Source organism: Sorex araneus, chromosome X, assembly GCF_027595985.1.
Source record: "Sorex araneus isolate mSorAra2 chromosome X, mSorAra2.pri, whole genome shotgun sequence".
NCBI lineage: Eukaryota > Metazoa > Chordata > Mammalia > Eulipotyphla > Soricidae > Sorex > Sorex araneus.
In genome coordinates this window covers 367,195,711-367,332,511 of record NC_073313.1, presented here as the reverse complement: position 1 = coordinate 367,332,511, position 136,801 = coordinate 367,195,711, and the positions used below count along the sequence as shown (strand labels likewise).

Sequence of the window (136,801 nt, the reverse complement as noted above, 5' to 3'; positions counted from 1 at the left end):
AGGGGAAGAATATGTATCCAAGAGTCTCGGGCACATGCGTAGGTGATTGGAAGTTTTATCATAAAACGAGGAAGTAGAGGAAGATCTGTTTGGTGAGCAGACAAAGAGTGCTTTTTTGCTGCTTGTTTTTTCTTTTGGGGTCACACCTGGCGATTCTCAGAAGTTACTCCTGGCTCTGCACTCAGGAATTACTCCTGGTGGTGCTCTGGGGATACCAGGGATCGAACCCAGATGGTCTGTGTGCAAGGCAAACGCCCTCCCCACTGTCCTATGGCTCCAGCCCCCGAGCAGATAGTTTTGACTGTCCTGACTTTCAGAGCATGCTGGTTGGCTGGTTGCACTGTGGACTTTCACTTTTTGGCAATGAAGATGCAGTGCACAGAGCAGAATTCTGAACTGGAGGGTCAGCGCCGTAGCCACACCCGGCACTGCTCGGGGGTTACTCCTCGCATGCATTCTGTTATTACTCCTGGTGGTACTCAGGGAACCATATGCGATGCTGCGGGTTGAACCTGGGCCCGACATGTGCCCTACTCACAGTGCTATCTCTCTGGCTCCTTCTCACCATTAATTTTTGATGTTTGTTCAACTGATTGGTCTAAAGTTAGTATTTATCCCCATGCCAGTGCTGCAGTCCATCTCGCAGCTAGTAGAGGAAATCTAATTCACTCTGACCATGGCAATCACCCCAACAATTCCCGTTGCTCATCCATTTGCTCAAGCGGGCACCAGTAACATCTCCATTGTGAGACTTGTTCTTACTGTTTTTGGCATATCGAATACGCCACAGGTAGCTTGCCAGGCTCTGCCATGTGGGCGGGGTACTCTTGGTAGCTTGCCAGGCCCTCTGAGAGGGACGGAGGAACCGAACCCAGGTCAGCCGCATGGAAGACAAATGCCCTACCCGCTGCCAAGTAACAGTACATTTAATTTTGGGCAGTACTGTGACTGAGGATTGAGAAAAACTCCAGCTCTGTAGCTGATACTCAAGTTACTCTACTTCCTGCAGAAAAAAACAATTTGGTTCTAATCTTGTGCTCTGGCATCATGATTGCTTTACCCCCTTGTCCAACGGTGGTGGGTGGGATATTTTGCCACAGTAGGTGGTGCCCAGGTACTATTGGAATGACCCCTGCATGTGGGGGATTCCAGCTGGAGAGTTGGGAAACAGGTCAAGAGCTGTTTGTATGTAACTTGTGTCTACCATTTTAAGTTTTTAATTCTAAGGGTGGGGGGAAATGTATAATAATAATAATAAATAATAATAATAATAAAGTTTGCCCAAACAACTAAAAAGATAATTTACTTCTGGTCTGTATTTCCTTTTTACTTGACAAAAAAAGGCAAAAAGGCCATTGACATGCTGTTGTTTCCCTCTATCTCTCTCTTTTTTTTTTTGCTTTCTGGATCACACTTGGCAATGCACAGAGGTTACTCCTGGCTCTGCACTCAGGAATTACTCCTGGCAGGGCTCGGGGGACCATATGGGATGCTGGGAATCAAACCCGGTTGGCCACGTGCAAGGCAAACGACCTACCCACCGTGCTATCGCTCCAGCCTCTGTTTCCCTCTCTTGTCCTCTGACTGGGCTGCTTGTTGCGGTGAGCAGGGTAACACCCGCACATTTGCTTATGGTCTCACACACTTGGTTGTGGTGCTTACTGGGGTCACACTTAGTTGCAGGACTTTGCACATGTCCCTGGGGTGGTACCCGGTACTTTGCAGACAGCGTGCATTCTGGTTGCAGATCTCACGGGGTTCACTGTGTTGCTCACACTCATTCTAGCGAGGAGACACACGTGCTGCCGTGGCGATTGCCCATCCTTGCAGCGCAGCTCACCGTGGTCCCACACCGTAGCGTGGTCAGTGGCACCTGGCGCAGTGGCGCCAGAAGTCACAGACAGCAGCACTGCGGGCTCTGGAATAATGGGTTTCTCCCTTCTCTCTCCTCTGTTGGAATATTTCCCCTTTTCCAGCTGCCTTCTGGAGTTTTGTCACAGAAACCTTTTGTCACAGAAGCCTGGCTGATCTTTGACCCGCAGATCTAAGGTGCTAGCCAGGCTTGACTTGACATTGTAGATTCCAGGCTCTGGCCCAGCCTAGTCTTTGGGATATAAATTTCAGGTGCTGCCTAGTTTGTAATTGACATGTAGATTTCTTGCTGCAGCCCAGCCTGGTCTTTGGGATGTAAATCCGAGTGCTTTCAGCCCAAAGAAGGCTTCAGTTTTGGTTTTGTATCTTCTTTGGGGGGGGGGGCCTAGATTAACGCCTGCAGATACAAGAGAATTATGTTGCCTCAATGTGCTTCCTGTAAGATCTTTTGGTGCCTTTGGTGACATCAATGTATTGCACCCTTTGGAAGAGCCATGATCAATAAAAGGGGTTCCGAGAGAAGGTGAGGGGGCGGAAAGTGTATGGCGGAGGAGAGTGTATAGAGGGAAGATTGGAATAAACTGCAAGTGAGACCAACCATCATGGCTCCGTTCCTTCCTTGCCTGCCACATCTTCGCCATCAACCTCCCTGGGGTGGGGGAAGCGGCCGGAGGCTACCGAACTCGGGTGGCGGGAGAGACAGCTGCTGCCCTAGGCCCTGTGCCTGGCTCGGTGCGGTGAGGCGTCCCTTCCCGCGCCCGCGCCTTTTCTTTTTATTTTTATACACTCCTCCTCCCTTTTCTTCCTTCTCCTTTTTCTTTATTCCTCTCTATTCCTTCTTCCTCCTCTTTCCCCCTCTTTTCTCCGCCTCCTCTTCCTCTTCTTCCTCCCCCTCCTCTCCCTTTTCCTCCTCCTTCTGTTCCTTTTCCTCTTCCTCTTTTGTTTTGCTGGGCCATGCCTCCTCCGCTCTGTGCTCAGAAGCGCCCCCTGGCGATGCTCAGGGGACCACATGTGGTGCTGAGGATTCTACTCTGGGTTGCCAGGATGCAAGGGACCTGCCTTCATCCCTTAACCTCTGGCCCTGTACACTCAGCCCTTAGAGCCATCTCTCAGTCCCTACTTGACTAATATACTCTTAGGTAAATATTTTTGTGAATTCTTCCTATCACTCAGCATAAGGTCTTTTCTTTTATCTGTTGGTAGACATTTGGATTGCTTCCACTTATAAAGTGAACATTTCTGAGTAAATCTTTGTGTGGACATAGTTTTCACTGGGTCAATGCTTAGGGCTGTGTGGTTTGGCCCCATGGAAGATTACAAGAAGCAAATAAGTGTCAGTGCACATTGAGTCCCAGTTGGTTCCGGCTCTCCAGTGCTCTCAGAGCACCAGGCTCAAGTGTCCGTGACCCATCCTTGCAGCAACAGCAACAGACAGGGATTTGGGGGAGATCATTATTAAAATGATCTTAGATATTTGGAGCCTCTGTGTATTTATTTGTTGGGCTTTGGGGCTACACCTGGCAGGCTCCAGACCCCTCTGCAGTGCCAGCGACAGAGCTGGGGTCAGGTGTGTGCCAGGCAGGGTCCTGAATTCCTGCACAATCTCTCTGGCCCCTGTGATTTCTGTTTTTACATGTACCCTGGGCTCGGCGTCCTTTCCCCACGTCACAACACACAATGTTGCTGATACTTCTTATCAATCTCTCTCTTACTCTCCTTGTATTTATCTAAATAAAACTCTTTTACTTCAAAAAACTCAAGATCAAAATGTATCCTGGGGGGCTGGAGTGATATAGCATAGCAGGTAGGGCATTTGCCTGGCCAACCTGGCCAACCCGGGTTCGATTCCCAGCATTCCATATGGTTCCCCAAGCATTGCCAGGGGTAATTCCATGAGCCAGGAGTAACCCCTATGCATTGCTGAATGTGACTCAAAAAAAGAAAAGTATCCTGGGCCACAGAAATAACTGAATGGGCGAGTGCATGCTGTGTATGCTTTGCCACCAGAGATGACCCCCAAATTTGAAAAAATAAAATAAGCAAATGAAACTTTGGAAAGAAATCCAGATCCAAAGAGAGGAAGTGGCTTTAAGAAGCTGTAATAAGTTCAAAACAAAACAAAACAAAAGGAAGCATTAAAATGCTGAAAAAATAAACCGTAACATTGAAAAATGTAAATGTTATTTAAAAATTGAATGTGTTTGGAACAAAATATTGTTTTTCTGCTTGTTCTGGGGCCACATCTGGCCATGCTCAGGGCTCACTCCTGGTTCTGCACTCGGGGATTGCTCCCGAGGTGCAAGGCAAGCCCCCCGCCCACTGTACTATCCCTGCACCTCTGGAACAATATATTGTCTCCATAAAGTTCTTAGAGAGGGAGTGTAAAGATTTATGCTAACGGGGCTGAAGCGATAGCACAGCGGGTAGAGCATTTGCCTTGCACGCGGCCGACCTGGGTTCAATCCCCAGCATCCCATATGGTCACCTGAACACTGCCTGGAGTAATTCCTGAGTGCAAAGCCAGGAGTAACCCCTGTGCATCGCCAGGTGTGACCCCCCAAAAAAATTTATGCTAAGGTTTAATAGGGATCATCTCTAGAAATTACATGATAGTGTGGTTTTTCTTTTTGATTTCTCCAATAAATTTGTATTAATTCTATGGGAAAAAGTTATAAACTTAAAAGCAAAACAGGCTTCCCAATTTATATATTTCAGCACAGCACAATTCCATGTTCTTCACCGAAGAAACTAGTCCTTATAGACAATATTTAAAACAGAGGAGCTTGGGGCTGGAGCAATAGCACAGCAGGGAGAGTGTTTGCCTTGTACACGGCCGACCCGGGTTCGATTCCCAACATCCCACCTAGTCCCCTGAGCACTGGTCCCCAGGGGTGATTCCTGTTGCAGAGCCAGGAGTAACCCCTGTGCATTGCCGGGTGTGACCCAAAAAGAAAAAAAAAAAAACCAGAGGAGCTGGATTAACAAATTAAATATAGCAGTTGACCACTCCTGGAAGGTCAACAAACCCTTTATTTAAAGAACCAAAAACAGGACACAGATTCCTGAAACAAGATTCCAGAAATAAGAGGCACAGAGAGAAAATACCAAGACGGGCTTCCGGAAGTCTGCGCTGGGGTGAGGGCTCTCTGCGGTTTATTAGGATGATATATTAGGATTATATCGTCCTTGACAAACTGGTTTCTGCAAGTAACTACATGGAGCAGATTTTTAAAAGCACAGACAACTCTCCCATTGCGGCAACTTTGACAAGCTGATTGCTGCTGTCTGACGCGACCAGGAAAATGACCCAGTAACTTGAACACTCTCAAAACCAAAACAAAATAATAGAACAAACACCTCAAGGAGGGATGGCAGATAGTACAGTGGGGAGGGCGCTGGCTTCGCACGCGGCAGACCTGGGTTAGATTCCTGGCATCCCATATGGTCCCCCGAGCACTGCCAGAAGTGATCCCTGAGTGCAGAGCCAGGAGTAAGCCCTGAGCATCGCCAGATGCGGCCCCTAACCCCCCCCCCAAACAAAACAAAACAAAACACCTTAAGAATCACACAAAAGAACCATGAACTTTGAAATGCAGCTAAAGGCAAAGTTCTCTCCCAGGAGCCTGGGAAACTCTGGTGTCAGGTTCCCCTGGATCCAGCCTGCAAAGCTCCAAGGGCTCTGCCAAGTGATCAACCCGACTTCTGGCTCAGATCACTTGTGTCAGGTGGGGGAAAGCTCAGGGCCTACCTTGGGACGACTGGAGCGAGAGCATAGCGGGTAGGACGTTTGCCTTGCACGCGGCCGACCCGGGTTCGATTCCTCCTGGCCTCTCGGAGAGCCCGGCAAGCTACTGAGAGTATCTCGCCCCCGCACAGCAGAGCTGGCAAGCTCCCCGTGGAGTATTTGATATGCCAAAAACAGGAACAACAAGACTCACAATGGAGATGTTACTGGTGCCGGCTCAAGTAAATCGATAAACAACGGGATGACAGTGCTACAGTGCTACCTTGGAACATTGGCATAAGGATTCCGTGACACTCTGAGGAGCCTGTCCCAGAGTGCCTGGCACTGAACAGGAGCTGATGCAGTGGCTATGTCATCGGGTCACAGTTCACATCTGAGTTTCAGCTAGGCCAACCGTCGGAAGAAGGGGGCCCTTGGGTAGCAATGAGATGCCACTTTATGTTGATCAGGTGAGCAGGGATTGAAAAAAATGCTGCTGCTGAGCCCTCTTTGAGCCTGCTGAGTGGACATCACGAGCAAAATAAGTTTGCAGAAAAGTTTTTAAAAATGTTTGGCCCAGAAGTTATTGAAATTAAATGGTTGCAGACATGTCCAAGGAGTCCTGCAGAGATCAAGTCCCTCTCTGGACCTTGGGACAGACGAATGTGTGGTGATAGTGCCAAGCGGGCAGCGGGATAATATCAGAAAGGTATCCAAATGGATAGAGAGTAGGCGACGGTTCTGTTAGAGAAGCCAGCTGCTATCACGTGTCGCCTCCATGGCGTCTTTTTACTAGGATAGAAATATTGGGTTCTGAAAATTTTCCTGAACCTTTTTCTAACTAAACTTTTGTAAGAGGAGAGAGAGAGAAAGAGAGAGAGACTTGTAAGAGGAAAGAGAGAGAGAGACAGAGAGAGGGGAAGAGAGAGAGAGATGAGAGAGAGAGAGGAGAGAGAGAAAGAGAGAGAGACAGAGAGAGGGGAAGAGAGAGAGATGAGAGAGAGGGATGGGGAAAGAGGGAGAAAGGGAGGGAGGGATGGGGAGAGAGAGAGAAAGAGATGATATGCAGTATTATATCCAGACATGTCTGGTCTAGCTGCTGTTAGTACTTTACATAGAGATGGCTTCTATACACCAATTTTATGAATTATATTTATAACGTCTTTTGAACAGACATTTTATCTGATATCTTATCCTCTGAAAAATTTATTCTTAGGAAGTATTCCGTCATATGCCTGCCATATGTGTGCTAGAGGGTCCTTATCAGATGGTTAAACAGGAAATAAAATAGGAGTCAGATGCTAGTCAGTGACTGGGCCTTGGTCTTGCACACTGCTGACCGGGGCTTTGGTACTCAGCAGCCTGTGTGGCCCCCGAGTCCTGCCAGGAGGATTCGTGAGTGTAGAGCCAGGAGTAAACCCTGAGACCCGCCAAGAGTGGCCTCCCCACACCCACGGAAAACAAACAAACAAAGCAATCCCACAAAACCAAAAGCCTACCTTGGAGCCAGAATGGTAGCTCAGCAGGTAGGCATCTGCCTTGCACACAGCCGCCCTCCGTTTAATCCCTGGCACCCCACACGGCCCCCCGCCCCATCAGGAGTGATCCCTGAGCTCCAAGCCAGGGGGAAGCCCTGAGCACCACCAGCGCACTGGTGTCCCCACCATCAAAACACAAAATAAAACAAAAAAAGAAAGTATATGTTGTAAATCATGGTTCCTAAAATTTAAACATTTTAAAGGAAAATTAAAATATGTGTTATGATCCCAGTTTGTTTATATATGTACATATAATGCATTTGTGATATATGTGTATATATGTATGTGTATATATCTATATATGTATGTGTATATATATAATACAACCAAAATAATGACATTTCAAAATATAAATGCTGGTGGGCTCAGGGGACCATATGGGATGTCAGGGATCGAACCTGGGTGGGCCACATGCAAAGCAGGTGCCCTCCCCACTGGCCTCAATATCTCCATTTAAAAAAATACTGTATTTTCAGTATTGTGAGTATTTTGGGAAAATCTTGGGTAACATATTTTTTGTATTAAGCACCTAAGTGTTTCCACATTGTCTTTCCTGATGCTTTATTTCTGTTTCATTGTTGTTATTATGGGGATTCACCTGGTGGTCTCAGAGGCTGATGATCAAGCCCAGGGCATCTGCCACAGAACACTCCAGATATTACATGTCCTACTGTTGTTTCTTGGGGGGGGGGGGAGGGTTGGGCTACACCCAACAGTGCTCAGGGCCTACTTCTGGTTCTGTGCTCAGGGGACCATATGTGGTGTCAGGGATCAACCATGATGGGTACTTGCAGAGCAAGTACCTTAAGTCACACACTGTCGGGCTGGAGCAATAGCACATGGGTAGGGCATTTGCCTTGCACTCGGCTGACCCGGGTTCATTTCCCAGCATCCCATATGGTCCCCTGAGCACCGTCAGGAGTGAGTCCTGAGTGCAGAGCCAGGAGGAACCCCTGAGCATCGCCGGGTGTGACCCAAAAAGAAAAAAATAATTACCAGTAGAACTTCACAACTGGGCACCAACCCCCAAGAACAGGAAAGAATCCATTTCCAAACACAGATGCACACGTGTGCTTACTGGAACAGTTTACTCTAGCCGAGATAAGAAATAGGGCCCAAGAACAGAAGCGTGAATAAGGAAAGTGTAATCCAGGGGCCAGGGAGCAGGGGGAGGAGGAAGGGCAGGGGAGGAGTGAGAGGAGGAGGAGGAGGAGGAGGGGAGAAAGAGGAGAGAAGGAGGAGGGGAGGAGGAGGAGGAGGAGTGAGAGGAGGAGGAGTGAGGAGGAGGAGGAGTGAGAGGAAGATGAGGAGGAGTGAGAGGAAGAGGAGGAGTGAGAGAAGGAGAAGGAGGAGGAGGAGTGAGAGGAGGAGGAGGAGAGGAGGAGGTAGAGGAGAGGTGGAGGAGGAAGAGGAGTGAGAGGAGGAGGAGGAGGACTGAGAGGAGGAGGAGGAGTGAGAGGAGGAGGAGGAGGAGAGGAAGAGGAGAAGGAGGAGGAGTAGGAGAAGGAGGAGAAGTGAGAGGAGGGGGAGAGGAGAAGGAGGAGGAGGAGGAGTGAGAGGAGGGGGAGGAGGAGGAGAGGAGAAGGAGGAGGAGTGGGAGGAAAGGAGGAGGAGGAGGAGGAGGAGGAGGAGGAGGAGGAGGAGGAGGAGGGCGTGGCGGTGAGGAGGAAGGAAGAAGGTCCGGAAGAGTGCAGTCCAGAGGCCCAGTGGACTATGACTCAGACAGGAACATCTACCAAGAATACCAGACGCTTCCCAGAATCCTCGGGAGGGGACCGAGGTGAGAATAGGAAGCTCTGCAGGAAGAACAATTAATTTCCAAATGACAGTGCTGAATCCTTTGCTTGGAACCCCAGGGGGGGCAGGGTCCCAGGCTGAGCTCTTTGCTGCTGCTGCTTCCAAAAGCCGCCTCCCAGCCTGTTTTCCGTACCCTTCCCTCACTAAGAGAAAAATCAATAAAATCAAGCTAATGTCAAACAAGTGGCATTGATAATCTTTTTTTTTTGGGGGGGTCACACCCAGCAATGCACAGGGGTTACTCCTGGCTCTGTGCTCAGGAATTACTCCTGGTGGTGCTTGGGGGACCATATGGGATGCTGGGAATTGAACCCGGGTCGGCGTCATGCAAGGCAAACGCCCTACCCACTGTGCTATCACTCCAGCCCCCAGTATTGATGGTCTTAAACAACAAAAGCATTCTACCTCAGGGTCTTGTTTATGTAAGGTACTTCAAATGCTTAAGTCAGTGTGAAGAAATTTCTATGACTCTCAAGTGAAAGTTTAACTAAACGATATGGCGAAGAAACTATTTTCAGTTCAGTAACAGAAAGAGGGGTGAAATCCAAAAATTGAAGTGAGTATTAGACCTGATTCTGCCTTTTTTTCAGGTTGTAAGATGCTCAGGTGAGAACCTCACTCAACTTTAATTGTACCTTTTATAACACGCTTTCTGTTGCAATACAGATATCTGATACAAAAATCTTCGTAGGGGCTGAAGCGATAGCACAGTGGGTAGGGCATTTGCCTTGCACATGGCCGACCAGGTTCGATTCCCAGCATCCCATATGTTCCCCTGAACACTGCCAGGAGTGATTCCTGAGTGCAAAGCCAGGAGTAACCCCTGAGCATCGCTGGGTATGACCTAAAAAGCAAATAAATAAATAAATAAAATCTTTTAAATTTAATTAAAATTAAATAAAAGTCTCCTTGTGACTTCACCAGGGGCTCTCAGCCACACAACCTGGGCCCAAGCGGGCCACCTCGTGCCAGCGTCTAAGGGCCGTGGGGTCTCGCTTCCTCGGGAGCTGCGGAGAAAGGCTTCTGCCTCCCTTGGGGGATGCGCTTTCATCTCTTAGAACCACCTGGAAACCTGGGAGGGGTTTCAACAGTGCCGGGAGAGCACAGAGCGTGACCATGGGGCATGTGCAAGGGGGCTGCCCCGGCGTTTCCCACAGAGCACTGACGCCTGGAAAGGACATTTATTAGTCGTCAACTTCAGGCGGGAAGGCAGGCCCAGCCCTGCTCCCAGCTGGTTCTGCTGGCCACACTTCTCCAGGGCTTCCAGTGCTAGTTTTAGGACAGGATTTAGATCCCTGGGAAATCAACATTTTGTCCTCAAGCTTTTAGCTTATTTCTTAATTTTATTTATTTATTTATTTATTGGCTTTTTGGGTCATACCCGGTGATGCTCAGGGGTTACTCCTGGCTCTGCACTCAGGAATTACTCCTGGTGGTGCTCGGGGGACCATGTGGGATGCTGGGGATGGAAGCTGGGTCGGCCATGTGCGAGGCAAGCACCCTCCCTGCTGTGCTATCGCTGACCCCAGCTTTTGGGTTCTTTCCCGGAAGTATGGAAGTATGCCTTCTGTGGGCGATCCGGATGGCCAGGCGGTCTGACTAAGTAGAACTCACAGACATCACTTACAGGTGGGTCTTCACGCTCTCTCCAAGCCAAGGGGAGCTGCAGAGGGGTCTCGCGTAGGCAGGGCTGGGACACAAGCTGGAGGCAGCAAAGAGCCCGAGGCAGCACAACAGGTTGGCGGGGAAGGGTCCTGAGGAAGGGGCGGCAGGTCCTGGGGGAAGGGACGTGGCACACGGTGGTGGGGGTGGAGCTGGAATCTCGTGCATGGGAAACCATTGACAACACTATTGTAAGTCACAGAGCCTCGATTTTTTTTTAATAATGTAGGAGTGGGCTGGAGCGATAGCACAGCAAGTAGGGCATTTGCCTTGAACGCAGCCGGCCTGGGTTCGATTCCTCTGCCCCTCCCGGAGAGCCTGGCAAGCTACTGAGAGTATCTTGCCGCACAGCAGAGCCTGGCAAGTTACCCATGGCATATCCGATATGCCAAAAACAGTAACAAGTCTTACATGGAGACATTACTGGTGCCCACTTGAGAAAATCAATGAGCAAGGGATGACAGTGACAGTGACAATGTAGGAGTACTGCTATTTATTCAGCTGTTGATTAAGCTGATTGACTTGGGCATGAACTCCACATTACTTTTTTTTTATTTTATTCTGAATGTTAATTTTATTTTACTATTTTTTTATTATTATTTCTCCCCTTATTTTGATTTACTGTGAGATACAGTTACAAAGCTTTCGTGTTTGAGCTTTGGTCATGCAATCATCAAACACCCACCCCTTCACCAGTGCACATTTTCCACCACCAAAATCCTCAGTATTCCTCCCCCCACCCCTATTCCAACCCTTCCCCTGCCTGTGTGGCCCACAATTTCCCCCATACTCTCTCTCTACTTTGATTATATTTGATATTTCAACACCAGTCTCACCACCACTCAAACCTGCCAAAAAGCAATGCTAGACGATTTGTTTTGTATTGCTTGTTATGGATAGAATATAATGTCCAGGAAATTCTGTGACTCTCTCTTCTGGGAGCTTTAGTTTATAGTCTCTGGGTCTTGGCCATTGATGAGATTCCATGGCGCCAGGGGCAATTGTGGATGTGACTGCCAAGCTTCTGGAAAACTGGGGACCTGGGGGGAGGAGGGAGGAGGTCCAGTCCCAATACAAGTGGGCTTGGAGATCTCAGTCACGGGTTCCCACGTACCTGGGTTTTCCTGCCGGTCTGCTCTCTGGTGAGGTTCATCCTGTTTTGGGTGAGGCTTGTGCCCTCTTGGGTGAGGCTCATCCAAGCATGTGGAAAGTGGCTTTGCACATGGTGGCAGTTGGGTTCTGGAGGTTTTCGGCTGCTGGGGTTCTTCTTGGGGCAGGGAGGGAAACTCAACCCGCCCCCATTCGAGGTGCCCCAGTGAAGACAGCCTGGCGTGGGATCAGGGCATTCTGTGGCTCTCTCTTCTGGGCGTTTTAGTTTATAGTCACTGGGTCTTGGCCATTGATGAGATTACATGGTGCCAGGGGCAGTTTGTGTGACTGCCAAGGTACCGGAAAACTGGGGACTTTGGGGGAGGAGGCCAGTCCTGATCCAAGCGAGTCTGGAGATCTCAGTCATGGGTTCCCGCCTACCGCTATGCAACAGGCCCTAACTGCATCTTTTGATCTCTTTTGAGATTTATGGGTCTCTGAAATAAGGCCAATAAATGAGCTTATATAGCTGAGCCAGAGGTGGTTTGTGGGTGTGTCTCCCACACACCTAACTTTTGGCCTTTTAATTTTTTGGTAAACTTGGCCCCAAGTTGTTGGGGTCTGTCCAATGGCACAGCAGCGATTTTGGGGTATCTGGAAGTCTGAAGGCACCATCAGCTGCTGATGCACTCGCCCCACAGGTACAGGTTGACCTGCTGGTGGCACCATAACTCCCCTTGATTAATTTTTTTAAAGTTTTAAAATAAATAATACTGCAGGGCTAGAAAAATAGAGTTGGGACTAAAGTCTGCATGCAGTCCGATCCCTGCCACCACATTGTCTCCCAGACAGGAGCAACCCCTGAGCACAGAACATCACTGGGCGTCGCACCCCACGCCCACCTCCAAAATCAAACCAGAAGGCATTGCAGGGCCCATGAGGTAGCTTAGCAGATTGGACATATGTTTGTGGGTTTTGTAGGTTTTGGGTTTTCTTTTTTCTTTTTTTTTTTTTTGGCTTTTTGGGTCACACCCTGTGAAGCTCAGGGGTTATTCTGGCTCTGCACTCAGGAGTTATTTCCTGGCAGTGCTGGGGGACCCAGGTCGGCAGTGTGCAAGGTAAATGCTCTCCCCGCTGTGCTGTCGCTCCAGCCCCAGAGTATATGGTCTGTGAACCATGTTGAAAGCCCTGGGACAGTGGCCCATCCCTGGCACCCTGAGCAATGCTCACTGTGGTCCAAACCCCAGAGGGTACAAAAGGTACCGTCGGATGTTACCAAACATGGCTTTGCCAATAACTTCCTGAGCCGCTGACCTGATAGCAGCAGGCCAGCAATTCTCCAGCTGTTCATGGTACAGGCCTTCAGAGAGAGGAAAGGGAGTGTGACTTTCTCCCTCCTTCGCCATTAACCTGGGAGGGCCACGCCCGAGAGCGTGTGACACAGGGAGCTCCCGCTCCCGGGCCTCGGTTGGAGGAGGCAGACGCAGCGGGAAGGGCCTTATTTCTGCGGAGAAGTGTCCGCAGCTTGTTTTGGCTGCAAGACAGAGCCTGTCCTTGAACCAAGCACTTTTGGTGCCAGAGCCCTCTGCCCCGAGCAAGCCTTGCAGCCTGGAGGGTGGGGGCGAGTGGGACGGGGAGGGAGGGCCGGGTCCACGGCTCTGCTCTGGCGCAGGTTGCTGGGGTTTCTATTACCCACCACGAGCCCAGGGGCCTGCGAGGGTCCTGAAGGCGGGGCTGGAGGAAGGATGCCTTTAGTTCTGCTCGTTTCGTGACACGGCAGTGGCTCTTCTCTTGTGGCTGCTGCACCCACGTGCCACAGAGCAGAAGGTTGAAGACACACAGATTCACGGGGGGCGGCCCCCAAAGCAAACCAAAATAAAACGTAATTTTTAGGCTTCATTTAGCATTCTGGAGACCTCACGTCCAAACTCTGTTTCTCTGGGCAACCAGGCAGGTGGCAGCTGTAGGAAACGCCACCAGGTAGGGGAGGAGAAACTCAACACCCGCCCCCCCCCCTTATGGCTTCTCCAAACCTCCTTGGCCATGGGCACAAAGCCCAACACTTGCCTGTTATTTTGTTTAGTTTTTTTTTTTTCTTTCAGAAAAACCTTGAAATTTGTTAGGTTTCTGGTGCCGGAGTGATAGTACAGCGAGGAGGGCATTTGTCTTGCATACTGCTCACCCAGGTTTGATCCCCGGCATCCCATGTGGTCCCCCAGGCACCTTCAGGAATGATTCCTATGTGCAGAGCCAAGAGTAACCCTGGAGCATCACCAGGTTCAGCCCCCAAAACAAAACAAAACAAAACAAAGCAAAACAAAACAAAATGTTTACGTTTCATGATTCTCAATACTGTTAATGATAGGGTTTCATGCATGCGATGTTCAAACACCGTGCCCGGCACCAACGTCCCAGTCCTATAAAAAATTTCTCTCTCTATCTCTGTGTCTCTGTCTGTCTGTCTGTCTGTCTGTCTCTCTCTCTCTCTCTCTGTGTGTTTTGGGCCACATGTCGTGGCAGTGCTCAGGGCTTCCTTTTAACCCTACACTCAGGATCACTGCTGGTGGGCTCAGGGGACCATATGTGGTGCTGGAGGTCGAACCCAGGCCCTCTGCATTGCTTTTCTATTTGTTTTGCATAGCTTCCCTGTTTTATAGAAGACCACTGACTGCATTTAGGACCACCCACATCCCTAATGTGTTAGCCCCCATCTCAAGAAATGTGATTTAGCCAGCTGCAAAAATGAGCAAATCCAGCTTCTGGGAAGAGGACCGATGGAGGCAGGTGGTCCTATTCTACCCCATTTCTATATTTTGCTTTTCTATTCTATATTACATCACTTGTTACTCCAAAAAGAGAAGTATTATTAAAATTTAGACTACATAGGTTGGTGAAAGAAGAAAACTTAAACTGACCCATAGTTTCTCTTCCTTTCCCCCAGAACTGAGCACTGTTTTAGTACCCATGGTTTACTGAAAATCTCTGTGCACATAAATTTACATAAAGTTTGTTGTAGTTGTTTTTTGGGCCATACCCCTCTGGCTTTGTCCCCAGGCATCACTTCTGGCAGTGCTCAGGAGTCCACGTGTGGTTCTGAGGATCGAGTCCATGCTGGCTTCATGCAGGGCAAGTGACTTTTTCGCTGTACTATATCTCTGTGGCTGTCATGAAAATATTTTGCATCAGAGGTTGGAGATGTGTCCCATGGTAGAGCACTTGCCATGCCTGTGTGAAACCCTGGGTTACACCCAGGTCTCCTTTGAGTACCATGCTGGGAGTGGTGCCACATACCACAGACGTGTCCCTTACAAACAAATGATGAGTGGACAGTGATACAATGTATACACGATGGAATACTACGCAGCTGCAAAAAGGACAAAACCATGCAATTCCCTGCAACTTAGATGAAACCACAGGATCACGTGTTAAGCAGAGTAAGTTAAAGAAGGACAAATCCTGGCTGCTCTCACTTACCTGTGATATACAGAGTAACAGGATGTGGGGGTGCTAAGTGTCAAAGTGGGGGTACCTAGACCACCCTGCACCCTAGAGTACTGGAAAAAAGACAGACCAGGAAAGAAATTGAAGGGCGAGTGCTCGCTTCGGCAGCACATATACTAAAATTGGAACGATACAGAGAAGATTAGCATGGCCCCTGCGCAAGGATGACACGCAAATTCGTGAAGCGTTCCATATTTTTTTATTAGTTATACAGGCGGGGGGGGCTTAGGGTGGGGGGCTAGGGGCGTGGGGGGGTTAGGGGTGTGAGGGGGCGGGGTGGAGCTATACTGGGATTCTTGGTGGTGGAATATGAGCACTGGTGAAGGGATGGGTATTCGAGCATTGTATAACTGAGATTTAAACCTGAAAACTTTGTAACTTTCCACATGGTGACTCAATAAAAAATTTAAAAAAAAAAGAAATTGAAGGGCGGGTAAAAATAAGAGGGGACAGGAGGTGACAGGGCTGGGGCAGGGGCCTTGGTCCCGTCAGTGACATAGCGGCACGGTACATCTGAATGTCTGATGCCCAGAACCAGCACAACTAAAGCAGGAGGCCCAGACAACCACCAAAATTAGCAAGGTGCCTGTCATGGGGGAGGGCGGGGGCTGGGAAGGAGCTGGGGACAGGGTGGAGGGGAGCTGACACTGGTGGTGGGTTGGTGACAGAACGCACTCCTGACTTTGTAAGTCATAAAAACTAATCTTAAACCCCAATTTTATTTTAATATCCAGTTAGTTCACAGCCCTGGGTCTACCTCCAGCGACCCCCACACCCCTCGGCACCCCCAGACACACACACACACACACACACACACACACACACACACACACACGATGGGAAGCTCTGTCATGGCCAGAGAATGGCAGAGCGGAGGCGGCCGTGCAGGGGAAACTCTGACCCCGCCACGTCTGCAGAAGGCTCGTGGGAAAACGGTCCCTCTGGAGGAAGAAGTTGCCTGAGGTGCACAGTCCTGCGGGTCTGCGCAAAACCAGAGGAAAGAGAATCTGCACGTCACCCTGGGGAGGGCCAGAATGTCCTTCTCAGTTCCGCAGCTGAGCGTAAACTGGCTTCCGGGGCCCAGTGACCACAAGCACTGAGCACCGAGTAAGGGAATGAGCGACGGGCCTGGGACTCTGTGTTCCGAGGATGCCCGTGCGAGGTCCGCCGTGACCCACCGGGCCTGTGGCCCCGCACTCCGAGGCCCCGGGAACTGACAGTGCTTATTTCTAGGACGTTGGCTAGAACCCAAGCCCACGGGTAAGCCTGACCTTGGTGGCCGCAGAGACGCGCTTCTCTTTCCTCTGTGAGCAGGGTCTGGTGTGTCCGCACACTGGGAAATGGCTGTGGGGCTGAGCCCGAGGCCAGGAGGTGGATATGCCCACGGGCGGGTGGGTGAAGGAACGTGCCAGGCCGCGGGGGGAAAGAGCGGGCAGAGAACTGTACGACAAGGGTGGAGGGAAGCGGCCAAACAGGAGGCTGGGGTGCTGAAAGGCGGAAAAAGCGTGAGACCCCATAAGCCACAGTGCCAGACATTTCTATTAATCAAAGGGAAAGTGTCTGTCATAGAGTCAGGCTGGAAGGGAACCTGGGGACACTGTTGGCATGAAGTGCCAGAACAACATATGCCTGGAACCCAACTATGACTAAAGAAACGTCTTTTTTTTTAAAGAAAGAAATGTGCTTATCCGACCCAACTGTCTTTTTCCATTCTCTCCCTCTCCTTCACCTCCCTTCCCCTGTCTCCATCATAAAAATCAATGCTCTTGGGGTCAGCGGGTAGAGTGCTTACTTTGCACACAGCCAGGCCGGGTTCAGTCCCCAGCATCCCGTATGGTTCCCTGAGCCGGCCAGGAGTGAGTCCCACGTGCAGAGCCAGGAGAAGTCCTGAGCACCACTGGGAGGACCCCAAACAAGATAAACCAAAAAAAATCAATGCACTAAAAAAATCAATAACCCACATCCTGTTACTCTGTATATCACAGGTAAGTGGCTTGGCTGGTGGATTACCTGCAGGCCCCCATGGGCACCCCACCCCTAGGTAGTGCTCCCTGAGCACTGAGGCGGGGCCAGAGAGATAGTATAATTGCAGGGTGCTGGCCTTGCTCGCGACCCTCTAGGTTCGAGCCCCAGCGCTGCACACGGGTACCCGATCCCCGCCAGGAGGGCTCCTGGGCAGAACCAGGAGTGAGACCCGAGCACCACTGGGTATGGCCCCCAAACGAAACACAGTGAACGCCGTGAAATGCCTCAACATACTTTGCTTCCTTTAAGTAAGAGAATAAACCGTAAGCGTGATGATGGTGTACAACATCCCATAATGTCAGGCCTAGCTAGGATGTAAACGTCCTTTTTCTGTTACTGTTACTTTAACTGACTATACTCCCCGGTGTATAACTGACTTTGATACTGTTTCTGTTGACTAAGTTAATTTGCATATTCTGCCTATATGGCTGAATATCATTGGTTAGTTCATAGACCTAGTTAATAAAAGGGGGCCGAACAGGCTGCTCTCCAGCAGGCCACAACACAAAAACCTTCAGAGACAGTTATGTGACTCTCCCAAAAAATGTATATTTCTTTCCCAAGTATGTCTTAAATGCCTCGGAATGTCAAGTTAAATCTTACTGCAACATTGTTGCAACACCGTGAGGAAGTAGAAGTTATCTGTCATTTCTTCATCAGATCCTGCTCTCGTTCTTAAGTCTCAAGGTTGCAGACTTTGCCTCTGACCCCTTTCATCTCCTGCTGCCTTGCCTTGTTGCAATGGTGGGTTACACACACTTGAGGTGGTGCTCACTGCAGCACAGTCTTTCAGGGTTTTTTTTTTTTTTTGGAGGGCGGGGTTTCCCAAGCCGTGCTTTGTTGTTTTTTGTTTTGTTTTGTTTTATGTTTTGTTTTGGTTTTTTTTGCTTTTTGGGTCACACAGGGGTTATCCCCAGCTCTGCACTCAGGACTTACTCCTGGCGGTGCTTGGGGGACCATATGGGATGCCAACAATCGAACCCGGGTTGGCCGCATGCAAGGCAGAAGCCCTACCTGCTGTACTATCGCTCCTGCCCCACAAGCAGTGCTTAAGGGAGCCGGGGGCCACTCCTGCTCACTCTCGGCCCCCCAAGCCTGACCGTTCAATCTAGGGCCTGCGCATGGTGCTTTTCAGGCTCTGTGCTCTGGGGGCGCACGGGGGCCACACTCAGTGATGCTCAGGGGACCAGGTGGTGGCAGGATGGAGCTAGGGTTGCCCACAGACAGGGCATGCCCTGACCCTCTGTGTGACGCCCCTCCCCCCCAGCCTCCAGTGCCCAGGCTCCTCATTGCCATGCGTGTGCTCTGGCTGCAGTGCTCACTGGACTTTGCAGGGCTCACATGTGTTCACTGGCAGTCACACCACATAGTTGTGGTGCTCACACATGTTGGTGGGAACACTCCCCAGGCTCAGACTCTGGGCCCTAGTGCTCAACCAATAGGCATCGCAGCCCATGTGCAGTGACTCAGCTCTGTGGAGCTGTGTGCCCCAGGGCTCTTGCTGGGCTGCAGTTCTGGGGCACCTAGAGAGCAGAACTACCAGGAACTAGGCTTGGCGCCGCTGGGCAGCACCAGGACCAAAGTCCCGGCCTCTGTGAACCGGCCACCCCTCAGCCCAGACCATCGTCCCTATGTTGGGGTCGTCCGTGTGGGTCAGGGAGAGAATGTGCCTTTGCAGTATAATCCTGTGGCCCGGGACAGGACTCAGATCCCCCCACAGAGTGGCGGAAGTTTCACGTTCTTCCCACTTGCTGCCCCCACGCTCTGGCACCCTTGCCCTGGCTGAGGAGTGTCCAACCGGACTGTGACGCCGCGTTCCGAGGATGGCCTCTCACGTGGAGGGGAACAAGCCCTGAGCGAGGGTGTGCCCGTGTGGAGCCGAGCCTGGACCCCGAAGATGCTGGTTTTTGCGGTGGGATTTGCCTCCTGGGCACAGAGGTCAACCTGCCCTGCCCGTCTCCCTCCTGCCCCCGTGGGCGGCTGTTTCCATTGCTCTCGAAAGCAGAGGGTTCTTTTGATCGACAGAAGAAGGGAAAAGACAACATGAGAGAAAAGACTTGGAAAATGCCTTCGGCCCATTCGGGAGGATGCCTATTTGATCCCTAGGACTGTCCAGTGAGATTTGCCGAAGTCCAGAGCTGACAAGATCTGGGGCCTAGTTCTTATGGAACAATAAGCTCCCCTGAATAGTCAAAGCATCCTCGGGAGAAAGAAGATGGAGGCATCACTTTCTCCAACTTCAAATTGTCTTCAAGTGGTGGTAATTCAAACAAAGCGGTACTAAAGTAAGGACAGACCCAGAGATTGATGGAATAGAATTGAAAATCCAGAGACCGGGCCAGAAACGGAGAACACAAGGGGAGCATTTGCCTTGTACACAGCCAACTCAGATCCAATCCCCAGCATCCCATATGATCTTTTAAGCAGGAGTAATTTTTTTTTCCCTTTTGGCTTTTTGAGTCACACCTGGCAATGCTCAGGGACTGTATGGGATGCTGGAGATCAAACCTGGGTCAGCCACATGCAAAGCAAATGCCCTACCCGCTGTAGTATCCCCTGGTCCCCCAGGAGTAATTCTTGAGTGCAGACTCAGGAGTAACCCCTGAGTATCCCCGGGTGTGGCCAAAAAATTTAAAAGAAGATAAAAGAAAAGAAAATTCAGAGACAAACCTTCAGGTATATGGTCAATTAATCTCTGATAAAGGAGCAAAAAATATAAAGTAGAGCAAGCAATATCTCCTCAACAAGTGGTGTTAGAAAAACTGGTTGACTGCATGCAAAAAATTTTTTTAAATTATAAAAACTTTCATAAATCTAATGCCATGCACAATAGTCAAATTAAGTTGGATTAAAGACCTTGATATCAGACCTGAATCCATAGGGTACAAAGAGAAGAACATAGCAAAACTTTCTATAACACTGAAGCTAGAGATATCTTTAAGGATGAAGTACCACTAAACAAATAGAATTAAAGATAAACAAATGGGGGCTGGAGTAATAGCACAGCAGGTAGGGCATTTGCCTTGCATGTGGCCAACTCGGGTTTGATTCCCAGCATCCCATATGGTCCCCCAAGCACCGCCAGGAGTAATTCCTGAGTGCATGAAACAGGAATAACCCCTGTGCATTGCCGGGTGTGACCCCCCCAAAAAAAATAAAAAAAGATAAACAAATGGGGTTACATTAAAGTAAGAAGCTTCTGAACCTCAAAGAAAATAATGCCCAGAGTACAAAAAAAAAATTGACCCACAGACTGGGAGGAACTATTTGCCCACCACTCATCTGATAAAGAGTTAATATCCAAGATATGTAGGAGTCTGCAGAACTCTATAAGACAAAAAAAAATCTGCTAAAAAATGGGGAGAAGAGGTTAAACAGAAGCTTCCTCAAAGAAGAAATACAGGGGCCGGAGCGATAGCACAGCGGGTAGGGCGTTTGCCTTGCACGCGGCCGACCCGGGTTCAATCCCCGGCATCCCATATGGTCCCCCAAGCACGCCAGGAGTAATTCCTGACTGCAAAGCCAGGAGTAACCCCTGAGCATCGCTGGGTGTGACCGAAAAAAAGAAAAAAAAAAACCAAAAACCAACAAAAAAGAAGAAATACAGGGACAGGTTGTACATTTGCCTTGCTTGCATCTGGCCCCTGTTTGAGCCCTGGCATCCCGTATGGTTCCCTGAGCACTGTCATGAGTAATTCATGAGTGCAGAGCCAGGAGTAAACGCTGAGCATTGCTGGTGTTACCCCAAAACAGAATGAAAAAAGGGGAGAAGAAATACAAATGAACGAAAGGCATACGATAAAATGCATCACAGTAATCTGAGAGAGGCAAATGGACGCAGCGACGCCTGGCTTCACACCAGGGAGACTGGCACTCATTGAAAAGGACGCCAGCCACTGTTGGTGGTGGCACGGGGTGAGGGACCCTCATTCACTGCTGGTGGGTAAGTCGACTGGGTCCAGCCTTTTTGGAAGACGATGTGGACATTCCTCAAAAAACTAAGAATTGAGGGCCAGAGTGATAGTACAGTGGGTACTTGCATGTGGCTGACCCAAGTTTGACCTCCGGCACCCCGTCAGGTTCCCCAAGCCCACCAGCTCCGGTCTCTGCACCTGGTGCTGCCCACCACATGTATCAGGCATGTGCCCCAGACCCCTGATCCATCTCCCTGACGACAAATGTTAGATTCCTTTTCTTTTTTTTTTTGCTTTTGGGTCACATCCAGTGATGCTCAGGGGTTACTCCTGGCTCTGCACTCAGGAATTACTCCTGGCAGTGCTTGAGGGACCATATGGGATGCTGGGGATTGAATCCAGGTCAGCTGTGTGCAAGGCAAACACCCTACTATCGCTCCGGCCCCAAATTTTAGCATCTTTAAAGCCCTCCGTGATTCCTGTCTATGGTCCCTGTAGTTGATTCAGGGGATGAAGGGATGGGATGGCCAGGTCTGGGATGAGTTTATTCTGTTCATACAGGAAACTTCTGCGGTTCCTCCTCTGACTTCCTCTTTCCTATTTTCACTTGAGCTCTGACCCTGTCCATGGAGTCCAGCTTCTCCCAGACACACACTTTGGGCAGGCTGGGAGGAGAAAGAGTAGCAGCTTCTCCTTCCAGTGAACTTGACCTTGACACTCACACGGGCCTCGACCGGTGCCTGAGCTGCCCCCAGCCCTGGGCCGTGGTTTCTCCACTGCACCTACGAGCTTCCTCTGCACCGCCTGGGAAACTCTGGTTTCCTTCGGAAATGACCCACAGACTCTGTGTTCACTGCAGGCTTCCCCGGGCACATGGCCTTCACACTTCCTCTGCCTCAGAGCGCCGTCAGCACTACAGGTGACTCACTACCAGTAGCGGGAAGCAGGAAGTGTTACGACAGGGCTAGAGGAGAGACAATACAGCAGGTGACGCGCTTGTCTCGAAAGCTGCCAAGCTGGGTTTGGCCCCCCCGCACCACATCGGATCCCCCCAGCCCCTCCCGGAGTCACCCCAAAGTGCAGCAGAACCCTGTGCATCTCCGGGCGCAGCCCCCAAACAAAAACAACAGCACAACTGGATAAATGAAATAGTCACCGAAAAGCACAGTCAGTACATTGGGCCAGAGAGATAAGGGGTTAAGGTGCTTGCCTTGTACTTGGCTGACCTCAGTTTGATTCTCGGCACAGCATAGGGTCCCCAGAGCACTAGGAGGAGTGATCGCTGAGCACAGAGCCAGGAGTAGCCCCTGAGCACTGCCAGGCGTGGCCCTAAAAGTGAAATAAGGAGCATTTTGAAACATCAGATAAGTGTCCCTGCTCTGCTCTGGGTTCTGGTGATGGTGCATGTATTGCGGTTTACACCGGCTCAGGAACTACTCTGGCAGGCTCAAGGACCAGGTGGGATGCCAGGAATCAAACCCAGGTCGGCCGCATGCCAGGGAAACGCCCAATCCCCATGCTGTGCTGTCGCTTCGGCCCCAGACAATAAGGCCGTTCTCAGAATCGTAGTGGGACGTGAGAGGAGCCAGACTCCACGCGTGCAGCCGCATCCTCCCATTCGTATCAACATCCAGAGTGGGTGAAACTCAGAGTCTGAGAAACCACATCAGCGGAAAGGGAAAGGAGCACGGGGGAAGCTGGCCCAGTGACGGAATATTCTGGATCAGGAGTAGATGATGATTTGACGCTTGTCAAAGCGCCTTACCTTTCGTTACATGCAAATGATACTGTCCTGAGTTTTCTTTGTAAAATATACGTGCAGTTTAATATTGAACTGATAGGAAAGTATATTAAATAACATTGTGAATCTAAAAATGTCAAATCCTATGTACGGTGCATTCCTTTTTGGTATGGGGGGAAATGTTCAAAATGACAAAGGCTGTTGCTAGCTCCGCTTCTGTTCTGCAGTCTGCCCAGATTGAAGGGCTCCTTCACAGAGAGAAGACGCCCAAGCTGGAATTGACCTGTCCGGTTAAAATAGCAGCCACCAGAACATTGAAAAGCGAAGAGCTTCTATTACTTGTTAATACACAAGTAAGTGCATTAGACATAAACCTTCCCAGCATATGGGAGAAGGCGGTGCGGACTTCCCCACAAATGCTCTCCTACTCTTGGAGAATTCAGTTACAAACTTCACAAAGCACGATAAAGGTTTTGCAAAAAGGAATGCGGTGTGCCAGGGACGCTCCACCCCGGGCCCCTGGCCATCACCGGTTCAACCTCACCTGCCAAGAGCTGGACCTGGGGAGACAGCGGGGAGGAGGCGGGAGGTGGCTCTAAGCAAAACCCTCAGTGGGATGCTTTCGACTCCGAGGAGCCGGTGGAGACAGTGCCCAGTGTAGTCGCCACGCAGGCCCACTTCAATGTGGACTAGATCAGGGCTGAAGCAACGGCCCAGCAGGGAGGGCATTTGCCCTGCATGTATGTGGCCGACCCAGCACCGCGTTCGGTTCCCTGAGCACAGCTAGGAGTGATTCCTGAGTGCAGAGCCAGGGGTAAGCCCTGAGCAAAGCTGCATGTGAACCAAAGACGAAAAAAAAAAAAAAGAAGTGAACTAGATCAATAAAAATGAAATCAAAGTCATTTACAAAGTCACACCAACCGCATTTTGAATGCTCAAGAGTCACAGGTAAGCAAATATAGAACATGTTCATCACCTTGGAAACCCTGCTAGACACTGCTGGTCTAGACAAAGAGACATTCTGGGGGCAGGAGAGATGCCAGCGGGTACGGCGCTTGCCTTGCACACGGCCAGCCCCGCTTTGATCCCGGGAGCCACATATGGTTCCTGAGCTCTGCCAGGAGTGATCCCTGAGCACAGAGCCAGGAGCAAGCCTGGAGCCCTGTCAGGTGTGGCCCAAATCCCACCCCCCAAAAGAGAATCATAATACTGGCTAAAAATAGTAGTTGATGATCATGGAAATACTATTTTATATAAGATGATATCCATGAACTCTCAGAACAACTTCACAAGGTACAAGCTTTTCTCAACCTTGTTGAACAGAAGAAGAAGCATTTGTGCGCTGAAGCGAGTTCTTAGTATTGTGTAAGATCTAATCATTGAATTTTCATGATCATTTTTAAAAAAAAATTTTTGCCACACTCAGTGATAGTACAGCAGGTAGAACGTTTGCCTTGCACTTGGCCAACCCGGGTTACATTCCCAGCATCTCAGATGGTCCCCTGAGCACCGCCAGGGGTAATTCCTGAGTGCAGAGCCAGGAGTGACCCCTGTGCATCACCAGGTGTGACCCAAAAAGAAAAAAAACAGTAACAACAAGTCTCACAATGGAGATGTTACTGGTGCCTACTCGAGAGAATCGATGAACAACAGGATGACAGTGCTACAGTGCTACTCCTAATTCTGTGCTCAGGAATCACTACTGGTGGTGCTTAGGGAGCCCATATAGGGAGTTGGGGATTGAACCCAGGGTCAGCTGTGTGCCAGGCAAGCACCCTATGCACTGTACTATTGCCCAAGCCCAACGTTTGCATGATTTTTTTAGCAAGTTGACATGTTTTGTTAGCTTGCGGTGGACTGTGGTGGGGGTGCTTCGGCCCTAGAGATTGGTGAATGCTGCAGATCCAACCCTTAGCCTTTACAAACTGAGTCAGTATGCCCAGTATTAGCACCAAGGCCTGGAAATGGGCTCAGTGAGGAAGCACTGGTTCAACCCCAGGACCATAGCCTCATCAGTGTGACCTCACTGATCCTTCTAGATTGTTCACCTTATTTCATGGTCAGAGTAAAACAATCTTGCTCACCAAGATTGTTTTTTCCCCCTAGGCTTTATTAATTATACTTTATTTTGGGGGCTGGAGCGATAGAGCAGCAGGTAGTGCGTTTGCCTTGCACACGGCAGACCCAGGTTCAAGTCCTCCACCCCTCTCGGAGAGCCCGGCAAGCTACCGAGAGTATCCCGCCCGCACGGCAGAGCCTGGCAGCTCCCCGTGGCGTATTCGATATGCCAAAAACAGTAACAACAAGTCTCACCATGGAGACGTTACTGGTGCCCGCTCAAGCAAATCAATGAACAACAGGAAAACAGTGTGAAAGTGCAACAGTGCTATAGTGCTACACTTTATTAAAACACTGTCGTGTACTAAGTTGTTCATGATGATTTGTTACAGGCATTCAATTTTCCAACCCCAATCCACCACTGTCCCCTTCCCTCCACCATTGTCTCCAATTTTCCCAGCCACCCGTCAATCTTGCCCCCATAGCAGGCTCACAATAATATATTTTATGTTGCTTGTTACCAGTACACTGTTAATAGAATGACCAACAAATATTTCCTTAGAAGAAGATTACTATAAATTGTTGTATCTCATCACGGAGACAGAAAGACCTTATATGAGGGCTTCCTAAAATGTTACAAGGTAAGCTCTCTGGAGTTTGTTTCATAGTGAAGGGTTTGGGAGTTTCTCTAGAGGGTTGCATTCCTAAACTCAGAAATTTAAACATTTGGCATCTCCATATTTTAAAATGGTTCCAAAATAATTTTTTAAATGCATGACCTTTGGGTTCTGTCTACAATATTGACACATACATCTTACAGAAGTAAACAAATATGTATATTCCCCCCTTCCCCACCCTCAGTGAACTTCATAAGTGACAACAGTCATGCCCTCATTCAAAGAATGGGAATGACGGTTGTAAAGCAAGTTGCGGATGAACTGTTGGGGTGGAACGTGCTGAATTTAGAAGAAGTCCACACCGTTTGCTGCGAGAAGGTGGAGCAGGACGCGGCGAGGAGGATAGTGCACATGGTCCTGATGAAAGGCTCGGAGGCCTGCGACCTCTTCCTCAGATCCCTTGAAAAGTGGAATTATCCTCTGTTCCAGGACTTGAACGGACAAAGTAAGTGTCAGTAGGCTTGCAATTCTCCCGCAGAAAGAAACCAACAGCAGGACGCTGACCTGGGCTGTGACGGCTCTCTGCCCCCTCCCTCGGCGTGTCACTGGGCAGAAGGGAGGGCTGGGCAGGTGGGGGGGAAGCTCTGACGCTATAAGGAGAAAGAAATCCCCAAGGAGGGCCTTTGACGGTGACGCCAAGAAAGTCAGAAAGCAGGTGGTTTAGTGTAGTCTTTCTTCAAAATCGAACTGGACAACTCACCTACCATCCCCCTGAGAATAATTCGGGATCTCATGAGGGCTGCTTGTGGCAAGGGCCCAGCTGACTGACTCCATGGCCCTCAACACCTCCATAATCCTGATGCTTCTGTCACCGAACACTTCTATGATCCTAAGGTCCCATGATCCGAGCACCATCATAATTCTAAAGCCTCCATGACCCTATCACCTCTGTGACCAAATGTCTCAAACACCTCACGACCCAAATACCTCACGACTCAAACACTTCTATGGCCCAAATACCTCCATGACCCTAACACTTCCATAACCCTAGTGCTCTGTGACCCTAATGCTCCATGACCCTAACACCTCCATGACCATAGTGCCTCCGTGACCCTAATGCTCCGTGACCCTAATACCTCCATGACCCTAACACCTCCATGACCCTAGTGCCCCCGTGACCCTAATGCCTCCATGATCTTAATGCCTCCATGACCCTAACACTTCCATGACCCAAATGCCTCCATGACCCTAGTGCCTCCATGACCCTAACACCTCCATGACCCTAATACCTGCATGACCCAACACCTCCATGACCCAGTCACCTTCATAAGTCAGACGCCCCATGATCCTGACACCTCCATGACCGAGACACCTTCACAACCCAAGCACCACAGCTCTGTGACCCAAAGTTCTCTGTGAGCCAAATACCTCCATGACCCAGGCACCTCCATGACCCGAACATTTACAGGACCCTATCACTCCACGACCTGAATGCATCCAAGGACTTCCTGATTACTCCAGGACCCTAACACCGTGCTAAAGAGATCCTGACTGATCAACGGAGAGTGGTTCTGCTTTTCATGAAACACTGCTCTGGTTCCTTTAAGTCAGTCACTATTTCTTTCCTCAAGGTTCAAGTTACTAACCATCATTCTCCCCAAGTGCCCTTCGTTCTTATCCCACTTTCCTTACCCAAACACAGGCTCTCATTTGTTTTATTTTCCCCGCGGGGTAGGGTTGGCCTCACCCAGAGATGATTACTCCCAGCTCTGTGCTCAGGACTCGCTCCTGGTGGTGACGGACCCCTGCAGCGGGGTCTCAGGCAAGGCTTATGCTCGCTCTCTCTCACTCTCTTGCTTGCTCTCGCTCTCGCTCTCTCTCTCCGCCTGGCTCTGGCCCTGCTCCCCCGTTTCTAACCAAGAGCTGCAGGATGAACTGATGGACACTGACGGAACAGAAGACAACAGCCGGGAAGGCAGAGGAAAAGGTGGCAGGGGAAGTCCGGTCCTCGGGGCCAGCTTCCAACAGGGGCGGGAGATGAAAGTGGCCACGCAGGTGCGGGGCATCCCTCCCCTTCCCCCTCCCGATCTCAGGGCGGACCCCGCCTCCCCCCGCTTCAGCCTCGCTCTCCTTGCCCAGGTCTCAGCGGCGGCCAGCTGTCAGAAGCTGACCAGCTGACGCAGGACTTAAAGGACCTGTACCTGACCCCGTCTTTCCTGAACTTCTACCCGCTGGGGGACGACATCGACATCATCTTCAACCTGCAGAGCACCTTCACGGAGCCGGTGCTCTGGCGGAAGGACCTCCGCCACCGCCGCGTGGAGTCGCTGAGCCTGGGCGACCTGCTGCGCGCGCTGCAGAGCCCCTGCATCATCGAGGGCGAGTCGGCAAGGGCAAGTCCACGCTGCTGCAGCGCGTGGCCGTGCTCTGGGCGTCGGGCGCCTGCGCGGCTCTGGCCCGGTTCCGGTTCGTCTTCTTCGTGCGCCTGAGCAGGGCCCGGCGCGGGCTCTACGACACGCTGTGCGAGCAGCTGCTGGACGGCCCCGAGCGCGTGCCCCGGCGGCCCTTCCTGGCGCTGCTGCTGCGGCTCCGCCACCGGGTCCTCTTCCTCCTGGACGGCTACAACGAGTTCCGAGCCCAGGACTGCCCGGAGCTCGAGGGGCTCATCAAGCAGAACCACCGCTTCAAGAACATGGTGCTGGTCAGCACCACCACCGACTGCCTGTGCCACATCCGCCGGTTCGGCGCCCTGACGGCCGAGGTGGGGGACATGGCCGAGGACAGCGCGCGCGCCCTCATCCGCGGGGTGCTGGACCAGGAGCAGGCGGCCGGGCTGCTGCAGCAGCTGCGCGCGTCCCGGGCGCTGCGGAACCTCACGCGCACGCCGCTCTTCGTGGTCCTCGCGTGCGCGCTGCAGATGGGGCAGAGCGCGTTCCAGTGGAACACGCACACGGCGCTCTTCCGCACCTTCTACGACCTGCTGCTCCAGAAGAACCGGCACCGGCGGCCCGGGGTGGCCGCGGGGGACGTGGCGCGGAGCCTGGCGCGCTGCGGGGACCTGGCCCTGGACGGCGTCTTCTCGCGCCGCCGCGATTTCGACCTGGACGACGTGGCCAGCGCCCACGAGCCCGTGCTGCTGAGCACGGGGCTGCTCTGCAAGATCACGGCGCAGAGGCTCCGGCCCCAGTACCGGTTCTTCCACCAGGCCTTCCAGGAGTACGTGGCGGGCCGCCGGCTCAGCCAGCTGCTCACGTCCCGCGAGCCCGGGGACGTGGGCCGGGCGCGCGGCCTCCTGCGGCAGATGGGGGGCCTGGGCGACATCACCTCCAGGTACCGCAGCCTGCTCCTGTACACCTGCGGCTCGTCGGCGCGGGCCGCCCGCGAGGTCCTGGGCCACCTGGCGGCCGTGCAGGAGCGCGGCGGTGGCCCGCAGGGCCCGGCCCCCGCCCCGCCGCCGCCGTCGCCGTCAATGCCCCTCAGCGGCCGAGGCGTCCCGGAGCAGCACCCGCTCGGGGCCAGGAGCGTGGAAGCGTTGGCCGAGCTCGGCGTCCAGCTGTTCCGCGAGAGCCCCGACCAGCAGGCGCTGAGCCGCGACTTCGAAGCTTTCTTCCGCGGCAAGAGCCTGTGGATCGACTCCGAGCGCATCTCGGACGAGCTGATGGATTTCTTTGAGCACTTGCCCAACTGTGCCAGCGCGCTGGACTTGGTGAAGCTGGACCTCTCCGGGGGTCCTCTCGGGGCGCAGGCCCAGGGCACAGACAGCCCGCGGCCGGCCGGCAGCTGCATCCCCGGCCGGCCGTGTCTCTGTTCTTCAGCTGCAAACAGGAGTTCAAGCACCTGGAGGTGGCCCTGCGGGACTGGGGCAGGATGAACAGGCAGGACGTGAAGTACCTGGCGAAGATCTTCAGCTCCGCAGCCGGCCTCAGCCTGAAGGTGAAGCGCTGTGCCGGCCTGGCCGGGCACCTCGGCGCCATCCTGCGCAGCTGCAAGCACGTCGGAGCACTCGCGGTGGACGCCTGTCCTCTCACCCGGGAGGACGAGGAGAGCATCACAGCTGTGGCCAGCCTGGAAATCTTGCGAATTCACGCCATCCGGATGTCTCGGCTGCCGGGTACGGTAAAGCTCAGCCCTCTGCGGGCACCACTCGCGGCCCAAGGCCAGGGGCCTATTCGGCCCACATTCGAGCCGCAGAGCTGGCCTGGCCTGCAAGTTTCTCCAGGTTGCCAGCAGGTGCTGGGGCTTGGAAGGGAGGAGGGGGGCCGGGGTCTGGGGCGTCTTGGGGAGGGTGTCCAGAAGGTACGTAGTCTGGCCAGCTTTGCAGCTTGCATGGGAAAAAGGGAGTGTGTGCATATGAAGCCATCCATGTGGGCCCATGCAGGGGGTGTGTAGACACCTACACTGCCCAAATCGCAAAGACGTGTAGAGTCTCGGACTCTAGGGAGGAGTGTAGCCTGAACCGGAGAGAGAGGATAGGGGTTAAGGCAAAACGACAACCCTGATTTGATCCCTGGTACCACACAGGACCCAGAGAGAGAGAGAGAGAGAGAGAGAGAGAGAGAGAGAGAGAGAGAGAGAGAGAGAGAAAGGAAGAGAGAGAGTCATAGAGGCAGGCAGGGGTGGGGTGGGAGGGTAACAGGATATTGGTGGTAGGAAAAGTACACTGGTAGGGACTGGAGCGATAGCACACTGGGTAGGTTGTTTGCCTTGCACGCGGCTGACCCGGGTTCGATTCCCAGCATCCTATATGATCCCTTAGCACTGCCAGGAGTAATTCCTGAGTGCAGAGCCAGGAGTAACCCTTGTGCATCGCCAGGTGTGACTCAAAAAGAAAAAAAAAAGTACACTGGTGAAGGGACAGGTGTTGGGACATTATATGACTAAAACCCAATCACAAACAACTATGTATCTCACTGTGATTCAATTAAAAAATAAGCAAAAATTTTAGACAGCGTGATTCAGAATATGGTTTCATGCATCCAGTGATCTCAAGCTCATTCCTCGCCTAGATCTGCTTCCCTCCACCCTCGGGCCCCCAGCCACGCCCCAGCACCCCTGCGGGAAGCGCTAAGCTCTGTTCTCTGGGCTAGTTCTCAGGTTCTGTGCTAGTCCCGTGCAGCGTATGTCCTGCATCCGAGAGAATTCGGTCTGCCTGCTCCTCCGGTAGAACCCTCTCCACATCCATCCAGGTGGCAGCCGATTGCACGATTCCGTCTCTCTTGATAGCCAGCGTGTAGCCCGTTGTGTAGACGGGTCACGGTTTCTTTATCCACTCATTTGTTCTTGGACACGGGGGCTGTTCCCGGGTTTCAGCAATTGTGAGTAGCACTGCAATGAGTATTGGAGCGCAAATACGTTTTCTGAGTAGTGTTTGGGCCCTTGGGGTAGATGCCAAGTAGTAGGATTGCTGGGTCATGTGGGGTCTCAAATCTGTTTAATGAGAAGAATCTGTATTGTTTTCCAAAAAGGTCAAGCCAGTCGAGATACCCACCAGCAGTGGAGATGCTATGTGAACACTGATTGTTTATTTGTTTGGCTTTTTTTTTGGGGGGGGGTCATACCCGGTGATGCTCAGGTGTTACTCCTGGCTCTGCACTCAGGAATGACTCCTGGTGGTGCTCAGGGGACCATATGGGATGCCGGGGGTCGAACCCAAGTTGGCTGCGCGTGTGGCAAATGCCCTCCCCGCTGTGCTACTGCTCCAGCCCCAGTTGTCTGTTTTTGTGTGTGCTAGTCTCAGTGGCACGAGGTGAGATCTCATTGCTGTTGTGCGTCTTTTTGGTGTTTTGAGGGGTGAGGGTTGGAACACATCCGGTGGTGCTCAGGGAACCCTACATGGTGCCAAGGATTCAAACCTGGGTCTGGGGGATGTAGGCAAGTGTCCACCCGCTCAGGGACACTGAGAGTCCCGTGCAGAGCTCACTTTGCAGACCACAGCTCAGCTCCCCTGTCCTGACCCAGGACCACGGCCAGACATCAGCAGGCCACCTGCTCAGCGGGACGCGCTGGCCTCTCTCTTGCCCTTTGTTCTGGGCTAGCAGAGATTAGACTCAGGTCAAGTCTTTCTGGGCCACACCCCACTGTGCTCAGGGCTGACTCCTCGCTCTGTGCTCTGGGACCAGTGCTGGCAAGACTTGGGGGACCATGTGGGGTGCCAGGGATCAAACCTGGGTTGATTGCACACCAGACAAGCGCTTCAGCTGCTGTACTGTCGTTCCGGTCCCCCGTTTTTCTTTCAGTTGCTTGCTTTCCTTTGCAGGGGCAGGGGTTCACACTTGGCTATGCTCAGGGACTACTCCTGGCTCTGTGCTCAAAGATCACTCCTGGTGGAGAACAGGGGATTATGTATGGTGCCACGACTGATAAGGCAAGCGCTCTCTTTGCTGTGCTCTCTCTAGATCTGGCTTAGTCTTTCTTTCTTTTTTTTTTTCTTTTTGGGTCACACCTAACGATGCTCAGGGGTTACTCCTGGCTCTGCACTCAGGAATTGCCCCTGGCGGTGCTCAGGGGACCATATGGGATGCTGGGGATAGAACCTGGGTGGGCTGCGTGCAAGGCAAACACCCTACCCGCTGTGCTATCTCTCCAGCCCCTGGCTTAGTCTTTCTTATAGCTAAAAAAAAAATCTCCCTCTGTCACTGCAACCCAAGGTTGGCTTCTACTTTTGCCCTCCACGTTGCCACACAACCTTTGTTCAGCCCTCTTTAATGTCTGAACAATATTTCATTCCATGGGCTGGATCATCTCGTGTCCACGTAAGAAATGCAGGATGTTGGGACTGGAGCAATAGCATAGTGGGTAGGGCATTTGCCTTGCATGTGGCTGACCCAGGTTCGATTCCCAGCATCCCATATGGTCCCCTGAGCACTGCCAGGAGTAATTCCTGAGTGCATGAGCCAGGAGTAACCCCTGAGCATCACTGGACGTGACCCCAAAAGAAAAAAAAAAGAAATGCAGGATGTTTGTGGAGTGAAAAGTCAGCAGCAGAATCACTATATTCAAATTCTGCCATTGCGTTCAGCCTGTTTCCATGTGTTTGGAATGCCGCTGTAGTCAAGATGTTCGTCTCTGATCCAAAAAGACAGCTTTTGCTTTTGTACATTTTCTTTTTTGTAGTTTTTTTGTGTTTGGGCCACAACTGGAAGTGCTCAGGGGGCCGTATGGGATGCCAGAGATTGAGCCCAGGTCAGCCATGTGCAAGGCAAACACACTACTCACTGTACTATCAACTCGGCCCCTGATTTTATACATTTTCAATAATGAATTAAAGTCATTTATGCTGAATGTTCTATGTCTGATTAGGTTGCTTTTACATCAGGAGATTATTATTACAATCTTTTGTTTGTTAATGCAGATGCTTAAGCACTATCTATATTTTAAAATATAAAGCCAACATTCCCTTTCTTAGAATAAAGTACACTGTATTCTTTTACAGACCTATTCAGATTTTCCTCTTTAAATTTTCTCAATTGTCTTCACTCCTACTAAATTTTACATATTCCAAACTGCTGTACTACTGCATTGGTCCCTTACATACAATAGAAATTATTTAAATTTATATACTTTTAAGGAAATTTTCTAAAATTGACCGACTTATAATTTTGTGGGATGCCAGGAGATTAGCTCTGTTTGTCTATGAACAGGAGGCACGACTATTTTCACACACACAAAAGTGATATTTTTCCCCATATGAGGGGAGAGAAAGAAACCAAGTAACAGGACAACAAATGGTCAAAGCCATCAGAATTGAAGGTTTTGTCTATTGAGCTGAGATAACATGGGGAGGGGGAGGGGGACTGGGCTGGAGGGACCCAGGGACACTGGTGAAGGGAAGTGGTTTCTCTGGTTACGGGAATCCCCATGAAATGTGTGATCAGCAGTACTGTAGGGGCTGCAGCGACAGTCCAGCAAGGGGGGCTCTTGCTCGCACACAGATGACCTGGATTCAATCCCTGGGACCCCATATGGTCTACACTCAGCCCTACCAGGGCTGATTCCTGAGTGCAGAGCCAGGAGCAAGCCCTGAGCATCACTGGATATGGCCAAACCGCCCCGTAAAAAACACCCAGTATTGTAAATCCCAGTACCTCAATAAAATTGGTTTAAAAAAAAGTTTGTTTGTTTTTTTTGCTTTTTGGATCACACCCAGCAATGCACAGGGGTTATTCCTGGCTTTACACTCAGGCTTTATCCCCTGGCGGTGCTCGGGGGACCATATGGGATGCTGGGAATCGAACCCGGGTCAGCCGTGTGCAAGGCAAACACCCTACCCGCTGTGCTATCACTCCAGCCCCAAGTTTAATTTTTTTTTTTTTTGCTTTTTGGTTCACACCTAACGATGCTCAGGGGTTACTCCTGGCTCTGCACTCAGGAATTACTCCTGGCAGTGCTCAGGGGACCATATAGGATGCTGGGAATCAAACCCAGGATGACCGCATGCAAGGCAAACACCCTACCCGCTGTGCGATCGCTCCAGCTCCTGAAATTTTTTAAATACACCTTTTATGCTGATTTTATTTAGTGTCTATTATGTCCAGTGACAAAATCTTTTGATTAGCAATGAAAAGTGAGCGCTGGCCTCAGTCTGATCCCTGGCTTTCCCGGCAGGCGGCCTGACCGACAGCGTGGGGAACCTGGAGAACCTAACCACGCTCGTCCTGGAGCGCGTGCAGCTGAACGAGGAGGACGCCGTGAAGCTGGGTAGGACTGCCGGAACTGTGGGAGAACGAGCGGTGATACTGCCTATTAGAAGAACAATGACTTCATGTGCTTTTTATTTTGCTTTGTATTTGGGCCACACCCAGGTCTCAGGGCTGACTCCTGGCTCTGTGCTCAGGGGACTCTGTGGGACGTTGGGGATTGAACATGGGCCTGCCACGTGCAAGGCAAGTGCCCTCCCTCTGTCCTATCGCTCCAGGCCCTAGTCCATGATTCAAAGTCTGAGGTAGGGGTTGTTAACACTCTGCCACAGGCCTGGCAGGTGGCTGGGAGACGTTCTGGGGGGCGCTGGCGTGCAGGCTCAGCCTTGGGTTTGAGCTGCGGCATCATTTGGTCCTCTGAGCACTGTGGCCCCAGGATGGGAATAGCAGCCTGGAGCACTGCCACTGAGCTTTCCCTCCCAGATGAGGGAGGTTCTAGAACGTCTGCAGTGAAGTGCTGAGTCCAGGGACTCTGCCTCCCGCTGAACTTGCAGCATTAGCTGTGATGCCCCTGGGTGCCCCCCACGCGGGCTCTGAGCACGCCAGGGATCTGCAGGGTGCTCGGGGAGCACCTCCCACTCGGAACTCTCAGGGGAGCCGGGGGAAGTGCCCAGAGGGCTCACTTCTATGAGACGCCATGTCAAAGGGCACCGTGGTACCCTGGGCTGGAGCCATGGCACAGTGGGGAGGGTGCTTGCCTGGCACGTGGCCGGCCGGGGTCCATCCCTGGCACCCCGCGCGCTCTGCCAGTCCCCAGCAGGAGCGGTCTCTGAGCAGAGAGCCAGGAGCCAGCCCTGAGCGCGGGCAGCTGTGCCCCCAAACCCAAACCAAGCCACCACACCTTTGACCTCTGCGGGAGGCCACACCGGCCTGTGCTCGGGGCTCCTCCCGCCTCTGAGCTGCCCCTCGGGAGGGCGGGGCGCTGGGGTCCAAGCACCCTCAGCCCAGCGAGCGAGCTCTCCCGCCAACACCGCGTACCTGTCTGTCCGCCTCTGCTTCTCTCACACGCCGTGCGGGCCTGAGCCCAGACCGTGCCCTAGCGCCGTCACGTCCCTCTGAGTGACCTCTGCACGGTGCAGGCCTGTACAGTGACAGTGGGATGCAAACCAGCCATTCTCTACAGGGGGGTGGGGCCTCACTCACCCGGATGGACTCCCAGCTCTGTGCTCAGGGATCCCTCCTGGCCGTGCTCGGAGCGTATGTGGGGCTGGGCTGACCTGGGGTCAGCATGGCTGAGGCACTCAGCTTACCTGCTGTGCTATCACTCCTGCCCCGCCCCCCCGTGTGGCTCTTGATAACCCCAGGTTTCCAGGTGATCGTTGGGTTTATTTTTGGGGGAGGGGTCACACCCAGCGATGCTCAGGGGTTACTCCTGGCTCTGCACTCAGGAGTTACTCCTGGCAGTGCTTTGGGCACCATATGGGATGGCGGGGATTGAACCCAGGTCGGCCGCGTGCAAGGCAAACGCCCTCCCCGCTGTGCTATGGCTCCGGCCCAGCCGAGTTATCGTTCTCAACCTCCTTTTCAGCCTGTCGCTTTGCGGTTCGCTCCAAAGCACGAGATCACTAATGCGCCTCCTTCCCGGCAGCCGAAGGCCTGACGAGGCTGAAGAAGGTGCTGGTGCTGAGTTTGAGCGGCTCGCCCGGGGTTGGGGCGGGAATAGATCACATCGCCAGGGCCCTCTCGGCCCAGCCGCGGGACCTTGAGGAAATGCGCTTGGTCTCCTGCTGCCTGTCGGCCAGCGCCACCAGGACCCTCGGTAAGAAGCTGCAGAGGGACCCACCCTGCAGTGCTCAGGCTGGCGCTCTCATGAGACTTGCTATGGAGGAGAGCCGGGCAGGGAGTGTGGACGTGTGTGTGTGTGTGTGTGTGTGTGTGTGTGTGTGTGTGTGTGTGTGTGTGTGTGTGTGTATGTGAGAGAGACTCAGGCTGGCCTTACATATTCCAGGCTTGGGCTCTTCCGATGAGGCACATCTCTGGCCCCATATTATGCCTATTTTTTGCCAATTTTTCCCATGGAGTCAAATTTTATTCTCCATGGATAATAGGAATGTTTCAGAACAACCTACTAAGTTGTTGTGTTATTTATTTGGTTTGTTTTGGTTTTGGGTCACTCTGCTCAGGGCTTACTCCCAGCCCTGTCCTCAGGGATGACCCCTGGCAGGGTTTGGGGACCACAGCAGAGGGGAGGGTGAGAATGGATCCTGGGTTAGCCACGTGCAAGGCAAGCGCCCTACCTGCTGTACTACTGCTCTGGCCCCAGGTTATCATTTTAATTTTGAGAGGGGAAAAGGACAGAAAGAAGAAATGGGTGTTTGAAACTTAGCATGCGGCCTGCTTAGTACAGAGCTGCCAAGTAAGTCATCAGATGAGCAAATAGATGGTTGAGAAGCAGGATGAGAAGAGTTTCCAGGTTTGCATAAATCAGTTAATAAAATTGGGGGCTGGAGCAATAGCACAGCGGGTAGGGTGTTTGCCTTGCACATGGCTGACCCGGGTTCGATTCCCAGCATCCCATATGGTCCCACTGAGTGTAGAGCCAGGAGTAACCCCTGTGCATCGCCAGGTGTGACTCAAAAAGAAAAAAAAAAAAGAACTCGGGGCTAGAGCGATAGCACAGTGGGTAGGGCATTTGCCTTGCACACGGCCAACCCAAGTTTGATTCCCAGCATCCCATATGGTCCCATGAGCACTGCCAGGAGTGATTCCTGAGTACAGAGCCAAAAGTAACCCCTGAGCATCGCCAGGTGTGACCCCCCCAAAAAAAAAGAAAAGGAAAGAAAAGAAGAACTCAGGGGCCAGAGCGATAGTACAGCGGGTAGGACACTTGCCTTGCACATAGCCGACCCGGGTTTGATCCCTAGAATCCCATTTGCCCCCCCCCCCACAAGCGCTGCCAGGAATAACCCCCGAGCATCGCCATGTATGATCTAAAAATCCAATAAATTAATAAATAAAATAAGGACTCAGAATTCTTCTAAGGATATTTCTGAATGTTCATATTGCTTCCTGCAAATCTTTTCTTTTGGATTTTTTTCCAGCACAGAATCTTCACAATTTGGCCAGACTGGTCGTTCTTGATTTATCTGAAAATCACCTGGGAAAGGATGGAAATGAAGCGCTCCATGACCTGAGTAAGAATGACAATTGAGCCCCCCTCAGATGACTGCCTTTTGGGGAAAACAGGCTAACTCCAGAAGCTCCTTCTACACCCCCCCCACCAGAAGCCCCTTCAGGAAGCCCACTAGTCCTTCCCACACCACCTGAAACCATGCGCCCTTGACCATTGAGCCACACAGCCCCGCCGTGCTGGGCCCGAGTGTGCTTTGCCTCGCCAGGGCCAGGGCCATGAAGTACCTGACACCTGACACAGATTTACTCCAGGAGTTAGGAACAAGATGTTACAGCTGTGAGAGAGATGCTGTGACTGTGTTAAACTCAAACCAACAATGACTCTCTATTTATTTATTTATTTTGCTTTTGGGGGGTCACACTCGGCGATGCTCAGGGGTTACTCCTGGCTCATGCACTCAGAAATGACTCCTGGTGGTGCTCAGGGGACCATATGGGATGCTGGGAATCGAACCCAAGTTGGCCACATGCAAGGCAAATGCCCTACCCGCTGTGCTATCGCTCCAGTCCCACAATGACGACTTTCTAGATTTGCTTTAAACTCGACAGAAATGGGGGCTGGAGCAACAGCAGGTAGGCATTTGCCTTGTACGAGGTCAACCTCAGTTCAATCCTTGCCCTCCCGCCTGGTCCCTGAGCACTGCCAGGAGTGATTCCCGAGTGCAGAGCCAGGAGGAACCCCTGTGCATCGCCAGGTGTGCCCCTAAAACAAACAAAAAGATACATAAAATCAAATCTCTAGAAAGAGATTGGAAGGGAGACCTCCAGGGACTGAGATCTCATGTGTGTGTGTGTGTGTGTGTGTATTCCCCCAAAATTAACAAAAATTAAATCTTGGGGCCAGAGAGACCGTACTTGCCTGACACACCACTGGCCTGGGCTCAGTCCCCAGCACCACAGTGATCTCCTGAGCCCCAGCAGAGTAATCCCTGAGCACTGCTGTGTGTGGCCCCAAAAAAGCAAACGATAAAAATATAGAGGCTGAAGAGATAGTGCAGGGTCTAAGGCTCTTCCCGGCACACAGCCAGCCCCAGTCCCATTCATGGCACCACATGTGGTCCCCAAGCAAGTCCTGCCAGGAATGACCCCTGAGCACAGAGCCAAGAGCAAGCCCTGAGCACCACTGAGTGGAGCCCAAACACCAAAACCAAAAACCAAACGAAACCACCAAAATCTACACAAAGAAAGCGTTTTAATGAGGATGAAGCCAGATGCCCGTGTTTCTACACTCCAGAATGCAGTCCATAGAAAGTAGCAAGCCCCAAATACGAGCTTCATAGAGCGCTGAGTAGGTACAGAGAAAAAGGTCACCCACAAATCACCCCTGTGTTTTGTCACTGTGTTTTGTTTGGTGTTTCATTTTTCTTTTTTTCCTTTTTTGCTTTTTGGTTCACACCCAGCAATGCACAGGGGTTCCTCCTGGCTCTGCACTCAGGAATTATTCCTGACAGTGCTTAGGAGACCACATAGGGTGCTGGGAATCAAACCTGGGTCGGCCGCGTGCAAGGCAAACACCCTCCCCACTGTGCTATCGCTCCAGCCCGCACCCCCCCCCCCCGTTTGGTTTTTTGACCACAAAGCGGTACTCAAGGGTGTTTGGCGACACTGGGGAGTCTCGCTCAGGGGACCCGGCGGTGCCTGGGACAAACCGGGGCCTCCTGCATACAGACATGCACTCAGGCCTGTGCCCTCTCTCCCTGGCCCCCTCTGATGGATCCCGAGAGAAGGCACCTTCCTGACCTGCCTCTGGTTAAGTTGACAGACTGAACATTCTGGAGCGCCTGACGGAGCTGAGGCTGCCAAGCGGGAGCGGCTTCCGGGGGGCCCTGCCACGCCTGCTGGGGCAGCTGGAGCGAGCACCGCAGCTCACCACGCTGGGGCTGAGGAACTGGGGCCTGACGGACGCCGAGACGGGGCCTCTAGGTGGGTGCCCCTGCCAGCCCGGACACACCCCGAGCTGCTAGAGCCCCTTCTCCTACTCCTCTCTTCGTTTCTGCCTCCTCCCCCTTAATGCAAAGTTATTTATAGAGTGCGCGGAAGTGGAGCAGTAAAACGATCTAACAACCTGCCAGGTTGGGAGGCCGGAGAAACAGGTCAGCAGGCAGCACGCGGATCCTCGCATGTGGCCAACCCGGGTTCAAGCCTCAGAAGCCCCGTACGGTCCCCTGAGCCCCACCAGGAGTCAGCCCTGGGCACAGAGCCAGGAGTCAGCCCTGGGCACAGAGCCAGGAGTCAGCCCTGAGCACAGAGCCAGGAGTCAGCCCTGAGCACAGAGCCAGGAGTCTGCCCTGACGCTTGGGTGTGGTCCAGAAACAAAACAAAAACGCTGCCAGACTTTCAGCATTTCTCCTGGCGGACAGGAAAACCGTTTACGTTCTCGACCAGGCACCGGACCTGAGTCTTTCTCTCCCTGACCTTCCCCTCGGAACTTCCTGAGGCTTGAACTCATCTGCCAGATGTTGAAAACACGTGCAGGTGAAGGCGGCTCTCTCTAGAGGGGACCTGAGGGCGCACAGGTACAGCTGGGTCTGACGTGGACGGCCAAGCCCCGCACGGCGGGCACTTGTCTCCTGGTGGTGGCGGCGGCTGGAACTGCAGGACAGGGGCTGGAGCCGGCACTCAGAGCTGGGGCTGGGCAGGTCCATGCGGGAGCAGGCCGTGGGTTGGGCCCCCCTGAGCTGTGGCCTCTTCAGGGGTCAGCCTGGGAAGGTCACCTGTCACCTGGGTGGCCTCCTGCCGGGGGAAGTACAGGTCCCGGCGCTCTGGAAGAGGCCGGCCCAGCTGCCCTCGCTGCCCTCGGGGGTGGTCCAGTCCGGCATTTGTCAACGTCCTCTGGCCAAGTTCCCTTCTGACCTCGTTTCCTTTTTGTGACCCCTGGACTGTTTGGCTTCCCCGTGCCATGACCCCCAGTGATGCCAGTGTTACCCGTGGCTCCCTTTGGCTATCCAGGGGCCCACCGGGGACTGGATGGCCCCTGGCGGAAAGACCTGACCTTTCACCCTTTTGTCCTTCTCGGTCCCCACGAAGCACAAAGCACTTTGTGGCGTTGTGCTCGGGGTGAAACTGGGCGTGGCCACCCAAGGGCACTCAGGATCCCTCCTGGAAGTGCTCAGGGACCCGTATGGGATGTCGGGGATCAAACACTGGTCGGCCATGTGCAAGGCAGCTGCTCTACCCGCTGTACTATCTCTCTGACCCTGGGAGTTTTGGGCTTTTGTGCGTTTGGTTTTTTGAGTACAGTACCCAGTACCAGGCGTACTCCTGGCTCTGCACTCAGGGCTCACTCCTGGAGGTGCTTGGAGGACTCTATGGGATGCAGAGCCTCGAACCCTGGGTTGGCCGCGTGCAACACAAGTACTTTACTGGCTCTACTATGGCTCGGGCTCACTCCTGGCCATTTCCTAGCTGTCAGCCACCATCCGAGATCAGAGCTGGCTTTGGGTTTCCTATTCCCATTTTTATCACAATTGCTGAAACTTCCATGGCCCAGAGTATCACGAGGCAGTTCAGGCAGTGACACTGAGGGGCGGATGTGTGTGAAATGTAGGAAGCGGATGCGCCGTGGAGCCTCTCATTAAGCAAAGACTCACTGGGGTCCAGGGAGAAAAGAGATGTGGCAGGCCAGGTATGAAATTAGACGCAGTGGTTGGGTCTACTTCAACCCCCATGCTCTAAGCCTGGATTGTTCTTTTTTTTTTTTTTTTTTTTGTTTTTGGGTCACACCTGGCGATGCACAGGGGTTACTTCTGGCTCTGTACTCAGGAATTACTCCTGGCGGTGCTCAGGGGACCATATGGGATGCTGGGATTTGAACCCGGGTCGGCCGCGTGCAAGGCAAACGCCCTACCTGCTGTGCTATCGCTCCAGCCCCCCTGGATTGTTCTTAATTTTCCACCTTTCCACTTGGGCCACAGAAGAAATTACATAATTACAACTAGAAAGAAAATACTACATATCAAAAGATGTGACTTTCAGCAAAAGGAGGACTTGAAAGAAAAATCAGTCTTAAATGGTATCAGAATGGAAGAAGGGCTCTGAGTAACAGTATGGGGAAGGTGCTTATTGTGCAGGCAGCCGGCCTGGGTCCAACCCCAGTACCAAACATGGTCCCCAGAGCACGTCCAGGAGTGATGCCCAGGTCAGAGCCAGGAGTAAGCACTCAGCACCACTTGTGTGGCCCCAGAACAAAAGTTTGTTTCTTTCTTTTAAATGAATGAGGCTCTGATATCAGGAGCTAGAAAAAGAACACAAACAACTCCAAGATAATAAATATAAGACTACAGATCAATCTGAAGAAAAACTAAAACACAGTAAGATTTAAAGCTTTAGGGCTGGAGAGACTAGTACCATAGGTAGGGCGTTTTTCTTGCACGCAGCCAACCCAAGTTGGTCCCCGACCCCCAGTGGCATACCATATGGTCCCCTGAGCCCTCCAGGATTTACCCACCCCCAAGGGCTGCAGGGTGTGGCCCCCCAAAAAAATAAAACAAACAAAAAATAAATGTAAAGCTTTAGTTATTTTTTAAAAAGACTTGCAGGGCCCCAGAGAGAATAAGCTCAAAGTTAAAATAAGCTCCATGCTTTGGCCTGTCCCCTGCCATTACCTGGCCCCAGTTACCACTGTGACCTCCGAGCACAGAGCTGGGAGCACCCATGAGCCCAGTAGCCCACCCTAAATTAAAATTTGAGAGAATAAAAGAGGAACAGGTCTGTGAGAGGCAACTCAGCCAGTGGAGCACAAGCCTTACGCGTGGGAGTCCTGGGTTTGATCCCCGGCACCGCCTCACACCCAGCATGGGCATGCCCCCCCCCCCCCGCCAGCAAGTCAACGAGCAAATGAATTCAAGAGCGTAAGGGCTTCAGCGATAGGACAGAGGGCAGGAGACTTGCCATGCACATGGCTGAAGAGGTTCAATCCCCAGCATCCCACACGGTCCCCCAAGCACTGCCAGGAGTAATTCCTGAGTGCAGAGCCAGGAGTAACCCCTGTACATGGCTGGGTGTGACCCCCCCAAAAAAAAAGAGAGAATAATGGGCTGAAGTGATAGGACAGAGCAGGGCACTTGCCATGCCAATGGCTGAATAGGGTGCGATCCCCGGTAACCCACATGGTCCCCCAAGCACTGCTGAGAGTAATCACTGAGTGCAGAGTCAGGACTAGCCCCTGAGCATCGCCAGATGTGACCCAAAAACAAACCTCCCAAAACCTGCCCAAAAAAAACAAGACCATAATGAGAATAGATAAGGCAAGACTAATCATTTAAAAAAAATAGTAAAAAAGAAAAAAAAATTAGGATGGAAACAAACACGAAGCAGCCTTACTCTTCATCAACAAAAGTCGAAGGAGCCTGGGAGACTGTACCAGGCTTCAGGGGCCTGCCCCACACACGTGGTACCCTGGTTTGATTCAAGCACCACACAGTCCCCTGAGCACCAACCGAGGAGCAGCCGAGGAGTAGCTCTGGGTATGACCCCAAACCAAAAAAACCAATTCTGCCTCCTACCAACTACTTATGTCTGTTTCTTCCACCCAGGTACGTTTCTGGAGAAGACGCCACTGAAACACTTGCAGCAGCTGGATCTGGCGGGAAACTGCGTGAGCAGTGACGGATGGTTTGCCTTCCTGGGCGTACTGGAGAATCTTGAGCAGTTGGTGTCCTTTGACTTCAGCTCTGAGAGCTTTCTGCCCGATGCCCCACTGGTCAGGAAACTCGGCCGGGTGCTGTACAGTTTACCTTCTCTGCAGGAAGCCAGGCTTATTGGGTGGGAGTTTGATGATTATGACCTCAGTGTTGTTAAAGGCGATTTTAAACTGGTCACTGCTTAGAAAAAGTGATGGGGGTTGGGGCTTGGAGCCCAGGAATGATGGAGGACCCCATTACTTTCGGGCTGGTGATTTATAAACCATTGCTCAGAGACTTAGAGAAAGAAGGGGCCGGAGAGATAGTACAGGAGGTAAGATGTTTGCCTTCCATAGGGCCAACCCAAGTTCTAATTCCTGACATCATATATGCTCCTGAATATTTTAGGGGTCACTCTTGAGCACAGAGCCAGGAATAACCTCAAGTGCCACTGATAAGTCCCTAAAACCAAAAGCTTTTAGAATTAAAGCAAAAAGAGAAGAGGGCTGGATAATAAACGGATTAGGCACTTGAACTGCATGCGGCCATCCCCAGTTTGATCGCTGGCACCATATGGTCCCCAGAACACCACCAGGAGTGATCCCTGAGTGAAGGCCAAGAGGGAGCCCTTAGAGTGTCTGGGTGTGGTCCAAGACAGAAAAAGGAAGGAAGAAAGGACATGCCTGACAATGTACAGCTGAAAACAGTCCTCACCAGCGCTGTAACTCACCCTTCTACACTTCTTCCTCCTTCCCTGATACAAACTCAGCCTATGGTCCCATCTGCTTCTTTCACTCCATCATCGGGACAAAAGAGGGAGCACTTTGAGGGCCTGAGAATGAGTTCTGAGTCTCTCCTGACGACTAGAATAAACAGCTTGTGAAATGAGTCTTGTTCATCCACGTGTTCCCCTTAGCCTGAGAACGAAGGTCACAAAAATGGATATGCTGTACACTCATTTACTCAGTACAATTAGCATGGACTGGACTCTCAATAAGTATTTGTTGGAAATAAAAAATAATAATAATTATTATTATATACAAATAAATAAATAAATAAAGTAAAGCACAGGGAAAGATAGCCAGTGAATGGCAGTTTGCGTTACCCGACCATTTTGCAGTCAGATCTTTGCAGAGTCTCTTGCCCCTGAGCCTGACTGTCTTTACTGGGGCCCCTCAGAGGGGGTGGGTTGAGTTTCCCTCCCCGCCCCAAGCAGAGCCCCTGCAGCTGAAGACCTCCGGAACCCAGCCACAGCCATGCTCAAGGTCACTCTCCACATGCTTGGACAAGCCTCACTCATGAAGGAACATGAAGGAACTGGCAGAGGAACCCAGGTGTGTGGGACCCGGGGCTGAGATCTCCAAGCCTTCTCAGATGGAGACTGGGCCTCTTCTGCCCAGATCCCCCATTTTCCAGTAGCTAGGCAGTCACACCCAGAAAATGCCCCTGGTGCCATGTAATCCCATCAACGGCCAACATCCAGAGACTATAAAACCAAGTTCCTGGAGGCGCCCGGCCACAACATGTTATAGCCTAGTTCTCCCTCGAAGAACCTGGCAAGCTACCAAGAGCTTCCTGCCCGCACAGGAGAGACTGGCAAGCTCCCCGTGGCATATTCATATGCCAAAATCAGTAACAATGATGAGTCTCATTCTCCTGACCCTGAAAGAGCCTCTAATGTGGCACCACTGGGAAAGTTGAGTAAAGAGAGGCTGCTAAAATCTCAGAGCTAGCATGATTGGAGACATTACTGGGCCTGCTTGAGCAAATCGAAGATCAACGGGACAATATTGATAGTGATAGTGATGAAATAATTGAACTACCTATAAATAGTGACTGAGTTTTTCCTTTTTTTATGAAACAAGGGAGTTTTTATTGAATAAAACTTGCTATGAAACATGTGCAAGGAGAGAAAGAAGGGCAAGGAGAGAACATGGTCTTCCCCAGGTGGAAATAAGCAGCAAAGAAACAAAAACAAGGAGTGAGATACGTATTCAAGGAGAGCAAGCTGTGGCTGAGTTTTTCCTAAGGAACACCCACCAACATAATTAATTTGCTCATGAATGGATGGACCTAGAGAGGATCATGCTCAGTGAAATGAGTAACAGGGAAAGGACAGAACAGAATGACTGCACTTATCTGTGGAATATAAAGAAACATAGTATGAGACTAACGCCCAAGGACAGTAGAAATGAGGGCCAGGAGGACTGGTCCACTGTTGGAAGCTTGCTACAAGCAGGAAGCAGGTGGTAGAGGGCAGTTAGGATAGAGAAGGGACCACTATGACAATGTATCACTGTATCACTGTTGTCCCGTTGCTCACTGATTTGCTTGAGTGGGTGCCAGTAACATCGCCATTCGTCTCTGTCAAGTTCCAGGTCAGGGGAATGAGGCCCATTATTGTTACTGTTTTTGGCATATTGAATACGCCATGGGTAGCTTGCCAGGCTCTGCTGTGCGAGATTCTGCATTGCTCTTTTCTGGGAGCTTTGTTTTATAGTATCTGGATCTTGGCCATTGGTGAGAATACATGGTACTGGGGGCAGTTTGTGGGTATGACTGCCAAGCTACTGGAAAACTGGGGATCTGGGTGGAGGAGGCCCAGTTCCGATCCGAGCAGGCATAGAAATCTCAGCCCCAGGTCCTGCACACCTGGGTTCCTCTGCCAGTTCCTTCATGTGTGAGGCTCATCCAAGCATGTGGAGAATGGTCTTGAGCATAGCTGTGGTTGGGTTCTGGAGGTTTTCAGCTGCTGGGGCTCTGCTTGGGGCGGGGAGGGAGACTCAACCCACCCCACTCCAAGGGAGTCCCAGTAAAGACTGCCTCGTGCGGGGGCAGGAGATTCTGCATCACTGTCTTCTGGGAGCTTTGTTTTATAGTCTCTGGATCTTGGCCATTGATAAGATTACATGGTGTTGGGGGCAGTTTGTGGGTGTGACTGCCAAGCTACTGGAAAACTAGGGATCTGGGTGGAGGAGGCCCAGTACCGATCTGAGCAGGCTTGGAGATCTCAGCCAAGAGATCTTTGTAACCATGTATTTCACAGTGATTCAATAAAACAAGTAAATAAATAAGCACCAAATAAGTCCCACATTCCTGGATTCCTCTGCCGGTTCCTTCATGGGTGAGGCTCATCCGAGCGTGTGGAGAGTGAATGACCTTGAGCATGTCTGTGGCTGGGTTCTGGAAGTTTTCAGCTGCCGGGGCTCTGCTTGGGGTGGGGAGGGAAACTCAACCCGCCCCCTCTGAGGGGGCCCCAATGAAGACAGCCTGGCATGGAGGCAGGATACTCTGTACTCACTATGACAATGAGAGTTGTAAATGTTCACTCTGGACAAGAACTGAGTGCCAAAATGGAAGTACATGATAACTTTTCAGTACCTATAACGCAAACCAAAATGCCCAAAGAGAGAGAAAGAGAGTGAGAAAGAGAGAGAAGAAAAGAGAAAAGTGCTTGCCATAGAGGCAGGTGGTGGTGAAGGGGGTGCCAGGTTGGTGGGAGGGAACTGGGGCCACTGGTGGTGGGAAATGTACCCTAGTGGAGGGATGGGTGCTGGAACACTATATGACTGAAACCTAGTCATGGACAACTTTGTAACCATGTATCTTATAGTGGTTCAATAAAACAAGTAAATAAATAAGCACCAAATTATTTAGTCAGAAAGAAAATTCCCTGTATGTTCTTTAATGCTTATGTTCTGAAGCGGTCATTGAAGCCGTAGCTAAACAGGGCGTTCAAACTCAGTACATCAAGATTCTTCGAGAGCTGTAGCACGGATTCACCACCAGGATCTCACCATTCTACAAGGAAGTGATCATTGACGTAAAGAGAGGGGTTTAGCAGGGTGATACTATTTCACCGAAACTCTTCAGTGCCACCCTCAAGAACATCATGCGACGACTGGAATGGGAAAGAATGGGAGTGAAGACGGTCGGCAACTACACCACCTCTGCTTCACTGATGACATCGTTCTCTTAACACCAAACATTAGCCAAGCGGCACAAATGCTGGCCGACTTCAACCACGAGTGTGGAAAGGTCAGACTATAGCTGAATCTCATGAAGACAATGTTCATGAAAAATGAACTAGTCCCTGATGTTCCATTTGCTCTCAACGGAACGAACATCTCTGAATGCAGCAGTGTATACCTGGGTCGAGAACTCAACATGATGACGACTTGGTGCCAGAACTGCGCAGGAGGAAGAGAGCAGTGTGGAACACCTTCAAGAGCATCGAAGAAGTGGTTAAGGACAAAGAACCTCCGGCTCCCGGCACATCTTTTCGACTCCACCGTTCTTCCTGCACTAACATACGCCTCAGAGACCTGGGCCCTACGCAAACAGGATGAGAACGCTATTCAAGTATCCAAAGAGGAATCGAAAGAGCTATATGCTTGGAGTATCACGTTTCACTCAAGTGAGAGAAGGAATCTGGAGTTCCAACCTCCGTCGACGGTCAAGAATCAGGGACGCTGTCTCATTTGCCAAGGCGTCAAAAATCAGATGGGCCGGTCATGTAATGAGATTCAGAGATGACCGCTGGACTAGAGCTGTTACCAACTGGATTCCATGGGATGTCCAAAGACCGCGTGGCCGCCCACCAACGAGATGGTCAGACTTCTTCGTCAAAACCCTAAGCAATTTGAGGCTCTTCCTGTTCCTGGAGCAAGCACATATCATTGGGTTGCACTAGCACGCAACAGGGACAAATGGAGACATTACAGGCGCCCGCTTGAGCAAATCGAAGATCAACGGGATGACAAGTGGAGTGATACAAGTTCTTTAATGCAAACAACTCATTTTTTTCTGGCATTAGAAGCAAATCATGATCCCCCCCAAATTTGTCATTTTTCAGCCAAGCAAAAAAAAAATGGCAGCTTAAGAGCAGCTGAACACAGGGCCTGAAAATGCAGGTGGTTCTGGCTGCTAACCCGTGTATGATTCTGTGACTTCCGAGATGAGAGGAGAAAGAGAGAGACGGCTTTCTTTCGTGCCCTGTGCTTGGAGTATCATACTTGGAGTATGCTTGGAGCTCAGGGGACTCTGCCCTGATCTTTCCTCCCAACACCTACACAAATGACAACCCTCCCTCAGAAAGATAGCAGTCGGAGAAACAGCTTTTTGATCTACACAGATGTAGGAAGATACAGACGTCTGAAATAAATGGAACGCAGCTGACCGGAGCCTATTCTCCCACCACGTCAATGAACCGCTTGGACTAGGGTCACTTGGCTTTTGTGTGTTGAGGTCACTGGAAAGAAGCCCAGGCACAGTTGGCTGACTTAGCTTGCGGGCATATAACCTGCAAACTGCCATGAAGCCTGAGCACTACGGCCTGACACATCAGGACACTTCCTGCCGCAGCACTCTAGATGAAGAAATTCAGAGACTCAAGGACTTGCCAGGAAGCACAGCGGCAGCGCCAAGAGCAGCCTCCTACCCTCCGGCCCAGGGCCTTCCCGTTCCAGTGCAGCGATGTGTCCAACAAAGGCGAGGAAGCGCACAGAGCTTGCTCCCCACCACCTACAGGGCCGAGACTGAACCCAGACTCCCTTCTTCCCTTCTTCACCTACCTTCAAGGGAATCCGCAGGGAAGCTTCCTAGTGAGCACTGCTGGCTGTGCTCTGGCTTCTCGAGCTGAGACACTCACGTAGTTCAGTAAAGCACGGACTGAGGGTGACGGGGCAGCGCTGGGAATCACTGAGCTTCGAATCCTGCAGAACCCACCCGGGGCAACCGGCCTCGCTCAGGTCCCGCTATAGGCTGTACCAGCGCACAGAGAAAGGCCTTGTCGCTCAGGGGTGCGGAAACAGGCGCTGGAGACAGAGATGGGAGCGGGGGACAGCAGCCCCTCTCTTAATCCTCATCCGGACCTGGTGCACACACCGTGAGGAGGCCCAGGAGGAAAAGCCTCCCGGTGACAGCAGAGCAGGCCAGCAGAGCGGCAACGAGGGGACAGAAGCCACGGGACACCGATGGTCTCATCTGTCCTCCTCCTGGGCAGTCAAAGGTGCTCCCCGTGTTCACTGTTGGTGACACACTGTGTGATGTGCTACTTGGATGTCTGTTAGTCCCTGTGAAGAAACAGGGTTTGGAAGTGTGGCTCTTGGTTCAGAGGTTTGATCCCCAGCACCGAATAGGTTCCCCGGAGCAGTGCTGGGAGGAGCATCCCCAGCCCCAGCACCGCAGGGGATAGCTGGAACAGAAAAAAAACAAAGAACAAAAAAAAGAACCAGAAGCCTGGGCTGAAGAGACAGATATAGATTTCACACAAACAAGAATCTTCTTTAAGGATCTGGCTGAAGGAGGCAAAGTGAAAACCGTTCAGAGCTAGGAAAGCCCTGACTACTGCTGGTGTGGCCCCAAAACAAAATCTGAAACACAAAATTCATTTTAAAAAACCCTATGTATTGGGACTGGAGCGGGTACAGCGGGTAGGGCGTTCACCTTGCACGCAGCCAACCCGGGTTCAATTCCCAGCATCCCGTATGGTCCCCTGAGAACTGCCAGGAGTAATTCCTGAGTGCATGAGCCAGGAGTAACCCCTGAGCATCACCGAGTGTGACCCACACCCCCCCCCAAAAAAAAAAAAACCAAAAAACCCTATGTGCAATCTGTGACTATTGTTTGTTTACATTAGACTGGTTATGTTGGGAAATCCTTAATCTTTGCTTTTGGAAAATTAATAAAGTAAAATAATGAAGTGATTCTTGGTGGGGAGTGATAGTACAGCGGGCAGGGCCCTTGGCTTGCACACGGCCACACAGCCGGGAGTAACCTCTGAGCATCACCAACTGGCTCAAAACAAAACCAAAACATGATTCTTATACTTCAACAAATTTACTGTTGGGATATGATACTTTAAATTCAGTGTTTGGCAAAGCAAACCACTTTAGAAACTGCCCAGTGTAATGTCCAGGACTCTGGAATCTCACAATCATTATGTTTTGGTAAAATTATACACTGTAAACTAAGATTGTTTACTTCAACTTTGAAAATATGTCAAATTCCATATAACAAATGGAATGCTATACAATTTGGTAAACTTTGAAATACCTTATTTAGAAAACAAGAATTTTAAAAAGTCAACCAATGAAAAGGGGATAAAATTTGATTAAATGCAATTCAGAAAACACGGATTCTTTCAGTGCCTGCAACCAAAGAGTTTGAAATTCATATTACCAAAACAAAACATTCTGAGAACCATGAACTCATTTTTAGGTGTACTGTTTTTTAATTAGAAAAACTTTAAAAAAAAGTTGGTAATTAAAATTTTTTAAATTATGCTGGACAACAGGTTATGTTCTAAAATTTCTAATTAAAAAGAAAGTATTCTTCCTTTGCAAGACATAATTCAGGAGGACCTCAAAGCAAAACATTTATCATTATTCAAGATATATGCTTATGTTTCACTGGGGAAAATACCATATTTCTTAATAAAGAGATATTCATTCAATCAAATGGCTCTTTCCAAAAGGTAATGTCCTATCACAGTGCAGCCAGGTAGAAAATCAAAGAGCAAAATTCACATGTGGAGAAACACATTTCCTACAGGAAGTCTACTCAAACCCTTAGCACTTGAAAGAATCTCACCGACCAAACACATTTTACAAAAATATAGCTTCACTGTTTCACTAAATGTGAACAAACCGCTATTCTCCAGCGTTTAGAGTAAATGACTGAACAGTCGATGCAAAGGAGGATTACTAAATAAACTGGAAGCCAAGGGGGTCAACAGTCCTCATAAAAATAAGTTAAACTTGAGTCGATCATGGTCTTGGTTGCCCAAGTCTATTGTTCGTCCCATATCTACTTGGTATATGGGTAAAACCAGTCCTGAATTCTTGGGGGGCACCAGCTCCTGGCGTTCCAAGTCCCTGATGAAGCACGTTGTTATAGGCTAAGTGTCCATGAGGAAGGCCCACGCCGTAAGGTCTTGTCTGCGTGTTTAAAAAAAGGAACGGGCTCACATTTTTCCCAGGCGTATTGAAGGAGAATTCTGGAGGAGGGCTGCTGCTGGCTTTGGCTGGGGTGGACGTCACAGGGTTCACGTCCTCGGCCATCTTTAAAGGCGGCATTGGGATGACATGTTGATCTGAGAAGCTCAGCACATTGGCGGCCACAGGCCCAGACACCAGGGCAGGCCTGATCCAGTCATCCTTGAAGATCTGGACGGTGAGAGTGGAGACCAGTGTGTACAGCCTGTTGGTCACATGGGCAAGAACCATCTGTTCATTGGCATCTCGTCGAATCCGTACATGCACTGATCCAGCCTAAGGGACAAAATCACAAGAAAGAGAAGGCTCAGATGGGGGCCGGGGCGAAGAGACAGCAGGGAGGCATTTGCGCTGCAAGCGGCCGACCCAGGCTCCATCCCCGGCGTTCCATACAGTCCTCCGAGCCCTGCCAGGAGTAATTCCTGAGCACAGAGCTAGAAGTAACCCCTGAGTATTGCTGGATTGACCCAAAAACAAAAACAAAGAGAAAGACAAGAGCGAGAAGGCTTAAAGAGATAGGACAGGGTTAGAGAATGAGTATAGCAGGTGAGGCGCTTGCCTTTTACACGGCCAACTGGGGTTCGATCCCTGACACCACTATGGTCCCTGAGCTCTGCCAGGAGTAATTCCTGAGAGGCAGGAGTAAACCAGAAAACAATCTGTCCTCCTCCCCTACCCCCAGAAGGCTCAGAATTTTACTAGTACACATTTCATTAGAAAAGACTGACAATATAGTTGTAACAATGCTTGGTAATTTCTTTAAAAGAAAGATATTGGGGGGGGAGTCTCAGAGATGGTACAGTGATTAAGGTGTTTGCCTTACATATACAGTGTGACCCAGGTTCAATCCTTGCACCCCCTATGGTCCTTCGAGCCTGCCAAGAGTGATCCCTGAATACAGAGCTAGGAGTAAGCTCTGAGCACTTCTTGCGGGGTGGGGGAAGAGGAGGAGGAGGAGGTGGAGGAAGAGAAGGAGAAGAGAAAGAAGAAAGGGGCTGGAGTGATAGCACAGCGGGTAGGGCGTTTGCCTTGCACGCGGCCGACCCGGGTTCAAATCCCAGCATCCCATATGGTCCCCTGAGCACCGCCAGGAGTAATTCCTGAGTGCAGAGCCAGGAGTAACCCCTGTGCATCGCCAGGTGTGACCCAAAAAGCAAAAAAAAAAAGAAAGAAGAAAGAAAAAAAGAAAAAGGAGAATAAGGAAGAAGGAGAGAAAGAGAAGAAGAAAGGAGGAAGGAGTAGGAAGAAGGAGGAGGAGGAGGGAAGAGGAGAGAGGCAGAGGGAGGAGGGAGGAGGAAGAAGGAGGAAGGAGAAAGAGAAGGAGGGGGAGAAGGAGAAATAGTAGTTGTAGTAGTAGTAGCAAACACATGAAAACTATTCAGGGGAAAGAGAAATAGTAGGGCTTAAGGCTCTCCCCTTATATGAAGCTGACCCTGGTTCAAACCATAAACACTACAGTCCCCCGAGCACTGCCAGGGATAACTCCTGAGTGCAGAGTCAGGAGCGGAAGCCAAACAGTAACGGTCTGGTTTTAGTAGTGTTATCTGGGCCACGCCTGATGATACTCAGGGCTCACAACTCGATTTACATTCAGGATCACCCCTGGCAGGGATCAGGAGCGACATGTGTTGCTGAGGTTCGGTGCCAGCGTTCAAACCTGGGTCTGGCCCAGGCAAGGCAAGTGCCCTACCCACTGTACTATCACTCCAGCCATATCAGACAGCTTGAAAGAAAAAGAAGAAAATTTAATTTAATTTAATCAATTAATCTCAACTAGGTTACTGAATTCATTATATCTTTTTAATTGACTCACCATGAGATACAGTTACAAAGCCTACATGATTGGGTTTTAGTCATAAAATGATTGAATACTTATCCCTCTATCAGTGTCCATTTCCCACCACTAACGTCCCCAGTAGCCCTCCCGCCACCCCCACCCATTACATTTTATTTAATTTTAATTTTTTTTTTTTTCTTTTTGGGTCACACCCGGCAATGCACAGGGATCATTCCTGGCTCATGCACTCAGGAATTACCCCTGGTGGTGCTCAGGGGACCATATGGGATGCTGGGATTCAAACCCAGGTCGGCCGCGTGCAAGGGAAACGCCCTACCTGCTGTGCTATCGCTCCAGCCCCGACCCATTACATTTTAGATCATGGGCCAAGGAGACAGGTTAATGTACTCTTTTGACATGTGTCTGCCCATGGTTCAATTCCTAGCACTGCCCAGGTCCCGAGCACAGAGCCAGGATTAGCTTCTAAGCACTGCAGAATTCAGCCTAAGCCAAGCCCCATTTCCTCACATGAAAAGACTTGGGGGGGCCGGAGCGATAGCACAGTGGGTAGGGCGTTTGCCTTGCACACGGCCGATCCGGGTTCGATCCTCGGCATCCCATGTGGTCCCCCAAGCACCGCCAAGAGTAATTCCTGAGTGCAAAGCCAGGAGTCACCCCTGAGCATCGCTGGGTGTGACCCAAAAAGAAAAAAAATAAGACTTGGGAATCAAAATCTTATAAAGAATGAAAATACTGGGCCCAGACGGGTAATACTGTGGGCAGGGTGTTTGCCTTGCACATGTCTGACCCAGGTTCGATTCCCGGCATCCCACAGAGTCCCCCCAAGCACCGCCAGAAGTAATTCCTGAGTGCAGAGCCAGGAATAACCCCTGGGCACTACTGTGTATGGTCCCAAAACAAAAAAAGCAAACATAGAATTTATGAGAATATCTGTTTCAATTTGAAAAATTAAAACATTACTTAAGTAATATACAGAAAACATACCAATGAGCCAAAGCCCAGAGTCCAGAAGTGTTCATTTCGGACTTCCAAAACTCCATCCAAGGTAGACACCTGAGCAGAAGCACAGGAACAGGGTGATTGCACAGCGCCCCCAGCAGTCAGACACACCCAAATCACGCTCAGTAGGCAAACAGTCTGGCTGCACCCAAGGGTGCGCGCAGCAGCCAAAGGCCCAGGCCAGCCCATTTCCACAGTTTGTGCTGACCAAGGCGCTGCCCTCCCTGTTTTTGTCTAACGTTCCTTGTACCCACACTGGGCATCTCTGATTTGAAGTCCAAATGATTTCATTCATTGACTAATCTGTCTTACCTCTCTGATGAGTTTATCCAACTGGCCAATAACGTGGGGTGGTGTTGTCTGGGGGGAAAGAGAAACAGCATACAGATTGCAGGGGTCCAGAGCTTCCACAACTACAGCCCTGAAACAAAGGGTCTGCCCCCACCCTCTGCTTGGTGTGACACTCATCCTCTCGACTTAGGGCCCACAAGTGGGGCAACATCAGGCATCAGTCAGCACTCAGCTTTTATACTTATCCAACCAGCCAAAAGCTCTTTAGGAAAGACACATTTTGTTTGGGGCGTGTATCCCTATTCAACTATTAGCCTGCTGTTACTACTCCCGGAGGTTTTAGAAAAGCCAGGAGGTGAGAGAGAAGGAAGGGCGGGGCCTCCTCACCTCCACCCCTGTGGTCACCTGTGTACCCAGATGCGTGTCTACATGTTCCTAAAGGTTCAAGAACTATTTTGGTGTGGAGTGAGAGTACAGCGCAGAGTAAGGAGTAAATTTTTTTGTTTCTTTATGGGTCAAACCCAGTGATGCTCAGGGGATACTCCTGGCTCATGCACTCAGGAATTACTCCTGGCAGTGCTCGGGGGACCATATGGGATGCTGGGAATCGAACCTGTGTCGGCCTTGTGCAAGGCAAACGCCCTCCCTGCTGTGCTATTGCTCCAGCCCCAAGGAGTAAGCCTTGAGGAAATAATAACCAAAGCACATTTCTTAGGGGGAAAAAAAAAAATCTGAAAAGCATTTTCCGCAGAACATTGAGGAAAAATGTACTTCATTCATGTTTATCTATCAAATACAAAAAAAAACTGCACTATATATGGGGCCAACAGAAGTTTATCTGGTTCTTACTTTACAAATTTCAGAGGCTGCCTAGTCCACTTCTCACCCTGTCACTCCCGAGCCCATTCCCCAGCTCACACTGAGCACTGAGCAGGCCCACTGAGGAGCAGCCGTACCTGGAGTAAGACCTTCCCGCTGTACACGCTCATGGGGTACATGGTGCCGAAGGTCATCAGGGCGATGGCGATGGCGGAGGCCGTGTCCACTGCAAAATAATTACTGCAAGAAAACAACAATGCTCAAGGACAGCTGGAATTCAGGATTCATCACCGAGGCTACAGACTGGCTTCTGTTATTCTCTCTCTGCAGTGCTGGGGACGGGGCCCAGGGCCCCACACACACAAGGCCAATGCTTGGCCACTGAACCCAGCCCCAGCCCAACAGACCTGCTTTATCACAGACGCCTCAGCTGTGGGCCCCAGAAATACTACAGCAAGGCAGGCACTTGCTCTGCACACGACCAACCTGGGCTCGAGATCCAGCACCACATGTGGCCCCCAGTAGTAGATTCCTGAGCACAGAGCCAGGAGTAAGCCCTGAGCACTTCTGGATGTGACCCACCACCAAACAAAAACACCAAAATGTTCTTGCCTAGAAATGAAATGTCTCTGGGGCTGGAGTGATAGCACAGCGGGTAGGGCGTTTGCCTTGCACGCGGCCGACCCGGGTTCGATTCCCAGCATCCCATATGGTCCCCTGAGCACTGCCAGGGGTAATTCCTGAGTGCAGAGCTAGGAGTGACCCCTGTGTATCGCCGGGTGTGACCCACCCCCGCCAAAAAAAAAAAAAAAAGCAGAAATGAAATGTCTCAAAGGAAAATTTAAAAAAGCTATCCAAATTCTTTCTTGCCAAAGTTCAGTGGCAATAACTAATCAATAATTATGTGAGCTGGTATAAAGAGAAATAATGAAAAATAAAACCAAGCATTTTCCTAATTCTGTATTTTTTGTCATTCTTCTTGTTAACTAGAAATATTCACATATATTAATTTGCTGCAATAAATAAAGACCTTGAACTAGGGGTCAGAGAGACAGGACAGCGGTCAAGGCACTTGTCTTGCAGGTGACCGACCCAGGCTCAAATCCTGGCACTGCATATGACACTCAAGCACTGTCACCAAGTGTGATCCCTGAGCACAGAGCCAGGAGTAACCCTGAATATTGCTGGGTGTGGCCCCTCCTCCCACCCATCCCCCAAATCAACTAATAAACAAAAATACCTATCAGTAACTTTTGACAAAGTCCTAACAGATGTCATCAATGATAATATTAGTTCTTCTGTCAACAATTATTTTTTTAGCTACACCCAGAGGTGCTCAGGGCTTACTCCTGGCTCTGGACTTAGGGATCACTCCTTGCGGACTTGGGGACTATATGGGGTGCTGGGGAATTGAACCCACGTTGGCCGCATGCAAGGCAAACATCATACCTGCTCTGATGCCACAACAATAACTTTCTACAAATTACTATTAAAGTTTTTCAAAATTTCCCAGGAATTTCCACAAGTAAAGAGACTTCAGGAATTTGCTATTGTAACACTGTGATTTAAGTATACCACTTGGGTAGTTCAGATTGTTCTATGAGAGACCAAAATGCCAATGTTTACATACTGGGAATAGGATATGGATTAAGACTGAGCTTGTCTTTGAAGGAGGAGATATACATGTGAAATAAGTCCAGAGAAAATGTGGTCGATGTGCCCAGGGCGGTTCAAGGCAGCAAGAAGCCTGGGGGTGGAGGACACCCCAGCAAGGCTGAATACCAAAAGGTGCCAACACCTGAGCTGAGCCTTCAAAGACCAGTGAGACAATGAAAGCAGCAGGTGCCAGGGCAGGAAATCCTGACAGAACAAAGAATCACTGACAGCTAACAACAGTGTCCCTCCCAGGTGGCCCAGCGGAGAGGACCTCGAGGCTCTCAGCGCCAAAAGGTACATGATGGTTTAGAAGGGCTTTATTCTGATAAGCACTGTTTTGTTTTTTTGGGTTTTTTTTTTGGGGGGGGCTTTTTGGGTCACACCTGGCAATGCTCAGGGGTTACTCCTGGCTCTGCACTCAGGAATTACTCCTGGTGGTGCTCAGGGAACCATAAGGGATAATCACCTTTAATTCTTAAAAATAAAGTGTGAAAGGGGGAAGTTGAAAATATATGTCCAGGCCTGTAATTGTGCATGATCATTTGAATGGCTACCTAGCAGGTGACTGGTTGAAGGCGTGCTTTGCATAGAGGGAGCCTGTGTCCAATGCCGGTACCACTGGGAACAACCCCCAAACACAGAACTGGGGGTTGTCCCTGAGCACACCCAGGTGTGGCCCCCAAACAAAAGCCCCAGCAGATATCTAGACAACTAGAGAGTGAGAATGACAATCCCAGCAAGACAGGAGTCGGGGAGGCAGCCCAGAGGCCCAGCACATGCTCTGCATTTGGGGTCCCGAGTCCGATCCCTACGCGGTCCTCCTAGCACCTCCAGGAGTAAACCCTTACTTGGCACCACAAGGTGTGGCCCAAACCCCTCCCCGACACCTCCCTCCCCCAAAGTTTAAGAACATACTCTAATAAACGTCAATATTTAAGAAGTCGGTACAGAGCCATCAGTTACACATGTTAAGTTTAAAGCAACTTAGAAGGCTGGGCTGGGACTATGGCTCGAAGACTGAAGCTCATGCACGGAGGATCCCCGAGTTCTAGCCCAGCAGCAACAGGTGTGACCCCTCGACCACCTTTTCTGAAAGCCTCTATTTCCTCTCTTCCCCCTCTCAGCAACAGCAGTTGGGCTGTAGCCCTCCGCAGTTTCACCCCTCAGGTGGACTGTCGGGAATCTGAAACCTCACCCAGCGTAAATTCTAGGCTGCAGTGAACAACAATGACCTGATCCATAACCCTTAACTTCTCAGATGAAGGCCCTTGAGGCCAGACTGGGCCAGGGTTCAGAAACGCAGTAAGCTTCGGATTTCCCATCTGGCTGATGCCCTGGAGCGGGTGCCCAGCACTGGAAACATGTGCAACAGCAAACAGTACTTACTTAATTTCAATGAGCATATATGTAATGCAGAGAGCAAAGGCTCCAGCAAGATCAATCAAAACAAACGGATTCATCCGGGGAAGAAATATACTGCTGAGTCCTGGAATAATTCCACACAAGCTATGAAAAAACAAATAGCACTTTCATTAGAAGAACTCACAAAATACCGAAGAAAATAAAAGTACATAGGCAAATTCAACTATACACTTTTTAATTTATTTTTTTGCTTTTTGGGCCACACCCAACAATGCTCAGGGGGTCCTCCTGGCTCTGCACTCAGGAATTACTCCTGGTGGGGACCATATGGGATGCCAAGGATTGAACCCTGGTTGGCACAGGTCCGCCGCGTGCAAGGCAAACACCCTACAGCTGTACTATCACTCTGGCCCTGTCAACCATACACTTTAAAGAAAGACCTGAAGGGTTTGGAGAGATAGCACAGTAGGTAAGGTGCCTGCCTTGCAGACCCAGGTTCGATCTTGGGCAGAACATATGGTTTCCTGATCCACCCCAGGAGTGATCACTGAGCAAAGAAAGAGCCACGACTAAGCCGAGTTCCACTGAATGTGGTGGCCCAGAAACAAAAGCAAATCTAGAGCAGGTTTGAGTCCTTGGCACCACAAACAGTATTCCAAACACCAGCAGGGGTGACCCAAGTGTAGGCCAAGAATAGCACCTGAGCTCTGCCCCAAAGCGAAAGCATCTAAAGAGCATCTTATTTGAGACACCATGGTCCCCAGTGCTCTAATAATGATGGGGTGTCACATGTACAATGGCAACACCACGTCCTACACCAGAGTGTTGGTTTCCTCCCACTACTGAATCATAAACACTGTACAGAAGGCAAAGAGGATTCCAGAGAAAGGCTCTCCCTCTTAAAAGTCTTTTGTACGATAAATTAAAAAGGAAGACATGATGAAAGGAAACTATCAATCTGATCTAATTGGGGGATTGCCTCAAAACCTGAGAAAGAATCTGATCTGGCAAAGTCAGGTGTTATCATCGGCATGAAACGATGTAAGTTCCCTGAGGGTGAGCCTTACACAGCCCATTTCAATGATGTGAACCATAAGCCAGAGGGAACACTCTGCATACAGGAGCACCAAGATCAATCCCGGGCAACCCTCTGTTCACTGGGCTCAGACTTGAGAGGACCCCCAAGCACAGCTTGGGCTGGACCCCAAACAAAACCAAACCCATAAGTTATGAATATCATGGAATTCGATAACATTTACCTTCGACTCAGATCTGCAACATGCTCTTGAAGCCAACTTGTAGTAGCAGCTTAAAGAAGAAAATGCTTCAATTATCAATACAGAAGAATACACCACTACCAAATACATGTGCTTTCTTAACTCAGTGATATGGCAGAATACACCACTAATGTGCTTTCTTCAACTTTAAAAATAAATTTAGGGGCCGGAGTGATAGTGCAGTGTCTGCCTTGCTTGTGGCCAATCCAAACTTGATCTCCAGCATCCCATATAGTCCCGAGTGCTGACAAGAGTGATCCATGAGTGCAGAGGCAGAAGTTAGCCCTGAGTATCACCAGCTGTGGCCCAAAAACTGAAGCAGAAAATGCATGAACGGGCATTTTGGAAAATTTGCCCCTTCATGGTCCTGGTACTAACATTCGTGAGCCTGAAAAGATTGCCATCTGCACTGGGTTTAGTGTGTTCATATGCCTTGTTTTCTGTTTTTACCTCCATTCTCCACCAAGCAGTAGTGGAGCATTGGTGAGATTTCAAGCCACTCATTAAAAATGCCAGTATTGGGTCGGGAGTGATAGGATAGCAGGTAAGGCATTTGCTTGCACGCAGCCAACTGGGGTTCAATCCCTGGCACCATACATGGTCAGTCCCCCGAGCCCACCAGAAATCAGTAAGCCATGAGCACTGCCAGGCGTGTCCCCAAAACTAAGTAAATAATAAACAAAAATAATTGAAAAAAAATTTAAATCCCAGTATTTCAGACCACCGATGGGAAAATAAAAAGTAATCAGTATGAATTTGTACATGGTTGAACACAAAAATTTATTTCTAAAGGAATAAACTTTTGCTACTTAAATATATGGTTACCAACTGCCTGAAGGAGGTTTGTTTATTTTTCTTCTTTTTTTGTTTTTTGGCCCATATCTGATGCGATGCTCAGGAGTTACTCATGGCTCTATGCTCAGGGGTCAGTGCTGGTGACACTCAAGGTACAACGAAATGGGATGGCAGGAACTGAACCTCAATCTGCCACATGCAAGGCAAGCACCCGACCTCCTGTCTTACCTCTCAAGCCCCTCATTTCTGCCTTTTAACTGGAGTAAGTTAGTACATTTACAACTAATGTAACAATTGATATGGCTTGATTTCCATACGCCATTTTTCTCTTTGTGCTCTATTGTTCCTTTTTTGTGATTTTTGTTTTTTTTTGTTTTTTGTTTTTTGTTTTTTGGGTCACACCCAGCAATGCTCAGGGGTTACTCTTGGCTTTGCACTCAGGAATTGCTCCTGGCAGTGCTTGGGGGACCATATGGGATGCCGGGGATCGAACCCAGGTCGGCTGCGTGCAAGGCAAACACCCTCCCCGCTGTGCTATCACTCCGGCCCCTTTTTTTTTGTTTTATATTTGTTTTTGGGCTGTTCCTGGAGATGCTCAGGGGTAACTACTCCTGGCTCTGCACTCAGGAATTGCTCCTGGCAGTGCTTAGGGGACCATATGGGATGCCAGGAATCGAACCCAGGTTGGCTGTGTGCAAGGCAAGTGACTTACCCACTGTACTATCTCTCCAGCCCCAGAAAGGTTTTTCATTCATCACAACGTAATTACTAGCAATTAACACATCGACTGTTCTAAATACATGGATCCTTCTACAATGTGGGCAACAAACTTTTCTTTGGTTGGTGATACACCTGAGAGCTCACTCGGATTACGCGCTAGGTGCACCACGTCAGCACACATCATCCCTGTCAGTTCAGCCTGCTGTGAAGTAATATGCTATTGGAAACTAAAGTTTTAGGACCATTTGTTAAGAGAAGACCCAAGAGGCAAAGTGGATTTCTCATTAATGGCAAATGAAAAACATACCTTCAGAGACATAAGCAAAAGGTTTATTCCGGATAGAAAGCATTGTGAACAGGTTGAAAGATAGAGCCACAAAGGTGCCGACCAGTAATCTGCCCCTGAAAAACAACATCGTCATCATTCGCCAGCTTTCCTAGGTACCATCACTCCCAACTTTCAGCAAGAACAGAGACTGAGGGACGGCAAGGCACAGAACTCTGCTTCAGCACTTGGTTAGTTTCGAAGCCAGAATTGGAACTTGGCCATGAGCCCCCCAATTCACATCCTGCTTCCTGTCTCTCCATCGAAGTCAGGACCAGGAAGGACCTCAGCACTACTCACAGCTTCCTCCAGGAAACACATGGCACGAATGTGTAAAAGCACCAATGGGACCTGTTCTCAGTACTGAGCTCAGACTGTCCTGAATTCAACTGATAAGAGTAGGTAAAGTCCACACAACTGCCAACTATATCACAGAGATAACAGTTCCATCTTTCCACACTACTCAAAGAGTCTGGGGTCAAAGTTTAAATTATAGCCAAGCAGAGATGACGGGCTGCGCCTGGAAACAGGTGGCCCCGGGCAGAAAGGCCTCCCCAGGCAGCATGCAGAGAGCAAGGGCTGGGGAAGAGCTAAAGGCGAGAGAAGTGGTCTTGGTACTGGGAGATTTTGTTTTGGAAATATCTGTGAGGAACGTGTTACCCCTCAGGACTCTGATAGCTCAAGCACCTGTTACTCTTTAATTCATTACATTAAATGTTCCATTAAAGCAAAACCGGGGGGTGGGACTGGAGTGGCAGTAAAGAGGGTAAGGCACTTGCCTCGAAGATGGTCAACCTAGTTTCGATACAGAGCACCCCCCATGGTTCCCAGAGCACAGAGAGAGGTGTAAGCCCTGAGTACAGCTAGGTATGGCTCAAAATACAAAAGCAGAAAGGTCATCTGAAGCCAGGACTGTGATTCAAGTGACACAGCGCAAGCTGTGTAACCTCGGCCCTGGGTTCCACCCCGACCACAGCATAGCTCCTGGGTCTCCTGGGCAGCGGGCCCACAACTAGCCCAATGCATAAATAAGGCCAAGTCTTACGTGTGTATCTCAGGCTGCTCCAAGAAGCGTTCTGCACTGAAAGAAAAGAAGAATGCATTAAGCAAGTCATATAAACCTGAACCTATAACCTTATTTTACCTATAAAACCAATCCAGTTTAGTTTGTACATTCTTTAAATATGCTACCAAGTTGATTTTTTAGCAATAAGGAGACTCAGAAAGGATTCTCAAAATGCTATGTTCACCTTTACCAAGTCTGTTTTAATGGGTTTGTATGAAGCCTGAATATATGGCTGACTAAATCTTTTTCATTCACCTCCCTACAAGTGTTAGTAGGGAGTCTAAAAAGGGGTGGAAAGAAGGAAGCTTATGTCCAAAGCACCCAGAAGGTGCTGGCAACATGCTAGCTCCACTCAGCTTAAGAACTGAGAATCTGTCCACAGCCATGTCTTACTGGACATTTCCAAGTTCCCAACAGTGGGAGTGAAAGAACAGTATCACCACACACAAATGTACCTTTCTTTTAATATAAAGAGAGCTCCCAACTGTGCCAAGACTGTTGAGGCAAATACTGCTAGAACTTCTAGTCGTTCAAATCTGAAATAAAAAAATTAAGTAGGTCAGAAAACAGGGTTTCTAGAACACACTTACATTCATTAATGTACTCACCCAAAATACCTATGACCCAAACACTATCAGAACATATGGCAGTTTCTAGACTGATAACAGACAAGAAATTCCAAAAAGAGTACAGATCTGTTCAGGATCCCTTGCCAGGCGCTGGAGCCATTAGTACAGTGGGGAGGGAGCTTGCCTTGCACATGGCCAACCAGGGTTCAATCCCTCGCACCACATACGGTTCCCAAGGCCTGCCAGGAGGGACTCCAGAGTAAAGAGCCAGGAATAAGCCCTGAGCACTGCTGTGTCCTCAAAATAAAACAAAGAACAATAAAAAACCACCTTGTCAAACTCAGGTCTGTGGTGGTTTTTTGTTTTTTGTTTTTTTGCTCTTTGGATCACACTTGGCAATACACAGGAGTTACACCTGGCTCTGCACTCGGGAATTACCCCTGGCGGTGCTCAGGGGACCATATGGGATGCTGGGAATCGAACCCAGGTCTGCTGCATGCAAGGCAAACACCCTACCCGCTGTGCTATCACTCCAGTCCAGGTCTGTGGTTGTTTTTTTTTTTTTTTTTTGCTTTTTGGGTCACAACCCAGTGATGCTCAGGGGTTACTCCTGGCTTTACACTCAGGAATTACTCCTGGCGGTGCTTGGGGGACCATATGGGATGCCGGGGATCAAAGCCGGGTCAGCCGCGTGCAAGGCAAACGCCCTACCCACTGTGCTATCGCTCCGGCCCCCCCAGGTCTGTGGTTTTTATTTTTCTAAAACATCATCATTATTATAACGAGCCATACTAACTGAACAAGTTCTGACACTGGGCAAAAGTATTTAATGTTCTACCTGCATTGAATCTTCCTGGTTCCTATGAGAGTTACTTTATTTATTTAAAAAAAAGAAAAAGAGGGGCTGGAGCAATAGCACCTCGGGTAGGGGCTGGAGCAATAGCACCATGCACTCGGCCCACCCGGGTTCGATTCCCAGCATCCCATATGGTCCCCTGAGCACTGCCAGGAGTGATTCCTGAGTGCAGAGCCAGGTAAAAGCAGCAATGGCACGCTGGCATCAGAGTGCGCTCAAAACTCGGTGGGGGGAAGGCCCAGTGCAGAGCACAGGCACTGCAGGAGACAGGCAAGGGGAAGGGTGAGAGGGGAGTTTACACAGAAAGGCAAAAGGCGACGAGAGCTGGGTAAGAACAGAGCTCCGTGGCTTCTTTTTAAAAATTAAAAACAGAGCTAAAATGCTAAAATATTTAAATTACCAGGACCAAGATTTCTTTTAAAACTACATGAACATACAGGCTGGAGCAATAATACAGCAAGCAAGGTTTTTGCCTTGCATGCAGCCGACCTGGGTTTGATCCCCAGCATCCCAGATGGTTACCCAAATCCTGCCAGGAATAATTCCTGAGCTCAGAACTAGGAGTAACCCCTGAACACTGCCGTTTATGGCCCCAAAACAAAATAAACAAACAAAAAAGACCTTAAATGACCAGGATAATAAGAATCTTAAGAATATACTTGAAGCCAGAGTAATAGCACAGCGGGTAAGGAGCAGGCCCAGATAACAGGCACAAGGCATACATTTTATCAGTGGGCCACATTCCACTCCATAGTGACAATTTTAATAGCAGTAAGGTGGTGAAAAATAAAATAACTTGAACTTACCCAAATGAATACACAGGACTAGGTTTCTTCATCATTACCCAGTAACTTATTAAACACGTCATTAAACTAGGTTAAAAGAAAAATAAACATAGGATTAGAACTAAGCCAGTAGAAAATATACAGAAATTAAAATTTCAGGTTTTCTAAATTGTTGAATGTTACATGCTTCTGCAATAATACTGTCATTCTAATTTAAAATTAACCACAATAAGCATCCTAACCTGTTTTTTTCATTTATTTGTACTTTATTTTTCCTTTTGTCTTGTTTCTTTTAATTTAAATTTTTTGTGATAGCATTAACATATGGATGAACTGAAACTCTGATATGTCATTAAGTCATTAAACAGAACAGAAATGAAGACTTTCTTTATCCAACAAGTTACCTACCCTAAAAGGTTTTTACACTTGAGCATGCAAAAAAAAAAAAAAAAAAACCAACAAAAAAGGACCCCACCAAAACCCAAAAACCAATAAATTATTCTAGACACATACAATTTTACCTTATATAAGCTTTAATCTTCATTAACAGTTAAATACTAATAACATCCTGGGTAAGACCAAATTATGTTTTTTTCCCGAGCATAGCAGATTCCCTCTGTAAGTTTATTGCACTGTGAAATTAAAGTGATGAGGATGATCTGTTTTAGATCACTCAAGTCCACACAGGTCCAAGTCTGGTGGAAAGACATTGTTCGAGCACAAGCCTAAGCATGTGGCAGTGCTGACATGAGAATGAGGTCACGTGGTAGGAAGTCCATGGCTGTTAGCTTTGCATCACCTCCCGCCCAGGATGGCTGCCCTCGCTTCCTTCCCAGGGCACTGCTACAGAGGGACCAGGCATGCTCCGCCAGGGGCACTTCCAGCCCCCTCTGACCCATGCACAAGTGGCCAGACACCAGGATCAAAGGATTGAGAACTGTCCTACTGCTGTTGTGTGAATGGGACATTTTCTTTCATTGTGCTTTTTCACTACTGTTGCTTGTAGATAGGTTTTATATTGATAGCTTTACCTATTTATACCACAAATCTACTTTCCAATGAATGACAAAAATTTCATAAGTTCAGTGCAAAAAACTCCTTATTATCTTCAAAATATTAAGATTTTTTTTAAAAAAACTTACCTAAAAAGATCAAAAATGGTCAAGTAAGTATAGGCAGTTAAAGCTGCAAAGCAACAAGAATAATGACTAAAATGTTACTGAATCCACTGTTAGGAAATATAACACAGGAACACATTATGTAAATATAACATAGGAATATAACCAACCACCAAACACTTCTTGTGAAGTGCCTCCATTACTATACTGATTACAAATCAGATTAACCTCTGACATTGTTACTTTGATTAATACAGGTGGTCCACGTTTGGTGACTCTACCTTTTTGGATTTTTGCTTCCTCAGAACTGAATCCACAGTCTAACATGCAGAGCAATGTGCTTTATCAAGGGTATCAATATTTTTTAGGGGGTTGGGGAGTTTGGGGGCCACACCCAGCTGTGCTCAGGAGTTACTTCTGCCTCTGAACTCAGGGATTACTCCTAGCAGTGCTCAAGGGACCACAAGGGATGTTAGAGATTGAACCAAGATCTGCCATAAGCAAGGCAAGTGCCCTGCCTGCTGCACTATGGCTCCAGTCCCAAGTATATCAATTTTTTAAAGCTCTCTCGTTCTTTCTCTGTTTTGTTTTGGGACTGCAGCTGGCAATGTTTGGAGCTATTCCTGGCTGCATTCTCAGGGGTTGGTCCTGGCGGTGCTCAGAGGACCCATATATGGTGCCAAGGATCAAATCTGAGTCGGTCACATACAAGGCAAATGCCCTACCTGGTGTACTATCTTAAAAATATTTCTCTTAAAATATTTCTAAAGTTAAAAAAAAAAGCTCCTTTAAAATAACAAGTTGCACTCACTTCGAAGTACATATACTAAAATTGGACCGATGTAATCCCATATACTAAATTTTAGAATTCCTGGAGCATGCGGCCACTAATGTGGCCACATGACTTCTCATACTCTATACCACTGATGTACCAAGAGTAGCACACAACATTTGATGGAATTTAACAAACATGTTAGTAATCGCTTACACAAGGGCTTAATTGCTCCAGGATGAAATACAACCTTCACACACTTTTCTCTAAGGAAACTTTATTGGGCCATTCTTAGTGGATTACTCCAAACAAGATTAGTTGTTTTGGTTCTGCTTGGGGGGGGCACGGTTTGGGATTTGGGGTGAAAATGATTCAAAATATGATGGTGGGAAGGTGCAATGATGGTGGGATTGGTATCTGAATGTTAAATGTAAGAAATTATTGTGAACAACTTTATAAAAATAAAATTAAATTAAAAAAAATAAAATAATAGTCTTGGGGTCTTAGAGCCATGGTACAGCGGGTAGGCCATTTGTCTTGCATGCAACCAACCCAGGTTTGATCCCTGGCATCCCATAAGGTCCCCTGAGTCCTCCAGGAGTGATTTCTGAGTACAAAGCCGGAGTAACCCCTGAGCATTGCTGAGTATGGCCCACAAAACAAATAAACAAAAAATACAAATACAGGGGCTGGAGCAATAGTACAGCAGGTAGGACATTTGCCTTGTACATGGCCAACCCGGGTTCAATCCCTGGCATCCCATATGGTCTTCCAAGCACCACCAGGAATAACTCCTGAGTGCAGAGCCAGGAGTTACACCTGAGCATCGCTGGGTGTGACCCAAAAATAAAATAAAATTTAAAAAATACAATAGTATCATTGTATAAAATAAAAATGATAGTCTCAATGACAGGGGAAGAATGTCAGTGGCAGAGAGAGCACAGCAGGTGTGAGAAAAAAAAACAACTAAAAACTGAACAATAGTTTACAGAGCACTTTGCAAATAAATGCTCCTAATTATATTTTTTGAGTTGTATTTTAGAATAGCATAGTCTATGTAATGTTAAGATATGCTTTTACTTTAAATCACAGAAAGAAAGGTGAACGCGATTAATTCCATAAGAGCAAGAGCAGTGCCTTACCTATACTGTTAGTGGAACTGCACCACATGAGAAGGAAACCAGTACATGTTAAGTTTATTACACCAAAAAGCAGGATCTTCCAGGACTGTGAAAGAGAAAAGTGTTATTTGTACAGTGCTTTGACAACCTTCACTATGGATACTTAAGCTCCTATAATTCATACTCTGCTATGGTAAATAATGAGCACAATTACCTTCAAAAAAGCTACCGTACCTACAGTACCACATTTCCTAAATGTAGCAAAAACAATCAGTGGCCAAGTTATTACAAAATTTAAATCTAGATGAATAATTCAAAAATGAAGCTATTCAAGATCAAATAAATTCTGACACACATCTGAAGAGTGAGAAAACACAAATATACTTTGGTATCACTTTAACTCTCTGTATGAACACGTGTGGCCAGATGTAAAGTGATGGTAAATGTGTGTGCAAGGTAAGAGCGCCTCAGATAAATCTTGCCTGTAAGCTTGAAATTACATCAAAATAAAGTATTCACCCCACCCCAAAAAAGCGGGGAGGACAATCAAGTATTTGGCTATTTATCCCCAAGCCTGCATGAAATAGAACTGTGAAAGCTAAAAGGCCCTGTGAGTTGAGGAATTCAGGGTTGGCTTGCTGTTTTTTGATCTGGCCAAGTGGAGGCCACATGCATAATAAAACAGGTCGCTTGATTAAGTAAATTTCACACCTTACTACCAGCAACGCCATAAGCTGTGGAGCACATGTAGTGCCTGAGCATGTGTGGCCCACATCTCCCCTCTTGAGACGTGGGCTTTTACAATTTTGTATCTAATGCTGGGATGTGTGCTGGGGACTCTTCTCCACTCAGGAGAAGCCCATGTTCTCTCTTGAGTGTGTTTCTCTCTCTCACTCCCCTCTCCCCCTCTCAAAACTTCCAAATTAAATCCAAAAGGAAAAAGGAAAAAAAATTGGGTTGCAACAGAACTAGACTTGATTGCTAACACCACCAGTACAAACAAAACAACAAAAAGACATGCAGGCACCAGGCCCAGCAGGCAGTGGCGCCTGGCAAGCACAGGAATGAGGCCTGGCAGGCTGTGGGGCCCCTGGCAACAGCTTCCCCCAGTGAGCACCACAGCAGGAGTGCCTGAGAACCACAGCAGGCTCGTGGGGGGCCCTCTCAGTCACTGCAACAACAAGGGGTAGGGAGTAGAAATGAAAATAAACGCTAAAAGCAAAGGGAAAACTCCTGAGGTCTTTTCCCCTTTTGATCCAGCACATTCCCCACAAAGCGGGGAGACCTGTGCTTCTACGCCAGCAGAGCAGGAGGAACCAGAGACAAGGCAGGGAATGGGCAGCGTGAGAATGACTCGGACAGAGGCTGGACACTGCCCGCAGTCTCTGCTCCAGACTCCACCCCGATGGGCATGAATTTCCTTTACTCCGTGGTCCTTCCAGGTCCAGAGGAGCAGGGCAGAGGCTTCCAAGCCTGCCCATAGAGTCTGTGCTTCGAGTTCCCACAGCCAGTGCTGCCAGAGCATGTCACGGCTGGCCACAGCACGCCCGGGTGTCGGTGAGCATCACCAAGGGGGGGGCAATCCCCTGCGAACATCAGCAACTAATACATGGGAGCACCACGGCCATGAAGCTCGAGCCCTCAAGTGCCTCAGGAGCCTGTGAGCACTGCGGCAAGCCCCGGAGAGCCCCACAGCCCCCAGCTGGTCTCCCAACCCAAGTGCGATGTTCAGGGGTCAGAGAGAGTGCACAGTGGGTAGAACACTTGCCTTGCATATGGCTGACCTGGGTTCAATCCCTGGTACCTCTTGTGGTTCCCCAAACCTCCCTAAGAGTGATCTCTGAGTGGGCAGTTAGGAGGAAGCCCTGAGCACTTCTGGGTATGGCACCCAAAACAAAAAAAGTGTGTTCAGCAGATGCATGCACACACCCCAGGCAGAGCAAAGCTCTGAGTACCATGGCTGGGTGTGCCAGCACCTGAACCCCACGGGCAAGCCCAGGATTGCCCAGCCAAGCACTGACAGGCAGGACAGACAGCAGGGGCCGAGGTACTTGCACATGGCTGGCTCAGTTCGGTCCCGAGCTCTGCATTCGATCCTCCAAGGATCGAATTCGATCCTCCACTCTGGGCTGGGTGCACAGAGCAGCCAGGAGCCGCTCCCGAGCATCACGGGAATGGACCAAACTACACTACCCCAACAATAACAAAGGCTTAAAGAACTTACCCTGCGGTCAGAGGCTACAAGTCCAAATTCTTGTAATAACTTGCTAAAAATTGATCTTTGTGGTTTTCGAAAGAGATGAATTGTCCCCTTTAAACATACAAAAGACATCAAATTCAGTATTTAAGTATCTGCTTCCCATTTCTATGATGTGATACAGTCACTAGCATTTAGAGTGTTGTACAAGTCATGCAAGCTATAATTTACCCGAATAGTCACAGTAACCCTAAGAAGCTAAAACAATGGTTGACAATAGGTCAGTGGCACAGTTAATAACACAGCAGGAGGGGCTGGGACATTGCTCAAAGACAGAGGGCAGTTAGGATAGAGAAGGGACCACTCTGACAACTGATAGATGGAAATGATCACTCTGGATAAGACCTGAGTCCTGAAAGGAGGTAAAGTGATGGTAAAGTAATATGTATGACAACCGTTCAGTAACAGTATTGTAAACCAGAGCGAGAGAGCAAAGGTGAGCAAGAGAGAGTGAGAGAGAATGAGCGAAAGAGAGTAAAAGGGCGAGAGAGCGCGAGAGAGTGAGAGAGCGAGAGCGAGAGAGCGAGCAAGAGAGAGAGAGAGAGAGAGAGAGAGAGAGAGAGAGAGAGAGAGAGAGAGAGAGAGAGAGAGAGAGAAAGAGAGAAAGAGAAGAAAAGGGCCTGCCATAGGCTGGGGCAGAAGGAAACTGGGGACATTGGTGGCAGAAAATGTACACTGGTGAAGGGACAGGTGTTGAAATATCACATAACTGAAACTCAATCATAAACAACTTTGTAACTGTGTATCTCATCGTGATTCAATGAAAAGAAAAATTGAAAAAATATACATATATATAATTGTCATTCCAAAAGCAGAGTAATTGTTTCTAGAGAAAAAAATATTTTTCACAATTTTAGTTAGTTCACATAATAATTTGATTACAAAGTCTCATGTACTTAAATATTAAAACTGCTGCTTTAGGGACCAGAGATTAAGTAGAGTGGGTAGAACGCTTGCCTTGCTCATGCTGACCTGGGTTTTTGATCAAGGGTGATCCCTGAGAGCAGAGTGAGGAGCAAGCCTTGAGAACCACAGGGTGTGGACCAAAAACAAAAACAAGAAAACAAAAAACAAGCAAAGAAACTAACATATCACTCCTCCCCCCTCCCCAAATTCTCAGTTTTCAGATAAATTTCACACTTAGTATCAGCAATGTGACACTTTCAAGATATTTAGTATTGAGTAGGAGGTTAAGAATATTACAATGTTGGGGCTAGAGCAATAGTACAGCGGGTAGGGCATTTGCCTTGCACGCAGCCCACCCGGGTTCAATTTCCAGCATCCCATATGGTCCTCTTAGCACTGCCAGGGGTGACTCCGCAGTGCAGAGCCAGGAGTAATCCCTGTGCATTGCCAGGTGTGACCCAAAAAGAAAAAAAAAAAGAATATTACAATGTTTTGGAGAGAGGGTGCTTGCCTTGCACTTCATCAGATAGGTTCAATCTCTACCACCATATGGTTTCTTGAGCACTACCAAGGGAGATCCCCGAGTGGAGAGCCAGGAATGAGCCCTAAGCACCACCAGTATGACAAAAAAATAATAATAATAAAAATCAAACATGAGTTTTAGACTAACACTCAAATACTCAGTTGTATGTCTTTCCTCTGTCATGAAAAAGTCCTAAATTCTAATGCTTCCATTTTCCTGACTTACTGATACTCCAATCACAAAAATCTAGTACCATAGTTAATTGATTGTGTTTTATAAAGCACACACAGGTCAGAAAGATAGCTCAAAAAGGCTGGAGTGCATACATTTTTGGATGCTCTGGTTTGGGGACCAAACCTAATAATGCTCAGAGGTTACTCCTGGCTGGGGCTGGACAGTACCCTATCAGTAGTGGATAGTACCATCATTTTACAATGGGGACTTTGCCTTACTCACAGCTAACCCAGGTTCTAGGACAGCTGACCTGGGTTCTAGCACAGAGCTACAAGTAACCCCTGAATATCTCTGGGTGTGGCGCAAAAACCAAAAAGTAACTTGCTACTGTCTCTGCACTCAGGAATCACTCCTGGCAGCTCAGGGGACTATATGTGGTGCCAAGGATCTAAATCGGCCGGCCACATGCAAGGTAAGTTCTCTACTGGCTCTACTATCTCACTGGCACAGGACTGCATGCTTTTAATGCTAAAACTCTGGCTTAAATTCCTAGCACAATATGGTGCCCCAAGCACAACTGGGTGCCTCCTCCTAGCACCCTGCCAGAAAGAGACCCAAGCACTGCCAAGTATGGCCCAAGTCCCCTTTACCCCTTGAGAAACTTATGGAAAGTTTCCTCTGCGCAAGGCACTGTACAGGGCTCTGGGAATACCAGGGTGACTATGTAGGTTCTCCTTTTGAAGAACCTAACAGTTCGGGAAGAAATACGTTTAAATGCACTGTTACAGTCTGGTAAAGGTGACCAGACTATTGACAAAGAGCACCATGTTGGGGCTAGAGCGACAGCACAGCAAGTAGGGTTTTTGCCTTGCATGCGGCCAACCCGGGTTCGATTCCCAGCATCCCATATGGTCCCCTGAGCACCGCCAGAGGTAATTCCTGAGTGCAGAGCCAGGAGTGACCCCTGTGCATCACCGGGTGTGACCCAAAAAGAAAAAAAAAAAAAAGAGCACCATGTTATGGGACCAGAAGGTGGTTCAATGGGTAAATCACCTGCCTGGCAAAGCATGAGTCTCTAAATTCAATCTTTGATGCCACTTTATGAGCCGAGCATGACCCTAGCTGCACTGTGGTCCTATGTGCACCAGTATCCCCGTTAAGGGGCGTGGAGCCCCCTGAAAAGATATGCAAGCATTACAGTTAGGAATGTGGCCCTGGGTGGGTCCGAGCACCAGTTCTGCAGCAACCTGCAGGTGCACTACAACCTCAACGTGTGTGTCAGGACTGACAGCCACAGTGCAACTGAGGCGTGTGCAGAGCATCACAGCCAGGCACGCGAGGAACATCAGGGAAATGGGGAGAAGGACCATGGCACCAGGGGAGCACAAAGGAGGCTCCTAGGGGCTGGAGAGATAGCACAGCGGGTAGGGCGTTTGCCTTGCACGCGGCCGACCCGGGTTCAAATCCCAGCATCCCATATGGTCCCGAGCATGACCAGGGGTAATTCCTGAGTGCAGAGCCAGGAGTAACCCCTGTGCATTGCCAGGTGTGACCCAAAAAGCCAAAAAAAAAAAAGGAGGCTCCTAACTGTGTGGAAGAGAGCTGGTCACTGGAATCGTGGTGTGGCCGTGAGGGAGAGAAGCTGCAGACAGGGAGCCTCGGGACAGCAGTTTAGACGTGACGAACTCGAGTCTAAGTTCTTTGAAAGCGGAACCTACACAATCACAGGCCTTGCCAGTGGCCGACCAGGGTCTGATCCCCAACACCACAGATTCCAGGCATGAGCACAAGAGCCAGGAGTCCGCTCTAAGCACCGCTCCGTGTGGCCCCGAACAAAACGAGAGCAAGGAGCTTTTCCCGGGCTGGGGTCGAGGGCCGTGCTGACCAAGGCTCTGAGAGCAGCAGAACAGCAACTTTCTCTTGTTGCTGTGCTGTTGTTGTTGTTGTTGCGGTGTTGTTGTTTCCGGAGCAGCACGGTTTTGGAACTCAGCTCTGCGTCCGCAGAGGACGGCAGCTCCGGGGCTCGCCAACGGCCAACTCTTCTCCACCGTCTGTCTGTGTGGCGGGACGAGCAGGAAGCCCGCGGCGAGTCCGCGAGCCCGACGCTCCGGGGCCGGGTCCTTCACGGAAGCCCCGTCCAGGGCGGCTGAGGGGCTGAGGTGCTGAGGGGCTGAGGCACGGCGCCCTCTCCTCACGTGAGACGCGCCCCCCGGGGTCCGGGGCCGTCGGGTCCGCCCCCCCGCCACCTGCTGCGTCTCCACACGCCGCCGAGGGGCGCTCGCGCCCGGGCTGCCCGCGGGGCGACTCGGCGGGCGACTGTGGGCGCGGCGTCCCCGCCGTGGGGGCTCGCTCAGGCGCGGGGGTCCGCGGGCGGCCGTGCCCGGGCTCTCGGCGGCGCCTTCTCCTCAGGGCAAGCCGGCCGGGGCAGGCGCGCGGTGGCCGGCCCCAGAGCCCGGCCGGGCCCCGCGGGGCGCCCACCGCCTCTCCCCGGGGCTCCGGGACACTCCCCGCAGCGGAGGCGTCCGGGGGCCGCTTCCAGACGAGGGCAGAGAAAGGGAACCACCTCAGCCAGAACCCCGCCGCGCCCCCGGCCAACTCACCATGGTAAGGAGCCGCACAGCTCCTGCCGGAAGACGCTCTGGGGGCGGGGTCCCGAGAGCGGAAGAGGCGGGGCACCCGCGCAAGTCCATTGGCTGCGGGCGCTGCGGGAGCGGAAGTGCGTCACTGAGCTCCTGATCCCGCCTCCCAGTTTCCGGATACTACGGACGGTGGCTAGCGCGGCTTCCTGCAGCCTTCCAGGGGCTGTGCGGGTGAATGGGTGATGGGGGCTCCTTTGAGGGGCGTGGGAGATTATTTGTAAAGTGGGTAAATGTCTCATGAGTCCCTAGCGCTGGTAGCCACACTGCGTGGTTCAGTGTTTGCCGCAGCCTGTGAGGTAGATGACATTTCCGCCTTACCAGGAGGAAACATTGAGAGACTTCAAGGGGTGCCATACACAGCCTTGGAACTCGAACGCAGACCGGGTTGGTGCCCAGTACTGGCTTCAGCTTCCAGAAACACTTTGTAAATTTTTTTATCTTTGTAAGCTTGTTCACAATAGTTTATTAAACATTCAGTATTTCAACACCAATCCCACCTCCATTGCACCTTTCCACCACCATTATTTCTAATTTTACCACCACCACCCAAGCCTGCCTCCAATGTAGATCCTAAATGACTTATTTTTTTTGTTGTTGCCTGTTAATCTGCTAAAAATGATTCAGAAAAGTGTCCTTAGAAGAAAGTGTGTGAAGATTGTATCTAACCCTGGAGCCGTTGTATGAGAGATTACTAACAGGTAATCTGTTATAGGTAATTGGTTATAGGTTGAGCCTTGTATGCTAATATTTATATATATTCATACACACATATACACACACACACACATATATATATATATATACACACACACACACACACACACACACACTGATCAAGATTGGTTGCCTTCTACTTTACACCCTATCGAATGTGGTTTGCTACTCTTGGTACATCAGTGGCAGAGTATGATATTTGCGGTCGCATGTTCCAGGAATTCTAAAAATTTAAATAAGGTGATACAGCTGGACTTAAATTTTTAATTGAATGGTGAGCTTGGGGTCTAGAGGCATCTCTGGCTTGTTGCTCTCTTCTGAGATTTGTGAGTCTCTGAATCATGTCTGTTAATGAGCTTATATGGCGCCAGAGGCAGTTTGTGGACATGACTGCCAGGCTCCCAGAAGAACAGGGAGATGGAGAGAGGTTGCCCATTCCCAACTTTGTGAAAACCTGGAGGTTTCAGTCACAAAACCTGCATACCTTTTTCAGCAAATTCATTTTCATGAATGAAGCTCATCCTGAGCCTGTGGAGACTGGCCCTGAGCATGGTAACGATTGGGTTTTTGAGGTTTTCAGCTGCCAGGGCTCTGTTTGGGTGGGTGGTGGGTTCATCAACCCACCTTGGGGGTGCCCCCTATGAGACTCAGCCTGATGTGGGGTCTGGGGCATCTCTCCAGCTTGTTGCTTTCTGAGGTTTGTGAGTCGCTAATGTCAGGGTTTGTTTCTGTTCTTGTTTTGCTTTTTGGGTCACACCCGGTGGTGCACAGGGATTATGCCTGGTGCTGTTCAGGGGACCATATGGGATGCTGGGAATTGAACCCGAGTCAGCCGCGTACAAGGCAAATGCCCTACTCGCTATACTAGCTCCAGGCCCTGGGCCATTCTATTTTGAGGGAATTTAGAAACTGGTTTCATCTGGACTGTTCCATGCCCTTTTTATTTTTTTCTCTTTGGGTCACACCCAGCGATGCTCAGGGGTTCCTCCTGGCTCTGCACTCAGCAATCACTCGTAGCAGTGCTCAAAGGACCATATGGGATGCTGGGAATTGAACCCGGGTCGGCAGCATGTAAGGCAAACACCCTGCCCGCTGTGCTATCACTCCAGCCCCTGTTCCATGCCTTTTTGACAGCTGATTTTGCTTTATATGGGTTAGCTGATGTAAGTAGTAACTATGATAAGACTATAAATACATATACAAAACCTTTGTTTCAGATTTTGGAGGGGTCTATTTTTTTTTTCTTTTTGGGTCACCCAGCAATTCACAGGGGTCATCTGGCTCTGCACTCAGGAATTATCCCTGGTGGTGCTCGGGGGGACCACTGGGATGCTGGGAATCGAAACCGGGTTGGCGGCGTGCAAGGCAAAAGTCCTACCCACTGTGCTACTGCTCCAGCCCCAGGAGTCTAAATATTTACCTGAAGATTTTTCCCTTCCAAGATTTTCCTTCTAATTGTTAGCTCTTTAAGAAATTTTATAATTCCTTAGGCCAGCAAGACTTTGTCTTTTTAAAATTTTTTATTCATTTTTTAAAAATTGAATCTCAAATGAGATACACTGTTACAAAGTTGTTCATGGTTGGGTTTCCGTCATACAGTGTTCCAACACTGTCCCTCCACAGTGTCATTTACCAGCACCATGTCCCCAGTTTCCCTCCTGCCAACACTCTCCCCTCATCCCCCGCCTGCTTTTCTTCTCTTCCTCCCTGAACCCCTCATCTTTCTTTTTTGGGCCATACTCAAAGGTCCTCAGGTTACTCCTGGCAGTGCTTGGGAAACCATAAGAGATGCCAGGGATCGGAGCCCATCAGCCATGGGCAAGACAAACACCCTGCCTGCTGTTCTGTTGCTCAGCCCCGAGACTACCACATTCTGACTGAGTTCTATTTCCCTGCAGGCTACGTAAGTTGGAAAATAACCTCAGAGAAAGAAATACTTAATGCAGATCTCCTAGTATATGGCTTTATATAGTTTAGTTTAGTTTTTTTTTCCACACCCAAGGATGCTCAGGGGTTACTCCTGGCTTTACACTTAGGTATCACTCCTCATGGACAGACACAGGGGAACCATATAGGATGTTGGGGACTGAACCTGGGTCAGCCACATGCCAGGCAAATGCCCTGCCCACTGTACTCTCACCCCCGTCTCTTTTTTTGTCTTGAAAGTCTTCTAATCGCCACTGCTATATCTTTTTGTGTTTCTAAAAGATAAGCCAAACACAAGCTTCTCTTCCATTACCAGAAGGCAACCCCTGAAATCTCAAAAAGTTTAAAAAAATTAAAGGCAAAATAAATTTTATTATTTTCAATCCATTAGGATAAAAACCCACTTTAATGCAGCTGGATCTTTTTTTAAATTCATTTCCTCTGAAGAAAAGTACAAAAGACCAGGTTAAAACTGAGACAAAGCACTTAAACTCCTTCCATTCAGTCCAAAAACAAACTGTAAATAATTCATTCCACCGAAAGAACTTTTGTACAAAATATATAGAATTTTACACAATAAACAAACACTGCTATGTGTTAAGCTAGAATTCTAGTATCTGCTTTTTCTCCAGTTGTTCCCAAGCACAAAGCATATCTGCAAGTCAATAATCTAAGAAACTCTATGGGCAGACTACCTCTGAATCAAGTCTATCCTTATGATACCTGGGAAGATAGCACCAGTTCTTTCCCTTGGCTTAAAATCCATTACATGTCAAAGCGTCAGGGCTTTCTGGTGGGTGTTGGGGGCATGGCCAAACCTGCCCGCACTCCACTGAATGGTCACTCCTGGTGGGGCTTCTGTGTGTTCCGGGGATGGCCCCCTAGTGGCCGAACGCAAGGCAAGCGCCCCCCCTTGCAGCAGTATTGCTCTGGCCCTACATCAAGAAGTTTTAATTTACTTTACAAAACTTTGAATTAACAGAGCAAGCTAATGCTTAAGATGTTAAGACTTACATTTTAGGAGGTAATATGACAGAGGTCAATGCAAAATCTAAAAGTTGACAATCTACACCTATTATTAGTTTAGAAAACCTCAGCAACTTTCATCCTTATTGAAAAGGACAGAACCACTCCCTTATACCTCCTACTCTAAAGCTACTTTTCCTGGCCTTTCTAGGAAAGAAACAGCTTTAAATAAAACGTGGTCTCTGTAAGTCAGAAAAAATAGTTCTCTAGCAACTTCAAACATGGCGAGGAAAGAAAATAACTTCTACACACAGATGTATATTCGTATGGGAATACAACTCTGACTAAAGGCTTATGACCATTGGACTTTATAGCTTCTAATATTTGAAATCTGTTATCTAAAAGCTTATCCAATAAAAAAGGTAAGTTATTAATTATTGCATAGAATAATTGTTATTATAAATAAATTTACTGCTGGTAAAGGAGACTGTATTTTAAAAGGTGGACTCAAGGTTTCTAAAATCTTTCGAAGGAAAATGCAAAATGAAATGAGCTTTGGTGAAAAATTTTACATTTAGGGTACTTCTAGTTCTTCTTATATAAGTAACTTAATTACCAATATTTCGTAATATCTGAGACATTTAGATACTATTCAAACTGACAAAAATTTATACTACTTTCCTACTTATTTTATTGTATGGGGATTTCTAAAATCAATTAGAGGAGACATAAGTTATAGCTAAAAAAGATGATCTTAAGAAATCATACATGTTCTCCAGTTAGATAAATCTTTCAAAAGAACAAGAATAAAATTAAGGAGAAAGTAAGTCTTCATTATAAAATGCTTTTCTATTAGGGAAAACAAGGTTTCTGAAATCGTAATTTATTTCCTCAAAATCAAGGACGTTTTTACCAAGTGAAAGTACTTTGTTAATATTGGTTACTACTATAAAATTATTTCTTCTACCCATTTTATGTAACATCATTTAAGCACCAAAGAAAATTTCTGTAAACAAACTTTTAATCAGTAAACTAAGTGCAAATATCCATTTGCTTTCATTACAATATTTTAAAGGCCAGGAATCTCTACTACCTACAATGACATTTTTGTAATAAAAATCCAGGCATGTACAAACAAGAAATAGAATTACTGTACATTTGGGGGCACAAAAGGTTGAGTAATAGACTAAGACATCAGTTAACAAAGGGAGCACACAAGAACCTAGAAAATATATGCAATATATAAAAACAGTAATTTAGTTCATTGAAGAGACTAATAAGTAATATTAAAGATGGGATATCCACTGCCTTATAATTATCCTGTAAACCATAAGAAAGCAATAAGCAATAAATTATACATATTTTGGCTCTCAGCACTTTCCTTCTCTCATCCACAATATTTTTTTTTTTAATTAGCAGTTGAAGTTGTCCTGCTTCACTTGTCTGCTCAGGGCTTACTCCTGACTCCTGCTCAGGAGCCCTGCCTGGAAGCGTCTGGGGACTGAACAGGGCAATCATGAGCAGGAAAGTACCCATCCCACTGGACTGACTCCACCCCAAAATGGTCTTTGTCTAAATATTAGAATAATCCTAGCAGAAAATAAATTCCATGAGGAATAAGTTAACAGTCTACGACAGATTTCTGACAGATGTACTTGAAAACAATACTGCAGGTCACATGAGGATTGATCTACATATTGTATGACAGAGTAACTCAACCCTTCAAACAACCTCACCCTCCTCTCTTTCAGCAAATTTGCTTCGTTGCCATCATTTTACTTTCCAAAACGTATAGAAGGTAAAAAGAAAAATAAAAAATAAAAAGAATACAACTCTTTAATGTCTGTAAATTTATGAAGAAAACAATCCCAAAATACCTTCTCCTCCTACTGTCACACTGGGAAGTCTCATTTGGCACACTGGGTTTATACAAAGAAAAAAGAAGAGGGTAAAAAAAGTATTTGGTGTTCCAACCACTTCAGTAAAGAGAACAGTTGAAAAGGAAAACAGGAACAGTTACTACTGAAGACACCAAAAGACACATAACCAAGGCTCTTGTGTTTTCTACCATTCACTGTCTCCGGAATACTTTACTCTGCAACACAATATACAAATATTTACACTACGACGCTGCTGGGAAGGACCAGACACAGGTTCTGCTGTGCTCCGAGCTGCAGTGCCCAGTGGGTTAGCCATGATCAAGGCAGGAAGGCCTTAAAGAAAAGATTCCTTTATGCATGAAACTAACCATACTGTAAATCAAGATGCATGAAACCAAAAATATTATTTAAAAAATGAAAATATTCCATTTGCATTGTATATCTTATTTAAATTTTTTTCATGTTTAATCTTCTAGGATGCAGAATTAGAAATATGAAAAGTTCTGTAAACTTAGGCTGAGTTTCTGTAGCTGGTAACTATTCTTTGAAGATGGCGCTTCTCTCCTGGAAAGTGGAATATTCTGCAGCTTACAAATGTCTTAAACAGTAGTATCTCCAAAGTCCTTGTTCCAGCGTACATATGCTTCTAAGGTTTGAGGGCTCACACTGCGTTTTATCTTTTTCAAGGATTCAGTGAAGTCTGCTAGCCGAATATTTCTCATCTAGATTTAAAAAAGAACAAAGGACAAAATAAATGATAAACACATAATAGTAATTAATGATTATAATAATCATTAATGTAAATATAGACATACATTCTCATAAATTATGGCAATCTTATTTTATATACCATATATGTCTCAATTGGAGGCAAGATGGCGCCGACGCCGCCTGAGCCCCTCGAGCTCTCCCGAACCCGGCTCACCATCTCGCCTTAGACAACGCACAGCTCAGCACGCCAGGCATGGAACTCTACGCGTGATCCCTGATGGAACTCTACGCATGATCCCTACTGGAACTCTACTCGTGATCCCTGCTGGAACTCTACGTGTGATCCCTGATGGACATCGCTGGCTGTTTTGCAGGATTCAGACAGAATGGCGTGGGCGAGGCACGGAGAAGCAGCAGCGTCACCACCTGCCCTGGCCAGGCCAAGTCGCAGTGCCATGGTAGCAGTGCTCGCAGTGGCTCATCCACTGAGGGCTGCTGTCAGGCAACCACCGGGTGACCTGGGACTCGGTGCAGGTGTTCGACCTGGCACAGACCCTTCTCAATAGGGTCCTGCTGTGCCAGCTGCTTAACAACCTCTGGGCGCACTCCATCAACATCAAGAAGATCAACCTGAGGCTGCAGATGTCCCAGGTGCTGCCCAGAGACGCAGGCAGGTGCGTGTTTGCCAGTGTGCAGATCGTTACAACATGCCAGTCGACCAAAAGCTTACATTCGGTAGACTGGGAACACCTGTAAAGGCCATAAGAGGCCGCCCCAAAAGCCTCCGGCAAGCTACTCAGAGTATCCCACCCGTACAGCTGAACCTGGCAAGCTACCTGTGGTGTACTCGATATGCCAAAAACAGTAATGACAGTCCTCATTCCCCTGACCCTGAAAGAGCCTCCAATATGCCATCGGGTACACTATCATGCTACAGGGACAAATGGAGACAATACTGGTGCCCGCTCAAGCAAATAGATGATCAACAGGATGACAGTTATACAGTGATATTTCTCAGGGTTGCTACATATGAAAGCTAAAACAGTTATATTATATGCTTGTGTTTCATTTCTTGGGTAAACGCTTTATTTGTTCTGGGAAATGCACTGCCCCTCACACATGTGAGGCTTGTGCTCTGACACTGAGCCACATCTACCCTTTCCATCCATTTATTTTCTTTTGCTTTTGGGGCCACACCTGGCAGTGCTAGGGACTCACTCCTGGGGGGCCTTGGGGAACACTGTATGGGGTGTCGGGGACCAAACAGTTTGGCTGTGTGCAGAGCAGGCGCCTAACCCGCTGTGCTCTCCCTCGGACACCTCTAGCTTTCCTTTAAAATCAGACTATTCACTATAAAAACAAAACATTCCGCACAGAAAATCAGACAAAATATCGTCAAGGAGAATAAAGTCACTCACAACTTCACTACCCAAATACACACTCCCTGTTTAGCTTACGTCTTTCCATTTTCACCTCACACATAGTGTTGTGTAATTCTGCATTGTTAAGTTTCACACATTACAAAAATTTTCTTAGGCCCTAACCTCTGACTTAACCCCACAGAATGCTTTTTCACTACTATTTGCAATGCTTTGAGTTTTACATAATTTTTAAGAAAAAACAGAGACTTCGACAGCTGGGCTCCATTTAACTTGAACCCAGGGATCAGAGCACACAAGATAACTAGCTTAACTGCTCTAGGCCCAAGACAAGGAAAAGTAACTTATATAAAACTTCATTTTATTTTGGAGACCTGGGGATGGAATCAGGACATCCGCCGTAAGACATGAACTCTAAAGACACCGATTTCTTTGCTGTTTTTTGAGCCATACCCAGCAGTGCTCAGGGCTTACACCTGACTGCAGTCAGGGCAGCTATTTTTCCCCCAGTTTCTAATAAAACAGGCTAGAAAAATACAAAGGTGTCCTGCAATATAGAACACTTTAACAACAACAAAATGATAAGTGTAAAATATACCTCACTGGCAGACATATTCTTCACTTGTTCTGGTTTCAGTTCTGTAAAATATAAAAGATACCCACTTAAAGATTTCAAAGTTCAAAATACTGAACAAAATCAAGAACAGTGGTCTAAAGCACATGTTCAATACAAGGATATAAAAAGGAAATTACACAAGCGAATACTGAAGCAGGCAGGCAGATGGGGGGAGGGGAGGGCAGGGAGGAGGCTGACAATGAGTTCTTGGGACTTGATAAACCGAGCTGGGATTTGAAGAAGTTACTCAGTCACTAGCCCCAAGGCTGCTACGAGCACTATGGCCAGAAGCACTGAGGGGACTCGGGTGAGGGCTACGATGACTAATGGCAGCGCAGGTCCAGGGAAGGCTGGGTGTCTCTCTCTCCTTCTCTCCTGATGTCTCCCAACTCCCTCCCCTCCTCAGTCTGTGTACTGTGCAGGGGCTCAAAGACAGTACGTCACTCCTCAATTGCCCCAGCTACTTCCCAGGTGCCCTGGGTGGGTCGAGAGGAAGTGGTAGATCCCTCTCACAAGTCACCTGCCATAATATAAAGGGCAGATACAGTTTACAAATGTCAGAGAATGCTTCTGTTTGGAAGGTACTAAATAAAGGCATTCAAGTTCTATTTTCACAAGAACACATTTTACATAGCTGACAGTGAACTTAAGAAAATGCAAACTGGGGGCCCGAGAGAGTACAGCAGACAGGGCACTCGCCTTGCACACAGCCAACCCAGGATCAATCCCCAGCACCGCAAAACCCATCAGGAGAGCTGGGGACAGGACAGCAGAAGGGCGTTTGCCTTGCTCACGCTGACCTGAGACCTGGGTTCCATCCTTATCACCCTATATGATTCTTTGAACCCCTCCAGGAGTGACCTCTGAGTACAGTATAGAACACACGCACAAAAGGATTCACCAGGAGTGATCACTGAACGCTGAGCCAGGAATAAGCCCTAAGTACCAGGGGGATGTGGGGGGAAGGGGAGAGACTGAGAGTCAGAGTGAGCACAAATTGTTCTTTACAAAAGGCATTTTTAAAAATTTTTCTTTTTGTTTCTGGGTTCTTCTGGTAGGACTCATCATTCTTCTGGTAGGGCTATACTATCACTCCGGCCCATCAACTATTCTTTAAACGACAAATGATTTAAGAATTGGGGTTTCTGTGGTTTCGGGACGCACATGCCAAGGTCAGCGGCAGCTCTACTGTGCGGGATCCCGGTGCCACAACAGCACACGGCCGGGCAGAGGGCGCTTCTCACCAAAGGGCACCACCTCCACAAAGCAGGGCCATGAGCAAAAGCACAGCAATCGGGCCTGTGGAGACCCCAGAAATCAAACTACGGCCGCAGTGGAGGAAGCCTGCTGTCCATTAGGCCATAGGTCCACCCGCCACTATTTTAGTGTGGGCTATGAGCTAATAAACTGCTACACTCTGGCCCTTTCCTTAGAAAAACAGAAGAAAAAAATGCAGTTTAAGAGCATATGTGGTCCACAGGACTAAACTACTCAGATTAGGCACTATACACGAAGTTTAAAGAACTGAAGCCTGGAAATCCCGTTGCGCAAGTTTTCCAGCGATACGCCTCGACTGCATCCTACTAAGGAAAGGCAAGAGGGACTTCTAAACTTCCACAGCGTGTGGGCGGAGGGAAAGAGGCACTGCGGGCGTACAGGACCGGGATGGTCTGAGCACAGGATCCCATCGCTGACAGTACTCTAAGTCACAGTGACTAGGAAGAAGGGCTGTGTGGGCGCCAGACAGTTTGGGGGTGCGGTGCCTGTGTTGGACCCCCAATCTTGGTCTGATCCCCAGCACCGAACATGCGTCCCTTCCCTACCCCTTCAGCTCAGTGCCAGGCTCACCCCTGAGCAGACGTAGCCAGAGCCCCTGAGCACTGCTGGGTTTGGCCCCAAAGCAATAAACCAAGTGCGATCATAAATCCTTCTCAGTGTTTCAAGGTCTTCTAAACCTACCCCGAATAGGTCCCAGGGCTGCGTCTTTCGCCAAAGCTGTTAGATCACTTCCTGAGTATCCATCAGTCATTCTGAGAATGCAAAGGAAGAAACAGTAAACTATTTTCATTTTTGCTGATTTAAATCTCTATGTTACAAGAGGTTTGTCTTTGTCATTAAGCAAACAGCTGTGTGATTTGATTTTCAGGACACAAAAAGACCCATTTGCTAAAAACAAATTACTGGCTACCAATTGTACCTCAAATTGTCATAGCTAAAACTGTTCCTTTGGATGAAGGCAGACTCTTGTCTCCAGAAGGGGCCATGATGGCAGACCTGCTGCCTGGGAAGGTGCCCCCTCTCCAGGTGACCACTAACACACCACCACGTATGTCTCTACTGTCAACTCGTCTGTACCTTGACAGAGAGCACTGCCTTGCTGGAAATGACTGCCAACGGCTCTCCCTACATGTACGACAGACAGGGGAGGGAGGACGGTGGGGAAAGAGCCGACTTGGACAGGACGCCAGAGTGGGGAGCCCTGAGCAGCCACGACATCATCCAAGGGAACGAAGAACTTGGGAGGCAAATGGAAAGCAGAGAATGGCCAAACATTATAGCCAGATTCTTTATCAAGATTTTAAAGGACTCATTATTTTGAAGTATTGAATATATTCCTTTCTCCAAGGAAGAACTCAAAGAGTTTTTATTGAAATTACTAGTTTTTCATATACCTGAATATGAAAACCCTAGCATCTCATAGGGTCCCCCGAGCACCGGGAGTGATTTCTGAGTGTAGAGCCCAGAGTAACCCTGAGTGTCACCAGGTGTGATACCAAACAAAATAAAAACATTTTTAAAATATCTACTGATGTAGGCAGATAAGAAAAAAGTTTTTTAAGAATTTATACATTAAGATTAGTGAGCTGGCGAGACAGCTCCGGAAACTATATCACACATTTGTATGCAGGAGATTTAGATTTTATCCCCAGCACAGAAATGCCAGAAGTAGTCCCTGAGCACTATCAGGTGTGGCCCCTAAGCGTGGCCCCTAAACTGTCCCCCAAATTTATACCTGTAAATTAGAGCTTGGGGAGCATTTGGGCCATACCAGGCGCTGCCCAACAGTTACTCTTGGCCTCAGGGATCACGCTGATGCTACAGGAAGACCAGATGTGGCATGAGGACTCAAAGGGGATCAGCCACGTACCAGAGAAGCACATCTGTATTTTCTCTGTAGCCTCATATATATGTTTCTATTTAATTAAAAAAAGAAAAAGGTTTTTTTTGGCAGAGGGCCACATCTGGTGGTGCTCAGGGACCCTATGAGATGCCAGGGACTGAATCTGGGCTGGGGGCCACATGCGAGGCAAACCATCTCCCCACCGTACTGTTGTTCTGGCCCAAGTTTCGCCAAGTTTATGAAACTACAGTCGCTTCACTATCTATTTAGGGGATTTTGTTTGGTTTTGGACCACACCCAGCAGTGCTCAGGACACAAATCCCAACTCATTGCTCTGGGGACCACGTAGTGCGGGAATTAAACCTGAGCCTCCTACATGCAAAGCCTGTACCCCAGCCCTTCCCCTATTTCTCTGTACGTAGGTCATGTCTTACAGAGAATCTAGCAATCAAAATTCAGATACCATATATATGAGATAAGAAGTCTTAGTAGAGGGGCTGAAGCAATAGTACAGTGGGTATAGGGGGGGTTTGCCTTGCATGCAGCTGACCCAGGTTTAATTCCCAGCATTTTCTATGGTCCCCTGAGCACTGCCAGGAATAATTCCTGAGTGTAGAGCCAGGAGTAACTCCTGAACATCACCGGGTGTGACCCAAAAAGAAAAAAAAAAAAGTCTTAGTAGAGACTAAAAGAGCAAGAATTTATTCCAGGGGGCCGGAGTGATAGCACAGCGGGTAGGGCGTTTGCCTTGCACACGGCCGACCCGGGTTCAATCCCCGGCATCCCATATGGTCACCCAAACACTGCCAGGAGTAATTCCTGAGTGCAAAGCCAGGAGTAACCCCCTGAGCATCGCTGGGTGTGACCCAAAAAGCAAAAATAAAAAAAAAAAAAAAAAGAATTTATTCCATACTTAGCCTTACTTTGAGCAAAAAAAGAAGAAATTAAATATTTTTTTAAAAAGCTGCAATATAAACCAAACCAAAGTACTCACCTAGCAAGTTGAGCTAGTTCTTTTTGGGTCAACGGGCTTCCTTGTTTACACAGCAGATTTTTAAGTAAAAGTAGTCTCGTCTAAAAGAAATATTAAATAATTATCAATACTCGAAATTAGTTTCATATAATATTCAGAAATCCGGTTCAAATCCTCTAAATGGTAAGGAGGTCTCATATCACTCACCTCTTCAGTCCCATTTGTTCGGCTTTATTTTTTCCCGTTTCAGCTAGGTCGCTGTGAAACACCAATCCCTTCCCTGTGCCCACTCCTCTCCTGAGAATCTTCCGTTCTTGGTTTTGTGTGTATTTTTTGAGTTGGAGGTCACAGTGAACACCAAGGGCTCACTCCTGGCAGTGACTGGGGAGCATAGTGCGTGCCAGAGACTGAATCAGAGTTGGCCACATGCCAGGCAAGCACCTGACCCTTTACTACCTCTCTGTTCAAGAGTCTCATTTACGTACGCGAAATAGATTTAAAAGTACAGTATCTTTTTTTGGGAAATGCTGCGAACAACCCCAGTGCCCAAGTGTTAGACTGCGTTAGTATGTTGGGCAACATACTTGGCCCAAAACCACCTTTTTCAGTGTGCCTGAGAGATCAGGACAATACTAAAAACCACTATGTAAATAGCTATTTATACCAAATGCCCAAAGTCTAAGCCAAACAACTAAGTTTTGTTCTCATTTTACAGTTTGGGTCACACCTGGCAGTACCTGGGGCACCGTGTGTTACAGGACAGAGCCCAGGCTTCAGCAGGCAAATCATGCCACTCTGCTCTTGCAGTATTACTAACCAAATCATTATTAAGTTATGAATTTACATAACAAGGACTTCCCCTTCCAAAAGTTAACTCATGCCTTTTTGCAATTATTCCTCAATCCCACCCATAGCTACAGCAAACCACCTACCCACTTTTAGGTTTACACAAATTCATCTTTCATGGACATTTCTTATAAATCAAATCATAATGACCTGGTGTCTTTATACTTAGAACCAATATTTTAAAATCAGTATTTAGTATATTGGTTTTATGGCCACACCCAACTAATCCTGGCTCAGTGTCACTCCCAGGAACGCCTGCAGGACCACGCAGTGCCAATCACAGAGCAAGCTTCCAGGGCCCAGAGTGAATACAGTCGTACCGTGCTTGTCTCACATGTGGCCTGGCCAGGGTCAACTGCCAGCACCACTGCACATGGCAAGTAAATAAATAGAACTCCTGCATGCAAAGCATGCCCTTATGCCACTGAACTATGTCTCCAGCCTTAAGCATTTTTTTAAATTAAGTGTTTTTTTTTTTGGATTTCTCGCCACCAAAATGATCACCAAAGTGATGTTCAACAGTCCATATGTGGTGTTGGGGGATGGAAACCGGGTGGGCAAACCCCACCCGCTGTACTCTCCTCTCCAGGTCCCCTAGCTGCTGAGCTTCATCCATGTTACAGCATGTAGCTGTAGCTCATTCTGCTCATCGCTAAACAGTACTCATTACAAGGGTGTTGCGTTTGGTTTGGGGTTTATTTGGCGTCATTGTGGACTACCCCCGGAGGTGCTCAGGACTTCCTTCTGGCTCTCCGGTCACCCTGGCTGGCTCAGGGACCCATACGGGATACCAAGAATTGAACCAGGGTAGACTGTGTGCGAGCAAGTGCCCCCCTCCCCCTCCACTGAACCATCTCTCCAAAAACATTTATTTCTTGCTCGGGCAGGAGTTTGGGGGATTTTTCCTTGGAGTGGGGCACACTGGGCAGTGTTCAGGGCTTACTCCTAGCTTCCTAGCTCTGCACTCAGGGATCACTCCTGTGGTGCTCAGGAGCCATCTGGTGTGGCGAGGACGAACCCAGATTGGCTCTGTGTAAGTATTATCCACTGTACTTGATCTCTCCAGCCTCTGAATCTTTTAGTCTTAGCAGAATTTGGCCACCATTTACATGCTGCTATAGAAATTCTTGAATATATTTTTATGTGGATACACATCATCATTTCTCTTGCATAAAATACAGTGAATGTATGTTTATCTGTTTTGTTTTGGGGTCACTGCCAGCCATGTTTATGGGATCATGTGGAGCAAGGGATCAAACTGGGTCTCCTGCATGCAAACATGTGGCTCTGTGTTGGTTTTTTTTTTTCCTTTTTCATTATGTTTTTGGGCCATATTCAGGATGCTCAGGAATTACTCTTGGCAGTATTCAGGGGACATAGGGGGTGCTGGGGACTGAGCATGGGTCAGCAGCATGTAAGGCAGGAGCACCGTGACTGCTATACTCTTTCCACCCCCATGCTTGTGTTAAGAAACTTCCAAACTGTTTCCAATGTGACTGTACTAAGGATTAAGTACATATTGACATATTGTCATTATGTCAGTTCTTGCTTTGCTTGAAAAAACAAACTTAGGGGCTGGAATGATAGTACAGCAGGCAGAGCGGTTGCCTTGCATGTGGCCGACTCGGGTTCAATTCCCAGCATTCTATATGGTCCCCTGAGCACTGCCAGGAGTGATTCCTGAGTGCAAAGCCAGGAGTAACCCTGTGCATTGTTGGGTGTGACCCAAAAAGAAAATTTAAAGAAGACTTAAAAACATAGATACATACCTCCTCGTTTGGCAAAGAAACATACACTCGTTTGATGAAGCGCCTAAAAAAAAAGATTTAAACAAATATAATTTTGTTGAATTAGCAAACAAGTTAAAATTTTTTTTTCTGAATTTTAAGTATAACGTTTAAGGTATTTGAATACATTTTAGTAGGCCTACATTAACTGGCCATTTTAAGAGTTACTCCTTCAGATTATCGTGCTGAGTGAAATGAGTCACAGGGAGAGGAACAGACAAAGAGAGAAATGTCTGCCATTGAGGCAGGTGGGGGGTAAGAAGGAAACTGGGGACATTGGTGGCAAAAAATGTGCACTGGTGAAGGATGGGTGTTGGAACGTTGTATGACTGAAATTCAATCATGAACAACTGTGTATCTCATGATGATTTAGTTAAAAAAAAAAAAAACATGACAGAACAGTTGGTAGGGCATTTATTTGCCTTGCATGTGGCTGACCTGGGTCTGATCCCCGGCATCCCATATGGATCTCCATGCACCGCCAGGAGTAATTCCTGTGTGCAGAACCGGGAGTAAACCCTGAGCACTGCCAGGTGTGGCCCCAAAACAAAAACAAACACACAGAAATGAAGTTTACAGAAGCAGCAGCAAGATTATATACTGATGAGGGAACAATTCTTGTGATGAAGTATTCTGTATTTTCATGGAAGTGATGGAAACTTTCATACAAATAAATACACATCAATGAATACAAGTAAAAAAAATTAGATACTGAAGCAGGAAGAAATAAGATCCACAAATTTGGGACTGGAGCAACACACAGTGGGCACAAGCCTGCACTGAAGCTGACGGCCAGACTGCGGGGCAGGCACTGCACTTTCCCCAACCCCGCCAGACGCGATCTGAATACAAAACCAGGGTTAAGCTCGGAGCATTAATGGAGTATTCCAAAAACTAAAAAAAAAAAAAAAAAGAACCAACAAACTTCATAAAATAAAAAAGGCCTAAGAATTAGAATTAAAAATGTAAAAAAAAAGTTGCCATATAATTCATAAATTCTCAGTGGAGAGTTTCTGTTTGGGGGGGACACCCAGCAGTGCCCAGGAATCACTCCTGGTGGTGCTTGGGGGACCATCGGGGGTGCCGGAGAGTGAGCCCAGGACTGCATGCAGGCGGGCGCCCCCGCCCCCCCACGTACTATGATTCCAGCCCCCTAGTGAGTTGAGTCTTACAACGAGAGTGAAGGAAACGAGATGGGTGAGAGAAGGCGTGGGGAGAATGTTCTAGAATCAGCGTATCTCCAGAGCTCGCCCACCTGAGCACGGCCTCGTCCAGCTCCTGTGGCCTGTTGGTCGCACCCATCACAAGTACTCGGTCATCTCCAGCTGACTGTACCTACAAGCCACACAGTGTTTTTTCAATACTAGTAGACAAAATAATTTAAAAACATGTAACAAACACGTATGCTTTCTAATTTGGATCCTACAGCAAGAAAACATCAAAGGCCGCCACACCGGGAACACAGTACTTACACCATCGAATTCTATCAGAAACTCCGTTTTCAGACGCCGGCTGGCATCGTGCTCTCCTTCCCGTCTTTCACATAGAAGGCTGTCAACTTCATCTGCGGGAAACGCAAGGGCCGGCCGGAAGGTCAGTGACAATGATCAGCTGACACTGAAGTCAGGTCAGCGGGCCCCACTCACTGGCCAGCAGCGCCGGGGGGACTCAGTATGTCTCAGCGGCAGGGCAAGTGCCACTGAGCCACGTCCCTGACCTCGCCACTCCGCGACTCTGGCCCTGTGCTTTAGCAAAGCTTTTCCTTCCGAGTAGTCCTCCTGACCATGTCTTCTCCTTAGCTGGGGAGGGGAGACTTACAAGTGCCTAGTCAGCCTGTCTGGAAAACGTATTCTTCCTTACCTATGAAGATGATGGAAGGCTGAAGCTCCCGGGCCACAGCGAAAAGAGCTCGCACCAACTTCTCTCCTTCTCCCACCTAGAACAAGGTACAATGTCTTACACATAAAATACAAGCTGCAGTGTTTTAAACAGCAAGACTAAAATTCTAGAACCGGGGCCGGAGCGACAGCACAGCAAGTAGAACATTTATTTGCCTTGCACGCGGCCAATCCAGATTCGATCCCCGGCATCCCAGAGGGTCCCCGGAACACTGTCAAGAGTAATTCCTGAGTGCAGAGCCAGGAGTAACCCCTGAGTATCACTGGATGTGACCCAAAAAATCAAAAATAAGTAAATAAAAATTCTAGAACATTGGGCCAGAGAGGACGCAGTGAGCTGGAGCATACACTGGGCATGCAAGAGGCCTGGGGTCAACCTCCAGTACCACACGGGCCCTGAGCACAAAGCCAGGAGCAGGTGCTGAGCATCGCTGCTAATGTGGGCCCTTTTCTCCGCAAAATTTCTAGAGCTTAGAAATTTTATTTCCTTTCTTGGCAACACCCAAAGATTTGATTTAATTAAGAGGATACTGTATTACAGAACTACCTCTTAAAATAGTTTTAAATGAACTATTACGAGTCTATTAGCTTGGGCTGGGGTGATAGTACAGTGGGTTGGGCATTTGCTTTGAGTGCGGCTGACCCAGGTTCAAATCCCAGTATCCCATATGGTCCCCTGAACACCACCAGGAGTAATTCCTGAGTGCAGAGCCAGGAGTAACCCCTGAACATTGCTGAGTGTGACCCAAAAAGTCCCCTCCCTAAAAAAAGAATCAAAAAATCAAAACACCTCATTTGTAGGGCTGAAGGGAAAATACAGTGGCTAAAGGCACTGGCCTTATATGCAACCACTCCAGGTTTGGTCCCGCATTCAGATAGGTCCCCAGTGGGGATGGAGCGATAGCACAGCAGATAGGGCATCTGCCTTGCACACGGCCAACCCAGATAGGTCCCCAAGCCCAACCCAAGTGATCGCTGAGCACAGAGCTAGGAGTAAGGCCTGAGCATCACCAGGTGTAGCCCAAACACCAAAAAGAAAAGGAAAAAAAATCCCAAAAAAAACCCCAAGTGATGTGTGGGCTGGAGAGAGTGCAGCAGACAGCACATCCCCAGCATCCCAAATAAGGCCCGAGTCCTGCCAGGAGGCGGCCCTGAGCACAGAGTCAGAAGTGAGCGCTGGGCGAGGGCTAGAGTGCTCACCCTGGCTGAGGAGAGAGTACACACACGCAGAACACCCCTACGTGTTTTCCTCCTCTCCGGGAGAAGAGGCAGCTAAGTATTCCCAACATCAGGGGCTGGAGGCTAGTCCAGCAAGTACCACCTGCCTTACACAGGGCCGACCTGAGTTTGATCCTATACAGGCCCCCGACGGAGCCCAGCAGGAGCGATCCCTGAGTGCAGAGCCAGGAGTCATCCCTAAGCACCGCTGGTTGTGGCCCCACAACAAAAACAAAAAAATCAAACAGTAACCCTTAAGTCTCGAATCACCTGCGTGATTATAACAGCAACCCTTTCTGGATGAAGTAACCCTCAATGGCACTTCCAGCGGGCAGTTGAGCATGCTAAAGCGCAGGCTGACAGCACTAGCAGGTGTGACCCTGGAGGCCCAGGAGCAGAGCGAGGGTGGGGGGCGGCGGGGTGCAGCTCTGGAAGCCGCAGGGCAGGGCAGGGTGAGCAGCCTTGGGCCCTTCAGGTTTGCCAACCACTGCAAAAGGCTGGGACTGCTATCTCCTAATCCCAAATATAATTCTTTCACTATACTATATGCATGATGTGCATTAATCGAATTGGGTAACAATTCTACCTATAAAATTTCAAAAAGGAGGGGCTGGAGCGATAGCAGAGTGGGTAGGGTGCATGCTTTGCATGTGGCCAACCCAGGTTCGATTCCCAGCATCCCATATGGTCCCCTGAGCACCCCCAGGGGTAATTCCTGAGTGCAGAGCCAGGAATGACCCCTGTGCATTGCTGGGTGTGACCCAAAAAGCAAAAAAATAAAAATAAAATAAAATTTCAAAAAGGAAGCAAACCATGACTAGAAAGAGATACCATTTTACAGCTACTGTTATTTTACGTCTTTCCAAAACTGAAAGTTCTGGCCTTACCTCAATCTTGGACAGCTCCAATTTCTTTTTTTTTCTTTCTGGGTCACACAGGGCAATGCACAGGGGTTACTCCTTGTTCTGCACTACCTGCAGTGCTATTTTTCCAGCCCCAGCTCCAATTTTTTAAGAAAATAAAAGTCTTGGGGCTGGAGTGATAGCACTTTGGGCAGGGCATTTGCCTTGCATGCTGCCAACCCGGGTTCGATTCCCAGCATCCCATATGGTCCCCTGAGCACCGCCAGGGGTAATTCCTGAGTGCAGAGCCAGAAGTGACCCCTGAGCATCGCTGGGTGTGACCCAAAAAGCAAAGAAAAAAAAAAAAGAAAAGTCTCTAAGCTTGTCAGTGGTATCTTTATCAGAATCATATTAACACATTAATAGCTGTATGTGACAGCACAATGCTAATTTTAAAAGGTTCCCCTGAAATGCACAGAGTATCTTCTCTACTTTGAAGATCAATGATATCATTCATACATTCATATTTAACATTTAACACACACATACACGCGCACATATATACTTAACTAGTTTTTTAAAAATGGACAATAATTCTGGGGAAAAAACACTCACATATTTTGAAGTTAAACTTGCAGCACTTATATTAAAGAAGGTTGCATTAGATTCTGCAGCTACTGCTTTAGCCTTAAAAAAAAAAATCACAAAAACAAATAGTTCAAATTTTGCTTTAAACATGTAACTCTTGATCAATATAAGTACTAGAAACAATTTTCTAAAGATGCAAGTTATGACACAATTCTCAACAAACAGCAAACTTTTTCCCAACAAAGTTCTAGGAAGAGCAGTACCAGGGCTGGAGCAATGCACAGCAGGTAGAGTGTTTGCCTTGCATGTGGCCGACCCAGGTTTGATTCCCAGCATCCCACATGGTCCCCTGAGAACCGCCAGGAGTAATTCCTGAGTGAACAGCCAGGAGTAACCCCTGTGCATTGCCGGGTGTGACCCAAAAAGCAAAATAAATAAATAAATAAGTAAAATAAAATAAAATAGAGTAGTACCACCTTCCACAATTCTACCCCAAAGATTTTTCTTTTTTTTTTTGAAATGAGGTTGATGCTCTCTTCCGTAATTACAAAAAGGTAACTGGTTTGGGGAAGATCAATTGCAAAGCAAGAATTTATTTTTACTCTTTCCTTCTAGAAAGACCTATGCAGAAGAAAGAAGTGTCCAAATCACAGTAAAATTTAACAAAAGGGGAGAGAGGAGAGTTGGGGGGCGGGCGGGAGGGGCAGGCTGGCGGTGATGAGGAACAGAAGTAAAGGGCCGTAAGAACTCCGGTGATGGCGGACTGCAGTAACTTACTTATCAATACTCTGAACTTACTTAACAGTACTAAAACTAACAAAACTCAAATAAATTATAAACAACTTAAAAAACTTTATAATGCAGTACTGGGCTAGAGAGGCAGCTTAGAGGTGCAGTGCAGACGTCACATGCGTAGGGCCTCTGTTAAATGCCCAGCACCAAAGAAACACAAAGAAAAACAGCAAAAAATCTGAATTATACTTATTTTTTTTCTTTTTTTTGCTTTTTGGGTCACACCTGGCTATGCACAGGGGTTACTCCTGGCTGTACACTCAGGAATTACTCCTGGCGGTGCTCAGGGGACCATATGGGATGCTGGGAATTGAACTCAGGTCGGCCACGTGCAAGGCAAACGCCTTACCCACTGTGCTATTGCTCCAGCTCCCTTATTTTTTTTTCTTAACTATTAAATCAGTGAAAACTTAAGGACTAGAGAGACTATAACAGCTTATCTTAGGAGAAATGTGTATTATATAACTTCGGAGAATAACAAAAACTACCAATTAAATTTACCTAATATGAAATATAACACCACACATTTCAGTTCTTCACTGCGAAGTTCAGAGTTATGGGCTGGGAAGATAATACAGGGGTCAGAGCGCATTCCCCGCCCTGGTGGCTGCGGGGTCCACCCCAACAAGGGTGGTCTGGCTGACCAAGTGACACCACGAGAGCTCCCAGGACACGGAGCACTGCTTCGGAGAACTTCCCGGTACTCTGCCTACCCCCCAATTAATCATCGCAAAAAAGCAAGTCATCAACAGATACGACGGAAAGGTTTTCTCGTATTAGGTTAAATATCCAAACAGACCGTTTCAGGTTGAAAAGAATTCTCACCAGCATTGTCTTCCCGTTTCCAGGTGGACCGAAGAGTAGCAATCCTCGGGCGGGAGCTCGAAGGCCTGTGAACAACTTAAAAAGAGGTATTTTCGTTCACAATTATGGTTCCGGACACAGTTTCTTCCAGGCATTTACAAAGTATTATTTTTTTTTATGTGAAAAGCATTATTTTATGGTTGAGTCCACCCAAAAAGAAGCTGCTCAAAGCTTTAAAAAGAACAAATAATACAGCAGAATAGCTATCACAAACGAAGAAAACAGGGCCAGTGATGTAGCTCAGGCAGAAGTCGCATACGTGTACCCTTGCATGACAGAAGAGGCTCTGAGCTGAAATCCCAGTATCCACACTCAAATAAATGAGACAAATAAGACCCAATCTCCATGGATTAAAATAAAGGCAAGGGGCTTTGCCTCTTTGTCCACATCCACCTGAGATGTGGACTTTTTTTCTTTTCTTTCTTTTTTTTTTTTTTTTTTGGTTTTAGGGCCACATCCAGCAATGTTCAGGGATTACTCCTGGACCTGCATTCAGGAAGTACTCCTGGTTCGTTCAGAGGACCACATGGGATGCCACAACAAACCCGGGTCAGCCGCATGCAAGGCAAGCCCCCTACCTGCTGTGCCCTCTTAAGGGTGCGTTTCCCAGACTTGGTGAGACGGTCTGCTTAGCACCTGTACTTTCCTTTTCCCTGTCTGGAGAAGCCCATGGCCTCTCTTGAACATGTGCCTTGCTCTCTTTCTTTCTCCTAACATTTTTCTTTTCCTTTCTTTTTAGGCTTTTGGGCCAGAACCCACAGTGCTCAGAGCTTACTCCTGGCTCTGCACTCAGGGATCACTCCTGACAGTAAGCGGGGAACCACTGGGGTGCCGGGGATCGAACCTGGGTCGGCCGTATGCAAGGCAAAAGTGCTACCCGCTGCACCATCACTCTGGCCCAATCTCCTCACATTTTTCTATGCAAATTTCTTTCAATAGAACTTTTGCTTCACTAAAAAGAGAAATGAAAGCACTGGTTAAGCAAGGCACAAACATAAGTATGTTTCTCTACTTGCCTCAGAAATCTCAGTCAAGTAAAGCGAGGGTGAACAGAGAAGGCCTCCCTCGTGCTGAGAGCTAGTACAGGGGCGGACACCTGCCTCAGCTGGCCAACCCGGCTCAAATCCAGGGCAGGCTATATGGAGCGAACCTTGTGAGCACAGCCAGGAGAAAGCCCAAAGCACTGGCGGGGGCCCCCTCCCCAAACCTCCCTGGACCTCCCAGCTTTTGGGGGTCACTTCTGGCAGTGCAGAGACTAGCTGGGGTTCCTGCACACGAAGCAAGCACTCCAGTCTCCCTGGCCTGGCTCTTCAAAATTTTATTGATCTTTGGCTTTGGGGCCACACCCAGTGGTGCTCAGGGCTTACTCCTGGCTTGGTGCTCAGGGTTTATTCCTGGTGGGCTCGGGGACCTCACAGGGTGCTGGGGATCGAACCTGGGTTGGCCACATGCAAGGCAAACACCCTATCTGCTGTACTATCTCTCTGGCCCTCTTCACAATTTTCAATAGTGTTCTGCCCTAAGAAGAACAGTACTTTAAATAAAACCCTGAATAAGTACTTTTAGTTCTTTGCACTAGTCTGTCAGGAAACAGGGCTGCAGAGATACGACAGACGGTAGGTTGCTTGCCCTGCACAATCAACCTGTATTTGATCCATATGGTCCCCGGAGCCCTGCCAGGTGTTACCCCTAAATGGAGTCAAGAGTAAGCCCCCAGCACTGCTGAGCATGGCCCTAAAACCAGAAACAAAGCAAAACAAAAAAGAACCAGGAAAGAGGAATTTAATTCATTGTCTCCTATAAACAGTCATCAATAACTTAACTCATTTTTGGGGAAGAGGAGTTTAGGGCACACCTGGCAGTGCTCAGGGGTTCCTCCTGGCTGTGCTCAGGGGACCATATGGGAGGCCGGGGAGCGAACCTGGGCTGACTGCATGCAAGGCAGGCGCCTGCCCCGCTGAACTGTCTCTCTAGCCCCCCACCACCCTTTTTTCTAGAATGGCTTTTTCCACTCTGGAAAGCCCATGTTCTCTCATGAACACATTTCTTTCTTTCTCTCCCATCACATTGCTCTAAGTACATTTCTTTAAATAAATCTATTTTGCTTCCCACACACACATAAACACGGATCACTAAACCGAGGGGCAGTGAGAGCGCAGTGACCACGTGCCTGGCACGCAGAGGCCCTGAATTTGATCACCGGCCCTACCTGGTCCCCAAATACTGCTGGGAACACCAAGAAGAGCATAGCTTGAGCACCAAACCATCTACACAGCCGAGTGCAATAATGCCAGGAGTGGCCCCAAGCCCTGAGCCCCAGAGCACAGCAAGAAGAGTACATAAAAAAAAAAATTAAACTACTAACAAAAATTTTCATTCTAGCATAGCTCACATGCTTCTTTATGCGACTATGGACTCAGAGTGGGAAATGTTATAGGTAGACACAGTATAAAGTTCTTACCTCAGGCCTTAGAGAAGGAAGAATAACTATTTCTTGCAATGCTTGTTTTGCCAACTCTTGGCCAGCTATATCATCAAATTTAACAGCTGTCCCACTAAGAAACAGAATTTTCATTAGTTCCACAAGAAAATATGCTTCATCTATTATAATATGAAGTTGAGGTCTATAAAATTGTCATTTTTAGGTAAACCCTCTAACTATGGTGAAATTAGTAAAGAAATAGTTTTCTACATTTAAAGCAGTTGAAAACCTTATTTTTTGTTTTTTTCAGTCATATCCAGTGATGCTCAGGGGTTACTCCTAGCTCTGCACTCAGAAATTACTCCTGGAGGTGCTTGGAGGGCCTTATGGGATGCCGGGGATTGGAGCCAGGCTGGCTGCGTGCAAGGCAAACGCCCTACCCGCTGTGATGCTGGAATATAGCTCTAAACATTTTAGGTTTAACATTGGTTTGTCCTTTCGCCCTTGCCACAGGGAGCTTAGGTTTATCGGGTTACACCCATTACAGTGCTCCGGAGACCCTCCCATTCCTCTGTGTTTATATGTAACCTCTTCTCTGTGCTCTCTTCCCTATCACCTTTCCCCCCCAATCAGACTCTGTTAATGTGTAAGGTGAGATCCTTCTAAGGACACTTGATTTGTATTCATGAGTGAAACACTGCCTTTCTCTTCTGTCTACTGCATAGTTTACTTTAAAGCAATGTCCATTTTGTATAGACACAGGAAGACAGTTAATATTACGCTTTTGCAACTTGGGAGTTAATTGACTCTAAATAATATTCAATCCCGGACATCTGCTTTTTCAACTTAAGCCTCAGTTGCCCTTAGTTCCTAGCACCCCAAAAGCAGGGTCCCAACGAGGGACTGGATGGACCTAGGGCAACCTGTGAGCTACCCTGTCATTGAAATGGGCCAGGCCAAAGCATCACAATACTTAACTATACGAGCATGGTCATGGACAAATTCTATCATGATCCAAAAAATAAAAACCGAATTAGGACCCTGCTAGGGTTAGGAAAGACTACTCTGGCCTGAGCACTGTAGTCTGAGATCTATAGTGAGATGCCCCCAGGACAGCAATTCTATAAGCTTAGTGTATCTCTTACTGTGGCCATACAAAATGACTAATATTATGAATGTTTATATGATTGCTGGACTAAGGGAAGGAGAAAAACGAACCCATGGATGGAATTTCGCTCTTGGGTGGTCGCTGACTGATTAAGAGTTTGTCCTAGAAGAAGCTTCCCCTGAGGGAAGGACTTCACCCCTGCTGACTGTATGACCACATCTATGTGTAACTCTTACCCCAACCCCTCATGCTTTGGATTTAAGGCTGTGAGAGTGGGCTGAGGGAGACAGAAGCAGGAAGGAGAAGGATGAAGGAGCAGGATCCAAGAGGAGGATGAGGGGGACCGGGGACGGGGAAGATCGGGGGAGAATCAAGGAGAGTGGAGATGGGAATGGAATAAACTGCAACTGACACCAACCAGCCTGGCCCTCGTTCCCTCTTTTTTCCGCCCATCACCACTGGCCTCCGAGGGGTGGGGGAAGCGGCGTGAGAGCACCAAACACAGGCAGCAGGAGAGAGCCACCGCGACCATTCATACATATACTTTGATTACACACCGTACTATGGCTCAGACCCTGAAAACCTTCATGAAAATAAACACTGGGGGCCAGGAGAGTATAGCAGGTAAGGTGCTTGCCCTGCATGCAGCCGACCTTGGTCTTATCCCCGGCACACACATGGTCCCCTGAGCCCACAGGACAGAGCCCTGAGCCTAGACCCAGGAATATGCCCTGAGCATAGCGGGTGTGGCCCAAAACAAACCAAAGAAAGCCCAAAAAACAAATACATATGTAAATTAGACAAGGCATTCATCTCCTAGTTCACTTACAGTTTATGAACAAATTCAAAATCAAAGAATTTAACACTTTAAGTGACAAAACTTACTTGTCCACAATTTCATTCATAATAAGGTTAGCAAGATTGCTGTCCACATTTCGAAAATTCTTCAAGTCCTTCTTTTTACGAGCAGCAGTTGTAGGGGTAGAAGGCTTGTTTGTTCTGTTTGTTTTTTGAGTGTTCTTAAAGGACACAAAGTGTTAATGTGAAAATACAATATTTACAATCTTCATAAGTTAATTAAATGTAACATTCAGAATTAAATGTTCATAGGCAGCCAAATCTGAAAATTCAAAAACTGTGTAATTAGACCAAGAAGAAACAGCATTGACTAATAACTCCCTTTGGGGCTGAAGCCGCTTGTCTCGAACACAGCTGACCTGGCTCTAATCTCCCACAGTGCACTGAGTTCCCGCCCACGCAGGACCGAGCCCTGTTCCTCCTTTCCCTAATACATATTCTAACAGTCTCATCTGCCCCCTCAAGCGTAACTCCTGAGCACAACCAGGTGTAGTTCAAGAACAAGAAACAGACAAAATAAACCTCCTGCATTTCGATCTTCACATGAAGTAAATTTATGGAAGATTTATCCAGTGAGATTAAGTTATTATAAAATTTTAAAATTCTTTGGGAGCTTGCATTCGGCTGACCAAGGTTCAATCCCTGGCAGATGATATGGTCCCTTGAGTGCAGGGCCAGGAGTGACCCTGGAGCATCACTGGCATACCCACAGTCAGTAAAAAAAAATTCTCTGGGCCAGAGAGATAGAAGATACAGGGTTTGCCTTCCACAAAGCAGACCTGGGTTCAATCCCCAAAGCCCCACATTGTCCCCCAACCTGTCCCAGATGATTCCCGAGTGCAGAGACAGGAGTAAGCCCTGAGCACAGTTGGGTGTATCCAAATAAATAAATAAATAAATAAAGTTCTTTAATATAATTCATCATATAATTGTCATTAGAACTGCAACAAAACTCCAAATTCGTGAAATACTGCAAATTTACACAGAACTACCAATTTTATTTTATTTTATTTTATTTTAGGGACCACACCCAAAAGTATTTGGGGGCTACTCTTGGCTTAATGCTCAGGGGAGCTCCTGGTGGTACTTAGGGGACCTTGTGGTACCCGTGATCACCTGGGGAATCCTGCATGCACTCAAGTCCACTGGGATGTCTCCCTGGCTCAGAACAACAGATATGAAATGAACACTGTATAAAACAGACCGGATAAGCAAATTTAGTCAAAAAGTCTAGTTAAGTCCCAGAAGGGGTGAAATCATTTGCTCCTTAGAGGCAGGTGAGGCAGTATGGCAGGGCGCTGCCTGAAACGCGGCAACTGAATTCAACCCCCAGCCCACATGTGCCTCACCAGCCCCTCCAGGCAGGGCTGACTTCTAAGCACAACCCAGGAAGCCCTGAGCATTACTGGAGGGGGCACAAAAAAAAAAAAAAAAACTTGCATCCCAACAGCATGTCACCTTACTGATTTTTAAAAATTTTTTGGTCCACCCCAGGTGTTGCCCAGGGCTTCCCCTGGCGCCTTGGGCGGAAACTCCCTCCTGGGATGCTCAGGGGCCACACCAGGGGCTGGGGTGGAGCCTGGGCCAGCCACGTTCAAGACAAGAATACACGTTCACTGTATTACTGCTCATGCCCCGATTTTTAATTATTTCTCACGACTGGAGATGACACTGAGGGCTGTGCTGAGCTACACCCCAGCCCTCCGGGGCTGTGTATGTACGTATGTATCTGTGTCTGTTTTGGAGTCACACCTGGCAGTGCTCAGGGCTGTGCTCAGAGATCACTCCTGAAGGGCTCGCAGGGCTATGCGGCGTGCCAGGTACGAACCCTGGTCAGCCACATGTAAGGCAAGTGCCGTACCTGCTGTATACTCTCTCTCCTGCCCCTCCGGGCATACTGTTAAGAAAATTACATTTGGCTTATGGAAGCTTATCAATTCTCTAAGGCACTTATGACAAATATAAGCAACTATAACGTTCAGATTTTCTATCTGTAAAAACAGCCATTAAAGTCACTGTTTTCCAGGCCAGAGACCAAGCACAGGAGCAGAGGCTCTTGCCTTGCTCTGGGCTCAAGTGGCCAGAACGGGCTCAAATTCCTCATACACGTGTGTTTGCCTGCCAACCCTTGGGATCAGGCTTTAAAAAAATGTTTAGTCCCCGTGAAGTTACAAAGTTACTCATGCCTGGGTTTCAGGAATACAATGTTTCAACACTGACCCCTTCCCTCCACCACTGCCACCCCCCCCCCCCAACCTGGTGCTTTTTTTTTTTTTGTAAACTACGGTTTTGTGCCCTGGGCTGACAAGGCTTCTACCTCCAGCTTCACCACTACCCAGCACCCGCCTCCTCCCAGGGAACACCCCCACCCCCACTGCCGCGCACGGCCCCATGCCCCGGGGATCACTTGGAAAAGGCCCGAGCACTGTGGGAGCTGGCCATTCCCCGAACACCCCAAGCACAGAGCGCCCCTCCCGATACCTTCTGGGCAGCGGCCGCAGGCCCAGGGCCCTGGCGGGCTCCAGAGACCAAGGCCAGGCCGCTGTAGCTGGGCGCCCGGTGGTGGCCGGAAAGGCCTGTGGATCCAGTTTTCGTCACTGCTTTCGAACGAGGCAGCGAGTTACTAGTGTGAGTTAAGGGATCCTTCTTTTTTGGAACAGCTCCACTTTCTAGCAAGGAAAAAGTAAGACCAGCAGGGTTAGAAAATTTCAGCTAAATACTAAAGATAAGTACAGATTCGCAAAATTCAAACTAATTTGAACTTTGGAAAATTTTTCTCTCTCTTTTTTTTTTTTTTGCTTTTTGGGTCACACCCGGCAATGCACAGGGGTCACTCCTGGCTCTTACACTCAGGAATCACTCCTGGTGGTGCTCGGGGACCATATGGGATGCTGGGAATCGAACCCGGGTCGGCCGCATGCAAGGCAAATGCCCCACCTGCTATGCTATAACTCCAGCCCCTGGAAAAATTTTCTTAAAGATTTCACCCAAATAGTAGGCCAAGCATTATTTCAGGTTTTTGAGTCACACCTGGTGATGTTAAGGGGTTCACCCCTAGCTCTGTGCTCAGTAATCACTCCTGGCACGCTCAGGGGACCATATGGGATGCTGGGGTCAAACTCAGGTCAGCCATGTGCAAGGCCAGCACCTTCTCTGCTGTCCTATCGCGCAGGCCCCAGGGATTAGGTATTTGGAAGAACTATCACTGAGTATACAGAATTATTTAGGTTTCTCCTTTTCCTAATACATATTTTAATAGTTTGATAAAGAATGCCTATTTCTAGGAAAGAGAAACATTACTCGTAGAACTGAAAGAGAAATAAAGTTATCAAGGGATCAAATATCTTAACCAAAATGCAGTAAAGGCATTAGAGGTAGGTTGTATGAAGAATACCAAAAAAGCACTGCAATGGGGCGGGAGCGATAATACAGCAGGTAGGGCATTTGCCTTGCACTTGGCTGACCCGGGTTCAATTCCCAGCATCCTATATGGTACCCTGAGCACTGCCAGGAGTGATTCCTGAGTGCAGAGCAAGGAGTAACTCCTGAGCATTGCCAAGTGTGGCCGGAAAAGCCAAAAATAAATAAAAGCACTGCAGTACCTTGATTAAGGTACCATTATAGTACCACTAAACTATATGGAAGTTCAGAGTCTGTATTTACTGAGTTTAAAGTCAATTTTAAAAGACAACTTTACGGGGCCGGAGCAATAGCACAGCGGGTAGGGCGTTTGCCTTGCACGCGGCCGACCCGGGTTCGATCCCCGGCATCCCATATGGTCCCCCAAGCATCGCCAGGAGTAATTCCTGAGTGCAAAGCCAGGAGGAACCCCTGAGCATCGCTGGGTGTGACCCAAAAAGCAAAAAAAAAAAAAAAAAAAAGACAACTTTACACGTACCAAGCATTTTATGTGCTTTATATGCAAATAAGCATGTGTGGATAACCTTCAGTTTTTGGGGGGGTGGGGCGGGAATGCCACACAGGGCAGTGCTCAGGGGTTATTCCTGGCTCTGCACTAAGGAATCACTCCTTCTTGGGGGACCATATGTGATGCGAGGGGGTCAAACCAGGGTTGGTGACATGCCAGGCTAGTGTCCTACCTGCCATACAATCACTCGGGCTCCAATAGAATACCTTCATTAAATCTTATTGCTTACCGATGTCTAACTGCAGTGTTCTAGATAAATGATAGGACTGTGAATGTTCCCATCTCAATGATTCTAATTTTTTTTTGGGGGGGGGAGGTGGGATTTAATGACAAAACAAAAAAAAAATTAGTCTTTTATCTTGTTATCAAGATGCTATGTAAATTTACTGAACATTTGTATAGTTAACATTAATAACTGATGTTTATAATGTAACATGTAAAATTATTTATTTTAAAACTTATTTTGGAGGGGCTGGAGCAATAGCACAGCAGGTAGGGCGTTTGCCTTGCACGCGGCCGACCCAGGTTCAATTCCCAGCATCCCATATGATCCCCTGAGCACCGCCATGAGTAATTCTTGAGTGCAGCGCCAGGAATAACCCCTGTGCATTGCTGGGTGTGACCCAAAAAGAAAAAAAAAAAACCTTATTCTGGAGCCACACCTGGAAGGGCTCAGAGCTTTCTCCTGGCTTTGCACTCAGATCTTCTTAGCAGGCTCAGGGCACCATATGGGGTGCTGGGGATCAAACCCAGGTCAGTCACATACAAAGCAAATGCCCTACCTGCTGTACTATCACCCCAGCCCCATAAATCTTTTCATATTTGGGGGCCAAAGTGATAGTATAGCAGGTAGGACACTTGCCTAATATTAACACTCTGATCTCAAAATAACCATTATCTGATCATCTCGGTATTAGAGGTTGAAAACTATGTAAGCGTAAGAGCTTGCTGAGAACTGCTATATCTATTTCTAACATGTTCAAATACCATGAATATAAAGGATACTATGGATATATCTATTTTCAAGGTTTGTTTTGGTTTTTTATTTTTGGGGGCCACCAGCTGAACCCCACCAGGAATGATCCCTGAAGTAAGTCCTGAACACTACCAAGTATGGCCCCCAAAGAAAAGTTCTTTTTCATTCTAGGGCCACACCTGGCGGTGCTCATGGCTAACTCCTGGCTCTGGTTCAGGATTACTCCTGGTGGCACTAGGGGACCATATGGGTTGAAATGGAGTCGGCCACACGAAAACCAAGTGTCGTCATCCCTCTACTATCTCTACAGCCCTGAAGCAACTGTACTGTCAATACAGCTCTGTGCAAACATCACCTAATCAAGTCTACCCTAACACAGCCATGCCAATCTGCAGGCTACGCAGGAACTTTCCACGCAAAGTGTACCATTCCGTGTGTTAGTTACCCTAAACCCACCTGGCTGAAGGTGTCCGTTGCGGCAGGTCAGGTTAGTACTGTCATTATAGACATCTGTTTGTGACTTGGAGAACTGCAACACTGGCTGTAGCTTCTCTATGCCACAGCGTGGCGTAAGGAACAACAAAAACAAACAAAAAAACAAAAGCCATAATGAACAAATAAAATGTGCATAGAAAAATGAGTTAATATATTAGAAGCTATTATATAACAAGGATTTTTTGTTTTTTGCATTTACACAAAATATTTTGCAAAACATAGTTAGTAAAACAACAGAAATTTCTAAGTAAATGGCTACCTTCAAATACACCTTACTTAGGTTTGGTAGCCTAAGGCAGTTCCAAACCACTATTGTTACCGGAGCAATTACTGATTATTTACTGTCTGAAGCATTGCACAGGGAGGGCAGCTAAGAGACTCTTTTTAAAAAGAGGGCAGAGTGACAGTACAGCAGAGTCCCAGTCTTGCATGTGGCCGACTGTGATTCGATCCGTAATACCACCTTGTCCCCCTAAACCCGCCGGAAGTAACCCTGCACACAGCTGTTCCCCACCCCAGTAAGGGGGAGAGAGAGTACCCCAGGTCAAGCACCTGCCCTGCATGCAACACACCCTGGTTAGATCCCTGAACTAGCCACGGCTCCTTGGGCCCCCAGAAGCAACTCCCCGTGGGAGCACTGAGGCTGGGAGTAGCCCCCAAGCAACCCACAGGTGTGGCGCCAAAGCAAAAGCAGTTGGCAAGTATAACACAAACTTTTAGAAAAGGTTTTATAGATAAAATTCTCAGCTAGTATGTGAAAACACACAGAGAGGAGGTATTTCAGGAAAGGAGAAGCACACTTGAAAGGACCAGGAAGAAAACCAGGCTCTCAAATGTCATTTTCAGTTGCAGTAACATAGGCAAAATCAATGGCAATACAGCAGGATGCTGAAGAACTTGGTGTCTAATGCCACTTTAATTGTAAAAACACACACGTGCATACTTCTACACACAGACTTGATCTATAAAGTACCCAAAGAAACTGGACATAGCAACCGTCTCGGGAAAGGAAGTGAGTGGCTGGGGGACAGAATAGGACAGACAGTTTTCCTATTTAAAGCTCAGTGAGCTGGCGTGTACCAAGGGGGCGTTCATATCTGAATGTAGTTTAACACAAGTCTAAGCACCAGCCTCGAGGTGTTAAACTGTCTCTTCCCCTTTGGGGAGAGGGGCTGGTCCTTTCGTGGTGCTCCTTATTCCTGGCTCTGTGCTCAGGGATCACTCCAGGCGGAGTTCAGGGGCCATATGGGATGCCCGGGATTGAAGCTGGATCTGCTGCATGCAAGACAAGCGCCTACCCTACTATACTGTATCTCTGGTCCCTTAGGTGATGATTTAAAAAGATTATTTTCACACTATTCCCACTCCATTAAACAATGAATCCTCCCAAGATCAGAGCCCTCATTCTAGCGTCAAACCCATCAGGAGCGAGCCAGCGGCCTCCTGCATGTCTGCATCGTCACTACACTCTCGTCCCTACCCTCTCTGAGTCTATCCATGTTGCTGGCACACAAACACAACACAACCAGGCTTCAGCACTGGGTTAATGAGGACTGCAGAGATAAAACAATAGACATGAAATTACTACTCCGTACCTCTCTCATAAATAAGGGCTCAATTTTTACCACATTTTTTGAAATATTCGTAGCTGTAATAACTGATTCTCTTCTTCTGCTCTGGGAAGATAATGAATGCACATCCAATGATGCAGCACACATAACAACTCTCAAACGAACATTTGCACAGACAAGCAGGCACCGAGCTTACTTTACGGAACGGTCTCTGGGACAGGTTAAATCGCGGCCAGCCTTTCTGCACAAAGCACAAAGCACTGCACAACCCTGTGTCCTAAAACTGGTTGATACAATATCCTGGGGAGCTTTTGCCTCGGCTAGTTAACAGGTAGGTCATCTGACTTTCTCAATGATATACTCTTCAAATGGTCATACTAAGAAGGAAGTCATTTGTTTATAAAATATATGAATTGGAAAAAAACATTTTGAAATAATTAAACACCATATGAAAAGTTCACACAGCCATTATCTAGAAATAAGTAAGAATGACTTTTTTTGGGGCCAGAGTGATATTACAGCAGTTAGGGTGTTTGCCCTGCATGCGGCCAGCCCGGGTTCAATCCCTGCCATCCCATATGGTCCCCCAAGCACTGCCAGGAGTAATTCCTGACTGCAAAGCCAGGAGGAACCCCTGAGCAGCACTGCTGGGTGTGACCCAAAGAGCAAAAATACAGGCTTTTTTTTTGTTTTTAAATTTTGGGTTATAGCCGGCAATGCTCAGAGGTAACTTCTGGCTCTGCATTCAAGAAGTACAGAAGTACTCCTACTCCTGGCAGTGCTCAAGGGTCTGTATGAGATGCCGGGGATTAAACCCGGGTCAGCTGTGTGCAAGGTCAGTCCATGCCCACTGTACCCTCTAGGCACCCCCAACCTGTTTTGGGGGTGGGAACACTCAGTGCTCAGGATTTACTCCAGACATTAGTTTTAATAGTTCCAGCGGGTACCAGTAACGTCTCTCATCGTGAGACTTATTGTTACTGTTTTTGGCATATCCAATAACAGTATCCAACATAACAGGCTGAAGCGATAGCACAGCAGTTGGGTGTTCACCTTTCACTCGGCTGACCCGAGTTCGATTCCTCTGCCGCTCTTGGAGAGCCCGGCAAGCTACCGAGAGTATCGAGCCCACGCGGCAGAGCCTGGCAAGCTACCCGTGCATATTGGATATGCCAAAAACAATAACAATAAGTCTCTCAATGAGACGTTACTGGTGCCCACTCAAACAAATCGATGAGCAACGGGATGACAGTGACAGTGACAGTTTAATTAGTATTTCTCAATTTTCTTCTGACCACGGCTTTCTTCCAACACTGTTCACTTCCTGTGGCTCCCTGTCCCTCTAGTTGGTCCCCTACTCTGATGCCACAGCCTCTCATTTACTCAGTTTGCATCTGTGGCTCTCTTGGAACATCCACCCTGAGGGCTGACAGGAAGCCATATGGTCTTTGGTTGGAAAATGCTGGCATATATGAAAGTTAAAGATAAACTCCACCTAACTTTCTTTCTGGGCCACAACCGGCGGTGCTCAGGGCTTACTCCTGGCTCTATGCTCAGGGGTGACTCCTGACAGCCTTGGGGGACCAAATGGGATGCTGGGGATCAAACCTGAGTCAGAACCCATGCAAGGCAAAATCACTGTATCTGCTGTACTATTGCTCTGACCCCTTAAGCTTATTTGTAAGTATGTAATTATACATGCATGGGTTTAATACGTGTGTGGGACTGGGACCTCAAGTGATCTGCATGGGTATCTTAGCATGAGGGAACCTCAGGTCTGATCCCTCGCACAACACGGCACCCCCAAACACAGCAGAGCAGCTGCGTCTGCTCCGCAAGCCAGACCCGGGGCAAGCGAAGCGGGACTGCTGCGCAGGCAGTGCCGCGGCCGGCCTGGGCTGACCCCCGTCAACACACAGGACCACACCAAGCACTGCCACGTGGGGCCCAAAGTTTAAGGGAAAAAATTTAAAACTCAGGCTGGAGAGATAATACAAGTAGGCATTTGCCCTGCATGCAGTCAAAAGGGCTAAGGTCCCTGGCGGATGTCTGGGAAAAGGTGCAGAAGCAACTGAATAGAAATGAAGGGGTTCGGCGCTGGAATAGGGCATTGGGTAGGGCATTTATTTGCCGTGCACTAAGCCAACGCAGAACCGGGAAAAAGCCCTGAGCACAGTGTGGTATGCCCCAATCATTGCAAAAAAATTTTTTAAAATAAAATAAAAACCAATGTTTAATCTGATCAAGGTTCTATATCCAAGAATCAAGGAAAGACAGAACACAGTGAAAGCTAATATAGAGAGAGGTGCATGAGGTAAAAGTTGAACTGTAGGAAAAATAGTAATTTTTGGTTCATTAACAAAAAAAATTTAAAAAGTACTTCTATATGAAAATGAGACAATGAATCTTAATATTCTGATTCAAAAGCTATAAAAAAATTAAAGTTACTAAATTATACTACTTGGGGTCAGAGTGACAGCAGGTAGGGCACTTGCCTTGAAGGCAGCTGACCCAGGTTCGATCCCCGGCATCCCATATGGCCCCTGGAGCATCACCAGGAGTAATTCCTGAGTGCAGAGCCAGGAGTAACCCTGAGCATCACCAGGTGTGGTCCAAAAACAAAAAAGAACTATTAAACTTGGCCAGAGCCATAATACAGTGGGTTGGATGTTTGCCTTGCACATGGCTGATCCCAGTTTGATCTCTGGCACTCCAAATAGTCCCCTGAGCCTGCTGTGAGTGATCCCTGAGCACAGAAACAGGAGTAAGATCTGAGTATCACCAGCCATGTCCCAAAAAGAAAAACAAGGAAGAATTATAAACTTGAATGATAGTCAGGAGTTCACCACAGTCATTTACTTGGTGTAAATTCAATTTACACAAATATTTTTTAGAGACCATAATAGTACAGCAGGTAGAGATCTTGCCTTGCAGGCAGCTGACCCGGGTTCAATCCCCGATACTCCATATGGTCCCCCAGCACCGCCAGGAGTGATTCCTGAGTGCAGAGTCAGGAGTAACCCCTGAGCACCACAGGGTAAGGCCCAAAAACAAACAAAAAATTTACGTAAGTATTTTTCACAAAGGGTTATGAGCAGAGAGAGAGCACATGCTTTATAGGCAGAAGGCCTGGGTTTGAGCCCAATCGTACCCGAGCCCAGGCAGAGGCCAGGAGCAAACCCTTAGCACATAACCTGAAACAGCCCCTGGGCACAGCATGTGTGAGCAAAACACAAAATCAAACCCCAAAACGGGACAGATCACAATTTCAAGATTTACATTCATTGACATTCAAAGCGTCACTCTTTCAATACTTCTCATTCCAACTTATTCAACTCAGTATCTGATACCTAGAAGCTGTAACCGGTCCTTGGCCATAACCAAATTGGTCATCATTTTAGCTTGAAGGCGTCTAGCTCTTTCACACTGTTCACCTGAGGAAAAGGAAACAAAAATAAAGAGGTAAATATCCACATGTCCCTACTAACTCTGCTTCAAGATAAAAACACTGCTGCAAATTATATTATGCGGAGTCAGTCTTCGTAATAAAAAATCATGAAAAATTATCTTCAAATAATACAAAGTATGTTCACATTTCTTATGATAGTTTCAGACCAAACGAGGGACATCCCAGACTGCCCGTGTAGTTCATGGATTCTGAGACTTATTTTTCCCTATACGTTTAAAAATCTTTGGCTGGTGAGACAGTACAGCGGGCAAGGAGCTTGCCTTGCATGCGGCCAACTCAGGTTCAATTCTTGGCACATTTGATCCCAAGCAGTGGCCCCTGAGCACAGAGACAGGAGGAAGCCCTAACACCGCTTACTTTTCGGACGTGGTCCCAAAACAAATAACAAAAGCTAAAAAAGATCTCTGTGACTGGGAGATGTTCTGCATCCCAGCGCCGACTAACTAATGGTATCAGGTTGAAGTGGAAACCCACTTCGTCATACCTGAGCATGCATGTTTGGTCACAGACATTAACATCACTGTTAGAGCTATGTCTAAATAAGTGAGCGGGACTGGAGCCATAGTACAGCAGGAAGGGTTTCTGCCTCGCACGCGGCCAGCATCCCATACAGTCCCCACTGCCAGGAGTGATTCCTGAATCTGTAGAACCAGGAGGAACTCCTGAGCACTGCTGGGCATGGCACGAAAACCACAAATAAATCAGACTATAAGATGGCCAACAAAGCTCAAATTCTAAGTACTAAGGGAACATGTCATACATTAATTGGCCTTTTTCTAAGAAAAAAATACTTTTATTTAAATATTATTATTCTATAAATCATTTTGTTAAAACTCTTCTATGCAACTGAGAAAGAAGAGTGTGACTTATACATGTTGTTCATAAAGACATGGGCCGGAGAGAGTGCAGTGGGCAGGGCCCTTGCCTTGCAGACAGCTAAGCCAGTCCAATCCCTGACAACCTATCTGGTTTCCCCCAAGCACCATGGGGAGTGACTCCTGAGCGCAGAGCCCGGGGTAAGCCCTGAACACTGCCAGATCTAGCCAAAAGGTCAAAATAATAGTTTGGTGGGGAGGATGCTTCCCTTGCACGTGACTGACCCAAGTTTAGTGCCCAGCACCACATATAGTCCCCGAGCACTGCCAGGAGTAACCCCTAAATATCACCAGGTATGACCCAAAAAGCAAGGGAAAAAAAAGTTTATATAAAGAACTTACAATGATATCTGGACACACATTAAGTGTGCCATAAACAGGGGCCAGAGCAATAATACAGCAAGTAGGGTGTTGCCTTGCGTGTTGCCGGGCAAGGTTTTACCCCTGACACCCCAGATGGTCTCCTGAGCCTACCAGGAGTGAGCCCTGAACACAGAGCCAGGAGTAAGCCTGAGCACTGCCAGGTGTGCCCCCTCCAAAGTAAGTGTACACGGGGACAGTTGGAAATGATCACTCTAGATAAGAACTGAGCGCTGAAAGGAGGTGAAGGGATACACATGATACCTTTCCAGTAACAGTACTGCAAACCACAGTGCCTAAAAGGGAAAAAAGGTGAAAAAAACAAAAAAAACAGCACCGGCCACAGAGGCAGCTTGGGGGCTTGGGGGTGGACCCCCAGGGAAACTGGAGGACACTGATGGAGGGCGGGGGGAATGGGTGCTGCAACACTGTAGAACTGAAAGTCAAGAAAAACTCTGTAACTGTATCTCACTCATTTAATAAAAATCTTTTTAAAACTTTTGGGGCTGGAGCAATAGTACAACGGGGAGGGCATTTGCCTTGCACACAGCCGACTCGGGTTCGATTCCCAGCATCCCATATGGTTCCCCCAGCACCGCCAGGAGTAATTCCTGAGTGCAGAGCCAGGAGTAACCCCTGTGCATCACTGGGTGTGACCCAAGAGCAAAAAAACTTTTAACAAAGTATACAATAAACACTATCTGGGGGCTGGAGCAATTGCACAGCAGTTAGGGCGTTTGCCTTGCACGCGGCCGACCCAGGTTCAATTCCCAGCATCCCATATGGTCCCCCAGCACTGCCAGGAGTGATTCCTGAATGCAGAGCCAGGAGTAACCCCTGTGCACTGCTGTGTGTGACCCAAAAAGCCAAAAAAAAAAAAAAAAACCCACACAATAAACACTATCTGTATACTTAAAGCAGTGCAAAATTTCAATTTTTATTTTGAGGTTACAGGAAAGATGTTATTTTAAGAATACATATATATACATATATATAATATACCCTGGTCAACGTGCCACATGGAGCAGTGCTGGGGGCTTACTCCTGTCTCTGCACTCAGAGATCACGCCTGGCAGGCATGTGGGATAGCGAATCAATCCTGGGTCGACCACAGCAAGGGAAGCACCCTATCTGTTGGACCATCCCACCCAGTAACTCTGCAAGTGCAAGGGGCAGTCTGTGCATTAACAACTCCTTCCCTGCCCTGACAAGAAAGACAGGGCCAGGTTTCAAAGTGAGGGCTTCAAATAGGACAAAAACATCACCAACAGAGGGTCTGAAGAGGACAGTTTCCTGGTGACCGCTTACTATGGTTACACGCTTATGTGTCAAAGTATCAATGCTAGGAATACAAATGTTCACAAAAACATTCTAAAATTTGCTAAGTATCTTTAACCATGGATCTGGAATGAGGACAATCTTATGAACATAATTTGGGATGCTACTAAGTCAAATAAGCGTCACACTACCTTGGCCTGTAACTATGACGGCGATTCCTTTCTCCAGTTCTTCAATACCTTTCTTATACCATTCCACGGCTTGCTCCTTTTGTCCTGCTTTAAGAGAGAAACAATTGTGTATCAATATTCATGAGTGTGAAGACTACGCTAAGCCTCTCCGGCGCATGCTGTTAGTGGCTGATACCCGGAGGCAGGAGAGAGGAAACAGGAAGTGAGCCCTGAGCAGAGCTGAGCGAGTCCCAGGCACGGCCCCACATGCTCCCAAATTAAAAGTACAATTACTAGGAAGACTGTAAAGGCTGGGCTTTTTTTAATTTGTCTGGGTTCAGGGGCACCGAAGTGGTGTTCCAGAAGCTCCTCCCGGCCCAGAGCCTGGGTCACCGTGCGATGCCAGAGTCCAGCCCGGGGCTCCTGCGGCACAGCACGCACTCATACCCCTGAGCTGCCCCTCCAGCCTCAGAAAGGGACTTGATTCCCACAGCTTCTGGCCTTGACCCTGAAGTCCTCAGCGCTACAGTGAACGCTCTGAGAGATGAGCTCACTCAGCAGCACACATCAGGCCTTTACTGTGGAGGCCTACGAGTGAGCGCAGTAAACCACACGGAAACCGGAACCACTGTACTATGTAGGCCTCGGGCGCGTGAGGAAGAGCCATAAAAGCTGTCGTCATCGCGTGATTATCCAAAGTACCACTGTCACAATCTCCTCTTCTCCCTGTGGTAATTACCGCGTGGGGCCCGCTGCTAGCGCCGGGAAACTGACATGCTTCCCACGACGGGCGGCACATGTAGGTCAGTCTCTCACCTGCACTGCTCCCGCTCTGCTACCGGCTCCACTTTCCCCCCGTTTCTGCACAGATACAACGGCTAGCACAGGGGGCCGATTTCCTAAGGACGCTCCAACAACTAAAGAAAATGTTCACACACAACAGAAGAGCGTTGGGGGCCGGGAAGGAGCCCAAAGGGGGAGAGCACACGTCTGCACGGGGGAGCCCCACGTCTGACCCGCCCCTGGCTCTCCAAGCACCTTCCCGAGCAGCCCCTCAGCACGGAGCCAGGGATACCCCTGAGCCTGAGTGTGGCCCCCAAAGAAACACCCACCCTTAAAACAAACAAACAAACTAAAAAATCAAACCAAAAATAAGAGGGCTAGAGAAGTGGTAAAGGGAGTAAAAGTGTTTGCCTCGAGTGCAGCCGGTCTGGGTTTGATCCCCAGCACCACACATGGTCACGGGAGTGACGCCTGAGCAAAGCGGGATGTGGTCCAAAACAACAACAAACATACACTCTCCCTGAATGCTGATATTTACTGACACTTAACACATGTCAGAACACGCAGGAGAAGTAAGTTTTCATCAAGTAGTATCTACGCTGTTGTTGGGTTCTTGATTTTGACCCACACCAGACTCGGGTCATTTCTCACAGGGCCCAAGGGACCCTATGGGGTGCCAGGGATCGAACAAGGGTCAGACACATGAAAGGCAAGCACTTTGTCACTATTCTGTCTCTCCGGCCCTCAAGCAGCATCTAGAACAGAGAGCTGGGATCCATTAAATGCTTTCCTGAAAAAAATGACACATATCCTTCCATTAGGTAACAGGACTCTTCTCTTTTGATTTATACTTGGGAGGGACAGACCTGCTGATGTCCAGGAGCCACTCCTGACTGTCCTTGGGGGACGAGCTGGTGGCAGGGACTGAAGCAGGCCTCCTGCGTGCAGAGCCTGTGTTCCCCAGCTCTCTATTTACAACAGTCTGATTGCAGGGGTGAGGGGCTGAGAGCACCTGCTTTGCACGTAGCCGCCGGAACACAGCAGGAAACAACTCCTACGCTATGCCAGCGGCAGCCCCGGGAGTCCTGCCAGACGAGGTCCGGAAAATGAAGGGTGCTTTCATTGTGTGTGTGGTGGTGGGACCAAACCAAGGTTTCACATGCGCACGATTATGAGTTCTAGCAGTGAGCTCCATCGCTAGTCAAAACTAGTTTCAGACATGGGGCTGGCGCGATAGCACATAGGGTAGGGCGTTTGCCTTGCACGCGGCCGACCCGGGTTCAAATCCCAGCATCCCATACGGTCCCCTGAGCACCGCCAGGAGTAATTCCTGAGTGCAGAGCCAGGAGTAACCCCTGTGCATCGCCGGGTATGACCCAAAAAGCAAAAAAAAAAAAAAAAAAAAAAAGCTAGTTTCAGACAAATCTCAGCTTTAATGCAAAATAGGGCCAGAGACTTTAATCGAAATAGAGGGCTGGACTTGCCTTGCAAACAGCTAACCTGGGCTAGACCCCCAGGCCGGTAAGGAATTTTACCAGAGTAGAAAGCCACGAGTAAACCCTGGACATCAAGTCCTGGCCACTGTGGGTGCGGCCCCAACAAAAACCAGGCCGAGAGGAACAGCGCAGTAAGCCGGAGCACACGCTCCACAGGCGACGGTCCAGAGTTGACTGCTGGAACCACAGGGTCCCCCGAACACTGCCAGGTGTGGTGCCAACACCAAAGGAACACGTTTTAAAGAGAGATGTGGGAGAGATAGGGCAGGGTTAAGGGGCTGAGCACGATTAGATCCCTGGCGCTGCAAAGGTCCCCAGGGTACTGCCAGGGGACACTCCTGAGCACAGACCCAGTGGTGGGCAGGGCACTTGCCCTGTGGGTGGTGACTCAGGTTTGATCCCCTGCATCACCCCCCCCAGCCTGGGGGAGGGATCCCTGAGTGCAGAGCCAGGTATAAGCCCTGAGCACGGCCAAGTGTGACCCAACCCCTCCCTCCAAAGAAGTTATCTTTAGGGGAGAGAATGGGAGGGGAGGGGGAGAGAGAGAGAGAGAGAGAGTGTACAGCGCTTAGGCAGCTTGCACAGAATGGATCCAGATTCAACTCCTAACATCACATATGGTAGGCACTTGAGCTCTGGCAGGAACTGATCCTGAACACAGAGCCAGAGTAAAGCACAGAGCCAGGAAGAAGTCCTGAGCACCATCGGCTGTGGGCCCCTCCAAAATAACAAAGTCTAAAAAGTACTATTTAAATCACATTTGTGTATTACTTCATTAAATTAAGGGTTTGTTTTATTTTTTTTGGGGGGGCACACCAGGCAGTACTCAAGACTTCCTACCTGCTCTGTTCCAAGGAATCATTCCTTGCAGGCCCTGGGGACCATTGGGATACCAGGGATTGAACCCAGAACCTGGATCAACCACAGGTAAGGCCCTACCCACTGTACCACCTCTCCAGTCCCTTGATTAAGGGAAAGATTGTCACTGTCACTGTCATCCCGTTGCTCATTGATTTGTTCGAGCAGGCACCAGTAACGTCTCTCATTGAGACTTATTGTTACTGTTTCTGGCATATCCAATACTCACAGGTAGCTTGCCAGGCTCTGCCGTGTGGCTCGATACTCTCGGTAGCTTGCCGAGCTCTCCAAGAGGGGCGGAGGAATCGAACTCGGGTCCAGCGGGTCCACCGAGTGAAAGGTGAAAGCCCAACTGCTGTGCTATGGCTCCAGCCCAAGGGAAAGATTAACTGGGCCTTAATCTTTGTTTTGCTTTTTGCTTTTGGGGCCACACCCATCAGTGCTAGGCCTGTTCCCAGCGTGTGTGGAGAACAATGTGCTTTCTGTCTCTGGCCCAGGCCTTATCATTTCAACACACCAAATTAACCAACACCACTTGAGCACCAAACTGGCTAGAAAGGAGCTGTGCGTGCGAAAGGGTGTGTGTGGTGAGTGCATGTGCTGTGCGTATTCTGGGGCTCGAGCCCGGGGCCTCACCCATTTATTTTCCAAACGTTGGGCCTGAGAGAGGACACAGGGGTCAGGGAGCTAGCCTTGCGCGCAGCCAAACCAGATTCACTACCCGGCACCACATCTGGTCCCCAAGAGTCGCCAGGAGTGACCCTGAGTACAGGGCCAGGAATAAGCCCCCGAGCGCAGTCGGATGTGGTCCCCAAACAAACAACAATAAGTTCAAATTCAGTCCACTCCAGGCCCGTCCCTACCCCGCCTGGCCGGCTGCGGCACACTTTCGGCCTGGTCCTCACTGGTCATCACTGCAGAGCTGTACAACCCTGCCAGGAGTCACATGCTCACATGCCCAGCTGAGACACACATGTTACGGTGGTGGTGCTCGCGTGTTTGTGATTTTGGGGCATATCCAGCTGGGGAACCATACGAAGTGCCAGGGACCGAACCTGGGTCAACTGTGTGCCAGGCGAGTGTCCCCTCTACCTACCCTCTGGCCTCCCATGGTTTTGCCTGAGATCACAGCGCCCTGCTGCGGAGCTCACACACGTTTTCAGCTGCAAGGCTCGCCAGAGACTGCACCCCCTCTTGGTGCCTGCACACATCCAGCGATCACTGTGGTATCAGGGATACCGGAAGGCTTAGCTCCAGGCTAAGACAGCAGAGACTCCCCCAGCCCTGCTCTGAGCATCTGGAACATCAGGGATTAGAACCTGCGGCCTTGGGCTTGGAAAGCAGGTGCTCTAAATCCCCACACTATTCCGCCAGGCCTTAAAGTGCTCGTGGTCGATTCAGAAATTACGTTATCGAGGGAACAGCAGAGCATGACGTTACTAAGGAAACCAGTTTTAAGGGTAAATTCAATTTTTAAGGTAAAAATTCAGTTCTAAGGGTAAAAAAATCTGTAATATGCTTCTTTAAACTAATTTGCTTTGGCATATGACGCATCAATCGCAGAACTCAAAGGGCATCAGCTCATATCAAGAGACGGGGCTAAGGTGTGTGCCTTGTTTGGGGCCGACACGAGTTCAATCCCCGGCACCATCTGAGAAGTCTTGAGGGAGCACAGCCTGAGCACAGAGCTGGGAGAGCCCCTGAGCACCGGCAAGTGTGGCCCAAAACTCCTCCCCCCCAAAACACGAGGATCGGCTGTGCCCCCAAGGAGACCCAAGCTCAGGCTCAATCCCAGCACCACGTGGTCTCCCAAGAACCAAACTGGGAGTGACCCCTAACGCAGGAGGACTGGCTAAAACCCAGGGCTCCAAGAGGCCAGAGATATGGCACAGCGCGGACAGAGGAGGGCGCTGGCCTTGCAGGCAGCTGACCCAGGTTTGACCCTTGACTTTCCGTATCACTCTTCCAAGGGCAATTCCTGAGCAGAGTAAGGAGGAACCTCTGAGGATCGCCAGGTGTGGCCCCAAAAATAAAAACGAACGAAAACCGTGGTTCTATCCCCAGCAATCCCCCTCCCCCCAAAGTGATGCTTTTTAAAACTACTGTCAATGTCCCTCGCCCACTTTTCCTTCCATCTCTGGTATTCTCTCCCTGATTACAAGTCATCTCCCCCACAGGGCTGAGATAGTAAGGGGGTGCTCAGGCACAGGGCTGACCCCGTTCAATCCTCAGCACTGGAACCGGATTACTCAACTTCACAGTACCCAATGGAATGAGGTGCTGCTCTCCCTAGAGAGACATGGTGCTCGCGGCACCTTTCCCAGGAGATCATCGGATGTTACTGAGAGATGGTGAAGACGAAGAATGAAGCACTTAACAAAATATTTCCTTCCGCAAACACCTGGGATTCCCTGAAATGTCTCTTTTCTTAAACGCTCTTAACCTCCACTCTGTCCTTCCAGCCCACAGATGAACACTTGCTTCTTCCCTTACAGCCCACTTACTCCGGGTCATACAAAGGAAATTGGTTTTAATGAAACTAACTCTACAACAGTGTCTGGAGTTTGAGGAACGAAAAATTACAAGAGAACTGCAAATTTTACTTAAAAAAAAAAATCGGTAAGTTGAAGAGGCAGCACATGGGCAAAGCAACTGGGTTCTGTCCCCGTCACCCAACATGGTCCCCGAGCCCTAACAGGAGTGATTCCTGAGCAGGGCCAGGAGTAAGCCCTCAATGCAGCCAGTGTGGCCCCCAAAACAAAATAAATAACAAAAACAGCCGATGAACAAATGCTGGGCTCGAGTGATCGGCCAGCGGGAAGGTGCTTGCTCCATCCTACAGCCCCACGTACGGTCCTACCCCAAGTCCTGCCAAGAGTGACCCCTGAGCACAGCGCAAATAAACATGCTAACAAACTATGCAAGTGAGTGCTACCTATTGCAATGCAGGGGAAAACTTCTTCCACGCAGGAAAAAGCATACTAGGAGCTGGAGTGACAATACAGCAGACAGGACTAGGGGTTAAGTGACAGTACAGCGGAGAGGACTGGGGCCGGCAGACAGTACAGAGGACAGGACTAGGGGCTGGAGTGACAGCACAGAGGACGGGACTAGGGGCTGGAGTGACAGCACAGAGGACGGGACTAGGGGCTGGAGTGACAGCACAGAGGACGGGACTAGGGGCTGGAGTGACAGCACAGAGGACAGGACTAGGGGCTGGAGTGGCAGCACGGAGGGCAGGACTGGGGCCGGGCGACAGTACAGAGGACAGGACTAGGGGCTGGAGTGACAGCACAGAGGACGGGACTAGGGGCTGGAGTGACAGCACAGAGGACGGCACTAGGGGGCTGGAGTGACAGCACAGAGGACGGGACTAGGGGCTGGAGTGGCAACACGGAGGGCAGGACTGGGGCCGGGCGACAGGACAGAGGACAGGACTGGGGCCAGGCGACAGGACAGACTCGCGTCGCACGCAGAGGCCCGGGGTTCGAGCCCCGCGCCTGCGGGGGACGCCGTGCGCACCGCTGGCCGGGCCCCTCCCCGACAGAGGGGGAAGCCTCCCAGGGGCGGGCGGGCAGAACTACCTCGGGCACCCAGCAGACGCCCACCCGCCGGCACCGCGACGGGCGCCGCCCCCCAAAGCCCCAGCGAGCCCCCCGCGCTCCCCGCCGCCGTCCGGGCGCAGGTGGGCGAGGCCCTGCGCTCTCACGGGGGCGGCGCGGCGAGACGCGGGCACGGCGCGGGGGCGGGCGGGGGTCGCGGGGCGGGGGTCGCGGGGGTCGCCGCCCGCCCGTACCTTGGTCGTCCTCGTCGATGCGCAGCGCCACCGAGATGTACTCGAAGGCCTGCTTGTGGCGCGCGCGCACGCTCTCGGCCTCCCCGGGCGGCGCGGGCGCGGGCGCGGGCGCGGGCGCGGGCGCGGCGCGGGCGCCCCGGCGGGCGGCCATGAGCGCGCGGCCCAGGCGCCGGCACAGCCACACGCACAGCAGCCCCAGGTGCAGCGCGAGCAGGCGCAGCAGCGCGACGCCCCGCCGCAGCGGGCCGCGCTCAGGCCGCGGGGCCGGGCCGGGCTTCCTCCCGCGGCCGGACGGAGAAGTCATCCACAGCGCCCGCCGCCGCCGCCGCCGCCATCACCCGCCGCCCGCCCCGCCCCGCCCCGCCCCTCGAGCCTGTCAGGGCCGGGAGCGCCACCCGCCGCCACCGCCGCCGCCTCCACGGCCGCCGCTCCGGCCCCGCCTCCGCCCGCACGGCCGCGCACGCGCACGGCCGCCCTGGCTTTTTCCGGCGCGCACGCGCACAGCGCCGTCTTTGTTGCCGGGAGCCCCTCGTGCGCATGTGCGGCACCCGCCGCTCCGCCGCGTTCTCGCCGCCCCCCCCCGGCGAACTACAATCCCCAGGGTGCACTTCGGCACGCGACGTCCTCCGGGCGCCGTCGCGCTGCCGAAGTTGCGGCCCTTGGGAGCATGCCTGCGCCCCGAACCCTGGTCCCCCCACGCTGGTGCCTGCTGGGCTTCGGCTCGGCTCGTTCGCCGGACTCCTTTCTCGCAATGTGATGGTGCTCTTTCGTTCAGCGTCGGACAGAAACTGTTGTTCTAAGTCTTCCGCGGAAAGTGATTGCAACGGGGCCGGCGCGGCGGGACGGCGGGTAGCGCGCTGGGTTCCGTCCCCGGCACCCCCCACGGCCCCGCCAGGCGCATCCCTGAGTGCACAGCAGGTGCGGTCAGCCTTGAGGGTGGCCGAAACAAACGAACAAGGTTGCATCTCAGCCAAAGAGACCAGGGATTGAGGGAAAAGCAGCTGTAGGGACAGACGGACTTAAGATCATCCAGAAAAAAATATCCGTAAGAGGAGATCAACGATTCCCCAGGCTTAACTAAAGTAGAAAGTATTTAGACAGGACGTATTTGGCTATCTCCTCTGTAGAATCGATGGTTTTTAATTTAAAAAAAAAATCTGTATGGGGATGGAGAAGTAGTACAGCGGGTACCGCACTTGCCCTACGCGGGGCTGGCCCGGGTTAGACCCTCAGCATCCCTTATGGCCCCCTGAGTGCAGAGCGAGGAGCATCGCCGGGCGTGGCGCGCGCGCACACACACACACACACACACACACACACACACACGCCCTGACATAAAGTCCCCGTTGTTCACCACGTGAGACTGCCAGTTACCAAGAATTTCCACATTTTGGCCACAAACCATCAATACTCCCTAGCAAATCTCATAGGCCATATAAAAGCGACCTATTCCCTGTTTCCTTCCGTCTGCTCCCCTCCCCCTTCCTGCCTCTGTGCTCATTTGGGTTTATTCTGACACGTGCTCTCTTTCACAACTGGTCAATTTCTAACCTCTCCAGAAAATACTTCTTTATTGAATAGTACTTTTTGTCGTATGAAACCTCTTGTATAAATAACATACGTATAATTCAAAGAAGACAAGTAGCAGCGGCCTAAAAAAAAAAAAAAAAATAGCACGCCAATTCTTTTATTTCCCAGGAAGCTACTCTCCTGAACTTGCTTCTCTGAGGTTTGTCTGAATCTTTCCGCTTTTCCTCTCCTTCCCCTTAGTTGTTGTGCCCGACGGAGTCATGCACTTGGTTGTGATACTGGCTCAGTTGCAGGGCTTCGGGAAGTTGGACCTTTAGCTGTGGGGCTCACACACACACTGGTTGGTGCATGTTTTTATGCCACACACTTCCCGCGGCCCCAGGGGTTCCAAGGACAGTGCCTCCAGGGTCTGTTAGCTGGAAGAGTACTGTTGGGGTCCAAACACACGCTTCTTGCTCTCAAGGTAGGAATTCTACCACTCAGCTGTTCCTAAGCCTCAATGCTAAATATCTGTATCTTGGGGGGTTTTATTTTGTTTTGGGGACCACACCCAAGCAGTGCTCAGGGGTTATTCCTGGCTCTGTGCTCAGGGATCACACCTGGCAGGCCCAGGGGACCATTTGGAGTGCCAAGGTTCAGCTGTATACAAGTGAAACGCCTTACCCACTGCACTGTCTCTCCAGCTAATTTTCGCTTTATCGGGGCGTGGGTGGGGGGACATACCCGGCAGTGCTTAGGGGTTGTTTCCAATAGAGCTGAAAGGAACCATGGGGTTCCAGAGATCAAACCCTCCCTTCCTCCTCCTTCGCCACTCTTCTTTTTTTCCTTCTTTTTCTTCACATTTTGAGCCAGACCCAGCTCTGTTGGGGCCTGTTACCTCTCCAGCGTCAGATTAGAGTTGAAGATGGATTTGATCATGTAAACAAGCATTTCCAGGGACTGGAGTGATAGCACAGCACATAGGGTATTTGCCTTGGATGTGTCCAAACTGGTTCAATCCCTGGCATCCCATATGGTCCCCCATGCACTGCCAGGAATAATTCCTGAGTGGAGACCCAGGAGTTACCCCTGAGCACTGCCAGGTGTGTGGCCCCCGAAAAATAAAGCAAAAAAGCATTTCCAGGGGCTGGGGCAATAGTCCAGTTGGTGATGTGCTTGCCTTGTACGTAGCTGACCAGGTTGGATCCCCAGTACCACAAATAATCCCCTGCCCCCACCAGGCGTGACCCCTGAGCACAGCTGGTATGGCTTAAAAAACAAAAGCACTTCCAAAATATTGCACTGAACTATAAAACCCTCTTATGCACAGAGTAAATTAACAACTTAAGTTTAAAGAGATAACAATAATGATGATGGTAACTGCTTCTAACATTTTTCAAACCCCAGATAGCACAGTGGGGAGAACGTTTTGCCTTACACGCAGCAGATTTGGGTTTGATCCCTAGCATCCCATATGGTCCCCTGAGCACTGCCACGTGAGCAACACCCAGCTGTGACCCCAAAATAAAATTGTTTAAACCCACAATCTGAGACGAGCAGTTTGAATTTTAGTTGTTCAACCTTCAAATAGGTTTTTATCACAAAATTAAGAAATATATAGCTAAAGGTGCCCTGAGCTGCCAGGGGTGACCCTGGAGCAGCACTGCCTGCCAGGTAATACTCATACATCAGACCATGACATAAAAATCTAGGGGCTGGTCACAGCTTAGAAGCTGGCCTCGAATTCTGGAGGAAAAGGCAGCTCAGATAGAGAAGGGACCACCAAGTAAAGGAAGCTGGGAGGCCCCTTAGGGATGGGAGATGCGGGCTGAAAGTAGACTATAGACTGAACATGATGGCCACTCAATACCTCTTTTGCAAACCACAACACCCAAAAGGAGAGAGCAAAAGGGAATGCCCTGCCGCAGAGGTGGGGTGGGGTAGGGGGGATGGGGTGGGGGTGGGGGGAGGGATACTGGGACCATTGGTGGTGGAGGATGGGCACTGGTGGAGGGATGGGTATTCGACCACTGTATGACTGAAATGCAAGCATGAAAGCTTGTAAGTCTGTAACTACTTCACGGTGATTCACTAATAAAAAAATTTTTTTTTAATCTAGGGGCGGGGCTGGAGCGATAGCACAGCGGGGAGGGCGTTTGCCTTGCATGCGGTCCACCTGGGTTCAATTCCCAGCATCCCATATGGTCCCCTGAGCACTGCCAGGGGAAATTCCTGAGTGCAGACCAGGAGTAACCCCTGTGCATTGCCGGGTATGACCCAAAAAGCAAAAAAAAAAAAAAAAAAAAAAAATCTGGGGCTGGAGCTATAGTACAGCGGGTAGGGCATTTGCCTTGCACGCAGCCGATTTGATTCCCAAAATCCCATATGGTCCCCTGGGCACCGCCAAGGGTAATTCCTGAGTGCAAAGCCAGGAGTAACCCCTGCACATCACCGGGTGTGACCCAAAAATAAAAAAGAAATCTAGAGTTCCCCCAAAAAGTAATTTTACATTTATATTTTACATTTATAATTTTACTTTATATATAAAGTAATTTTACATTTATATAAGGCTGTTTATATTCTACTCAAATTTAATTTCTGAATTGACATTTTGCTAAAATTGTCTTTAAAAGAAAAATAGTACTGCCTTAGGGCTTATGAGATAGGATAAGGGGAAGAGCTGACCCAAGTTTAACCCCTGGCACCACTCAGGGTCCCCCAGTCCCCGCCAAGAGTGATCCCTGAGCACAGAGCCAGGAGTAAGTCTCAATAACAGCAGCAGCAAGAAAGCAAAGGTGCTGCTTTGCATAGAGGAGTAGGCAAGGGTCCGAGTGTATGCTCAGCATACAGTAGGCCTGGGTCCAATGCTGGCACTGCACGATACCCTGAGCACTGGTTAAGGAGTAATCCTTGAGCACTACTTAGGTATGGCCCAAAACTAAAAGAGAAAAATGTAAAGAAATAGCCAAGTACTGCCTGGGCCAGAGAAATACAACGCACCGGAGCACATGGTCTGCATGCAGAAACCCCGTGTTCACGCCCTCGCTCTGCCTGCCCGGAGCCCTGCCAGGAAGGACCCCCACCCCCTGTGCTGGACCTGGAGTAGCTCCTGAGCACTGCCAGGTCTGGCCCCCAAACAACACAAACAAAGCCCCAAAATGACTGCCTCTGTTTAGACTGAAGCTCCTAGCCTTCTTGGCCATTGAAAACACTGTAAGAGCCTCCCAGTTTGCAGATGGCAAGAATTTGCAGGAAACTTAATCTCAAATGGAATCTGGGCCAGTCTCAGCAGGACAAAAGGGAGGCACAGAGTACTGTGCTAAGTAATCCGGGACACTGGGTCACTTTATCACTTTCACCCATCAAATTCATTTACCAATGTCTTAATTTACCACCAACATGTTGTTTGGCTATTTTAGCCTCACTTGCTTTCTGAGGAACTGCCTGTACCTTTAGCATGAGAGGTGCTGGATTATGTTTGATGAAGGGACCAATGGTACGTACTTAGGACCTCTTCTCACTTAAGAAAGAATGCATGGGGCTGGTACGATAGCACAGCGGGTAGGGCGTTTGCCTTGCATGTGGCCGACCTGGGTTCGATTCCCAGCATCCCATATGGTCCCCCAAGCACTTCCAGGAGTAATTCCTAAGTGCAAAGCTAGGAATAACCCCTAAGCATTGCCAGGTGTAACCCCCTCCCCCAAAAAAAGGCAGAAAGGCTGGAGAGAGATATAGTCTGGCAGGTAATGTGCTTGCCTCACACACAAATGACCCAGATTCAGTGGCCTGTGCCTCATGTGGTCCTCCAAGCCTTCCCGGAAGTGAGTCTTGAGCACAGCTGAGGGTGGCCACACAATGAAAACAAGAAAGTAAAATGGCACATTGAGAGCCATAAAGGAGGTGGTGACTGGTTTCGAGAGAGGCAGGAAATGGGGTCAGAGAGCTAGTACTACAGGTTGGGTTTTTGGGGTGCAGTACCCGGCAACACATGGACTCCGTCCCCGAAGCACTGCCTGGAGTAGTTCTAAGCACAGCTGCAAGGGGGAGGGGGACAGGGAGCAAAATATCTTTTTAAAACTTTCCAAAAGAAGAAAAGAAAAAAACATTCGCAAGAGGAGAAAAGCTAAAAGCAAGATTGAGGGGCTAGACTGATATTGCCTTGCATACTGCCGACCTGGGTTTGATCCCTGGCACCCATATGGTCCCCCAGTCCTGCATTGAGTGACACCTGAGCGCAGAGCCAGATGTAAGCCCTGACCACCGCTGGCTTGACCCCAAACCCAAAATGAAATGAATCCAGGGGTGAGGTCAGAGACAGAATTCAGTTATGGAGTTGCATGTGCAAGGCCCAGGGTGCCATCATTTGCACTAAAAACAGAAATAGAGTTTGGGGGCTGGGGAGGTGTCCCAGTGCCAAACCACATGTCTTACATGCTTGAGATCTGAGCTTGATCCCTGACACTACAAAAAAAATAATCCCAAACTTATTGGCAGTGAGGGCCGGGAGGAGAAGAGCACCAATTAGGAGATTGTTCTTCTGTAGCTCTTTCAGTCTGTGAAAACATCATCGCGACCAGTGAATCATTTCCCTGTGTTAAAGCCGCATTGTGACATCCCGCATGAAACAGGACCCTCGTCACTTAACTCCGGCTGCTTTGTTCTTTTCAGGATGACGTCATGCACGATGGAGATGATCTCACACATGCAAACCAAGTATTCTGCCCCTGACCTGTGTCCCTGCCTCCAATTCTTAAAAACATTTTAAAATAATCTAAAATTCTGAATTTTCTTTTGCTTGTTTTTGTTTGGTTGGTTTTTGTTTTGTTTTGCTTTGTTTTTCCTTTTGGGTCACACCTGGCGATGCACAGGGGTTACTCCTGGCTCTGCACTCAGGAATACTCCCAGCAGTGCTCAGGGGACCATATGGGATGCTGGGAATCGAACCCGGGTTGGCCAAGTGCAAGGCAAATGCCCTCCCCTCTGTGCTATCGCTCCAGCCCTTGAATTTGCTTTTCTTTGTGTTTGTTTGGGGGCCACACCCAGCAATGATCATGGCTTACTCCTGGCTCTGTGCTCAGGGTCTCTCCTGGTGGGGGATCACAGGCAGTGTGAGGGATCAGCCTTAATAGTAGTTGGAACCTAAGGACAGTAAAGACAAGAGCCAGGAGGATGCTCCACGGTTTGGAAGCCGGCCTCATGTGCTGTGGGAAAAGGCAGCCGAGATAGAGAAGGGACCACTGAGTAAATGATGGTTGGAGGGCTCGCTCGGGATGGTAGATGCGTGCTCAAAGTAAACTTTGGACCGAACACGATGGTCACTTAGTACCTGTATTGCAAACCGTAACACCCAAAAGGAGAGAGAGTAAGAGAGAATGTGCCTGCCACAGAGGCAGGGGGTGGGAAGGGATGGGGGTGGCAGGAGGGATACTGGGCACATTGGTGGTGAAGAGTGGGCACTGGTGGAGGGATGGGTACTGAAACATTGTATGACTGAAATGTAATCATGAAAGTTTGTAAATCTGTAACTGTATCTCATGGTGATTCATTAATTTTTTTTTTCATTTTGGGTACACCCAACAATGCTCAGGGGTTACTCCTGGCTCTGCACTCAGGAATTACTCCTGGCAGTTCTGGGGGACCACGTGGGATGCTGGGAATTAAACCTGGGTTGGCCACGTGCAAGGCAAACGCCCTACCTGCTGTGCTATCACTCCAGCCCCCCTCATTAAAATAATTTTTTTAAATAGTAGTTGGAAATGACCACGCTGGACAAGAACTGAGGGTTGAAAGTAGGTAAAGGGACATACCTGACGATCTTTTAGTATCTATATGGCAAACCACAATGCCCAACAGGAGAGAGAGAGAGAGAGAGAGAGAGAGAGAGAGAGAGAGAAAGAGAGAGACAGAGAGACAGAGACAGGACAGAGACACAGAGAGAGACACATAGAGAAGTGAGAGACAGAGAGACAGAGAGGGAGAGAAGAAGTGAGAGAGAGACAGAGAGACAGAGAGACAGAGAGGGAGAGAAGAAGTGAGAGAGAGGGGCTGGAGTAATAGCACAGCGGGTAGGGTATTTGCCTTGCATGCGGCCGACCTGAGTTCGATTCCCAGCATCCCATATGGTCCTCCGAGCACCGCCAGGAGTAATTCCTGAGTGCATGAGCCAGGAGTGATCCCTGTGCATCGGCCGGTGTGACCCAAAAACCAAAAAAAAAAAAAAAAAAGAAGTGAGAGAGAGACAGAGACAGAGGGAGAGAGAGACAGAGAGGGAGAGAAATGCCTGCCATCACAGAGGGAGGCTGGGGGGAAGTGATGGGAGGAAGCTGGGGACACTGGTGGCGGGGCGTGGGTTTTGGAACTCTGTATGAGTGGAACGTAATCATGAACAGCCTTGTAAGGGTCTATCTCACAGTAATTCAATTAAAAAAAAAAAAAACCTGGGCCGACCTTGTGAAAGGCATGCTTCTTAACTCTGTACTATCTCCCCAGTCCTGTTTTTCGGGTTTTGGACCACACCCAGCAGTGCTCAGGGGCTGCTCCCATCTCTGTGCTCAGCACTTGATCCTAGAGGCGCTTGGAACTGGGGTGCTGGGGATGGACCCTGGGCCTCCCATGTATAACACGGACTCTAGGAGGATGAGCCTTTGCCAGTCCCCCACGTTCTGATCTTGTATGTGAAATCTATTTCTTGGGAGGTTGGACTTAAAAACAAAGCAAAACAAAAGGACAAAAAACAGATACCAGTTTGAGATCCTCCAGCTCACAGAGGAATCTTACGAGTGAAAGCGTGAATGAGCTCAGAGGTTTGAAACTGCAGTGGTAAGCCTGAGAGTATGAATTGTCGCCCAACCCGCTCAACTTGATTTTTCTGCTTGATGCTGTGGCTGTGTCAGCAGAATCAGTTAATAAAGACTCCTCTGTGAGTCCTAGAATAGCAGCCAAAGTGATCAGAGGGCACATCCCATCAATGCTGGCACCGAAGTTCCTGGGAACATAGGTGTAGTATTACTTCTCTATTTATGGTTGGCCTTGCTTACTCAGGAAAAGCTGAGTAATGAGAAGCGTCAGCACAAGTTGAATTGACACATACATGAAAGGAGTTGTCTGGGGGTTTCTCTGGGGGGTTTGGGCCCCTGCTTTGGGCTGCTCCTGGCTCTGTGCTTAGGAATCACTTCTGACTGATGATTCGTAATGCCTGGGGTTCAAACCGGAGTGGGCTGCATGCAAGGCGAGGCCGTATCCTCCTACTGACTTGCAGCCCAGGTGTTATTTGTATGAAGGGTGGTTTCTGCCACCTGCAGTGGGTTTAGAAAGACTTCCTTCTTTTTTTTTTCTTTTTCCTTTTTGGGTCATACCCTGTGATGCACAGGGGTTACTCCTGGCTCTGCAGTCAGGAATTACCCCTGGCGCTGCTCGAGGGAACCATATGGGATGCTGGGAATCGAACCTAGGTCGACCGCCTGCAAGGCAAATGCCCTACCCACTGTGCTATAGCTCCGGACCCTAGAAGACTTCTTTATCCTTGAGACTCTCCCATCTTGTCCAACAAACTCAGTTTCCATATCCTGGTAATGATACTTGAGTCTTCATTTATTCACCTTCGTGGTGGTTCAGGATGAGCCACCTGTCTTATGCCCACCCTGTCAGCCTTGTTAAATATATATTCGCTGTCAGACATGCTCCAAAGAGGCTTAGCTTTGGCTCGACCTCCTATCAACTTCTTCAAAATTAATGCATTGTTCATTTAGCCCATTCATCACTCATTATCTTTTACTGTCACTTAAATGAACCACATACCTATGTTGGAATTAGTTGAAACAGAATCCAAGTTGATGGGAAGAGTAGTAACTGAAGCTTCTGTTTCTCTTAGCCTTCCCGAGAACCCCAGGGTCCCTGCAGACCTCAGTGGTTCACTAGGACTATCACAACACCAGGATACAGGAATCTTCATGGCTGCCATTTTTCTTTTGAGGCAGGAGATTCGGGTCACACCAAGTGGTGCTCAAGGTTTACTCCTGACTCTGTGCTCATGGATCACTCCTAGCAGGCTTGGGGGCCATATGGGATGCCGAGGATGGAATCTGGGTCAGCCCCGTGCAAGGCAAGTGCCCTACACACTATACTACCTCTCTGGCCTCACAGTTAGGTTTTTTTTTAAATAATTTTAATTTTTATAAAATTGTTCACAATATTTGATTACATTTAACATCCAAATACCAATTCCACCACCATTACACCTTTCCCAGTAACATATTTCCATCTTGAACCTTAAACCCTGCCCCAAAGCAGAATTGAAATAATTTATTATGTATTGCTTATTATGGGCTGGAGCGATAGCACAACAGGTAGGGCATTTGCCTTGCATGCAGCAACCCAGGTTCAATTCCTCCGCCCCTCTCGGAGAGCCTGGCAAGCTACCCATGGTGTATTCGATATGCCTAAAACAATAACAACAAGTCTCACAATGGAGATGTTACTGGTGCCCGCTCGAGCAAATCAGTGAGCAACGGGATGACAGTGACAGTGACAGTGATTGCTTGTTATGAATAACCGACTAAAAATGAGACCAAAAAAAGATTTCCAAAAGAAAAGTGTGTGAAGATTGTTGCATTTCACCCAGGAGCCATTGAGCCCTTCTATAAGAGATTAGTAACATGTTGTTAAAGGTTGAGCCTTGTGTGCTTATATCTATAGCTGTATAAATATATTTCCCCCTAAGATTGGTTGCCTTCTACTTTACACCCCATCAATGTGGTGTGATACTCTTGGTACATCAGTGGTGTGAGGTATGAGATGTCCAGGAATAGATTGACTCATGGGTGAGGCTCAGCCAGAGCGTGTGGAGAGCGGCCCTGAGCACAGTGGCAGTTGAGTTCTGGAGGTTTTCAGCGGCCTGAGTCCCTCCCCTGGGTCCCTTGGGGCGGGGAGAAGCCTCACCCGCCCCCCTCCAGGTTGCCCTGAATGAAACAGCCTGGCACGGGGTTCGGCAACATGGCTATGACATACCATACTGTGCTCTCTTCTGAAAGATTTATTGTTGAGTCTCTGGATCATGGCTGTTAATGAGATTATATGGCACCCTAGATGGCTTGTGGGTGTGACTGCCAAGCTTCAGGAAATCGGGGAAGATGGGGGAAGGTCACCCATTCCCAGTTCCCTTGAGCCTGGAGTTTTCAGTCATGAACTGGCTGGGTTTATGAATAAAATCTGGGTTTTTCTGCAGAGTCAGTCGTGGGTGAGGCTCATCTGAGCGTGTGGAGAGCGGCCGCGAGCATGAGGGAGGTCCCACAGTTAGTTTTTATAGCCAAAAGAAACGATGCATGTTGGTGCCTCACCAGATCATTAGGACGAGTCTATGGACACCTGTCCTGCAAGCAGGAAGCAGAACAGGACCCCACTTTGAGTTTTCTTTTTGGGGGTGTCACACCTGGCGATGCACAGGGGTTACTCCTGGCTCTGCACTTAGGAATTACTCCGGCGGTGCTCAGGGGACCATATGGGATGCTGGGATTTGAACCCGGGTCGGCTGCATGCAAGGCAAACGCCCTACCCGCTGTGCTATCGCTCCAGCCCCAGGACCCCACTTTGAACTAAGTGGGGAAGCTAAAGCTTGTGAGTCTGATTGATCTGGAAAGGGTTAACAGGTCTTCCCCCATCTGTCTTGGTCGTACATTAGCTCCCGGCAGAACAAGAAGACAGCCCTCCTGCTTATCACACCCCAGATGGGGGGAGGTTGTGACCTAAAGGGCCAGTGTGCTCAATCATGTATTCCTCCCCGGAGATTGTGGGCATTTGATTCACGGACCTGGCAGGACAATGTATACTTTGATGTCTTGATGAAATATGCGTATCCGGTAACTCCTTTTTTTCTCCGTTAGTGATTCCCCTCGCTGTACTGAATTCATTAGAGATGTATACAGTAGGAAAGGAAATAAAAGATCACGAGAAGCTCTTCCTCGCCACCGAGCCAGAGCGCTGTGGTCCTCTGTGCTTCCACATTCCTCTCACCTGACTCGTCTCTGCGCCTCCAACTGACCAAATATTCACACAACAGATGCAGAATGAGAAAGGGAAAGCACGGAAGGAAAAGCACGTGAAGCTTCCAGGGGCCCCACCGGCCACGCTAAACTCCCCCAGCACTGTGTTCGGACAGTCTGTGGGAAGCGCCTCCCAGGTATTCATCCGAGTTGCTCCTGCAGACCCCTAGAAGGAAAGCAGGTGCGAGATACCAGTCATAGATTTTTCCGCAGTTTAGATGCACTGAGCACTCTCATCATCCAGGGAGAGCTTTGCATCCGCATAGGAACCTGCTTCTCGCTTCTCAGTCTCGTCCCAGACTCCAGCCAGCCCTGCACACAGTCGCTGACACACTGCGTGCATGCTTGTCTTTACGCTGGCCATTAGTACTTAGGGAGGAACAAGGCCCGGGACGATTTTCTTTCAATATGATAACACAATCCGTTGGATTCACCCTTCACATAAATACCCTTCTGAATAGTTGCTGGGTCTATAGAATAAAGAATTGACCCATTTTCCAACTAAAGAAAGTTTGTTGGACTTGGAGCTATATGACAGCAGATATGGCCATTCGGTGCCCCAGCCCTGCCAAAATTCAGTCAGAGTAAGCCCTGAGTACCAACTAATGGGTGCGGCCTAAGGCCTCTTCACCTTCAATGTAGGTATCTAAGACTTTTTACCTCTTAATTACAAAACAAAAGCAGGCTTTGGTTAAAAAAATAGTTCAACTGGTCCAAGAGATAATTCAGTGGGTAAGGCACTCACTTTACGTGTGGCTAGATCCTTGGCACCCCATATGGTCCCCTGATTCCCTCCAGGAGTGATCTCTGGACGCAGAGCCAGGAATGAACCCTGAGCAGAGCTGGGGGTTGCCACCAAGCAAACAAAAACTTCAATAGACTGAGCCCAAGCAGAGAGTTATGGAGGCCTGGGTTTGATCTTCCGCACTGCATGGTCCCCCTGAGAACTGCCAGGAGTGACCCTTGCCCCCTAAGCACAGAGCTCAGAGTACTCCACTGAGTACTGCCATGTGTGTGACCTGGAACCTAAAAATCCACACCAAACAAAAAGTACAAATAGGGGACAGAGGGATAGTACATCAGGAAGGGAATTTGCCTTGCATGCAGTCAACCCAGGTTTAATCCCAGGCACCCTATATGATCTCCTGAGCCCATTAGGAGTGATGCCTGAGCACAGAACTAGGAGGAAGCCAAGCCAGGAGGAAGTCATGAGCATTGCCTGACGGATGTGGCCAAAAAATATATTTTTTGAAACAACCCTTGCTAAATATGACATTAAATTATATGTTAGCTGCGAATAGATGTGTGTGTATGTATGTGGGTTTATGTGTGCTGAGACATGGTTTTATTTCTGCCTCTGCCTTTTTTTTTTTCTTTTTGGGTTACACCTGGCGATGCACAGGGGTTACTCCTGGCTCTGCACTCAGGAACCACCCCTGGTGGTGCTCAGGGGACCATATGGGATGCTGGGAAATGAACCCGGGTTGGCCTCGTGCAAGGCAAAGCCCTACCCGCTGTGCTATTGCTCCAGCCCCCTGCCTCTGCTCTTCTTTTTCTTCTTCTTCTTCTTCTTCTTCTTCTTCTTCTTCTTCTTCTTCTTCTTCTTCTTCTTCTTCTTCTTCTTCTTCTTCTTCTTCTTCTTCTTCTTCTTCTTCTTCTTCTTCTTCTTCTTCTTCTTCTTCTTCTTCTTCTTCTTCTTCTTCTTTCTTCTTCTTCTTCTTCTTCTTCTTCTTCTTCTTCTTCTTCTTCTTCTTCTTCTTCTTCCTCTTCTTCTTCTTCCTTTCTTCTTCCTCCTCCTCCTCCTCCTTCTCCTTCTCCTCCTTCTCCTTCTCCTTCCCCTTCCCCTTCTCCTTCCCCTTCCCCTTCTCCTTCCCCTTCCCCTTCCCCTTCCTCTTCTTCTCCTTCTTCCCCTTCTTCTCCTCCTCCTCCTCCTCCTCCTCCTCCTCCTCCTCCTCCTCCTTCTTCTTCTTCTTCTTCTTCTTCTTCTTCTTGGGGGGTTTGTTTTCAGGCCACACCAGATGGTGCTCAAGGATTGCTGTGCATTCAAACAATTCCTGATGGGGACATGTGGTATGCCAGGAACTAAACCTAGACCAGCTGCATACAAGACAAGTGCCCTACCTACTGCACCATCACTCTATGCCCTCGTGTTCTTTATTTCTGAGAGCTTTCTTTCCAAAAACCTACTTCTAAAAAAAGTAGAGGGCCAGAGAGCTGGTCCAGCAAACTGGGGTATATGTCCGATTCAATTCCGGCACTGCATGGTCCCTGAAGCTTCTAGTGGGGAGCAGGAGACCTGAGCACTGCCAGGGGAGTCCTCAAACCAGAACGAAGAACAGGAACAACAGGACCCAGGGGATAGTACAACAGGTAAGGCACTTGCCTTCATGGGGCTGACAAGAGTTTGATCTCTGACATCATGTATCTCCCCCAAGCCCATCAGGAGTGATCCCTGGGCGAGGAGCCCTGAGTACCAGTGGGTGTGGCCAAAAACCTACACTAAAAACCAAAAAAAGGGGAAAGCATAACAATCAGAAGGTAAGAAAACAATCCCTTCACTTGTATCACTTGTCATCCTGTTGCTCATCGATATGCTCAAGCAGGCGCCAATGACGTCTCCATTCATCCCTGTTGCATGCGAGTGTAGCCCAATGGCATCACTCCCTCCAGGAACACAAAGAGCCTCAAACCATTCATTCAGGGTCTTGATGAAGAAGTCTGACCATGTTGTAGGTGGGAAGCCACTCGTTCTTTTGACATCCGTGGAATCCAGTCGATATCAGCTCTACTCCAGTGGTTGTCTCCAAATCTCATTATGTGTCTAGCCCATCTGCTTTTCGATGCCTTGGCAAATGAGACAGCGTACCTGATCCTTGATCATCAATGGAGGTCGGAACTCCAGATTCCTTCTCTCACTTGAGAGAAACGTGATACTCTAAGCGTAACTCTTTTGATTTCTCTTTGGGATACCCGAATAGCATTCTCATCCTGTTTGCATAAGGCCCAGATCTCTGAGGCGCATGTTACTGCAGGAAGAACAGTGGAGTCGAAAAGATGTGCCTGGAGCTGGAGGTTTTTTGTCCTCTTAACAACTTCTTCAACACTCTTGAAGGCATTCCATGCTGCTCTCTTCCTCCTGCACGTTCTGGTGTCAAGTCATTCTTCATGTTGAGTTCTAGACCCAGGAATACATAACTGCTGCATCTGGATATGTTTGTTCCATTGACAGCAAATGGAACGTCAGGAGCTAGTCCGTTTCTCATGAACATTGTCTTCATGAGATTCAGCTGCAGTCCGACCTTTCCACACTCACGGTCGAAGTCGGCCAGCGTTCGTGCCGCTTGGCTAATGTTTGGTGTTATTAGAATGATGTCATCAGGAAAGCGAAGGTGTTGTAGTTGCCGACCTTTGTTTGACAGCGCGAAGAAAAAATACAGATTATAATATTGAAGTGGGGCTTGTCCTTCAAGCCCATGTTCTCCCTTCAACAACCTTGCTTGTTTCTGTTCTTGGCTTTCTTTTTTCCACTCTGGATACCTGTGTGGGAGATTGGGTCACACCCGGTGATGCTTGGGGTTACTCCTGGCTCTGCACACAGGAATTACTCCTGGCGGTGATCAGGGGCCATATAGGATGTCGGGGATCAAACCAGAAGGCCACGTGCAAGACAAGTACCCTACCTGTTGTACTATCATTCCAGGCCCTCTTGAACACACATATTTCTGAGTAACTTTCAATAAAAACTAGCTTGTTTCACAAGAAAGCAAGCAAGAAAGAGAGAGAGAGAAAGGGAGGAAGAAGGACTAGTTATGCATAAATAAAACCAAATGTTTCAGGACTGGAGAGGTAGTTCAATGGTTGGATGGCTATTTTGCATGTAGGAGATCCAGGTTCAACCCCCTGCTCCACAGCATCCCCTGAACACTACCAGGAATGACCACTGAGCACAGAGTCAGGAGTATCCTGAGTATAACCCCAAAACTAAAACTAAATGCCTGAGAATCCCTGAGCATCCAGAGTTTGGCCCTCAAACCAACCAAAAATAACAAAAGCACAAGGAATGTGGGCTAGAGAGATGTTACAAGGACATAAGGCACTTGCCTTGCATACAGCAGATTCCCATCGGATCCCTGGCACTGTATGAGGTCTCGAGCACTTCTAGGAGGTCACTCTGGAGCTCTGAGCCAGGAGAAGGCCCTGAGCACAGCCAGGTGTGACCTCTCCCCCAAATAAAAATGGAATGTTTCACACATCATCCCATTGATCCTCGAAATTTCTCGAGCGGTCTCGGTAACTTCTCCATTCATCCTAGCCCTGAGATTTTAGAAGTCTCTCTCTACTCGTTCTTCTCAATGATGCCACATTGGAGGCTCTTTCAGGGTCAGGGGAATGAGACCCATCATTATTACTGGCTTTGGCATGTGAGTATACCATGGGAAGTTTTCGAGGCTCTCCCATGTGGGCAGGAAACTCTCGGTAGCATGCCAGGTTCTCCCTGGCATGGGAGAAGTAGGCTATAAGATGTCACGAGGCCTTTGTGGCCTCACAGTTCAGGAACTTGGTTTTAAGTCTCTGGATGCTGGCCGTGGATGGGATTACATGGCGCTGGGGGCAGTCCCTGGGTGTGACTACCTAGCTACTGGAAAATGGGAAATCTGGGCGGTAAAGGCCCAGTTCCAATCTGAGCAGGCTTGGAGGTCTCAGCCCCGGGTCCCACACACATGGGTTCTCTGCCAGTACCTTCATTTGTGAGGCTTGTCCGAACGTGTGGAGAGGGGCCTTGAGCATGGCTGTGGCTGGGCTCTGGAGGTCTTTGGCCTCGGGAGCTCTGCTCGGGGTGGGGAGGGAAGCTGGAGTCCACTTCCTCCGAGGAGCCCCGGGGAAAACAGCCAGGAGTGCAGGCAAGAGACTCTCTGTTTCACCACACACACACACACACACACAAACACACATACATACACATATTTTTTTCTTTTTGGATCACACCTGACGATGCACCAGGGATTACTCCTGGCGGTGCTCAGAGGACCATATTGGATGCTGGGAATTGAACTGGGTCAGTCACGTGCTAGGCAAATGCCTTACCTGCTGTTCTATCGCTCCAGTCCTCACATATATATTTTTATTTAAATCACTGTGAGATACACACTTACAAAGTAATTCATGATTGAGTTTCAGGCATACCATGTCTCAATACCCAACATCTGTTCCTTTCACAGTGTACATTTCCCACCACCACTGTCCCTGCTTTGACCTCCTTCTCCCTCTCCAAGTCTGACTCTATGGCAAACACTTTTCTTCTCTCTCCCTCCCTCCCTCCCTCCCTCCCTCCCTCCCTCCCTCCCTCCCTCCCTCCCTCCCTCCCTCCCTCCCTCCCTCCCTCCTTCCATTCCTCCCTCTCTCCCTTCCTCCTTCCTTCTCTCTCTATTTCTCCTTCCCTCCCTCCGTCCTTCTCTATCTCTCCTCCATCCCTTCCTTTCTCTCTCTTTCCTTTTTCAGGCACTATGGCTTGCAATATTGTTGCTGAAAGGTTATCATGCATATCCCTTTGCCTTCTTTCAGCCCTCAGTTCTCATCTAGAGTGGTCATTTCCAACTTTCATTGTCATACTGGTCCCTCCTCTGTCCTAATCGCCCTCCCGCACTGTGGCAAGCTTCCTACTAAGGACCAGGTCCTACTAAGGTCCTCCTGACCTTCACTTTTCTGTCTTTGGGTATTATTCTCGTACTGTTCTTTTACATCCCACAATTGAATGCAGTCATTCTGTCTGTCTCTCCTCTCTGACTCATTTCACTCAGCACGATATCCTATGTCCATCCATATATAAGCAAATTTCATGACTTCATTTTTCCTAATGGCTGCATGATAGTCCATGTAGA

At 48.9% G+C, this 136,801-nt stretch overlaps 3 protein-coding genes and 1 non-coding gene across 7 annotated transcripts; 2 read left to right on the top strand and 2 right to left on the bottom strand.

Annotated features, from left to right (window-relative positions):
• The first annotated feature begins 15,275 nt into the window (after nt 1-15,275).
• On the top strand, nt 15,276-15,382 carry LOC129400374 (U6 spliceosomal RNA). Its single transcript, XR_008627617.1, has one exon. It is a non-coding gene; the product is annotated as a U6 spliceosomal RNA (small nuclear RNA).
• A 10,441-nt stretch (nt 15,383-25,823) lies between these two features.
• On the top strand, nt 25,824-43,193 carry NLRC4 (NLR family CARD domain containing 4). Its single transcript, XM_055123026.1, is given in 9 exon segments — nt 25,824-26,053; nt 27,685-27,920; nt 27,923-29,287; nt 29,290-29,649; nt 34,143-34,235; nt 35,823-35,993; nt 37,276-37,368; nt 39,122-39,289; nt 42,901-43,193. Coding segments are annotated over 9 exon segments (3,009 nt in total).
• A 7,005-nt stretch (nt 43,194-50,198) lies between these two features.
• On the bottom strand, nt 50,199-73,821 carry SLC30A6 (solute carrier family 30 member 6). Of its 4 annotated transcripts, none has more exons than XM_055121467.1 (14): nt 73,774-73,821; nt 69,538-69,624; nt 67,335-67,419; nt 65,445-65,487; nt 64,324-64,389; nt 62,548-62,628; nt 62,072-62,107; nt 61,009-61,103; nt 59,169-59,217; nt 57,934-58,053; nt 55,029-55,131; nt 54,094-54,141; nt 53,767-53,835; nt 50,199-51,260 (listed from the first exon to the last, which is right to left on the bottom strand). In XM_055121467.1, exons 1-14 carry the CDS (start codon nt 73,774-73,776, stop codon nt 50,757-50,759), a joined length of 1,389 nt encoding a protein of 462 aa, XP_054977442.1. In that variant the 5' UTR covers nt 73,777-73,821; the 3' UTR covers nt 50,199-50,756. The 4 variants fall into 4 exon arrangements, with proteins under 4 accessions (XP_054977442.1, XP_054977441.1, XP_054977443.1 ...); XM_055121466.1 differs by lacking the exon at nt 73,774-73,821 and adding an exon at nt 72,892-72,925; XM_055121468.1 differs by lacking the exon at nt 73,774-73,821 and adding an exon at nt 72,762-72,780.
• A 2,983-nt stretch (nt 73,822-76,804) lies between these two features.
• SPAST (spastin) lies at nt 76,805-119,809 on the bottom strand. The gene is made up of 17 exons (XM_055120908.1): nt 119,377-119,809; nt 112,465-112,551; nt 109,642-109,725; nt 104,682-104,777; nt 101,803-101,990; nt 99,349-99,482; nt 97,395-97,488; nt 94,895-94,969; nt 93,305-93,376; nt 90,592-90,667; nt 90,204-90,295; nt 89,987-90,066; nt 88,714-88,756; nt 86,120-86,199; nt 83,964-84,034; nt 81,987-82,027; nt 76,805-80,020 (listed from the first exon to the last, which is right to left on the bottom strand). Exons 1-17 carry the CDS (start codon nt 119,678-119,680, stop codon nt 79,898-79,900), a joined length of 1,740 nt encoding a protein of 579 aa, XP_054976883.1. The 5' UTR covers nt 119,681-119,809; the 3' UTR covers nt 76,805-79,897.
• Nucleotides 119,810-136,801: the final 16,992 nt, after the last annotated feature.

Coding starts and splice junctions, on each gene's coding strand:
- SLC30A6 (XM_055121467.1), bottom strand. Junction 59,218..61,008: donor TTTTGCTTATGTCTCTGAAG/GTATGTTTTTCA, acceptor TTCTTCTTTAAG/CTGCTACTACAAGTTGGCTT. Junction 51,261..53,766: donor CTCTGGGCTTTGGCTCATTG/GTATGTTTTCTG, acceptor TTTGTCCCTTAG/GCTGGATCAGTGCATGTACG.
- SPAST (XM_055120908.1), bottom strand. CDS start 119,680: ATGACTTCTCCGTCCGGCCGCGGGAGGAAGCCCGGCCCGGCCCCGCGG. Junction 104,778..109,641: donor GGACCGGTTACAGCTTCTAG/GTATCAGATACT, acceptor GCTGTGGCATAG/AGAAGCTACAGCCAGTGTTG. Junction 99,483..101,802: donor CTGCGGCCGCTGCCCAGAAG/GTATCGGGAGGG, acceptor GTGTCCTTTAAG/AACACTCAAAAAACAAACAG.